At 42.2% G+C, this 107552-nt stretch overlaps 1 protein-coding gene across 3 annotated transcripts; it reads right to left on the bottom strand.

Annotated features, from left to right (window-relative positions):
- Positions 1 to 4721: 4721 nt before the first annotated feature.
- igsf9bb (immunoglobulin superfamily, member 9Bb) lies at positions 4722 to 81387 on the bottom strand. Of its 3 annotated transcripts, none has more exons than XM_037749449.1 (20): positions 81141 to 81387; positions 56945 to 57136; positions 51311 to 51457; positions 42857 to 43008; positions 41873 to 41990; positions 39550 to 39691; positions 36273 to 36418; positions 31878 to 32020; positions 31491 to 31631; positions 31250 to 31366; positions 30588 to 30738; positions 30112 to 30235; positions 26165 to 26340; positions 24458 to 24684; positions 22356 to 22440; positions 21434 to 21598; positions 17352 to 17397; positions 15427 to 17055; positions 9016 to 9143; positions 4722 to 7425 (listed from the first exon to the last, which is right to left on the bottom strand). In XM_037749449.1, exons 1-20 carry the CDS (start codon positions 81202 to 81204, stop codon positions 7211 to 7213), a joined length of 4308 nt encoding a protein of 1435 aa, XP_037605377.1. In that variant the 5' UTR covers positions 81205 to 81387; the 3' UTR covers positions 4722 to 7210. The 3 variants fall into 3 exon arrangements, with proteins under 3 accessions (XP_037605377.1, XP_037605378.1, XP_037605379.1); XM_037749450.1 differs by having other exon boundaries at positions 30124 to 30235; XM_037749451.1 differs by lacking the exon at positions 4722 to 7425 and adding an exon at positions 14339 to 14384 and having other exon boundaries at positions 9012 to 9143.
- Between the last annotated feature and the right edge of the window lie 26165 nt (positions 81388 to 107552).

The following is a 107552-nucleotide window of genomic DNA, read 5'->3' as shown; positions in this document are numbered from 1 at the left end:
TTCTTTAGACACCATAAACACAACAGTTTGTCAGCTATTTCAGAGTATTGTACAGTAGCATCAACTGCAAACCATCACCAGTACCTCAGAATGTGTAGCACTACTCGGGGGGCTAGTATGACAAAGTTACAGTAAATATATGTGACTGAGAGTTTCCCTCATCATGGTACATCATCGGTGATAATTCTAAGCTGTATTTCACGACACAAGTCAGACTGCAAGTTCACAACTGGAGCATCACAACTGACTTGTTTCTTTTTACTCCAGACTACAGTTTGTGAGGTAACGTTCACCTAACATGTACGATAAAAAAATATCAATTGATAGATATCACAGAAGTAGTAAATCTACCGGCTCTAATTACCAAATCATCTAGAAACTATTCTGTGTGTTGCCGCTTCAAATCCACTGAACTTCTCTAGAACTGCATGGCATGTGCTTTTATTACACGTCAATGCTACCGTGGGAAAACTGCCTTCAGGGTCCAATTTGAAATATTGGGATTGTGTCTGCCGGTACGTTCGGTGGTTTTACTGAACCGCCCGTTCTTTTATCGTTTTATAGTCAGTTAAAAAGCCTTGCTGCTTGCCTTTAACTTTCATATAGTACAGCATAGCTGTTTCATTGGCTTCAATATTCAGGACTAAACAGACAACTTTTCTTATGGTGCCTTCAAATGTGGTCGAGTTTACCGTGTTCACAAGAACAGTCCATATGAACGCCCCACGTCTTGTTGTATACAAGCTCCGAATTCACGAGTTGTGACGTGTTTGTTGACGTTGTCAGAAATGGCGGAGGCCTTGGAAAATTCATTTTTCGACACATAATAAGTAAATATATTCTAAGTTTAGTCGTATGTTGTTTTTCTTCGTAATTTTATAATACGTCTGAGGAAAATATTCATCTCTTTCCTCTGTCATTATGTCTTTGCATTTCCTGCATTATGTTACCCACTTGCTAGCTTGCTAAATTGTTAGCCTCTGTGGCTTCTAGATGCCGACAGTAACGTTAAAGCTGAAGTAGGCGAGATTGGAGCAAATATGATTAAAAAAAGTTATTTTTTTAAAAGGGTCGCTATATCCTGACAGTAGTGCATGAGACAGGTAATCTGAAAAAAATCATGTGCCTATGTGCTCCCACTGTGCTCCTAACAGCATCTGCAAGATTTCACAGACCGGAGGAAAACAAGCAGTAAGAGCTGATCTGGAGTCTGCCGTCCAGTTGCCGTCTATGAGATCCGGCTGTCAATCACTCGCGAACTCCGACCAAATGGTCAAACTAGGCAGCGCTGATCAAATATGAATCAATATTATGTTACGTCAATGCCTATTTCTATTGCCTATTTTCAGAAACATCTTGTAGTGCACGGTTTAGCTGTAAAATTAGAACGTTTGTGACGCGGCAGCCATTGTGAAATCTGCTGAAGGAACGCAAAGTTCCAGTCACTGTGATTGGTCAAAGTGTCCCGTCACAGGCTAGATGTTTTTAAAGCCTGAAAACAGAGCCAACTTTAAGCAACAGTGTTCTCACGACTTAGCCACTTGAACGCCGAGCATATCGTGTACACAACTTCCCGTGTTGTAAACATGAGCACACGAGTTTCATTTGAAGGCACCGTTACACACAACGACTACAGCATGTTTGCTCCAGTAGTGGCCATTTCCCATTTTTTTAGTCAGTAGCATTCAAATGTTTATACCATGCAAATAATATCTTTCACAATGCACTATGTACATACACACACACATTAGTCAGTGGCACATTAAGAGGTGTACAGTACTTCTTTGTTGAGGCAGATCTGACCTCGCCCTCAGCCTTGTTAAGATGTCTCACCCGTCCAGCTCACACTGTCCTCACTTCGCATAAAAGCCCTTGGTGATGAAACAACTGCACAGTCACACAAAGCTACAGTTTCCCACCACCGGAGAGAGCTGTCTTGTGACTTTGAAATTTTCAGGGTTTTGTTGGTGTACTAAAGTTTGCATGGTGTTCTACATTCAACCAAAACATATAAAAACAAAATCATCCCACTGAACCTTCACTTTGCACAGAGCATTGTACATTTCAATGCTTCAGTTAAGTTAGTTCATCATTCTGGATGTGGTTTCCCTTTAAGCATTTAGAGGCGATATGGAGCCTGTTTATTTCCACTGACTCGGACCTCCACTCTCAAACTCACAGCCGCATCTACATAACATTTATTCCCATATTAAAATAAAAAAGGTATATATTTCAGATTAATTTCTGCAACTGCATGCATATCATTGACCAATTTCAATAAAATATGTAATTTGTTATTTTTACAATATATAAACTAATTATATCTACAAATTTCAATAAAGAATATGTATATTTTCGGTTTTGGTTTCTTTTAAATGTGGGGTAATTACAACATGGAACAATATGTTCTGTGTTAAGTTTGCAAGAGTGCATCAGTTAGGATTGTTTAGCAGATATATGCCATTATTGTAAAGTTAATTCCTCAACAGAAACAATATAATAAGGACAGTATGGTGGTACAGTACAATATGTGCATTACAAGCTATCCCTATTGTTAATACAAATCCTTGATTTTAAACTCTGTAAAGGACTTTTCAGCACCGATTCCATCTCTATTCCAAAACCTTCGATCATTGGTAGTGATTGCTTTGAAATCATTGACAATGTCAGATTCCCAAAAGTACCTCACAGCAATATCTGGATAATTTCTTACCAATGGAACTCATTACAGTCCTAATTGGGGAATTCATTGTTAATTGTCCCTTTAGTGTGTGTTACCTTGTCTTTTCATACACAGTGTTACATGCAATGGCCTTTGTCCCCTCTATCATGCAGGCCTAGAAAGTACAATGCCAAAGTCTTTCAACAAAACAGAGAGACTTAATTCATTCAGTGAATTCCCTCTGGCGCTCTGTTCAGAGGACACAAACATCAGTGAAACAGTCAATAAACTAAAATGACTTTTTGAAAGGGAACTATGGCACTCCTCTTCTTCTTAAATATGACAAATACCTTTCTGTAAATAGCATCCAACGAATGGTATTCAAAAAGTACATTACATATTTGACTTGGATAACATTATGCATGAGTGCCTGCTGTTTTTGTTTTAAATATCACTTTATAGGTATATGCCATAATAAAGGATTTCTTTTGGAAGAAGAGGTCCTTGTTTCTCTTTCAGTGTGATTTTGAATCCAACCATCACTCCAACAAGTGCCTTCTAACCACCCATCATTCTTTTAAACATATTTCTTTATATAAAAAAAAAAAATCCTTAAATACAGCAATGATATAGTTGTGAAAAAGGAAGTGGCATTGGTAATCATTTAAATATATACAGCATTACTTCATGGTTCACTTAGCACCTTAGGCTGCGAGAAGAGCCTTTTTTTGACACCACTGCTCAAGCACCTGTGATGAGATGGCCTCAGTGGTTACATCACTTAGTCCCTTATGAAGGTCGTGCCTATAAGGTAACCCCCAAGTTGCAAAAACGTGTGAAAACTCTCGCTGTCTGACGACCTATCCAAAACTTAACCATTCAAGGTCAAAACCTAACCTTAACCATTCAAGGTCATTACCTAACCTTAACCATTCAAGGTCATTACCTAACCGTAACCATTCAAGGTCATTACCTAGCCCTTAACCATCTTGCGAGAAGTTTTGTAACTTGGGGGTTACTTTCTAGACATGATCCCTTACAAAGCATGTCGAAACAGCATGGTAGTTCCCCTAGGCTAGCCAGACTATTGTCTGCACAGTCCTTCAAATAGCACCACATTCACAGAGGTGGACGGTAGCTCTCATTAATCAAATGTTGCAGTCGGGGATTCGTCTACGATCGATGATTTTCATGCCACTTCATTCTTACTGAAATGATTCATGCTGACTTTGTTATCTTTGGAAGTAGAGATTGTGGTTTCACTTTAGTTACAGGTGTTAACGTTGTATAAATTGTATTTCAAAGTTATTTCCACAATAACAGCATTATGTTGACACAGATGCAACACTTAACTTAACTACCAGATCAAAAAGGCACTAGCTTCTTTATTAAAATTGCAGATTTTTTTTAACAACTAAAGCAACCTGAATGCTGCAATAAAGTTCAAATCAGTGTGATGAAGGTGCTCTGTGGTGGGGCACACAAAGGTTCAAAAAAGGGGGAGTCCAAGGCACTCTTCAGGCACAAACAGCCTTCTTCAGGGTGTCACCCTCAGCACACAGCTTTCCCTTTTGAGAGGTGATTGCAGACAATTAATGATTGCAAACACCTGAGCAAGAGGGAGTTTTCCCTTTTGTACTCACAAAAGGGAAAACTGTGTGCTGAGTGACACCCTGAAGGCTGTTTGTGCCGCTACGCGTGGCCTATCTGAACATGTACCAGCATTGATTTTAGCATTTAGTCATGAAATAGCCAATTGAATAAAGTTTTTTTTAGTTTTTTTGCCAGAAGAATGCCGTGGACTCCCCCTTTTTTTAACCTAATGCTGCAATTATTAACTCAATGGTACGTTTGATATCTAACGAAAAAGTTATTCCTCCATTTTCGTTCATTTTCCTACGAATGTCCAACAACGCGTGCCAATTTCCGCTCGTTACATACACAGTCTTTTCAAAATAAACTTCCATCTTCACAGGAAACAACTTCCTTTGGTTCAGGCAACAAATCTACTTAGTTAGGTTTAGGAATAGATCGACTTGGTTAGGCTTAAAATAACCCCGGAAGTGGCGTTACTTAACCTAAGTTACGTGACAAATAAATCAACGTTGACTTCTGGTTTCACACGATACACACGTCTTTTATTATTTTTGCTCGTCTATTTATATTTGCTAATTTCTTTTGAGGAGACGTAGTTAGTGTTCCATACCAAGTATATGTCTGGACTGTGTGTGGTCAGTCTGTGAATTTGTGGCTGAATTGTTACACTAATAGTCAGTAGTCATGTCCGGTAAATCCAGCGCTACATGTCCACCAGGTCCGGTGATTATTTGATACGTTGACACTGCTCCTTTTGCAAGCATTCATTGTGGAAATATCTTTTCTCAAGCATCCAAATTTAGTCACTTCAAATGTGGTTGATTTTAGAAGACTATGTTGGAGTTGGAGTTGTCAAAATCTGTTCACAAAAAGTTTCACACAAATAAATAAATGCATAAAAACCACTGAACAACCCAATGAGCAATACCACTCCAAACACTCTTCAGCAGGACATGAACACTGCTTTCACTTCGTATTAGGAGCCAAAGATATGTCACTGTAACATCGAAAAAAAATACAACTTCTGAAGAAATTGAGCACCGTTTGAGCAGAAAAAGAAAAACAGCAACAAAACACAGTGTTACAGTGAACTTCCTTTTGTTGAATCTAAAGGATGACTGAGCTGCAGCATGTGTAACGTGTGATATAGTTTCTAATGTTATGGCACTTCCTTTACTTTATCCAATAAAAAATATTTTAGCCCCTTAAGTGTCCACATTTCCATGTCAGTTAGACAGACAAATTGAATCATATCAATCACTGGAATCTTTCAAAGTAAAACTGGGCAACATGTAAACAAAACTTCTTATACCAGTGTCGCTAACAACAACAAAAATTTGGCTCACTTTGCGTTACCCTCAATGCCACATACTTTTTTCTTAAGGGATGACTTAACTCTCAGCATTTCCATTTCAAATGACAAGCACATAAAGAGACAAAATACAAAGAGGCAGGTACTTACACATGCACGCACAAATTAAAAAAAAAATGTAAATAGAAATAAAAATTAGACACAAGTGAATCAGGCAACCAACCAGAAGCTCCATTAAGGCCAAACAAAGCCATTGTTTTTTTTATGCCCTCTAATATTTATGAAGAAAAATACTATCATATACTATGGCACAAAATCTTATCCTCCGCTATGTTTATTTTTTTTTTTACTTTAAATGTTTTGGCATAACTATAGTTCTTTCTGAATAGGATCTGGAAGCCTCTACACTACCTAAAGCAGAAGAACTGGAGGTGATATAAAGAAGCAGACACATGTACCTAAAGGAAATGGACAAGATTTTGCTCCAGTGCAAACCATTGTGAGATATGAGAAGCTAAAGACAGAGCAGTTCATTGGAGCAATTAAATGACTGAAAGTAATTGAATTACCACGTTTCATTGTGCTGTGCCTGCTAATGGTTTTGCTGTAAGTATGTGAAATGCAAATCTGCAGTAAGCCAAAATTCAAAAGTAGTTCAGGTTGTGTTTGTCCTGATCATTTCTAATAGAGCAGGAAAAGATGAGTAGGATGTGACAGAATTATCATTCTGCAAGATAAATAAATTGAACTACCTCGAACGTATGTACATCTAAGAAACTGAAAGAAGTACATATAAGAAAAGAAATGTATAACAAGCGGAACACAAATGACTAAAAGATGAAAAAGGCTAGTTTGTTCTGCTGGCTGATCCTGTTGGTTGTGTGGTCTCGTGTCCTGTGCTCTGAGGTATACTTGGTAGGAAGTGAGAACACCCATATATTTGTGAGGCGAGTTTCTCGGCAGATAAGAGATGTTGCTGGCGGAGAAGATCCGGTGGAAGGTGCTGTAAACGGAGACCCACAGGGCTTTTTCTTTTAGGGGCGCTAGGGGGATTGGCTCAGCACAATAAAACATAATCTAAATCTGGAGAAGCCTTTTCGAATTCATTAACAGTAACACTGGAGTAAGAAAACTGGTATTCAAAAAACAGAAAACGGGAGCTGGTAATCATGTATCGACTCTTTTTGAATTCATCTTTTTGCACTGGAGTAAAACTTTGGAAAATTGTGGCAGCTATCGTTTTGTTTTGAATCGCTAAAAGTCTAAACACGTTTTTTTTTTTTTTTTAAAGGGAATACTACTGGATTTAAGCATACACAGATCATCCTTGTGCATCCCCATCAGTAGTCGTAAAAATAATCAAAACCTTTTTTCAGAGGGAAAGTCCGGGATGCCATTCCAATTTACCAAAGCTGTTATGTTGCTGACGGTAAATTGGGACCAGCATGTCAGACACAATCGTTAATCTGTCCCTTTTTTTGTAATCTGATTCTTCTAGCTACAGAATGTACCAAGTTTAGTGCTATTCCCCTTATAGACAATAAATTGCAAACATCTTTGTTTGTTTTTTTTCCACCTGGTGTGTAGCTAGTGTTATTTTGGAATGAGGGCATATTGCATGACCTTGTCCTCAAGGGCTTTCAGAGGAGGGTTGCATGGTCTAGGTCTATGTTGTCCATGCTGGCCAAAATAGCTTTCTGGTCCTCCCGGGGTGGGCGGCGGTACAGCAGGGCAGAAAAGCAAGTATATGGGTCATGGAGGATGGGCCGTTTCTTCTTCTTGCGGAGGTAGAGAGCTTCTTCGGGCTGGAGTACCTGAGAGGTGTAGGCCTGCTGGGTCTGAGAGGTGGTGACACCTGGAGGAAGGGAGATGAACGGCAGGTCATAGCCACAAGAACTCACGGTGATGTTTACTGACAATTCTGCATATTGACCCCCCTGAGACCCGCCATCCCGAACGACTTTACTGTCTTTCAGAGACTGTAGCAGGTTCAGTTTTAGAGCTAGAGTGAAGGTACAGGTTCATGAGACTGGGAAGACCTGAGGAATCCATCGGTAACCACCACGTCATACTAGCTTGTCGGGAATGAGGCTCAGTAACGCTCCAAAGTTGGGCTAAATTTTAGCGAGGAGTTACTGGCATGGCCATTTTCACAGGGGTCCCTTGGCCTGTGACCTAAAGATATGTGAATGAAAATGGGTTATATTGGTACCCACGAGTCTCTCCTTTACAGACATGCCCACTTTATGATAATCACATGCAGTTTGTTTTACATGCAGTATAGATGTGTTATATTTTGTCTATTATGAAAAAGGTGTATCTGAATATTTCTGCATACTGGGGTCCCTAAACAGTCTTGAATTGCATAAATTGTGTATCACTGTAAAGCTGAGACTCTTGTGGATCCAATGAGCCCAACTGCATTCATGTGTGATGATGTTAGTCCCCATAGGAGACATTTCATTGACCTCACTGTCTAAACTGACCTGTGGTGACCTCTAGGATTATCACAGCCTCATGAAACTTTACAGCCACAAACTACAGACCTAGAGCATTCAGAGAATGGATGGATCAAACTAGAAACCTAGAGCATTCAGAGGATGGATGGATCAAACTAGAGACCTAGAGCATTCAGAGGATGGATGGATCAAACTAAAGACCTAGAGCATTCAGAGGATGGATGGATCAAACTAGAGACCTAGAGCATTCAGAGGATGGATGGATCAAACTAGAGACCTAGAGCATTCAGAGGATGGATGGCTTTACTAGCTAGATTGACAATTAAGGGGGTTTCTGAGCAGTTTACACAACACAACCCCGCTATGTGTCTCCCCCAATGTTGAAACAAAACCTACGCCCTCGACACATGTCATTCTCATTAGGGGCTGAGCCAACGTAAAGTGGCCCTTTTCCTTCAAAGATGCGCAGTGTAGAAGTTGGTGCAATTTGAACACGTAAAATATTAATAACTTTGAATAAACGAGCCGTAGCGCTCTGTGCAGCAGTGGGGGCGGAGCTTCAGGGCTCTACGGACTGAGTCGAGCATGTCGTTAATAGCTGACCTTTACAGGCCGCGGCTCGTTGATTGCATTTCACTTTTGCTGCTGGATGGGATGGATACACTAACGTTACAACTGAACTCCCCCCGACAATGCTGCAAGCAGGAATACCGAAGTACACAGTTTTTGTGATATACTGCTTACAGGCACACAGACAGACAGGGGGAAGGAAACGTAACAGCTAATGTATCACTCTGTCGGTATAAGTATTGATACTATCACAAATAAATCTGATCCATCATTTATAGGTAACAAAAAACATACAAATATATCTCTGAAATGTAAAAAAAAAAAAGCATTTTACCTGTGGTCATCATGATGTAGATAAAATAAACAACAACAACTCACTGCGTAAAAGTGACAACAGACAGGAACAGGGTTCACACCTGCTTTCTTTCTGGACTTGGAGTTATTGTTGTTCATCATCATCTTCTTGGCCTTTTTAATACGTTGGTATCTCAGTGCCTCAATCCTCTCAGACCCCGAAAGGGCACGCGGCGCACCTCGATGTTTTCTGGATAAAGAGCAGAGAGAGAGGGGAAAACGGGTAACTCCAGGCCAAACAGAAGTCAGTGGACTGACTGTGTTTCTGCACTACGGAGTGCAAGAGAACCAAACAAACCCACACAATCTCAAAACAGCACTGCTCGTGCTAAGCAAGAAGTGCAGCACATTGCCAAAGGATCAATATGAGACACCGAAAGAGCTGTACTCTGAAATCCAGCAGAAGTTTTTGTTTGTTTTTTTGTCATAAATTCTCCTATTATCAAAACCTTGTACATCATCTGGATTTACCAACAGTTATGTTAAGTTAATGATGATTATGTTTCACAAAATACGTTAATAAATCCAGATGGTAAATTGTGCACCTTGAAATTTCATTGCCTTTCAGGGACATCTAAGTAGTTTTGCTCAAATTGATCCAAACAATCTTCATCCAATGGAAAGCAAAGTATCACATCACCCCTGGAACCATCTATTTCTCGCATGGTGCAGATTAGAACAGTAATAATATTTGAGAAGATACAACATTTAAACAGACTTGCACTGTTGGTTTCAGAGGAAAAAATCTCCCAAAAATAGAAGAAAAGAATATTTTGAACCAAATTCAAGACTTTTCAATTGATGATATGTTTGCAGATTGTCTGTAAAATAAATCTATCCACTCTGAAAATAACAGATGCAAATGTTTCCTTGGTGTCGGGTGTATATTTTTCAGCTGCTCATGACTGCACAGACCTCCCTCCCATTCATAGAGGAACTTATGACTTGGCAGCCCACAGATTTTCTGCCACAAACACACACTTGGCTCTCTCAAGGCACAGAAAACAATTAGCATTTACAGCGAGGTGCATCTTTCCCGCCGTGGCTGCAGAGAGAAACCGAAGGTCGTTAGTAGAGGGGGGAGAATCACAGCTGAGCAACAAAGCATCATATATATATGTATTCATAGACATGGATACTGTCTACAATGGGCTTCACCATGCTGACAGGGGGAGAGATGGCGGGAGGGGAAAATGACTACTCGGGAACAGTCACATAATGAAAAATAAGCCAAAGAAAAGCGAAGCACTAGGACAACAAATGTAACAAGAATTTATCCATAAAATTGTTTTTCTTTTTTTTTTGTAAACGAAGGAGCAATATTTAGCGATGGCATGCATGGCAGATTGCACATGGAACACGACTTTAAAGGGGAATACATTCAAAAGCACTTGGGCCATTCACTCACACATAAGGGGGTCCTCAAGCCCCCTGTGTGCCCCCCCACCCCCCACTCTGCAAGCCCTTGGCAAAATATTTGTTCCTTAGGATAAATAGAAGTGCCTAAGCTGTTTTAGCAGGACTTCACATGGTAGAGTGAACTGTTCTGCAGTCCAAACTTACAAGTGCACATTACAGTAGATGGTTTGATTCGTGCTCTATACAGATGCTTTATATGGGGGGGTTAAGGCCATGTGTCCACCAGGAATCTGCTTTTAGTTATTTGGTACTAGAGATGGTTGCAGGAAGTGCCGGTCATGGCTCCTGCTATCGCTCTGTTGCTGTTCAAAACCTGCTCAGAATCTGTAGTCCAGGAGCCCTGATCAAAAAGGTGGCAAAGTCTAGTAATGGTTTTTGTAATCATCCATGTGTGTGGGACATATTCTGATATGATAACATTTGCGGAGTAGCAGCTTAGTTGCAAAAATACAGGATAATAAGGAATACCATTAGTCCTTAGGCCAGACCAGATATCACTTTAAAGGTCCCATAGTGTAAAAAGTGAGATTTTCATGTCTTTTATATTATAAATCAGGTTTAAGTGCTATATAAATACTGTTAAACTATCAAAACGCTCAATATACGGAGAAATACACTCAGCCCGTATTCAGAAATTGTGCGTTTGAAACAAGCCGTCAGGATTTCTGTCCATTTGTGATGTCACAAATATACAATATATAGATCATTACACGGTTTTAAACATAAACTTTCTAAATGTGTTCCAGTTTATTTCCTGTTGAAGTGTATGTGAATGACATCAGCTGACAGGAAGTAAATATGGACCCAAACTGTTGCCTAGCAACGCAATTCCGTTGAAATGCACTAAAACGGAGCGTTTCAGACAGAGGGTGAATACAGGTATATTTAGGCAGACGGTTGCTGCTCATTTGGAAAGGTTATCATGTGTTAATTTTACTTCTGTTAGTGTAACAAAGAAAATGGCACCATTTGCAACCTTGAGCGGTACCGATATCTGGTCCGGCCTGAGGACTATTTGGGCATTTTTGACAAAAGCTACGACATTTTTTAAGTTTTTGAAACAGGTGCCTTGAGAACTTTACACATGCTAAGCTTTCATCACTGCCAGGAACATGCAACAGCTGTGAACGACGGCTCCCAGTGGACACACAGCTTGAGTTGACGTCATAATGCGAAATCTTACAAAAATATTTATTGGAGATCGGGGTCCAAAATATTTTCAGTTCATAAAATACAAGCGTTTGTAAAAAATATAAAAGGCAGAATGTGTCACGCTTGAGGAGAATGCTAAGAGCATTTTAGAAAGTGATCATCCGACAATAAAGAATGTCTATGTGAACATCCACACAGACCACCCTTTAATAAATACACAGTATGCCGCAACTTGTCATAATCTACATAGTACAGAAAGACACCAAGATTAATTGGTGATCATACCTGCTGAGAAATCAGCATTACCTGGATGTAATTCCAGTTCTATGACTATGTACTGTATGTGGCCGTGATATGAACTTGGCTATCGGTACATCGCCCTTTATTATTAGCATTATTCTTTGCTGGTTTGTGGCCAGGGGTCGAGGGGTGGATGAGATTGTTCCTCAAAACCCCGACTAGGCTCATCTTCAGACTGAGAGGGAGGAGAGAGCCAGGATCACCTGGAGCAGCTGGTTGTATGTTTAACATCTTACTGGATGTTAGACTAGTGTGTTGGAGGAATGGCATGTTGAGAAGTGCTCACCAGTCATGCTCGTTGACCATCAAATAGCTCAACCAAAGGTGCCTGTGTCTGGCCTACTGTACACAGATCTCTCTCACAGTTGATAGTAAAGACCAGAGACATCCTGAGGAGAAGAAGTGTGATAATCCTTGACAATCTCCTCGTCAATCAGTTTGGTCTTGTAGTGGTGAGGGCATGAGCGCCGGAAGTAGGCCAATGGCCGCTTGGCCCCCTCACTTCACCACTTTTTTTTTAAGGTTGCAAATCACTGTATCCCCGCAAATGCCCCCATATTGCAACATGGTTAAAAAAAAAGATATTTCAATCATTCCCGTCCGCCCGATGTGTGTCTAGACTGGAGGGTGTCAGAAGTATTTTTTACTCTACAGATACGCTGTCATTTTAATCTGGTCAGCAGCTCTCTGCATGGCTCCATCTCAGCTGTGTGTCACCTAACCGCAACCTGAACTGAAGCGTTTGTTTACGCTTCACGTCAATTTTTTCGACAATACACTCGTAAATGCGAGGTTTATAACATTGACTATCTCGTTACAATGGCACCTGACAGTGGGGGGGATATATTAGACAGCAAGTGAACATTTTGAACTTTGAACTTTTTGTTGGAAGCAGAAGAAATAGGCCAGCATAAGGATGTGAGGGACTTTGACAAGGGCCACATAGTGCTGGCTAGACGACTGGGTCAGAGAATCTCCAGAACTGCATCTCTTGTGGGATGTTCCCGGACTGCAGTGGTCAGGACCTACCAAAAATGGTCCAAGGAAGGAAAACTGGTGAACCAGCGGCGGGGTCAGACCCGAGGCTCATTGATGCATGTGGGGAGCGAAGGCTGGCCCGTGTTGCCGATCCAATAGAAGAGCTACTGGAGCTCAAACTGCTGAAAAGTTAATACTGGTTCCGACAGAAAGGTGTCAGAACACACGGTGCATCGCAGTTTGTTGCGTATGGAGGTGCGTAGCCGCAGACCGGTCAGGGTGCCCATGATGACCCGTGTCCACCAACCAAAAGCGCCTACAATGGGCATGAGAACTGGACCACTGAGCAATGGAAGACGGTGGCCCAGTCTGATGAATCACGTCAAGTGATCAATCACTGATGAATCATGATGGCTTCCTGAGAAAGATGGCCGATGGAAGAGATGGCTCACCACGAAGGGACTAAGAGGGAAGAAGGCACTGACCGTATTCTTGACATGTGCAATTCTTTTGTTTGATTCCCGTACCTTGACCATGCATTCGGTAGCAAAAGGCATTGCCACGAGATAAGCAGTTAGCAATGCATTCCTTCTTTCTTGGCGTAGTGAAAGAGAGAGATGGGAGTGGAGAAGAAGGAGTAGGTCTTATCTTGACGTTGGATTGCTGAAGAGTTCTTTCTTTCGCATTGATTCAAGGTAAACACCAATCTTCCTCCTCAATTACGGCGTACTACTAGAGTGCATTGGTCTGTCTCAGGGTGTCGAGTCAGGGGATAATTAGGGTAAATTATTAGAGAAGTCAGTCGAGGGCTGAGCTCGTAGAAAATACCATCAATCTACAGTCCACTTTCAAAACTTTAGCAAACGATAGGAGACCTTTTTAGAGGCTTGCATCTGTATTGACAATCATTTGACTTTTGGTTGATGTCAAACTTATGATATATAGGACACAACTTAAGTGTGGTTTTATATCCCTAGACTAAAGGTGTAGAAATGAAAATCTCGTAACCATTCAATTGGAGTGTAATCCAGTTTGGCCACGCACAGATGGGTTCTTTGGCTTTTGCACCAAATACTATACTGAAATGTGTTATATACCAATGTGACTTTTGATAAACTAAATTTCAGAATAGCGAAGTAACCAATAGAGACTTGTATTTGAATTGGTTTGAGGCTGATAAGAGTACTATTGTCTTACCTATGTGTAGACCATTTAGCTGTGAATGTGGTCAGTTAGCAAACCACTCAAGCATGAAATCATGTCGGTGATACGTCTCTGACCTAATCTGTTAGCTAACAGATGGTATATGCATATCAGAATGCATAATGTACTGAAGACTGCAGAACTTAAAAATGCATAGCCACTTTAAGAAAAAAAGAAAAAAAGGAAAGAACTGAAAAGAACTACACATGTTGACTGAAGGAAGGAACAAATCAAACAAAGACTCAGCGTCTTGTATTCCCCTTTAAAGGACGAGGTGATCAAAAAAGTCCCACCTGCTAACCCCCCCCTTTCAGACATGGATCCAACCCTTACCTATTGCGGTGTAGAGGACCTGGTCACAACAACGCTGCCCAGATAGCTGAGATCAATCAAAAACAAAGCAGGTAAGACTCCAGGAGCCATCATGAACCACCATACTGCCCCTAATTCATAATGATGGAGACATTGCAGTACATGAGAAGCGGACAGGCCCTGTGACACACTTTGCCCAACAACCTTTCCTTGGTAGTCAGACCCGGGGGTGTCCTGGGTGCAATTAAAGGGGTTGGGGAGAGGAGGGTTACAGAAAGGGGAAAGGGAAGTAGGGTAGGAAGAAATCTGAGAGGTTGGAAGGGAAGGGAGAATTGGTCATGCAGTCAGGTTACTAAGGCCGAGGATGGGCCGCAGGGCCTGCCAAGGGTAACTCTTCTTAAAGCATCCTCTGCATGATAAAGGCAGCTTCAAAGGCTTGGAGCTAGATATAATATTGGGTGTTTGCTTTGTCTTGGGAATCAATTGGATGAATATTATGGGATTCCTCCTGTTAGGTGAAAGCAGGGTAATGCATGATACAGATGAAAAAACAGGGATCCTGTGGTGATGTCTGCATATTCCAACTCTTTTAGGGGCTTGTGCCAAGCAAATCACACAGTGTCCTGGCAATAGTGTTTATCATCCGGGTGGACTCTAGCCCCAAAAGGTCTGAAATATTATCTGTGAAGCAAATGCTTTTTCTTGTCAATTCAACAAATAATTTCTTTGGGTATCACTGGAAAATGCAATGTTTTTTTCAAGGTGATAATTTTGGAACAATGCTTCACAGAGTCAATGGATGAACACCTCTGACTCGATGTCTGACATGAAAAGCAGCATTGACCGAATTGAAATTAAACTGAACTTCCAGAGCTCATCAAATGAATCATCGCTACCAAATGGTTTCCTTCACCCAAAACAATTTTCATTTTTGTGTTAACAAATGAAAAACAACTAAACTCAGTTTTCACCGAGATGATTTAAAAATGGATGGATATTAGACAACACTTCAGTAACCAAGATGTCAGAGCAACTTCACACATCCAAGCATTATGGGTTGGAGCAGATGACTCAAATGGTATCCCTCTCTGCATGCCTAATGCACCTACCCTGAAGCTGACAACTGGGGTGGTGAGTCAGATGGAAGGATCCCCTCCTCAGTCCTCCTCTGAGATGGCATCTGCCCAAATAGGTTGCTGCTTTCCATGGGGGGTGACGGGGACTGGGAAGCTGGGTAGCTGGTTGCAGACGTGGCAAAGGCCATGTGGGAACGGTAGCTGGGACTTGCTCTCCTGCTACCCTGGCCTTGGGCAGGCGAGGAGGAGGGGGAAGATCTCCTTGAGAAGCTGGCTGCGGAAGGAGGGAGGAGGGTAATCTCAGACATCTCTGGGGGTATATGAGGCTGGACAAAGCTGGGACGCGGCCTGGGACGTACTACAATCTCTGGGGAGCCCTCATGAGAACTGAAGGGGCTTTGGGTGAGGGGTGAGAGTCGGGAGGGCTGGAGAACCACCTGATGGATGCCAGGATCCATCCTTCGAGCCTGTCTGGGACTGAAACGAGGGGTGGTTTCAAACCATCGTGTGTCCAAGCTACTGAATGTGCTGGGGACAATATGGGCCATCGGATCGGTGTAAGGCAAACCCGGCACACCCATACCATGGCTCGTATGTCTTAACTGCCCTAAATGTGCCTCTTGCATAGCGAAATGCTTGGCTGGGGAGCCACGAGGCCTGGCCTTGCTGGGAGACTTGCGGCTCTTTGGGGCCTCCAGTGGCAGGACAGCTGGGTAAGTAGGCATTGGAAGGGAGGAGGGCTGGAAAGCACTAAGGGGAAGAACATGAGGTGGAGGAGGATAGGGGGAGTCGTGGCGGAGGTGCAAAGGATGATGGGGTGGAAAAATGAACTGGGGCCCCTCCAGACTCGCGAAGGTGAAATCCAATCCCTGCCAAATCTCCGGTGAACGGGAGGAAGAGGTGAGAGTCAGAGGAAGTGGGAAACCAGGGACAGCATATTGTGGGTAATCAGCGTCCCCCATTTCTTCAGGAATCATGGGGTGACCAAAAGGACCTTCAGCTAAGTATGGAGGGGAGGACATGACAGAGCTGAGTGGGCTTGTATCAGGCATGTAAAAAGGAGGTGGGGGATCATGATCCCCGGGGTGGCCTAGATAGCCATAGAAAGCTCTGTGGTGGAGAGAACCTCGGATCTGCCCCGAGGCCTGGAGCCGACTGCTCTCCATGATGGTCATACCTTCGAAGGGCCTCTGGAAACGAGGGCTGTAGGCTGGAGGTTGCATGTAGGATTCCTGACTGGAGATGGGAGAGATCTGGTGAGGCCGAAGCGGGGCCATAATTGGGGGCAGAGGCCTGGGATCGTCGTTCTCTTCGTCTGACTGACGGAATTCAGGATAGAGGTCTGATTCTTCCACAAAGGGGAAGCCCTCAATTCGCCGGGGCTTAACAGACATTTCTGCATCATTGGGATCTATAACAAAGCGTCCATCCGGACCTCGGCTGATGAGTTCAATGGGTGTCGTTGCTTCAGCATCGTGCTTGGAGATGCTGTGTTTCTTGCTCGTTATTGCTCTTTTGGTCTTCTTGTATAAAGACAATTCCTCCCTCTTCCCTGGACTTGAAGGTGGTTTCTTCCCACGCTGGTCATGACTATCTTCAGATGATTCTGACGGGGATGCCTTTGAACGAACGCTCTCTGGGCTCACCTTTCCTGAAGATGACCTATAGAAAAAAAAAATACAGAAGAAGTGAAATATTCAAAAAGGCCAGTATTCTGTGCAAAGCTTCACTGATGGTACTGAAAATGAATCCAGCTACAATAAAACAACGTTTTACAAACTCATAGGCTTCATCTTAATCATTTTACAAATGTACTGTATACATCTTGCTTTGTAGAAATAAAGTATGTGCTTTACTTTGCTGATTATTGATTGCTGTTTGATGATTATGGGTTTGCTGTAGAGTACTGTGCAGTGTAGCATTGAAAGAGTATTGTGAGTCATGTCGGGGTTACTTACGGAGTTTCCATGCTTTTTCTGAGGTGGGTTATGGAGAGAGGGGGGTCTGGAAGACGGGATAAAGACAGTCAGTTTTAAGTGTATATATAAATATATATACATATGCATGTTTTAAGTATGTTTGAATGATAATTACTGCGGAGTTGTCTGTCTCTCTTTTCAGAAATACTCAAATAAAGGAGTTAACGATGAGTAAAAAATAGAGGCAGTGTAAATGCACACAGGGTCAACAGAAGGAGGCGAATGAACTGTTTTAACATTAAGTGATGAATTTAATTTTCAAGCAGGCCTCAAAGTCCCCACAACTCATATTTATAATGGGGAAATATGTCTTTTTGGTATTCATGATAAACAACACTGATCCAAGACATTTATATAAAAGGTTTATAAAAACTTGATTCCACAAAAGACGACATCAGCGTTGCTGCTGTTGATCCTGGAGCAGCGTTTCAAACCGAGAAACAGTTAAATGCAAAAGACGCTTTAACAAAACCATAAAATAGAACAAATGACTATAACTAACCATGGCTGCTTTCTGAAGTGTTATTTGGCTTACATTCGAAGTCAAACAATTAAATTGATGGTTCTTGTTTGCAGTTCACGTACATGAATCAGTTAAATACAAGTTGGGTATAGTGTGGTAGATGTGTCACAGTTAAAGGGACTATTTGTAACTTTCAGAAATGCTTCTTAACATCGACACCTGTGGCCGTGAAATCACCGAAAGTTAGCGTCGGGCTCGTGCTTATGCTTGCTCTAAATGGACATGAACGAGCATCGCTCAAAACAGTGAGGCGACACACGTCAGCTAAAAGCACAATATCACTCTATATTTCAGCTGCTTGGCAGTAATGTTAGCTGACCAGACGAAGGTCTCTCCATGAATCAATGCTGATACTGTGTTTGCTTCTCCTGCCTCAGCGCAGGCTTCAGCAGCGGGGCTCCCCAGCGAGAAACTCGTCTCCCTCCGCCCACAGCCGGAGTGAGCAGGAAGACACTGGCAACCGGTCGGTAACGAGACGGTAACGTTTCTCTCTGCGGAGCCCCGTTACTTCCTGAGACACGGGAAACCTCTGTTGGTCTGGAGGAGCTGCAGCATTTATTTCTGCACAAACGTCCACTGTACATTCACTAGATATTCTCAGAGCTAAACTAACTCTTCTGCAGTGTGGTGTAGGGATTCTACTTAATAGGTTTTGGTTATTAGCAAATTAATTAATAAATAATAATAGAATTATTAATATTAATAAAGATTATCAATAAACATCAATAATAAATGGGGCACCACCCTGGAATCAGGGACCAATGACCAAAACGTTAATATAGTCTCATTATATATGCTAAACTATCAATTTGGAACGTTGATTAATAATTAAATTAATAACTATAACCAAAATAGATAGTAAAGGTTGAAGGATATCGGAGTTCTTGACATAACAGAGGTTGGCATTATTCACTCTTGTGCAACATTAAAGAGACCAGCATGTATATTCCACAAACATTTATTTACAAGATAATAAAGGTTCAAAACACAATATTAATCTAACTAAATAACTAAACTAAACAAACCAAACAAAGTGTGTGTGTGTGTGTGTGTGTGTGTGTGTGTGTGTGAGAGAGAGGGGGGGCGGGGGGGGAACAAGATGGTGTCTTGTCTCAAGATGTCTGAATGGCCTACAGACCAAAATGGCGAGCACTGTAAAACTACAAAGATGGCTGAATCAAAGATGGCCGTCAGCATGTCATCACGTGACCTCTTTGTTCTTCTGAGCACATGTGCTCAAGAAGGACAGGGGGGGGGGGGGGGGGGGGGTGATGTGGGGGTTAAGATTATCTGAAGCTGTATGTTTATGTTTAACTAATTCACAGTTTATGTATGTGATCTTAATGTGTGTTAGATATGCAGTGGGTTAGAAAAGATGGTTAATTTGCATGCAAGACCTTGTCTATGTGAAGCATAAACTAAACACATCAGATATGGCGAAGCCACCTACCCAAATATCAAATACAGATAAATCACCAAAGTCAAACTCAATGAATAACATTAAACATATTAATACAGGTACATTCTAGAAATCAAAGTTTAATTGTCTTGCTCAGCCATGTGCGATTGCTAATGCTAAGGCCCAGTACGTTACCGATGGAAGAACAGGGTTTGTAATTCCATGTGTTGAAGTTGTGGTTCCAAATCAAAGAGGACGTCTTTGCAGTTAGTTTGGTGCTAACTTCTTTGCGGTTGCTGCTTGAAGTTAGCTGGTGAAAAGGACAGGCACTCGCGTCTTCTGCCTTTTGGTTCCTTGTGTTGAAATGGCTGTTTCCTAACAGACCATGGAATCACAGAGCAGAGCTGCTTTGCAGGGTTGGAGCACAGCAGCTCACCTCTCGCGTGTCAGGGGAGATGAGCAGATGAGTAGAAAGAGCTGTGGCTCACCTCCAGCAGCTGGTCAGCTTGGGTGAGGAGGTGAAGAGAAAGAGAGAGAACAAAGAAATTCCTCTGGTTTTGTTCTCAGTGATTTTCACACCTAGGTGTGAATGTTAGAGTGGCCAATGGAGAGTGAGCTTGGTCCACGGCCAATGGTAGCATACCCCTCAAGGATTCTGGGAGACAGTTCACTGTGTCTGCCACCAGAAATGGCAGGTCCCTACAGTGGAGTGAGCGCGCGTTCACGTCTAGAGGTGGAGCGAGTACGCGAGAAGGCGCGCGCTGTCTAAGTGAAGGCGAGCAGGCAGAGGAGACGAGACAGCGGCCACACGCGAGCGCGCATATGTGAGCGCGCATGTGTGCCGACCCGCTACATTTATACGCTTAGAAAGTTACAAACAGTCCCTTTAAGTTTTACATAATACATTTTTTGATTAATAATAGCTATACATAAATGTATGGAAACCCAGAGAAGCAAGTGAGGAAAAAAACATTTTGTGTTCCATTTTCTAAGTCTGATCTAGATTGTTTTCTCTTCTGTGTTTATGACTTAAAGGGATTATTTGTAACTTTGTACGCGCATAAATGTAGCGGGCCGCTGCCTCTCCAACTCTGCCTGCCTGCCTTCGCTCAGAGAGCGCGCGCGTTCTCAGCTCGCTCCACCTCTAGACGTGAACGTGCGCTCACTCCACACTGCAGAAGAGTTAGTTTAGCTCTGAGAATATCTAGTGAATGCACAGTGGACGTTTGTGCAGAAAAAAAATGCTGCAGCTCCTCCAGACCAACAGAGGTTTCCCGTGTCTTGTGAAGTGACGGAGCTCCTTAGCTAGTAACGTTACCCTCTCGTTACCGACCGGGTGCCGGTGTCTCCTCTGCTCTCCCCGGCTGCGGGAGGAGAGAGCAGGGAGACACGCTGCAGAGCCCCGCTGCTTCAGCCTGCACTTAGGCAGGAAAAGCCAACACTAGGATCAGATCTAAATCATGTTCATGGAGAGTCCTTCGTCTGGTCAGCTAACATTACTGCCAAGCAGGTGAAATATAGAGTGATATTGTGGTTTTAGCTGACTTGTGTCGCCTCACTGTTTTGAGTGATGCTCGTTCAGGTATATTGAGAGCGAGCAAGCGCGAGCCCGACGCTGACTTTCGTTGATTTCACGGCCACAGGTGTCGCTGTTAAGAAGCATTTCTGAAAGTTACAAATAGTCCCTTTAAGAACAAGTTTCATTTTTCTGTGTTTGTTGTTGTAATACTCATTCCAGCCACAAGAGGCTGTATTGAATCACTACTCCATGTCATAAATCAACCCTGTCTCCTACAAAATGACGTTCCCATACAACTAATCTGTATTCTCAATTAGGTTTCGATCACGGTCACACTTGAATAAACTTCTATTTGATGAAGTCTACTGTGGGAACATGTCGGCTGGCTTCGTGAAGATGAATCGTATATAGATATAAACGGCTCATTCTAAGCCGACAAAAATACAATTATTATTTTCAGGTGATTTAAGATGATCCCGTTAAATGCTACACACTGCTCCTTTAATGTATTCAGTACAACATGAAAGAATCTTCTCATCTTATTCTTTGTGATATTTTAAAAGTTCCCTAAAAATTGATGACATTGATGATATTAATGACGAGGACTTTCCCCCCCTCACCTCTTTTCCTCTTAAGTTTCCTCCTGCGCTGCTTGTTGACGAAGAAGGCAGCAATCGTGCTGAACAGGACAGCTGCCGCCAGGAAACAGATGGTGGCCACGATGCCGGCCACTAAGGGCCGTGCCAGTCCACGGTCCTCCACTATATCTGGAGGAGGGAAGAAGTCTGTGGGGTGAGGAGGAAAGTTAGTCAGGGATGTAAAGCTGGTTGAAGTCACGGTGTAGAAGCAAAATGAAAAGGATGTAAGAAAAAAAAGAGGGACATGACAGTTTGCAGTTGGACGTGTGCAGGCACAGATGTGGCCGACCCAGAGGTGCAGGAAACGACAGACTAATGGAAGAGGCAAGCAAACGGAATAAAGAAATTGCATAGCTCTCCACCTTCACCAGTAGGGGGCAGCAGAGTACCTCCAGAGATCCTAAGAGCAAATCCTGTCTATAAATGCTCCCAACAGCTGCTCTTACCAAGTGATGTGTACCCAGTGACCTCTGCAGAGGAGTGACATCAAAACACACTTCCAGTATTTGCGACGGAGAAAAGACAGGCTTTGATAAATCTTCTTCTTTTTTTTAGCACAAAGTGGCCCGCACAACCCGAGGAAGACAGGCAGAACGATGATGTCATATTTTTTCAGGGTGGTACAAAGGAGCGTGCATGTAAAGAGAGCTTAAATTTAATAGTGCTGAGTGGGTAAAAATGTAAAGTTGGGAGTTGCTGCGTGTGCATTACATCGACAGCCCCTCCTCAGCTCAGAAGTGTTCAGATTGCCCGAGGTTAGAGATGTAGGTTACTGCCGGATGTTGCTGGGTTGGATCCCAGCATTGACAAGAAAAGCTCCTCTGAATTCGAGGCGGTATGCAGCGTTTCAAGATTGTGTTATAGAGGACCAAACTATAATGCATTATGTGATGTAATGGCTCACCTGTGCTGGACACTCCTACTATGTTGCTAGGCTCGCTGATCATGTCATCCATGACGGCCATGACGCGGAACTCGTACCACGCCTCCTAGGAGCAGGGGAACAGAGACGTATAAGTTCAGAAGGTTAAGTCATGTCTGTTGTCAGAAAGGCAAATAATGCATTAAAATATGACTATAAGTTACAGAGATTCAGTCAGTGTCTTGCTCAAGGACACTTCAGCAGGGTGCAACACCTACTTTACTTTACTGTCGGTGTAACACTAAGAAACCATCTGATAAATATGCTGTGTTGTCATCTGAAACGTTTCCCACACTGTCAGGCAAAGAGAATTTTGATTGTAAAGAAATGTGTCATTACCAAACATCACATCACCACTTATATATGCAGACATACAGTATAATGCACTTAAGGTATGTGCGGCGAGGGAATTGTATGAGCTAGGTGCATCGTGCGTGTGGTGAGCTGGAGAGGAGTGTGTGTGGGTGTTTGCTGTGCAATGGAGGAAGAGATAAAAGCATCTGCATAGAGCTGACGGTAGTTAGATTAAAGAAAGAAGCTCATGGCAGGAGAATTAGCCAACATGCACAAAGATGTGAAATGCTGTAAAAGAAGTATTGTGTCCGAACTCACAAATCAGTTCTTTGCTGTAGTAAAATTCAACGTCCTCTAAAAAAGCATATTGTATTCATAATTCATATCGATGTAGTGTATTACAACGTTTCTAACTTCATTCAGTTCTCTCTTCTCGCTCAGCTGCAGACCTGCAGGAGTAAACAGCATGTGTTGTGTTCTGCACGTTAGACACAACATAATAAGAGTAAGAACCAGAAATGGCACAAAGTAAAAAACCCTCAGAGATGGTTAGAAAGTGAGCAGAGTCAGCATGTGCACACCTGCATTGTTACTATGACAACCAAGGTGGATATGTGCAGCACATTACCATACGCATGAAGAGTCTGATCTGGGTAATCGAGAGCATTAACTGCACAAGTTGAAAAACAAATCAACTTCACCTGCGCTCTGAACATATACACCAATCAGCCATAACATTATAGGTCAGCACGGGCACCCTGACCGGTCTGCGGCTACGCAGCCCCATACGCAACAAACTGCGATGCACCGTGTGTTCTGACACCTTTCTATTGGAACCAGCATTAACATTTTCAGCCATTTGAACTACAGGATCGGACATTCTATTGGATCGGACAACACGGGCCAGCCTTCGCTCCCCACGTGCATCAATGAGCCTCGGGTCTGACCCTGTCGCCGGTTCACCGGATTTCCTTCTTTGGACCACTTTTGGTAGATCCTGATCACTGCAGACCGGGAACATCCCACAAGAGCTGCAGTTCTGGAGATGCTCTGACCCGGTCGTCTAGCCAGCACTATTTGGCCCTTGTCAAAGTCGCTCACATCCTTACGCTTGCTTGCTTCCAACACAAAGTTCAAAGTTCAAAATGTTCACTTGCTGCATAATATATCCGACCCACTGCCAGGTGCCATGGTAACGAGATAATCAATGTTATTCACGTCACCTGTCAGCGGTCTTAATGTTACGGCTGATCGGTGTATGTAGCCTCAGTGTTGAGTTTTACTCATGTATTAGATAAAGTTGTTTTTTTTTCTACACTGTGAAACAGAGCAGACCTTACTGTTATTTTTTGTTTTCGCACCTTCAGTAACGGTTTAGGAAAGGGAGCCAAATCTGAACGGCTTGTTGAATCACATGTTTTCTGATCTAAGCAGCCCTGGTTCGTCTTATTTCACACACTGTAAATCCGAATTCGCTCACTCCACTTAAAAATGTATTGGAAACAGCTTGCACTCAAAAGTTTTAGTTTAGTACAATACAGTAAAAGTTTTGAGTACATTACACCCAAAATAATTGTGTCACATGTTTCTAAAATGCTTGATATGATAGTCTAACACATAATAATAGTATTTTTCCTGTCTACAGTAGTGTATTCAGTGGTGTATACCTTTGACTCTGTAAATGGAAAGGCATATTTAAGCCTCTACTACGTCCCAGACATCTCTTTAGCCTGGAACTGGCAGATGTAGGTCTTATGTCTTAAGTCCACAGTCCGTGTCCTCTCTTTTACCTGTATGAGATCCCGGGCGAGCAAGTCCGTCTCCCCGGCAGGAATGCTGTCATCCAAGACCTCCCATCGCTCCCCCAGGCGAAACTCCATGACATAATGCTGGACAGGTGCTGTATGATTGGCAGGCGGGATCCAGGTGAGCAGGACTCCCTGCTGCGTGCGATTGGCTGTGAGGCACCGTGGTGGGGTAAGCAGCACCAATGGTTCAGGGGTACTTATAGGAAATACTGAAAGAGCACATTAGGGTTGAGAATGTCTGTGAGTGCCTCGGTTCAGTGAGCATTTCTACCAGCATGACACCAATGAATCAGCCCCCCCTTTACACTTTGACTGTGACTGGGTGGCATCGCCGACACATGCATACAATTAACACTTCATCTCTGAATCCTTGCATCCTTTAGAATCATTTCATAAACATTTCATCTTGCTAGCTCGTCTTGCTTTTCTTTTGCTTCAATAAAAAGAACTAAGCTTGAATAAATGTGTTGTTATATCTGACTTGCAAATGAATGAGGATTTTAAAGGAGAGAAAGACAAAAGCAACCCCTGCAGGCTGAATGCTTTGGCTGGCACAGAAGGTGAAGAAGCATGAATAGTTATCCCAATTTACAGCACGTCACTTATCTTTAAGTAATAATCTGTGACAGCTTCATTTATACTTATTAAATGTCCCTTTCCTCAGTGCTGTGAGGATCATTCCTGTATCATGCATAATGATTCAAAGCCTAGTTTAAGCTGTTACATTGTGGTTCAGATAATCTGTTTTTATCTATGATACAACATAACGGGGCATTGTCAGAGAAAGTTGTTGCAAAAGTTTGAACAATTGATTGACTACCTGTCAACGACAAATTTACTCTGCTGTCGTTCATGAATATTAATTCTGTAAGCAGCAAGAATAACACAACTTGACTATCTTAATATCTGGTTAATGGATTCTTAAGATGCCAAAGAAGGTTTTGTGGAAGAAAAAACAAGTAGTAGGCTGTGTCCTTTTACTGTTAAAGGTCCCATATCATGCTCATTTTCAGGTTCATACTTGTATTTTGTGTTTCTACTAGAACATGTTTACATGCTGTAATGTTAAAAAAAAACTTTATTTTCCTCATACGGTCTGCCTGAATATACCTGTATTCACCCTCTGTCTGAAACGCTCCGTTTTAGTGCAATTCAACAGAATTGCGTTGCTAGGCAACAGTTTGGGTCCATATTTACTTCCTGTCAGCTGATGTTGTTCACATACACTGCAACAGGAAATAAACTGGGACACATTTAGAATTTTTATGTTTAAAACCATGTAATGATCTATATAATTGTATATTTGTGACATCACAAATGGACAGAAATCCTGACGGCTTGTTTGAAACACACAACTTCTGAATACGGGCTGTGTGTATTTCTTTGTATATTGAGTGTTTTGATAGTTTAACAGTATTTATAAAGCACTTAAACCTGCTTTATAAAATGAAAGACATGACAATCTCACTTTATAATTATATCAACCTTTCAATAGTTCTTCAACATCATTCTTTAAGTTTTCATTTGGCACAAAAACCCTTAAGATATGAAAAAGATGCAGAAACAGAAAAGATTCTGAATGTTTTGTTTCAAGTAACGAGCTTTCTGCTCATTCGACTTGCACGCCTGTCAAAGCCGTTTTATTCTTGGATCCCTTTGTCGCAGTCAAGCAGCAGTGAGTATACTCACCTAGTGTGTTCACAGTGACAACCTCGCTGAAAGGTCCTGTGCCAAGCTTGTTTTGGGCCAGGATGCTGAACTGGTACGTCGTCTCTGGCTCCAAGCCGGGAACCACCATCCAGTCGTGGCCTCCAGGCACGGGCATGGAAAGCCAGTCATGTGGACCTAAACGCTCCCTCTTCAGCCTGCACAGGAGTCACCATGAGAGGAGGTGGGTGGACAGACAGACAGGAAAGATTTAAAAAAGATTGAGGTAAAAGTCTACTTCCTGTTTATGATATATGGTAGTCTATACAAAGATACAATCTGGTAAAGTCTTAAAGGGGACATATGGAACCTTCCAACCCACAAACTGTGAAATAAAACTCAGTCTCTTTTTTGTGGTTTGCCTGGATCAGAAAACAACGAGCCAATCAGATTTGTCTTCCCTTCCTACAGTATATCACTTGCAGGCTCATTAGAAGCCCACAGCTTGAGATCTACCTTTGCAAAGGTGCACCATATTTTTCTCATAAGCCACTCAGAGCAGACTGGACTTTTTCGGGAGGGGGGCATTAAGAGACAGGCGCTGAAACAAAGTGTTTCAGACAGAGGCTGAAAGCTATAGAGTATGAACCTAAAACTGAGCAGGATATGTCCCCTTTAAGTCTTTTCTCAGCATCGTTATTATCACACAGTTTTGCACATTACAGTGTAACGTAATGCAACATAAACAGTTATAGTCTCATCATAACCTTGTGTAATTCTATAATCAAATATTTATTTCATGATTTTTTTTTTCCACTTCAATCACAACATGACTTTCACTTGATGGTAATAAGGCCATGCTGCGCTCAGCTTTGCGGTTTGCTCTTTGCCCATGCCGCACATTCAGCGTTGACTGCATCTGAGCACTAGATAAAGCAGAAAACGAAGGTTACGATACCGTAACCCTAGTTCTATAAGCAAAGGCGGAGCCCTCGCCGGGACTCTATGTGTAATACTACTTCTCCAATCACGTGCATGAGTTGGCCCACTGAGATCTGCATAAATATATAATATAATAATAAATATAATAATATATAACCGAATATGTGCGTCAGGCATGTCCACTGGTTGTTGCCGGCTGACCCCCCCTGCAGAAACCGCTTCAGGAGAGGGTGAACAAAGACCGTTCTGTCGCCAAAACCCTCGTGGCAGAATGAAATGGCTGCTGCATACACTTTAATAGTGGCATGATGCAGTCCTCTATCCATCAGACACTGTGAAAAGGAAAGAACAGACCCAACTGAAAAGGACAGGGGATCTAGCCTTCTTTCTTTGCACCAGCGTTGGAACCCAAACACTTTGCCTTGTAGCAGGCAGTGGTGGATCCTATACAACCTGTACAGACGATCCAACCCTCCTCAGCCTGTCCCTCTCAGAAGCCAAGCCTGGACAGGATGGCCCAGTGTGGGCATCGCACCTATTGGCTGGCCCGCCTCCTGCGACAGAGTCCACCAGAACTGGAGAATGGTCCGGGGCTGGGTCACCAACTGAGTCAGTTCTGCGTACCATGGCGCAGAGAAATGACTGACAACTGCTCCCGCCTCACTCTCTCCAGTAGGGGAGGGATGAGATGGAGCAGTAAAAAGGTGTAAAGCAGCTTTCTTGGCCATGGCACGTGTGCAAATGCGTCCAACCCCAGGGGTGGGTCGTCCTTCCGTTACAGGGAGAACCAAAGAGCGCAGCGATGGTGCGTCGGCTAGAAAATAGATCCACTTCCGCTCTCCCGAACCGGGACCAAATCTGCCTCACCACCGTGGGTCCAAGCGAAGGCTGGCAAACCACCTCTGCAGGCGCTGCATGTGGCACCACCGGGTGAGTAGCTAAGAACCACAGCGCCTGCATGACAGTCGACGTCGTCACCGTCACCCTCCAACTGCCTGCAGCAGGGCCGTCCGTCTGTGTTCTGATAGAGTAGCCCACAGTTTGCTTGTATCGAGCACAACCCCTAGATACTCCACCTGTAGGGGGCGGCTCTTCTTCCAATTGATCGCAAATCCCAACTTGGTTAGGAGTAAGATCAATTTGGCTGTGTGAATCATCGCCCATTCCTTGGACTTGGCCATGACAAAATGAGGTTGTCTGGATAAAAGTAGACCAGCGAATAGCTGAATGGTAGTCTGTTATACTCGTAGGCGATCCCCTTGAAGGTGAAACGCAAGAATGTCCTGTGTTTCGTGACACACCTGGAAGAAAACCTGAATGCTTAGTCCTATTTTGAACATGAGGTAGTTGTGCATTCTGGTGGTCGAAATAAGTATTACAACACCAAACACTTAAAATAAATAAATAATAATGTTCTGTTTTATTGACTAGAATGACAAGAGGTATGTTTCCACTTCCCTCCTGCATCATGTGACATGGGAAGCTTTGGTTAAATCCAGCGGTGGAATGTAACTAAGTACATTTACTCAAGTTGTTAAAAGTCTCTGGGAAGGATCACATGACCACACCTGAACGCACTGGAGACGCATTGAGGACACACTGAGATCGGATCTTTCAGACCACAGTCAGAGGTGGTCCGTGCCACATATGGCCACATTCTTTTAGAAGTTTGTACGCGAATGTGTCCATGACCACATTAAGGACCGCCTACTCATCTGATGTCCCGCTGGGATCCGCTGGGATCCGCGGGGTCTCTGCGCTCCTCAGTTGAATAAACAGGCAGACGCGAGCGTTTGTCTGCATAGAAACGGCTTCTGTGCTCTGCTGTATCCTGCTGGTACAACTGTATTCTATTAAAATATATATCTTATCTATAGGCTACACATCTACAGACTATCAGACTAGGCCCGGGAAGTGCATTATTATCAGCTGACACCCGCTCTCTCTCATCCCCGGCTTTCTGAAACTCTGTACCAGTGGAAGTGAGATCGGATCACATGTGGAGACGCATTGAAATGCCAGGTGTGAACAGACGTACTTAAAGCTGTCCATTTGTGATCCGATCACTCAGGACGCATGTTAATGCCAGTTCCTGAACAGGGCCTAACCAAATGTCTGGAGTTCTTGCAGCTACACAGACTGACCGAGGAGCCAAGCAGCAGGGAACCCCCGTAGCCACACCTCCTCTGGTTAAAGGAGAAGCAGAGCTTCCTCAAAGCTATAAGGGGAGCTCTTGACCAACCTCCAGTCTGCTATGTTGGAAGAAAAACTGAAATTAATGGAATTGGAGGAAATCCGGAGACAACAGGAAGAGGAATGTAAGCTGAGAATTTCTACAGAGAACTAGATAACTAAGTGTGTGAGGCCACAAGAGAAGCAGGTTGAGGAGGCCACACTAGTATCTAGCCTTTATAGATCTACTTTAGTTACACACCCATCAGCCAAAATGCAGATGGCTCTCTTGTAGACCTGGGTTAAAACAGAATACTTCATACTCCTTCAGGAAGATGAAATACTGTATTTATTTAGACACTTTGATATGTATTAACCTCTTGCATCCCAAACCAGATGAAGATCAACCATAGAGTTCATTTCTTTTTTACTACACCTAAATTTTACGCAGTAAAGTGTGATTAAGATAGATTTTACCATGCCAATCATGGCTGAAATCTCAAGTCATTAAAAGAAAAAGAAACATTTCAACCCAGGCCTTTTCCCTAGTCAAGCAAAGCAGCAGCAGCAGCAGCGGCGGCGGCGGCAGCAGCGGCGGCAGCAGCGGCGGCAGCAGCGGCGGCAGCAGCGGCGGCAGCAGCAGCAGGTAGGGAAACGTTGGGTCATGTTCAGTTTAGTTGCAACTGCGTTTTCCTCCAAGAAAAATCCAAGATTAGAGATGAAAACTCACTCACACTGGATCGCCGTGTATTTCCATCTCTACGTTTTCACAACTGTTTTGAACACAACCCTGGAAAAAGACATTTTCAGAAACAACAGAGGAACATATTGGAAGAAGAAAGAAGCAGGAAGCAAAGCATGCTGGGATGACTCACACATGGCCATACCAGACTGAGAATGTCTGCTGGAAGCCTCCATCGTAGGCCACCTCCCAGGACACATTGGCCCAGGTGGCGGATGGCGCCACATGGATGCTGGTGGGGGCATGGGGGCTTGTGCCTGCAGGGAGGGAAAGACGTGAGAAAGGTGGTGTTACTGAGTAGCCTTGCTGTGATACAGTACATTAATTTCATTTCACTTGTCAAATAGATTAACTGTGAGCTGGAAATATTTTAGGTTGCATGAATAATGTAACCTCCACAATGAGTTGTTACCTGTCAAATGTAAATAATGTAAGTAAAAGTGCAAAGAATAATTTCTCCATCCAAAATTCTCAATAACTGAATGCATTCAACCACTGTTGTTACTGCACCATTGTATACTGCTGCACCTGGCACAGTTATTACACAATCTAGCTCTACAGTTCATTGTACACTGTGTCAGTTTATGCAGCGTGAAGTCATTTGTGTACCTATGACTTGGACGTGCGTGCTGGCAGTGATGCTTGTGGCAACGTTGGTGGCAACACACTCCCACTCCCCGTGGTCCTCCTTTGTGAGTGACTTGAACTGTAAGCTGCCTCGGGGCAGGACATTGTGCTTGCTTTTACTGGGCTTCCCGACCTGCAGTCAAACCCGTAAAAAAGAAAGACAAGAGTCAGCCGATGACGGAGAGACGGAGAGAAAGGTGCAGAACAGGTTGGAACGTGCAACATACAGGCCACACAGCAGGGACAGTTTACCAGCTTTTACAAATATCAATCTCACATCTACTACAACAACATCGCTTTCAATATCTAATTTAAGAATCAAATTACACAGAAGTGGGAGACAAAAACAATAGTTAATCGCACAACAAGCGCGGTTAAACATGCCTCATAGTCAAGCAAACAATCTAATACGTTCCCTTGATTGCATATTTTATAGACATCGTTAAAATATGATTAGAAATTCTGAAATGAAAATCAGAGCACCCACTACAGGCACCGTTTTTCAGACGTGAATACTTCTCAATGGAAAACTCTGAATGTGACTTCAGACAACGTGAAGTTGTGATTAACAAACAGAAGATCTGGCAGCTAAATGATACACATACAGTAGGCAGGTGGGGTGTAGAGTGTGGAAGGTGTCTTACCTTCCTCCATGTGATGTTGGGAAAGGGGTCTCCCTCCGCCTCACATGGGATGACCAGCTCTCTCCCGGCCTCCTGCCTGTACTCCCCTCCAGGAACCACTGAGAATTTGGGAGGGTCCTACCCCAGGAGTGAAGCCACCAAAACAGGTAAGTAAAAACTGATGAGTTGCCTCCTGGATGCATCAGAGCTGTTATTGCTATTTTGGGATCATTTAAATGCACAGTTACTATCGCGGGTGTACCTTTAGCACCAGGGGAGCGGGAGGGGACCATCCCATGGAACCCAGGGCGTTGTAAGGCATGCAGGTATAGGTGCCGAGAGAGTCCTCCGTCACCTCTGCCACGCGGATTCTTCCGTCGTCCATTTGGCTCCAACCAGGGTACTGTGGACGGAGAAGTCATGGACTGTGTGTAAGGAAAATTAATGTTTTGTTAAAGACCAATTATAATGGTTCTTATACTATCAATTACTCAGGTGTACTATATCCTTTCACTTAAATAAGAGACAGAGGAGCACAGTGAAAACGAAAGGATGAAATGAAAAATCAATTAAGAAGCTTCAACCGAAGAAATGATGCATTGGTTTCCAGTCTGAGGGCGGCGTAAAGTGAGCACCAGCACCAGCTCACCTTTTCTATCCGGAGAGGGAGGCCATCTTTCTTCCACTTAACCAGAGTTACAGGGGGGTTGGCATCTACAGGACAGCGGATGAAGCCGGGCAGACCGATGGCCACGTATATGACAGATGGCATGTTTACCACACGGGCAGGATCTGGTGGAAAACCAGAGATAAAACAGGGCTTTTTTACAGAATTGGGCAGGTCCGCCATCGGCGCCCCGTTCTCTTCACAGATGACAGCAGGTTCACACTGAGCACATGTGACAGGCGTGAAAGAGTCTGGAGACGCCGTGGTGAACGTTATGCTGCCTGTAACATCACTCAGCATGACCGGTTTGGGCGGTGGGTCAGTGATGGTCTGGAGAGGCGTATCCTTGGAGGGTCGCACAGACCTCCCTGTCATAGACAACAGTGTCCTGATTGCTGTCGGTACCGGGATGAAATCCTCAGACCGATTATCAGACCTTACGCTGGTGCAGTGGGCCCTGGGTTCCTCCTGGTGCAGGACAACGCCCGGCCTCATGTGGCCAGAGTGTTTGGGCAGCTCCTGGATGATGAAGGTGTTGATGCCATTGACTGGCCCTCACGTTCCCCTGAAATCCAATCGCGCACCTATGGGACGTTATGTATCGGTGCATCCGACGCCGCCAAGTACCGCCACAGACTCTCCAGGAGCTCACTGATGCCCTGATCCAGGTCTGGGAGGAGATCCCCCAGTTGTTGTCGGTAGTGCATACAAGCAGGCGCGGGCCGTACACACTACTGAGTCACATTATGAGTTGGATCAGCCTGTGATTACAATCTTTTACTTTGATTTTGGGTGTGATTTTGAATCCAGCCCTCAGTGGGTTGATTATTTTGGTTTCCATTGACCTTTACATAATTTTGTTCTCAACAAATTATACAATGCACATCAGTAAAGATTTTACACTTGATTTCTACACGTTCATCAAGATGTGATGTGTGCTTTCAGTGTTCCCTTAAACAGTATTAAATCTAATCAGAACTGATTCCAAAGCTAAATGTGTCTATTGACATAAATGTTTGTTATTGTATCCTGTTGAAAATGTTGAAAAAATTAAACTATTGTCACATTCAGTTTATAAGAATCACAGTACATCACCTGACCTGCCTCGCCTCAATCAATCGAATCAGCTCTTAAATGCTAAAAGCTGTATTACTATAGTTCCCTTCACACTCCCTCCCTTAAGTCTTAAATAATTGGGATTCGATATGGTCGAGCTATACCCTTTGGGCAATGATGGGCAAACGAGGAAAAAAAAGGAGTCCATCTGGTGGAAGAAAGGGGCTAAGAGGAGGAAAAGGTAGGGGGAAAAAGAGGAAAAGCTAAAACTTCTCCTTCCTAAACCCTGAATTCTGCAGAAAAGGTGAGAGAACAGCATGATTCCTAAATGAGGTCAAGGAGGGAAAATATTCAAAGTAGGCACTGAGGAGGAGAAATTGTACGAGTGAGACGAGGAGGAGGGGTGAGGAAGAGGAGTGAGAGCTATCAGTGCAGCGGTGGAGGAAAGACGAGCGAGGCTGAGCACGAGCGTGGGAAAGAGGACAGGTGAGAGAGAGAGAGAGAGATGTGACTAGATGACGTAAGGTAGAGAGGAGCCGCTGGAGGAGAGAGGAGCATTAGGCAGTGTGACTGTGAATACAATAAAGGAGGCAAAACGGCATTAATCTGGCATTACAAAGGAGAGATGAGCGAGTGAGCGATGAAAGAGTGAGTGAATGACTGCATGACGCGATGAGATAGAGGGATTGAAACACTGTGAGAGATTGATTGCCAGAACAACTTTGTAGTACAGCTGCCGTCCTCTGAAGTCCTTACCGCCGGCCCGCCAGCGCTCTGCCACAAAGAGCCCAGAGGAGCGCCGCCACCGGCACCACAGACAAGAATATCAGCCAAGTTTCTAAATATAGCCTCAGACAGCGCTATCGCACACGACACGCTGGTTCCCACTGCAAGATGCTTTAGGGAAGTTATTCACTGGTAAGCGTTTCAGGGAGGAAGACTGAGGGAGGACGGAGAGGATAGGAGACTGTGGGAGAGAGATTTAAACAGAATGAAGCAGAAGAGAGAGAGAAAAGGGGGCAGGAAAAACAAACGGGGAGGATTGAGAGAACGGGATAAAGAGGGGAAATGATGAGAATAAGAGGAAAGAATAGCACAGAGAGACGGAGAGATCACTCTGCAGTCTGACAGAGAAAAGTCCTCGGTCTTACAGCGATGATGTAATCCCCCCTCTCACTTCTCCCTCCCTCTCACGACTGGTGTTCCTCCGTTCGTCACACACACTCACACACACCACAATGTAAAGTACAGCCATCAAAGGAGGCAGGAGAGCGAAGGGATGCAAAATTTCCGTTGCCTTGACTACTGCCAGTGGCCCGACACCGGTCGACAAGGCTAAAAATCTCAGAGCTCGTCCTGCCTGCCTGCCTGCCTGTCTGTCTGTCTGCTCCAAATAAGAGCCAGATGCTTTTCCAATGTGACAAATTCACCAGGCGTCATGATTCTACAGCTCCGAGTGACTGATGGACTGAGCAGGTGTTTTATGGGAGGAGAGAATAAGGAGGCGGCACCCCGTAATGAAGACAGAGGGACGGAGAAATAGAGACGCGTCGGTGTGCATATGAATATATAGCCTACATAAATGAGCACAAATGAGAAATGACTAGAGAGAGAGAGGGAGAGGGAGGCGAGGGAGAGAGAGGGAGAAGGACGAAGAGGCAGAAAGCATGAAAACTAGAAGTTTGTCGTTTGGATGGGATTGGCTGAGAAGTGGAAAGAGTTAGCCTGGAGGCCGGTAAAATGCGGATCCGTTCCACAGTGCAGAGGAGGGTTTGTGGACATGCAGCTCTACAGCAGTGTCAGATTTGACCCTCCTGCTGCTGACCAGAAACTTGGATAAGCCTTTGGGTGAAACTGGTGTCCCTTCTCAACAATATAGAGATCAGGATTAGTCATTTAATGTGCTACTCTATTTAAGCTAAAATGCGTCAATATAGCAGCGGTGTAAAGATTAACCGACGCCTAGTCTTAGATATGGATACATCGATTCAAAACTATAAATCCGACTCAACTTTTGAGAGGAATCAGGTCAAAAATCAATGCAATAAAATCTGAAATAGCTCCACCTCCAGCATGATTAGCCCTTGGGTATTGGATATAGTAGGGGTGTAACAATTCATCTACTACATCGATGAATCGATTTATATTCCTACGATCCAACTACATCGATAGGTGCTCGGCAAGTCATCCTTCACGGGAGACGTATATCGATATAAAATCGATTTGAAACGCAAAAATCAACTGTATCGATACTAAGGATTTGCACCTTGTATTTAAGGACGACAAACGTTGTATGGAAGTGTTTTTTAGCACTTGTATTAGTACAGAAATGTTAAACGTTACTCCGGTTCACTCTCCAGACATGTACAAGCACGCATCCATGGCGTGCATGCAGACGAACCGCGCACTGGACTCCTCGCTCTCTCACCCGGTAGCGGCGTGGAGAGAGACGGGCACCGGTCTGCATGAACTGGCTGCATGTTTCAGGCGCTATCAATCCACTCGACGAGGGCGGCTTCACCCACCTGCCCTTTCCCCGTGCACTGACGTTTCATTCAGAGAAAATGACTTCCCTTTCCCCGTCATGATATCGATGTGCACGCAGCATCAGCCTCACGTATCCAGCCGGAGAGCAGACGGTCCGCGAGGCAGATTATCATGACGGGAGTAAAGTTAAAAAAAAAACAGAAATTCAACTAACGTTAGTCTAACATAGTTTTAAAATGTTTTATGAAAAGACCCCAAATGAACACTGTAGGTGAACTACTTGATTACTATCAGCAGATTATTTAAACAGTGTTTGTATAGGAATGATTCTGTCCCAAGCTGTTTGATCACTATCAGCTGTTTGATCACTATCAGCGGTTGATCTCTGTATTATTGATCTACCGTTTATATTGAAAATGAGGACAGAAGCAGCAGGTTAAACCACTGTTCATTTAACCTGAATAGAAGTTGGTTTGCTTACAAGAACTTTGAGGAATCCTGACCTGTACTTTCCAGTATCAGATATTTATTTCACAGTCACACTGATTGAATTTTTGGCAAAAAAAAGTTACTGTATCAATTTCAGATCATTGAATCGCTCTAGATGAGCCAAATATCATCCTTGAATCGTATCAGAACCATGGAAATCGTATTGTATCGTTGTAAAAATGTATCGTTACATCCCTAGGATGTAGGTATTATTAGTACAGAGTTGAGGTGTCCGTTGCTTTGACCAAAATAAAGAAAAAGGAGAGAGGGGCCCTTGCGATGAACCAACAGAATCTAAAGATATAGCATAAACAGCAAATGAAAAATCAAAGTCAGGACACTCACATTGCACTGTTAGGTAGGCGGAGGCAGTCGGTGGTTGGCCCAGGCTGTTGCTAGGAACACAGGTGTACCTCCCGGCATCGTCCGGCTTGACTTGGGCAATGATGAGGGAACCGTCAATGAGAATACTGACTCTGCGCTTTAGGTCACTGTGACAATGGAGAGAAGGGAAACATTAACGTAGGGATCTAAGTGTGTTTGATCTGACATCATGTCAGGCTCATATGTTATCTTCCAAACTGAAGCTTTGGTTCTGTATAAATCTGTCTTTGTTTCAGTCATCAGAGTCAAAGCCTGACAAGCATTTACATGACAACATGTATGGATAGATACACATGTATACCGTCACTGTATGACTTGATGTATGATGCAAGGCTTCTATGAAGATGGCAACAGTATATTTGGCCATTTGGTGCTCACATCTCAGTGGATGTGTAGCACTTTCATATAAATAATGCTCTGCACACAGCTTGATTCATTATTCACAGCAGAGGAACTGTAAGTCTACAGGCTACAAAGGTAGCTTTAAAACACAGGTCAATGCATTCTCCCTGCTTATTACTACAGCTACTACCCTGTAGCGCAGACTCAGTAGAATACACCAGTGTGAGGTGAATGGATTTATTGATACCAATACCAATGATAACTTTTTCCAGATGCAGGGATTTCAGACTTTAAACAATCTCTATAAACCACCCGGCCTGTAGGCTTTGTGTTGGAACTGAAGGGGGATCACAGAGATCTTGGTTCATGCTTGACTTAGCGTCACGCACAGTGCCTGCAGATTTTTCAGCAGCGCATTTATACTCCAAAAATCCTTCTTTTTTTTTTCATCCAAAAGGTGCTGTACTATTGTGAGATCTGTGTGTGTAAGTTTATATCTCTGGAAAACTACACTAACGTTTCTGGAACTAGCTTCAAGTGTTATATCTGTGCAATATTTGTGAGAACTATCCATTTAGATATTGTCAGACTGTGGCGGTGAAGGGATTTTATTTTATTTATTAGCCTATGCACCTGTTTTCACATGCTGATCGGTGCTCCTCGTGATGAGCAAACTGACCTTTATGTGTAAAACATAATGTTATAGTATTAAACAAAAGGGCACACAGTGTTGGAAGTCTGGTGTTTTGCAGTACAAGTTAACAAATGATGCCACCGTAGCTCTCCGTCTATCTATCCTAGTTGTTATTTGGAGAGAGGGAGCTGGGATGAGTTTGAAGCCAGTCCTCAAGATTTGGGTCTGCTGGATGTTGACCGGCCACTTGCTGTAGCCACGGCAACAGATATTTTGCATTCCTTCGTTTTGCTCCCTCCGCTGCCCGTTCCAAATCAGACTGTAAAAGTGCAACAAGCAGAGGTCGGCTACATATCAGCCTTGTTAGAGAAGCGAGAGACAATCTGTTGTCATTTAACCACTGTAGTGGTTTTACTCTCACTGGATATTTTTCTTGCATTGCAGTATTTCTGTTGATTGAACATATAATATAGAGGTCTAGCAAAAAAAGCAAAATATCAAAGCAGAGATAATTTGGTCATGATTGCGACATTTCAGAGAGAAAATGAGCTCCCAGGATTTGTTGATGTTAAGGGAAAATAAGTCACGACGGGGTTAATGAATGTCACAGAGCAGTGACTAAATATGTAGTGGAAGCCTTTTAACCAAGAGATGGCTTGGTTAAAACAAACACCCATTAAACAAACTGCCTAAAAAGACTTGGTATGTAATTTAAATTGATTCAGATTCAATAAGCGGGTTTGAAAAAAGGCCTTAGATTTGATAAAGCCCATCCCAACCCTGATGATGCTGCAGACCTGAGAGGTGATGAAGCTTTGAGAAGAGGTCTGAATGACACTCTCAGGTATCTAGATCTTTTTTGTTCTTCATTTTAAGTGCTCTTGTATTAGTACTTAACAACACAAAAATGTCCTTAAATACTTCCTACCTACCTAATACTTCTTTCGGCACTGTGAAATCTTACAAATGCCGTTATGAGTGCAGGAGGACACAGTAGGAAAATTACTTTTCCACAGATTATCTGTCTGATGCACTACTGTCAGGATATAGTGACCGTTTCATAAAAATAACTTGTTCAAAGTTATCGACTTTAAGGGGGTTATTTTAAACTGTTTAACCATTAATTAACTCTGGCAAATAAACATATCAGTGCCAGATTTACCTTCATGTCCTTATTTTATATTTTTCAAAGAGCACACATCCCAATTTTGAAAGGAACTTACAGTATATGCAGTAAAGACCATTTGCTATTTTGTCATGATTTAATGATATTTTAGCCGGCATGAAATGGCTCAGAAACAGCTCATTGAAGCAGACGTTGATGTAATATGATGCATTGTGATGCATTGTACATCATAAACTTAACTAAGTTTTGGTGGCTGTGGGGCACTTTGTGTCTGTCTGAACAGCTGCCGAGCATCAACAGTGGAAATGTCATGTCAATGTCGCTTGTGGCAACGGAGGGAGATGTTACCTACTGACGGACAATTCCAGAGGTTCATTGTACAACATTAGCGGGTTAATACCTTAGATCTTCAGGAGATGTCTGTCTGTCTGTCTGTCTCTCTGTCTGTCTGTCTGTCTATCTCATACTGAACTGGCTCAGCATCATGTCAGCTCAATCTGCTCGTTAAAAAGACGGCGGGTCAGACGAGGGTCAATTTCAAGGTGAATGGCACACCGCCAGGTTTGCTAACAACCGGGGCCGGACAAATTATGTCTTTGGTTGCAAATAAGGGGCGCACAGTCGAGACGCAATCGTCACAGGTTGCCATTGGCCATAACTTCACAGTGCAACGGCAGCGGGAATGTTTTCAGCTACGTCGGGAGTGATGACAACTGACGATTTGAACAACATGGGTATGAGGCTTCGAGACTTCGAGGTGAAACAGATTAGACTACTAGAATACCAATGTCATGTAAAATTTACTTTTTTAGTTACATTGCAGCTACTAAAATCTTAAAGCAGTTAGTTAAGCCATTTTTACACTCCATGAGTCCTTAAATGCATATTTAGTGGGCTAAATAACTGCTACATCAAACATCTGCACACTGTGGGCCTGATCATCATTGCAAGGACAATACCTACTGTATATCTGTTTTGTTTTTTTTATGAAATTCAAGTTATATTATTCCTTTCTAGTGAATATCCACCACAAACAACATCACAACACAGGACTCATGACAGCAGCTGGTGAACAGTATAGGGACAGACAGGTGAGGTGATATGGTGGACAATAATGAAACCGATCATAACTTTACTTCTTGAAGAAGACGTTGTCCTCCTCCCAGAACCAGGTGTAGGTCAGGTTGCGAGGGTAGGCCTCCGCCTGGCAGGTGAAGAAGGCGTCCTGCGAGATGTTCACTGTAATGTTCTCTGGTGGCGATATAATGAACGGAGGGCCTGGTGGCGAGAGAAACACAGACACGGTCTTGAAAAATATAAAATGTGAAGGACTCACTTTGGAAATGCATGATGGGAAGTGTAATTTTGTCAAAAAGGGATTGAGAAGAATTCTCATCAAATAAATCAACTATAATATTTACTATTTGAAAACACGAGACACAGACATGACCTCTCTCAGTGAACCGCGGAACAACCACTACGGACACAACACAGTAATTGTTTAACACGCTGGGCGAGGGGTCGTGTGGGGGATTTATCCATTGAGTGGCAGACCTCAGAGCCATATATCACATATCATCATCAGCCACATCACTTATTTTGCACTTAGTAAAGGATTATGAGAATTCATTGAGTGATCTTGCTGCGCCAGATGGATATATATATTTATACTATGATACTTGATTTGCAGTTATTGCCTTGAGTGACCATAATACATACAGGAGCAACTGAAGAAGCAGTCAGTGGAGAAAAGCTAAGACCTGAAAGTAAAAGAGGGTGAAGAAAATGATGTTCAGGAACTGCTGAATGTTCAGTAGTTGACTCTCTAGCTTGTTATTCTCGTTATTATACCACATATGTAGCTTTCAATAATGTTATTATTCCACGTAACTTTCATTATCAGTGACTCAATATACTGCGTCACCTGCTCTGCGCATCACTCGTTGTACTTGCTGCGGACTATCATTACAAACGTAAAACTGACAACGTAATTGAGAATGCATTTTAGTATGTGAACATCATTTTTTAGGAGCCAGGGCTGCACTGTGGGAGCGTACTGATGATGATCTCATTTTACTTTCATCAGTGGATTCAAATCTTTCGTCAAACACAAACATAACCACGTCCTTCTGTGTTCATTCATCCTCATATTTCTTCCAATTTGTTCCATAACTTTTGGTCGACATCATCCCCCCCCCCGCCTCAAGTCCCATATGTTAGAACTGATCTGTAGCCCACAGCCTGATCCGTTAACAGGCAGAACATTTCCATCTGCCAGACATATAGCAGGACAACCAGGCCTGCTGGATGTGTGTGTTGTGTGTATGTGTGGGTGTGTGGGTGTGTGTGTGTGTGTGTGTGTGTGTGTGTGTGTGTCTGTGTGTGCCAACCCGCCCTATTTGGAACCAGCTGAGTGCCGGAGATTTGTTGGCACTGGAGTCTCTTAGCTGATCTGCTGCTCAGTGGTTTTCCAGGAGGGCCTCTATTAATCCGTCTCTCCCGTAAATTATACAGGACGGGTCAAACAAGAACTCTGGCGCAGCCCCGCATGGCTTTGTGCTCAGTCGCTAAAGGAAATATGTGATCTATGTGAACGAATGAAAGCAAACTGACAACCAACGTACAGAACAACAATTTGATGAAAGTGACCTATTAAAACTTTCTCTTTGGGTTCTGGAGCGGAGCCAAACACCTAAAGGTTCTCAAATCAAGGAGATTGACCATGAAAGCAGTTTAAGTGGGCGTATTGCCATCCAAACCACGGCTTCTGCAAAATACATACATCGAATTAGTTATACAACTAATCAACTAAACAACCAATCACAAGCTGTTCTGAATTAATTGTAATAAATAAATGACTATAAAATGAGAATGCAAATGAACACAGATAAACATAACATGCTTACATTTGCAGGGACGCGTGGGCCTGATGGTTGGATGGAGAGCAGAGAGATCTGCAGTTCTACATGTATTTGAAACTAAAAATATTTGTGTGTGCATCAGAAATATATTTGTAAATTTTTTTAACATTTATATACAATGATATTTTTGTGTGTATTGAAAATATAAATATGTAAATCACAAAATACAATTGTGAATCTTTCTGTGTGCATTCACTAATATTGAGACTGATCTGACTCCCTATTATTCCACTGAATTATTAATTTTATTTCTCAAAGCGCTACTCCTTAGTATCTCATTCATACTCACCAAAAAAGTTAAAAGTTGATGTAGTTTATGTATAATCTGTATGCACATAACTATATAATAAACCGTGGCAGCTACAACAGACGTGAACCACTGAATTAAATCTGTTACAAATAGCAAAGCAAATAAAACAGATTCTTCGGTGCAGAGTGGAGCTACATCCACCAGAACGATGAAATCTTTAAAGCATCAGTTTTAAAATACTTTGCACTTCTAAGGACACATCCCGTACACATGTACACGTGTACCTACCTTGCACTAGCAGCCGTGTGGTGTGAATGACCTCTCCCTGGGGACTGAAGGCTCGACACGTGTAAGCACCGCGATCCTCCCGGGTGATAGATAGCACCGTCAAACTCCCGTCAGACACCTGAACAAACACGCATACAAACATTTAACAATTTAAAGTCTACTTCTAAGGCGGACCGTCAGTGACAAAGGGCCTTGAACTTTCTTTGTCTTCCAAATAAAAAAAGTGAGACATTCTGTGGCCACATACAGTAAATACACACTTGCACACACACATCCATGTTAAGTTTTGAGTCCAAATAAAGTTTTTAAAATGTATGTTTGCCATTGATGTGTAGATCAAATCCACAATTGCATTTTTGATATCAAGAATGAACATTCTGGCATAGGCAAATTAAAGAAAATATTACAAGCTGAAGTCAACTAAAGTTTTTTCAGTGCATAAACAGACATTCGTTACAATCTCCGACATGCAACTTCTCCTTGACCGCCCCGTTATTACAGGTGCATGCCTCAAACAGTTTTTTGACCGCAGTGAAAATGTTGTTTTTGAAAGGCTAAACGCCAAGTAACAGTATAATACTAGTAATATCGATTTAGCCTGATCTTTATCTGCAACTGTGCATAAATACCTGGTTTAAATAAAATGAATAGACATGCAAAAAGAATTCCGGGGGAATTTTGAGAAATTACAGCCCGTCCGATCGAGTTTGTGCAGAGAATCAAAGCTCTAGTTGAAAGCCTGGTGCGTCTCGTTAAAGGGTGCCTTGTGAGTCGGTTTCAAGATGCTGAGGGCCACCGACCAAGCGTCACTATTTGATGCCCTGGGAGTAATAACGACCCTCCGTCTTTTTGCCCTGCTGTCTCAAAAATGAATAAGGAGGCTGCCTCTTTACAAGCAGCACCATCAGCAGTCTGAACACAACCTAAGAGGAGCAACACGATCAATAATCAGATGAGACATGAATACATTAAATCGTTATATACCTTATACTTGGCACTGCTGACCACGAGGTTGCCTTCTCGCAGCCAGCTGACCGAGGGTTTGGGGTTGCCAAAGGCCGTGCAGGTCAAAGTGATGCTACCCCCTTCCTTGGCCTCTACATACTGAGGTGGCGTATCCGTGAACGTGGGGGGAGCTGAGGAGAAGAATAAACAACGACATGTTAGAAATGTTTCAAAGAGATCAAGCAGGTAGAACAAGAAACAAAGTTGCAGACTCTGTAGACTTCTTCTGACCCAATATAAACTGTTGCATACTGTTAGCAGCAACAAACCACATTCATCAGACAATGACAACTCTTAATAAAACAATACAGTTCTGAGTACATAGATGACCTCATTACACTCTATGGTAAACATACACAAACACAGAGCAGTCCAGATGCTGTACAGTTCCACAGGGCTGGACGATATGGCCAAAAATGTTATCACAATGTTTCTTCTTATATGCAAAACACAAAACCTCACAAGCAGTTCATAAAAGCCTTCATGTTTGAATCCACATCTGTCAAAGGGAGTGGCAGGTCTGGCATTTCCTTTAGTAAACAGGAGAACTTGTTCTTCTTCAAGGATAAGAGTTCTTTGAATTTACAGTTGAACATTTTTCTGTCTGATTACAAATGTGTCCATTTATAATCAGACCTTGCACAAATTAAATACATGCAGTATAATGGAGGTTGAGAAATGATTATGTCTTAATATCTAATAACCCATCTGAACAAGCTACACTGCAAAAAAAATAACTTTTACACTTCAATCAAGTGTGCTTCTTTGACTACGCAACATTTCTCAGAGCTCAGAAGCCTTCTAGATTATGAGGAGGGATCATATAAGACAGTTCGCACATCTTCCTACCAAATATACTTGTTTTCAAACTACCCCATTTAACCTCAACCGAACCCTCTCAATGCACAAACACACATGTCGACATCATTGTCAGTGCTTTAACAGAGATTTTGTTCAGTCATAATTCCTGTTTTGATATTCTCAATCTAATCTTTTTAGGACTGAAGCTGATCTGCTTACATGTGTAATCCTGTAGCCTCTCAAGTGCTAACATGTCATTCTATCTGCAACCATAAGCCAGGCCACCACGGTACTAATTCCACGCCACATGCTTTGCCACACCACAGAGACGGTGACAATAAACGCACTTCAACCTGATGCAACTTCTTACAGACATTTATCTCTAGTCACTGAATGTGTTGGTGTTATTTTTGGACTATCTGCAGTTGCCGAAGGACGAAGGGTATAAATGACTTTCATCAAGGACTGAAAGACATGAAAACAATGAATATTATAATAATATTACTTATTTTAAAAAAGTTACATATTGGACAGTAGAGCAGAGATATATTGATATGTATTAATATACATATTACCACGTTAGAATATGGTAAATATCTTCTTATAAAATGATGATATAGTTTTATATAGTATTTTCCTTTTTATGTTGGTTGTTTTTCATATTTTAGTGAATTATCTACATACTATATGCAGTACTATGTCTTATTATACTGCATACTCTAAACAATATTTCAGACCGTTCAACCTTCACTGTTTGCCAAAGTCACATTTTTGTCGTCATGTGAACTGCAGTAGTGAGCAGGTACTATTTATATAATCCTCCTCTGTGGTGCATTCAATGACACTTTGACTCCCAATAATTGATAGCCAGCTTTCCCAAAGCATTGGATTCAGAAGCTACAGTATGTTTTTATTTAATCAAATTCAAAAGACAAAAAAGAGGCGAAACATTATGTTGTGAAAGTACATTCCAGTACAGTGTAATTAATGTGAACTAATGGCTCCCAGGACAATTGTCGGAGGTAATGCAAGCTACAGACCGTCTTGCGATGGGTGTCAGAACACACAGTGCATCGCAGTTTGTTGCGTATGGGGCTGCGTAGCTGCAGAACGGTCACGGTGCCCGTGCTGACCCGTGTCCACCGACCAAAAGCGCCTACAATGGGCATCAGAACTGGACCACGGAGCAATGGAAGAAGGTGGCCCGGTCTGATGAATCACGTTTTCTTTTACATCATGTGGACGGCGACGAGTTGGAGGTGTTGACTCGGCCTCCAAATTCTCCAGATCTCAATCCAATGGAGCATCTGTGGGATGTGCTGGACAAACAAGTCCGATCCACGGAGGCCCCACCTCGCAACTTACAGGACTTAAAGGATCTGCTACTGACGGCTTGGTGCCAGATACCACAGCAGACCTTCAGAGGTCTAGTGGAGTCCATGCCTCCACGGGTCAGGGCTGTTTTTGCATCAAAAGGGGGACCTACTCACTATTAGGCAGGTGGTCATAATGTTATGGCAGATCGGTGTATATCCCATTAAGATCGGATGCGACGTGCACGTAGCACATAAACTGTGTAGACTGTGAACAAACTGTGACATACAGCAGTTATTGCACTACTGCCAGTTTGTTTTATTGAAATGGTAATGTTATTTTAGGACAAAGATAATACGTTTTAGGAGGTTATTTTCAAAAACAGCTCAGGTTTTAGAGTGTTTTACTTAGAAGGCCCCTCAGGTCTTAATGGGATATACACACACACTCACCTGGCAAAGTACTTCTGTGGTAGTTCCCGCTGCAGTAAGTAGTATGATATGATCACACACACAGACTCACAAGACAAAAACAAAACCAGCATCGCTGTTACGGCTGGTAAATACTGGAAAACTATGGTGTATTATATGTAGTATTACATGTAGCATTATATGTAGTATTATATCTAGTATTATATGTAGTATTATATGTAGTATTATAGTATTATATATAGTATTATATGTAGTATTATATGTAGTATGATGTTTCTAGTTGAGTGAAATGCAAGAAAACGTGATCTTGGAGTTTCCATGCTTGCTAATACTGTACAGTGTGCAGGTTGACTGTGATCAAGTCATTCTTAACTGCATCCTGTCGTGCAAAATCTGCAGGTTAATGAGATGTGATTCATAAATCTACTATGACAGTAATTACCATCATGGGGTCAGGATACCATTGACCTATTCTGAGCAGTGGCTTACTGTATGTGACAGCCAGGCAATAAATGTGTGTGCTAACTGTGCAGGCGTTGACATAGAGGTAGTTTTGGTTGGCTGTCTACAGACTCAAATGCCATAACCTTGACTTTGTGAGGTCTCTCTATTGTAAAAGCTAACTGTTGTAACTGTTCAGTAAATGTTAGATGGTAATAGCGATGTTGGGGACTGTCACAGGTTGGTCGCTGTCGACAATATTACCAAGCGAGGCCACAAAGGTGCAGCTTGGTGTGGCTATATTCTGCTGTGGGGATGCAGTGAAAGCTCATGTGTTCATGATGTGACATGGCACAAAATAAGTCTCAATATAAGCGGATCTTATCACAGGGTGGCACCTGTTCTCCAAAACAAGGTGATCATGAACATGATATTCTATCTATTTCAAAGTCATATTCAAATCTCTTATAGTATAGACTGCTCCTGGAGCATCTGTGTGATTCTGTATTAATGATTCTGTTCAATAAAATAAATCTTTATTGTCCACCAGGGTGGAGATTTGTCTTCGGCTCATTAAACACAAGAAAAAACAACATTAAGAAACAGACGAGCAGTTAGTTAAAAAACAAATACAGAGACAGGTTATGTTACACATTTAAACAGTTCATGTCCGTGTCGGTGGCTCAGATCTGCTCAGTCACTGTGTTGAGTTAAGAGTATTGATGGTTTTGGGATGAAGGACTTTTTAAACACATTTTTATTTGCCAGAGGGACTCTAGAGCTCCTTCTGGAGCTCAAGAGCTCAAACTGGCTGAAAAGAGGACGGGAGCTATCTGCCAGGACACTCCTCGCTTTCCTCCTCCTCCTTTCTGTAAAGAGTTGAGTCAATGACTTTTGGGGTTTACCAACTATTTAGCTTGCCATTGACACAATCCTAGACAGTTTGTTCTTATATCTACAGATTAGGTGACCAAACTAGGCAGGAAGGTGAAAGGTTAAGACACTCTCAACAAGGCAAAAGTGAGCATGGCTCACATACCCACCCCTGCTCACAGCTTGACCCCTACTAAAGTGGATATAATGGAATGAGTTGTACTCCGGAAACGAAATTGAAGTCGAAAAAATCACAGTTTTTGGACAAAATAAAAAAAAAAGTGAGGCACAACTAGACCACACTGTCAACCATCAGACCAAAATGTGAAGTTCCTAGGTTAAATAGTTTCCAAGTTCTGCTCCGGAAACAAAACGAAACAGATGGATGGAAGGACGGACACGCAGAGTGCTCTATACCTCCGACTACGTTGTCGTGGGGGTATAACAATAGTTTGGTCCACTAATTCTAAAATCTGCTGACTGACACCGAGGCCACTGAGTTTTCTTCGAAGATAAAGTCGCTGTGAGCAACTCTTGAAGATATGCTCTGTATTTTCAGAGAAGCAGTACCGAGGTATTTAAAGCTTTCCACAGTCTCAACATGTTGACCATAAAGTGAAACCGGCTATGTGTTCAGATGTTGTTATAATGAATGCTGAATGGTAAAATCTTGAACACAAAATGCTAACTTTAGATTTGGCGGGTGATAATTTTCTTAATGTAGCATTTTGTCTCGGGGGTTTGGCCGCTCCGTTCAGGGCTCCACTTGTTATTCATACAGACAGTACACGGGATAATCTGTATTTAGACCATGTCGCTTCCTCAATGACCTCAACCTGTGCTGAGAAAAGTGTTTGTATGTAGGTATTGCAAGTGCCAAACAGCTCATAAGAAAGAACAAAGTAAAGTGGTCGGGAGAGAGGTAAATATAGGGGAACAGAATGAGAAAGAAAGACACCATCAGAGAGGACAGATAGAGAGAGAGAGAGGCTGTCGTACAGGGCAGGCACTGCAGAGTTGTGCTGCAGAATACAGGGATGGCAAGCAGGAGGATGTGCTGAAGCTATTTAAGGTTGAGCAGTTGAAGGCTAACCCTGGGAGATATGAACCCTGCTTCTTTGGCATCACCTCATGCCGGATTGGGGCCTGCACTGTGAGGGAGAGCGAGGAAAACTGGGAGTCCAAGTCATTTTAGAAGGAAGAAAGTGGGATACTGCCCACAGGACTGCGTGAAGTCACAGTGATCAGCTTCATCCATCCATAAATCCATACATCCTTTATCTAAAGAAATGCAGTGGTATGAATGGTATTCATTCACTCAAATGAATCTCACAGTAATGACATCATTCTTACAAACACATCCTCCTCTTCCTGCTCCTCCACTCTCACACTCTATCCGGATGATAGAAGTTCACAGGAATGAAGCGTATAGGTGTCAATTTGTAGAGGAAAAGCATCAGCGCGACATACAGTAGCACTCTCACCCACAATCTATATGCATCTCACTCTGAATCTATATGCATCGCTTCAATGCCAACAGGGCTGACAGCTTAACTGCTCAGAGAAATCACTGACAACCACTGATGTTTGACAATGATAGGGAGAGGTGGATTGCAAATGGGGGTCTATAAATAGCAGCACTGCTGGAGCTTCATACTGCATGAGTACTGTATGCAGCAGGGCTCTGAGACCTTAGAGATTCTGTCGCGGCAATCCCTAAAAATAGTAGCTGCACGTAAACATCAAACATCTAGTCATTCAACACACTCATGTTATTCATGCCCCGTACCTCACTAGAGCTGCTAACGTAGCACAAATACACACACTGTTTATCGGGCAATCACTATCGTTAATCCGGGCAGACAGGGTGTCGTTACGCCGAGCAGACACACAGCTGACAACCAGCTAAACTAAACTAAACGTGCGGTGGAGACTTTTACTGGGAAAGTGGCTGCATGTCCGCGACACTACACGCAGCATCGTGGGTGCTAAGTTATCGCTCCCGGACGGTGAACTGGGGACTCCCGTCAACCAATATCTGTTGTGCTCCTGGAGCTGGTACACCGCTGCATGCGAGGCACAAATCTTGTCGGTTAACGGTTAATAATCGGTTAACGAGGGTCGGTTAACATGTCCCTAACATGTACACATTACATGGGATTTATTGTTTTTTTGTTTTTCTTTAACGTGGCATCGAATTTGGTATCGAGAATCGTGGAAATTCACTGGTGTTGGTATCGATTACTAGATTTCTCCCTAGGTGTTGGTGCACAGTTAAGGCTGGCACCATCACTGTTACACAGCCAGTCACAACCATCTCCTTCCTCACTTAAACACGTTTCCTATTCAACAAAAGCCTCAGGGAGGACACAGTGATTGCACTAGGATGAACAGTTCATCCAATTTATGAACCCTTGTAATGGGATCGTGTTTTTGAACTGAACTTGAACTTTTGAACCTGCAGTTTGTGATTTAATGATTCCACATGCCCAATAGGACTGTACTGTTGGGGTCTGACATCTAAAGACACACTTTAAATCACAGACTGATAACTCAGCTGTGTGCTGTACACCACCAATAAGACTGATAACAGTCTGATGTGGCAACAGGACACTAACGGACTTGCCATACCTGCCATACTTGCCAACCCTTCCGATTTTCCCGGGGGACTCCCGTTTTTCATCGCCCTCTCCCGGTTTCCTCCCGGGGTCACAATTCTCCCGTATTTCTCCCAATTTATGACAAATGTTCACACTTTTTTTTTCCATTTCGTTATCTTCTCCTGTTTCTGGAACTGAACGGTGTGTATAATCCCGACTGTTTCCACCCGGAGGACAATAGAGCTACACCAACTGTCGGTTCCCGGCGGAAGAGAGCAGTCTATGCTCTCGACACGCCGCAGTTTGAGGTCATGTTTAAGCTGCGCTCGCCACGGCGTGCAGCGCCCAAAGTTGGCCTTTGCTCGATGCAGCGAAAAGCCAAACCGTTGGAAATAACGGGTTTCAGAGAGCAGTGGTGGCGTTGTTGCGTTGTTTTCTTTCCTTGGAGTTAAAGGTGAAACATAAAAATGCTGTTATTATTTTGTTATTTTCAGTCTTTTAAAGTCACCAGAATGCAGGAAACAATGGGGGACCCCCCACCTTTTTCTTAAGGTCTCAAGGTCGGCAAGTATGTAAAGGACAGCGGAGGCGTAATAAACATGAAGATGGAAAGAGAAAATAGACCGAGGAGGAAGCCTGAGGCCTTTAAAGCAGTTCTGGGAGAGAGAGAGAGAGAGAAGATGCAAGGCGAAGTCAAACAGAAGAGGAGCAACACTGATGAAACTGAGCTAATGTTCTGTGACCACATGGGGGGTTGGGAGGGGTGGGGGGGTGTGCAGGGCCGTATCTGGTGTGTCTGTTACCACAGCAACTAGCATCATCATACGCTGTCTGATTAAGTGTCTTGATGAATGCTTGAGCTACCAAGTGAAGGCAAGAATATTATTTCCGTTTCTGTGAGAGAGTCCCGTCAGCGTTGGTTACTTATTTTACACTCAGGTGTTTGTCAGGTTGATCCTCTCCAGAGACGACATCAGTGACGGAGCATGGAGAGGGTGCAGTGTTTTGCTCAGGGACAACTTTGTCAATCCTTCTAGTTATGACACAGCCACCATGAGGCCAGTGAGACACGACAAACAACGGGCCTCATGCAAGAACCACTCGTACGAACAGATTCATTCTTAAGAGGCTCGTACGAGAGTGATTTCGGAGAACTTGACGTATTCACTAATTTTTTCATATTTAGAATTTTCGCTTAGGCACAAACGCAATTTACGAGTGGTCCAGACCTGTCGAACACTGTAAAAAAAGATTGTATTGTATTTCAAAATTACAGGAAAATCATATTAAAATTATAATAATAAACTGTTTATTGAAATGTCATGTGATTTAACAAAAACATCTGTAATACAATTTACCAGCTTTTAAATGACAAATGTAGCTGTATTTTCTATAATTTTACAAACAATTACTTTTGTTATGGCAATATACTGTATCAGTGTCAAATACAAATACAACACTGTTAATAATACATTTTAAATTGTATAATTGGACGAAGATATATGGCTAAAAAAACGACTAACTTTGCCAGGGGTTTGCGGCGATGTCTGCAACCCACCCGACCCGTCTTGAAACACGGACCAAGGAGTCTAATGCACTTGCGAGTCAGAGGGTGCAAGCAAAACCCCGTGGCGCAATGGAATTGAGGACCGGCCGAGCTGCCTGAGGTGGTGGGGCGTCTGCACCGGCCCGTCTCGCCCACACCGTCAGGGAGGTGGGGCGTGAGCGCGTGCGATAGGACCCGAAAGATGGTGACGAGTGGTTAACGTCACGCTGCCGTGAAGTGGTATCGGTGCCGTTTTGCGAGTACGAGTATGAGTGAGAACAGTGCTGGTATCAGTATCGGTGCATCCCTACTGTGTAATAATATATCAGTCCACACATGTACGATACATATCTGTTTCTCCACCACTGTCTTGTCTGATATTTGTACTGAACAGTGTGAATAAAGCGCGCTGATATTGGTTACTTACCATTGACGGTTAGATGCACCCAGCTGCCGTTGTGGAAGGTGTCATACTGCTGCTCCAGCATCAGCACCTTACATTCATACCAGCCCTGGTCGTCTGAACGCACATTCTCTACCCGCAGGGAGGACTTGCCGTGCAGACTGGCCCGGCCTGGAAAGAGACACAAAGAGATGAATTTAATGAGGGAAGTGAAGGGAAGGAACAGGTGAATGTTCAGATATATATGCCGGGATCACAGAGTACACTGTGGCATGTTAGTGTACTGTAGGTGTCTCAGGGTAACATCACACTGCAGACCTGTTTCTAAACAGTCACTGCTGCAGTGTTAATGTGCCACACAACATCAGAGTAGGATACCGTCTGCAGTTGTTTACACAGTACGCAGTGAAATCTGTCGATTAAGCCTCAGTGCAGCTGAGATGTCCTCATCTCTATGTGTGTGTGGTGGCCTATTTTGGAGATGCACCGAGGCAAGGACAGGTCATTACTTCCTTTGAGGAGTGGGAAGTGGCCAACATCACAACAGAGAACCCTTCAGGGTTACACAGGAGTCACAATCCGTCAGAACAGATGTCGGCTTTTGAGTTTGGTGAGCACAGATAGTCAGGAATAGCTGCATTTTACTTTTACAGATCAAAAGCTGAGAGCGTGGGGGGATTGATGATGTTGCTTTGGGCAAACTGGCAACTGGATCATAACAGATGGCAACTGGCAATAAAGGCTAAACAAAGGGCTTTCAGGGAGCACACACCGGCTCAAAACGTCAGCATTATCAAAGCCTTGCTATCCTTCATTAATCCCCTCACCCTCCCCATCCTCTCCACTTTGTGGGTATGCCTGACTATTTTTCGTTTGCCTTCCTAAATCCCCTCTGCAGCATGACACACCAGGTAAATATATCAGCTGCACCGGCGGCTGCCTCGGTGACTTAAGGTAGACTGTGTCCTGGTTAGGCTGTTTACATAGCAGATTATATTTCTCCAATTTTCCAACCATGTCTGTCTCCTCTCTGGGCTGACTGGAAAGACCTGAGAAAGAGACTCAATGTTAATTATTGAGTGTGAACTATGCCTTTAATATACTGTATATACAGTATCTATGTATCCTTCACTTGATGTATTCAAGTCTGTATAAACACAGGGTGCTATTATGACTGTATATTATGACTGTATAGCACTCTGTATGAAAGCAAAGTGGTGCTTACTCATCACATGCTGCCCACGCTGTGCCCACATTAATCTTGGAATTACCCATTGACTGTATATAAGAAGTGAACGTAGTCACCGTGACGTCACCCACCCATTTATGGACTACTGTTGTGAAGCCTCGATTTGCCATCTTGGTTTTTGTTTTTGGAACCAGAAGTGAAATGAGAGTGTGGAGCTAAGTGCGACGAATGTACAACGAAATTTTTTAGGTGACCAAAATGTTACAATTAGCTTTAATGAACTGAAAACACACCGTGAAAGGGTTACATTTCTAAGACAAAAACACGGACAACATCCAGACTGGACAACGCCGTGGTAGCGACCTGTCAATCACAAGTTCCTCCCCACCCCGTCAGGGATGCGTCCATGGTCACCCAGTAGCATAGATCGTCTTCTACTGGCATCCAAGCGAAGGCTGGCAAACCACCTCTGCAGGTGTCGCATGTTCAACAGCCCCAGTGGCACCGAGTAGTATGCAGTTTGCATGCAACCCCCAGATGCTCCACCCGTTGGTGTGGTTGATCGCAAACCCCAACTTGAGTGAGGTGTAAGATCAATTGGGCCGTGTGAAACATCGGCCATTCCTTGGACTTGGCCATGACAATGAAGTTGTCTAGAAAAAATTACACCCTCATGCCACGGTCGCGTAGCGGCCGCAGCACCACGTCCACTCATAGGTTATCCCGCGGAAGGCGAAATGCAAGAATTTCCTGTTTTTTGGTGCCACCTCGACATGAAAGTGTGAATCCTTTATTTAAGTCGATGGTGGTGAACCAGTCTTCCGGCTAAACTAGTTCTAGTATCTGTTTGATGGTCAGAATACGGAACGTTTTGCGGACAATACATTGATTTAGGCCGAAATGAGTCTGAAGTCTCTCGTCTTCTTATGGAACCAGGAAGTACGTGGAGTAAAACCCCTTTTTTCTATCGTGCATGGGGACGACAGACAAAGTCTGTTTCTGTAACGAGGCCTGGATCTCCGCTGAGAGGAATTTATCTTCTCCTGACCCCCATGAATGTGAGCATGAATGGTTGTCTGTCTCTACGTGTCAGCCCTGTGATAGTCTGGAGACCTGTCCAGGGTGTACCCCGCCTTCACCCAATGTCAGCTGGGATCAGCTCCAGGCCCCTCCCCCCCGCGAGCCTGAAGCGGTTACAGATAATGGATGGATGGATAATAATAATCAAAAATCAAAAACTTCAAATTTTCTTGAGGGGAGGACCCCGAAACCTCCAACCCCGCATTTACACCGGTTCTTGTGATGTTTGTGCATTTTTAATTAAAAAGACTGATCTTCTGGTGTTGCCACTGTGCACACAATAACCTAGCTTTGTCTTGATATATTGTTGACGTATATTGTCTTATAATATAAAGAGTTTCATATTCTGTTTACTGATGAGGACGGCACTGTATTTAATATTCGTCGCTGTCCATTGACGAGGGGTTCTGAATTAAAGTTGCCGTGGCACATTGTGAAGGGAGGGGAGGGCCTCCAAAATATCCACAGCCCCGGGGCCTAAAGTCATATTAAGGCGTCCTGCCTAAGGCAGCAAAAGCAGCAGTCAGCAGGACTTTTGTTCATTGAAGTAATTATGACATAAGTCTAGCTGTTCCTCCAATCTTCTTCTATTCAGTCAGTCTCACCCCACTTCTTGTCTCTTCTATCAGCTTCCCGCAGTCAACACATGGCAGTCTATGACAGAGCTCAGCTCCTCGTGATTGACGTTGACTGTGATAACGTAAGAGGACTCGCCTTGGGTACACATTTTCAACTTCATATGAGGTTGCTTGGTTCTGTGGGTCGACTTCTTACCACTGCAATGGTGTTCAACAAAGGTTATTGATATACTGTAGCTTGCCCATACTCTCACACATATTACTTCCTATTTAACTGTCATCCCAACGTATGGACCCCACCAAGACGATCCGTTCTAGAAGATCAGATTTAAATCTGAGCTCAAAGTGTTGTGCATAACTTTAGAAGAAGGACAAAGCCGATTCATTAGCTTCAGGGAATGACTGCAGAGGGCAGGTCATTTTAAAATGTCACAGTTCTTCTGGATAAAGTTGGAGATCTTCCATGATGATAGGGGACATTCAATAATGTAATCTGGGACCACTTCCTGCTCCCTCCATTTCCAGTTTCATCTTCCATTCCTATTGCTTTCTTCCTGGCTGGCTATCAAGTTATGTCCATCTCTTCCTTCTACACATTCTCATGGAAATGTTTTATACTCTGTTTGCCTCATTTACTCTCACAGATGGTTTTCAGTCCCTTTTTTTCTCTATAAAAAAATAAGACAATGGCTTGTTTGAGACCGAGGGCAGACGGGTGTCTAGGAAACAGTGCCCCTGTGGATGGCTGGACTCATTAACCCTTGACATCGTCCCAATCTAAAGATGGCACAATGTGAGCCTCTATGTATCTCAGCAGCTTTGACTGTGACCTGTGACCTCAGTCTATGACGCAATATCATGGGTCCCATGTGTCATCTGACCACGGAAGGAGGTTCAGGAGCTGTTGGACCATCTGACATGAACTATACCGATCGTTGACCCATACATCATTCTTTTAAAACGAGATATCAGTGTCAGTATTAGTAAAATAACTATGATAATATTGGTAAAATAAGGTGTTATACATTTAATAAGTCATAAGTTAGTTTGTTTCCACGTCTACAATACATGCACAGACACTTCTCAGGGATTTTGGGTTACACTCACATCCTACTGCTCTTTTTTTGCTGAGGTCAGGATTCTGTAACTCTAACCATAGGTTCTGAAACTCAGCAGGTATTTGTACTCAGAGATCTAATCAATGAAGACAAAGTGTGTGAGGATGCATGAAAGATTATACAAAGCCTTCGTATTTTTTTGCCACAATCTTCTAGTCTGTCAGACTATTTGTCTTCCTTCTTGCTGCAGGCAGGTGGGATGTAAAGGACGCTTTAAAAATAAACCTTTTCTTGTGGCCAATGCAGACAGTAGCCAATCAATCAGCTGCCTTTCAAACAGATGTGGAGATTAGTATCTGCCATTTCTAATTAGAGGAATACATTGTTACAACAAAACATTTAATTTGACAGAACTTGGACTCTAATTCGCACTTTCTTAAAACAGATGTTTAGAGCCTAGCAGATGTTATACTGTATTTTAGCTTTGTTTATACTCGCGCGAGACACCGTGGCCTCCGTAGATGGAGCGCGCACTACAAGCATGCACAGAAGCGTTTATGCTCAGCGCGTTGGTCTGATACGGACTGAATGAATGAGGAAATAAAGCAGCGCGTCTGTCTCCGTATGAGGGAATGGGGGGACGGAGAGAAACTCAGGGTTTGTCGAAGAAAACCTGCCAGCGAGCAGGTTAGGTTCACAGAGTCAGTTACCATGGTAACTGACCCAGAGTTTAAGTTATCTCTATTTCTGGAACTGAAAATCCCTCATCATCAAATTCCCTCGTCTCAGGGTTAACTAACTCAGACTTTTCACTGATCCCCGCTTTCTGAAACAGACCTCTGGCAGAAAAGAATGATTAGTCCTATTTAGAAGATGTGGTGTTGGTGCACTCTGGTGCTCCAAATAAGTATTACAACAACAACCACCAGTTTTTACACAGATTGAATAAAGCAACTTACATGAACCTGGGAAAACAAACATTGGTTTTCACGGATGAAAAACAGAAACTTAGCAAACAACATTTTTTTCACCTTTCTTAAGACACAAACACGGGAGAGAAAATAATTCAGATCACCAGAAACAATTGATATTTATATCATTTGCCTTTCAAGACTTCTGTAATTAGTACTTCTTTCTGGTGTTTTTTTTCATTTCATTGTGTCTTTAAGACATAAAGACATGTTTACAGAAATATACAACTACTCTGCTTTGAATAATATGTGTATCTGTTGTGGTTTTGCCACAAAAAGAGTTGAATTACCTTGTTAAAAATCTTAAAATGACATCTACTCCTTCTCTATCATTAAGAAAAAACTGAATCTTTGAATATGTTCACACGGTTTCCACATCACACTTGTGAAAGTTGCATACTGGACCATGATTGGCTCCCAAACAAGCTGTGATGTCACTAAATCCTGTTAGCACATCCAGGTGTTAAACTGAGATACAAGGTGAGCACAGAGAAACTTTCCTCCTTCAGCAGATGAGTGGAGGGGGACTTCAACCTAATACCCACTAAAACGTGTGTTTGTTGACCTCCAGTGGCTTAACCTCTTGCTGCTGTGATGTAGAAGTGTACTCAAGGGTGTGTAAGTACACTGTTGAGTGTAGTTATAGGTGCAACAGAGCGCACTTCTGCCCACATCCAACCACACCCCTCGGTGATGCTGGTATGGTCAGACGCTCAACAGGTGTGAAACGTTCAACCAGAGAAAGGTTGCTTTCCTGAATGCGATTGCTTTCACTCTCTTACCGGCATATTCCGGGTCCACATGAGGAGGGTAGAAGCGAAAGTTGATGAAGAAGGGGATGGGCATTCCATACTTGAACCACTCCACCACATAGGGCTGGCCGTTCAGGGGGTGGGACACGTCGCATCCCAGGATGACGTTCTCTCCTGCGCGTGACGTCACAAACTGGGGCTCCTCTCGCACTCCGTGGGCACCTGTAGGGGTCAACATCATTCACAGGTTATACAGGTCGACAATCCCAGATGAGCGAAGCTGGTGGCTAAAAGACCATTTTAAGCCTACACACTTGAGCTACACATTACGGTGTAAAGCAAAACAATGCTTCAATATTTCATTGTCATTTTCCATCAATCCATCCATCCATTTACTTTCCCCCTATCCGGGGCCGGGTCGCGGGGGCCACCGTTCCAACCACGTTGTCAGACTTGGAAGTACTGACTCTCATCCCGACCGCTTCACACTCGGCTGCAAACCGCCCCAGTGCGTGCTGAAGGTCACGGTCTGATATAGCCAACAGAACCACATCATCTGCAAAGAGCAGAGACGCAATTCTGAGGTCCCCAAACCGGACACTCTCCTCCCCCCGGCTGCACCTTGAGATCCTGTCCATGAAAATCACAAGCAGGATCGGTGACAAGGGACAACCCTGGCGGAGCCAAGTTTCAATATTTCAAATTTTTCAGGGTTTCACACATTTAGATTTCAATCTTCACACATTTAGTGCTCACATTAGTGCCTGTAGAGTAATCCTGTCACCACAGTACAAACAGGAAAAGAGGAAAAGAAATAAAAGAAAAGCTATATGAGGTAGACAGATGTGATTTTACTAGGTAGTCTCAATAGAGAGTAAAAACGACTAATTACTGGTATTTTTAAGGGTTTGAGAATAACTAATCCTATTTCAGGGTGCAAACCACAAGCACACCAGAGGCCTGTACTACGAAGCGAGTTCAACATACCCAGGGTATCTTCTCCTTATCTGGTTTTACGAACCCTAACAATGCGGTCCTTCGACGGTGGTTATCAACTCGGTAAATCAACCCAGGGTTTGTCAATCTGGATATGAGCGCGGGCCGGGTTTTTCACCTGTCCACCTCCAGCTTTACATTTGTTCGAGCTAATGCTGACACTCCATTCACCACCTGTCATTGAGCATGCTTCTCTAATCTTTAGGCTATCGTGACATCAGTTAATGTGAAGTAAACAAGGTAGGAGTGGTATAAGCTGATTCCACTAGTTTAACAGAAATGCCACATTAGAGATGGTTCAGATTAGAAAGAAATACAGAAAGAGGGTTTTTTAGGAAGCAACAGTTTCACCTAGGAAGTGAGTGTTTGTGTGTGATAACATGTGCTAAGCTACAAGATCCATCACTCAGGACAAGACTGCCAGTGAAAAATCCAATACAGAGCCAAGGCCGATGGGTTGGGAAGATAAATATTAACGGCACTTTCAGACGCGTGAATGCGCTTTATCTCGACAGAATCTTTTTCATCTAATTGGTCTGACTGAACGTGGGAGGACAAAAACATGAAAGAGGTAATGTGACAGTAACTGATTTTCAATAATACTTGGACTTTTAACCTTTTACAAAACAGAATTCACTCTGTTAGATCAGTGATGGAGCAATCCCAGTGAAACTGTGTCTGTGGGCTAGCTGCTGGACGGCCACATCGATCCCAGGCTAATTACTATGTAGCTCGGCTTTATGAGCGGAAACCCGACATGATAGCATTTTACCAGTCGATATGGCTAATCAGATGTACTCACTGCTCGTCCCTCTGTGGCCTGCAAGGAAGCCGGGCAGCCAGCTACTTTCTCATGCACACAGATGACGGTCTACTGCCTGCATTGCCTCTCATTAGTGGAAGCAAACAGTGTAAGGTGTTGTGTGTGCAGTGAGCCAACAGGACTTTATCTATTACATCTGTAAATAACTAAGGCTACGGCGAGTCTTAGCCTAAATGTGTGTCAGTAAAACATTTTCAGAGTCTGCCCATAGTATTTCTCTTAAAGATAAATACATGACATAAACATCAATCTTGATAGGTGACTATGGAGATACCACACAGGGACTGCATGGTGGTCAACTTGGGCTGCTTGTGTTTTCTGTGTCCAATGCATAGATTGTATTTAAGAGGTGGACGTAGTCACTGTGACGTCGCCCATTGGTTTGTGAACTACAGTTTTGAAGCCTCAAGTTCGACATTTTGTCTGTTTGTCATTTTCTGGTTTTGGTTTAATTTATATTCCAATTTCCAATTTGAAGACAAAAACAAGAAAAGCAAGTTGATTTCCGTTTTTTTAATTCACACGGAAAAAAACAGCCACGGGGTCGGGTGCACCAGCGGCCCGTCTCGCCCGCACCGTCGGGGAGGTGGAGCGTGAGCGCGTGCGATAGGACACGAAAGATGGTGACGAAAGGTTAACGTCACTCTGCCCTAAAGTGGTATCGATGGTATTGTATCAGAGCTGTTTCGCGAGTACGAGTACATGAGCACAGTATCGGACCCGATACTGGTATCGGTATCGTTGCATAATAGATATGAAGGGCTCATTCTAGGCTAACAAATACACCATTCTTAGTTTTAGGTGATTATACACTAATGAAAACATAGTTATGAATATACAAGAATCATTGAAAGCAGAATGGGACAGTGAGGCAGTAATGCTTTGGGTTATCTTAGTCTACACGTCTTTCAGCAGAGGTACCGCGTGTGACAGCAGGAAAAAGGTCAGAAAGAACAGCTTTCTAAAAGTACAAATACTCAAAGGATGACTCTTCAATCCCAACACTTGATGTTTCTCCATTTTGCAATCACCAGAATGTGCTCGTTGTGTAGCAGACCAAACCAATTACATTGCTCGAATAATTAAATATCCATTCAAGGCCAGTCATAAAGGGTTAGCCCACGTTATCAGTTTTGAGCTTTCAAATGCATATTAAGGCTGAAGTAGGAAAAACATGAAAGGCCACCGCAGTCACCTTGAACTGAGGTCAATAAGAAAAGCAACTATTAGTCCAGGTTTTGCACCTAACAGTTTAGATGTTTAGCTTATAATTAGGCCTAATTGTGAATGTCAGACTAATGGAATAAAACACTTGCAGATTCAAAGTGAAATGTTAAGTAACAAATACCATTAGAGATGGAAACACATCCCCAAACTGAGCGAACTGAGAGGTACAACAGACATTAACCATTTCAACAGAGCACTGTAATCACCTTGTGGAATATCTCTGAATACATCATAGGCCTATCATTTCCACACATCATACAGTAAATAGCACTCTTATGTAATCTATATAGAGTATATTACATCACTGAGAGGCTGCATGTATCAGAAGAAGCCTGTGGATTTGTGATTTGATGTGCATATGTGCTCTCATGCTTGCCGGCAGAACCAAATAATAACTGTGCTTTTCCCAGTGGTGAACCCCCGCGCCACCCCACCCCCTCACACACACACACACACACACACACATGCTACGTGTTGATTGGCTGCTGGTGACATCATGGCAGATAGCACAAAAACAGGCCCCTTGGAAGGTATGACTTCACTGTTTATAACTGATGAGACGAAGAGGGAGCGAGAGAGCAGAGCACAGAGAAGGCAGCGGCAGAGCTGATTTGCCCATCCCCACCCATAAGGGTTTAGCTCATTTACAATCAAAGACCCAGGGGAGGGCACCATCGCTAGGTATAACCAGAGGTGCACTCTCTCTCTCTCTCTCTCTTTCTCTCACACACACAGTACCAAGAGTGTAAGTAAGGTGGAAGAGGGAAGGGGAGGATATGGTTGCTGGGTATTTGTGATTGTTGCCAGGAGTGCTGTAACACTTGTGTCATCGAGCTACTTTGAAGCCACCAACAGATTAAAAATATATTGTGTTGCAATAATACAGTAGTGACAATCAAAGGAGCAAGATGTAGATGTTCGTTTGGACGGGGCTAGACATTCAACATATAAAACATATCAGGAACAGCAAACAGCAAAACGTGCACCCCAAAAATCAATACATCAGAGCCATGAGGAGGTGGAGAAGTCTCTCTCAGCACACTTGAATTACAATATGCTGAAATGTTATTATCAGACATCACAAACAGGCCTCAACATCCATAAAGGGAAAAGTAAAGTCCTCAAGGTCAAACCAACCAGCGAAAACTCAGTGACCCTGGAGGGAACAGCATTTGAAGAAATAGAAGCCTTTGCATACCTCGGCAGTGTCATCGATAAGCAGGGCGGGAAGGATGCAGATGTCAGAGCCAGAATCGGCGTGGCGAGGGCTTCATTCATACAACTTAAGATCATCTGGAGCTCAGACTCTTCAATTCCAAAATCAAACCAATACCATTCTACGGTTCGGAGACGTGGAGGATAGGGATGCACCGATACCGATACCAGTATCGGGTATCGGGTCTGATGTACTCGTACTCGCAAAACGGCTTCTATACCACTTTATGGCAGCGTGACGATAACCTCTCGTCACCATCTTTCGGGTCCTATCTCACGCGCCCACGCTCCACCTCTCCAACGGTGCAGGCGAGATGGGCACCGTCGAGAAGTACTCGTATCAGTACTCGGTATCAGTGAGTACCCAAATGTAAGTACTTGTACTTGTACTCGGTTTGAACAAAAGTGGTATCGGTGCATCCCTAGTGGAGGACAACCAAGACCACAATAACAAAAGTACAACCATTCATAAACACCTGCCTGAGGCGGATCTTAAACATCCACTGGCCAGATATCATCAGCAACAATGATCTCTATCAGGTCAAAAACCTGTGGAAGAAGAGATCAGGAGAAGGAGATGGGGACGGGGATGGATTGGCCACACACTCCGGAAACTCAGTACCAGCATCACCAGGCAGGTCCTTAGATTGAACCCACAAGGCAAAAAGAAGGAGAGGCCGGTCCAAGAACACCTGGCGCAGGGACCTCGACACGGACATCAAACAGAGCGGGCTGACATGGAAACAACTGGAGAGGAAAGCCCAGGACAGAAGACTCTGGTGGACTGTGGTCAACAACCAATGACTCCATAAAGGCGCGATAGGCTTGGAATGAATGAATGAAAAGTTGTATGGAATTTTTTTCCAATGATGCCAAAAACATTCTGCCTACTGAAGCTTTAAGACATTTTAAATTAATTTTCTTATGTTGCAAAGAAAAGAGAGAACCTCTAAATATGACATATGTCTGTTTACGTTCTCCTTCACAATGCTCCAGTACACCACGATTCTAAAATGATTTACGAGTAATGTTTGATTCCAGGTCTTGGTGTGTCAAAGATAAACTATTCTTCCTCTGTTATATGACAGCATAGCAGAAGATATATGACAGTTTAATACTGTGACAGGCTTATTTCCACATAGAAGCCTTGGAGAAAACTGCTTTTCTATATTTATTCCAGGGGACAAAATTCAGTCAAATGCAATTAATAAACAATACAAGTATGGCGCATTACCAGACACACGACACGCTCTCGCTGTGTGTTTCAGCTGAGACTCTGTGTTGGCACTTAAAAACTCAAAATATACTCGAGCTCTCCCGTCTCCGTCTCAGCTGGCCCCCCTGGCTCCATCCTGGCGCTGTCTAGCAGCGACAACTGGCCCACTCTGCTAAGTGCCAACAAAAAATGAAAAATAAATGAGATTTTTACACAATACTACATGAATTATTTATGAGTATAGTAAGGTTCCTACATTATCATACAGCCTATTATTCTCGCACCTGCACTTAGTCTCCCTGTATCTTATTCCAAAGTTGAACTCGGAGGTGGCGAAAATAAAATGGCAGCAATGTGAAAGTAATTGAGGCATTAGTAGTGTTGCCAGCCGGCCCACTAAGCCCTCGTTGTACCTTGGCTTGGGGGGCATGTAATGACACTTCTTTGGGCTACATTCTCACTGGTGCTTTAGGCCTATCTGTCACTGCTGAACACAACACAGAGGAGGTCAACCTAATCAGCCTGTTTGCTGCAGGGGTCACCTTAATCAGTTTTTTAAAAAACTAGTAAACGTTTGTGTGTAAAAGCTGAGTAATTCACAGAGAATGTGTACTGTAGTAGAGCATTTCCTCTTTCTTACTGTCACTTGGCCTTTAAATCCCACCACCATCTGCTACCGAAATCTGGAGGATTAAATCTTGTGGCTCAAAGTTATACAGTGGATACGAAGGCAACCATTCACAGCATCAGTTGCAAATGTCAAATAGCAAACTAATTGTGCAGTACTCATCAAAACCTGGCAATTACAAATTGCTGTGCAGCAGCAGATACAAGAGTACAATCCACACTGTTACTATGCATTAAGTAAGAGACTAATGTACAGCGAGCCGGTCATTGTTGTGAAAGAATCCCCGACAGGGCGATGCTGCAACCCGACGCGCAGCGCCCTGAAGGGGATGCTTTTACAACAATGACCCGCTAGCTGTACATTATCCCGCTTATTACACAGCTACTTACTGGAGAAATCAATATTTTGACACAAAAACGGTCCGCCAGAGTCCGACGTCTGAACTGCGCCCATAGCAACGGTCTGTTATACATAGCAACAGTCTGTTATACATAGCAACGGTCTGTTATACAGAGCAACAGTCTGTTATACATAGTAACGGTCTGTTATACATAGCAACGGTCTGTTATACATAGCAACGGTCTGTTATACATAGCAACGGTCTGTTATACAGAGCAACGGTCTGTTATACATAGTAACGGTCTGTTATACATAGCAACAGTCTGTTATACATAGCAACGGTCTGTTATAGAGAAATTACAGACCGCAGAACACCGTGATAGACCAATCAGAATCGGGTATTCAACACAGCCGTGTTCGGGCTCTATTCAATAACAATGATTGGATATTGATAATGGGCGAAGGTAAATTCCAACGTTATCATGATGTGTTCACATGTAATCTTGTAAAAATGTATTTTTTTGCGACAAACTTCAATAAATCCAGATGTTTGAAGGAGATGTTTTCACAGCAATAAAAAGATAATAGAGAGGGAATTATGACCTGTTTAACTTCCTGACAAAAACCAGTGTGCAAAAGTACATGGGATTTAATGTTTTACTTTTGTTTTTTGCCGTGGTATCAAATTGGTATTGAGAATCATGGAATTTCACTGGTATTGGTATCGACTACTAAATTTCTGGGATTGACATCCCTACGTTCAACATCATAGCACTACTTTGAAAGGAGGGGCGCATCTCTTTTCAAATGGAAAAAAAGTGTTGACTGAGTTAATCTTCGCTTGTAAACTATTAATTATAAATCAATACAGTATACAGTATCACAAAACATAATATCGCGATCCCTGTTTTCTTATACCCCTTCAGAGACCCAATAAGATGACTGAACACAACAAACAAAAATCTCTAAGTCCAAAGAGGAGATTTTAGATCAAGCAAAAAGTCCAAAACCACGTGAACTACAGTGTATTGTGCAAATACTTCTTGCAGGAAGAAATAATCCAGTTGGGAAGAGCATTGCGTGAGAATGAATTGTGAAAACTGGTGTGGGCTCAGGAAACCAGAAACCAGCATCCAGAAAGTCAAAACATTTTGCCTAAAAGCTTAGGTAAATTGCATTGCTCATTTGTGTTTGTCAGCTTGTGCTATAACCCTTAGATATATCAGGGTGGCTTAAAACACTAATGCTACACCAAAGGGTGGGAGACTTGACCTAATTCTGGCCTCCTACTCTCAAGCAAGCATCCCTCATTTGGAATTCACTGGAGATCTTTCCAGGGTGCATAAAAGCATCTGATCCTTCCTGCATCACATGTGGAGTACAGAAAGGCTTTAAGTTATGTTGGTGGTAGCCTTGATAATGTAACACTGCAAACATTTGTGAATAGTCTAGACAGCAAGACAACAGGGTTGACTTTCAAAGGCATTTAATCCTGGATGCAATGCAAGTCCATGCAAACAGCCAAAACCACTGGGCAAGGTGACTTTTAAACACAGACCAAAGGCCTGTACTACAAAGCAAGTTCAACATACTTATATCATATCTTTTCATTATCTGGCTTAACAAACCCTAACAACCGCGATCAAGCTAAGCGGTCCTACGATGGAGGTTACCAACTCGGTAAATCTATGAGCACGTTCACATGAAAGGGCCGGTGTTTGCAGCAGTGGAGGCTGGTCCATAGAGGAAGAGGAGGTTGATCCTCCTCTATTTTTGAGAAGCAAGAGGGAGACCAAAATTTAAAAGAATCAGTCTCAGTATAATTTATGAAATATTTTTTCTCTCTCCAAATCCATTATTTAGATTCTAATTAAAATGCCTCAACAGTGACAAAGAAAGTGGTGGTGGTGGGAGCAAGGGAGGACAGGGTGCTGCCGTCCTCCCTTGAGGCGAGACTTCTTATATCATTTCAATGTAATTAAATTTGTTTTGTTTTTTATATATTTATCTGTGATTGGCCAAAACACGTAAAATGACGCTCCAAGGGGAGGTCATCCTCCCTTGGCTCGTTACTTATCCACAACTAGAAGAATAGAAGATTGACATCGGGTTGGTCCAATGATGATTTCTGGCTGAACTGGCGGTAAAGTATCAGACAGTAGCATATTAGAAAATAAATTATAACATACAAATCGTGAACTACTTTTAAACACACAACAGAACAAATCATTTTTATTTAGGCCTTTTTATTGAGCTGTAGCCGCGGCGCGTTGGGACGCTGCACGCCACCATATCCTTCCGTGGAGCGGATGGAGACAGCTCCGATCAGGGCACGCTGCTCGGGCCTTGCCGTAGAGATAAGTAGCTAACTAGTGCAGTAATAATAATAATTTATATAACACTCCCAACAGCCTATATGACATACAAAAATGAGGAACATGAGAGTGCATATATCAGACAGCACTGAGTCAATACATGAAATGGAGGTGCAAGTGCAAACATTTAAAGAGGTGTCTCATTTAAACATTGCTCCATATACAGTATATACAGCATTTACTGAGCTTTCATCTAGCAAGTATGACAATTTTCACACCAGTGTTATTTTTCTAGCAGATGATGAACTCTGTAATTCTGCCAGGAATAATAAGAAGAGTTTGCAAAATCCAAATACCAGAAAGTAAAATACTTGGATTCATCTCTATTTTAGAAAGATGGATCGCTCTTGCAAACACTGTCCAAAGAAACTGCTCGCAAGGCCATATTTAAATTTGTTTGGAAAAGTGGTACTTCAACTGTTGAACCTGTTACAGGCTTCTACCTAAGAGTCTTAGATTTCCTATGTGTGAGGAGGACAAAAGAAGTGTTTTTGAGCCTCTTACCTCCTGTTGACTGGCTAGAATTAAGGGCAGATGGCTGAGGGAGGATCAGCAGACACTCAAGTTCAGGAATGCTTGGGAGGGCAACTCAGTGACTGAAAGGAAGCCGATACTTGACTCTCTGTGCTGAGTATTTGACAAACAAGCCACTATTTCATCTCGATGATGAACAAATCAATTACCAAACTGCATCTGCTTATCATTTCTAAAATAATAAATTATTTTGTATTACAGCTGCATTATGCATCTTTCATTAAAATTACATAGGTGTTGAAATGTGTTGCAATGTGTGCTACGAACATCTTTTAAACACGCAGATAGAAAGCTGCGTTCAGCTTTAACTGACATTCTCGCTGCAGTTTCGATGACGGCAGGTGTGAAAGCGCCTGCCGTGCTGCAATTGAAGCAAACTCTGGCACACCTAAACACCCTCCGTACAATCCGTCTGGGAAGGTGAGAAGGCCCCAATCAAACTCTGGGCTGCTACAGCGAGCGAGTGTTGGGAGCACTTCCAAGTGAATCCTGGAACATTATGTGAGGTAAAACTAATCGGAATAAATGCTGCACATTATGGGCCAACTATGTAGAGATGCATTCGTGGTGTACACAGACATTTTTGCACCTGTCCAGCTGTCAGCATGTATTACAGCATGTATTCAGCCTGCCTCAATTTCCTTTTTTTTCCTTGTAAAGAAACTGGGATCAGGTCATGATAACATTCCATCACTTCCAGTGTTCCTTGTTCTTTGTGGTGTGTGTTAGCAGCAGAACATAAGTATAGATATGCACAGACATTAGGGCTGCAGCTGTCCATTGTTTTTGTAACTGATTATTCCATTGTTTAATCGAGTAATTGGATAAAAATACTTTTGCTTTATTAAGGAGCAAGAGTAAACATACCAAAGACAAAATAAGACAAAATTAATTGGTTTCCTTTTAAGAAACATCTACATTTGTATTGCTTAATGCATACAATGATAATATCCCTCCAATCTAACCCAGTTAGTGCATTTAAGTGCCATATTACATTCTGGGTTTGAAATAAAACATTTTCTGAAATGCAAACAATTAAAAAAGGTACACATCTCATGGGCTACTCCTATAAAGGTGATCATTTGAAACTAGAAAACCTGAGGAATGTACTGGTAGGCTAAATAACGCTCCAAAGTTAGGCACGGGTATCCTCTTTACAGACATACCCACTTCATGATAATCACATGCAGTTTTGGACAAAAGAACATGGAGTTTTTTGAATGTAGTATAAATGTGCCATTTTTGCTTATTCTAAAAAATGGTGTATTTCAATATTTCTGCATTCTGGGGTCCCTAAACAGTCTTTGCATAATGCAGAAATTGTGTATCACTGTAAAGCTGAGACTCTTGTGGATCCAATGAACCCAAATGTATTCATGTGTGATGATGTTAGTCCCCATGGGAGACATTTCATTTTCATGTCGCTTGATGTATAAAATGATCTGTTGTTCTTGCAGAAATCTCCAAATGTCAAACATTTTTAATCCCAAATCACAGCATGGCTTTTTCTGTGGTGTTCCTCGAGGTCTGGGCGTCTTAATGTGGTGTTTTTGATGAATTTTTGATCATTTTTATTAATCCTCCAATGGTCAAAAAAATGTTAAATTTAGCAGCATATCTGTGTAACAAATGATATCAAATGATGGAGTTTACTTTGGGGCCCAGCTGGTATCCTCTCTTTTCAGGCCAAACCACTGGTTGCTCTTTTTGGCTGCTTCTAAAGATTACTTTAAGGCCTGATGGGAGCTTTGATCAAAATCCTTCAGTAAACTAGTTGTAGATGTGAATACACAAACACACACACACACACATTACTTCATTGATAGTTCTGTGTGTCACATGTCATGCAAATCCCTCGTCTATGTCAGCAAATCAACTAGTGTTGGACTAGAATTACAGGTCAGATCTGAGGCAGGCCACTTTGTCTTTGTGGACTACAAGTAGTTGCTGTTTTTGCTGATCCCTATAGCCTCATTCTGGGAGAAATCATTAGAGTGTGTTTTCTGCAGCACCAGCAGGGTATGCACCACGCACACACACACACACACACACACACACACACACACACACACAATTAAGCTATATCTACTTACTCACTTGACTGTGACAGTCAACTCTACTCGTATTAACAATGGTAGTTTTTCTCACATTTCTCTCAAAGCAGGAACTTCTGTAGCCCCGTTCCACAGCGTTATCTTTACTTCACTTGTTCAACTTATTTTAGCAGTTTAGATAACAGACACTCGAATGTCCTGCTGTTACTACAGACACGTGAACTAACCATAGACACTTGCTTCATTCGTGGCAGTGCTGTGCTGCAGTTCACAGTGGTGAGTGGATAAACAGGAAACACTATAATGGAGATTTATTTTTGGCATTAAAAAAATATCTTTCTTTTGACCTGGTTGCACCACACATTATGATTTCATACACATCCTGATGGCTGTCATAACAGTTTAATCAAAATCTTGCTCAGACCAAATGAATGGTACCCAATCTAAATAACATGGAATGATCCTGTCAACAGGCGCAGCTCATGTACCGCTGCTAAACGTGCCAACACTTCTGCCTTTCAACCTACAATTTAGCAGCAGTTACCTTCAAAATGACACACTGAAACAATCCAGGACATTCAGCCTGTGTGGTGAGAAGTTGACATCTGGCAGAAACAAGAGGGAACACTTGCTTTGAAATAAATCTCTCTAGTTATATGAGCTATCACTCCGATTAGTCACCACCTGTCTCCACAGACCTGATTTGTGTTCGCCAACCACAATCAATAAACAAATGTCCACTCGAGATTTGACAAAGGAAAAAAGCTCAGGAGCCGTCCCCCCATCTTCAAGCCTCTGGCTGTTACAGTGATGCTCATGTGTGTTCGGCTGATTTACCTGCTGGTAGAGGAGATACACTGCCAGCTCCCCTAATATGTCTCTATTTCGACATGTCAGCTATTCCCTGCTCACCTCATGTCCACAGCGCACTCTACCTGCTCTGAACACAGACCATTTTCTTCTTCTTCTTTCAAAAAAGCGAATTGTTTTCCATCACTCTCCAAAAGCGTCCTATATTGTGCAAAAATGAAACCACACGCTGTTCCTTTACATACATTCTCTCCAAGCTGCTCTGTGATATGTACATATATATATTTTTAGTGAATTACCAGAGCTCTCCATTGATGCCTCATGTGTCTGCATTGTTTCTTAGCTGGAGTGATCTGACCTTTTGATGGAAAGATTACAAACACAACATGTCAGCAATACACTAAGCAAGTTGTTACTGGACACCTTGGAACCAGCCGTAGAGGCTAGCGGGCTGATTTATCTGCCTCGTCCGTTAGGTGTGATGGAGAGTCATGGGCATATCTCGAGTTTAAGGACGTCCTGTCGTCCCGTGGCCGAAAAAAATATGATCAGGGAGAATGACAATTCATTTTGGGACGAATTTGGGACGAGAGTTGAAAGAAAAATACCCATTACATTAGAATGAACGACCATGAAAATTACTACACGTTTTGTGTAGCGCACCGTTATTATTAAACCTTGACAACATAAACACACACAAACACTGTCAGTGTCCGATTCAGCGTGTGCATTTACAGTGAGTGAGCTCATGATAACGATGATGATAACCGACCCTCGTTAACCGATTATTAACCGTTGTTAATGTGCGTTCCATGCAGCAGTGCGCCAGTCTGCGCCGGTCTGTCATTGTGGCGGTGAATGTGGGGTTGTCGGTGGCGTTATAGCTGTTAATGTAGCTGTAGCAGTGTGTGTACAGTTTATTTGTCAGTGAATAAATGCTACAACTCCTCAGCTCAAGACCCGAGACAACTTCCTGTATCCTGCAACACCGGCTCAGACTCACTTAAGGTGGGTTGTTAAGGTGGACCAGCTTTTCTCCTTAAAGTGACAAGCCGCTCCTCTGAGTTTTGCTCAGCTTTTTTTTTTATTAATTCTTAATATTTCTTTTAACCGAAAGCATTAATCTTTTAAATTCTTAATGTTGGTTAACGAATAAATTGGGGGCTCGTCCGGGATGTGCAACAAAGACCAAAAACATGATTTTCCATATACAGCAGTATGGTTCATGGCAGTGAACTACAGTATGAACAGATTTACTTTGCTCTTATGTACACATTGGTGGTTGAATTTGTTTTTACGTGTTTTCTTACACCTCCTCTGAAAGTGCAGATAAATGAAAAGAGAACGTCCTGGTAATCAGTAACTGCTCTTAATATTTTGGGCCTAATTACTGCTAACCACAACCGTCTTTTGTCTGTGGTATCCGCTACAAGTTGTATCCATGTACTCCAACACAGCAGTGAGGGGATCATGTCAAGTCAATTTTATTTGTATAGCCCAATATCACAAATCACAAAGGGGGTGTACTGTGCCACACCAACATAATCAATCAGTTTGTCTATTGCATGCATTTTCTACTGCTTCTCTCAAAAGGGACCCATATGCAATCATGCCTATAGAATTAGCCTCTTGGTTTGCAGTATCAGGGTTAGGGTGTGAAGCTCAGATCTTGGGCTGAATTTAGAGTAGCAGAGCCGAGGCTATGGTGAGGTATCTTATGGCCCTATCCAATGAATGTTTAATGGGTCTAGAGAAGTCGGCGTTGAGGAAGCTGACTGTGCTGCATCAGTAGGCCAGGCTGTAAAATGAGACAGGGCAGGAAGCCAGCCAGCTCAGGATGGTGGGAGGAGAGGAGGGGAGGAGAGGGGAGGAAGCATGGAGTGCAGTATTCAGAGAAAGTGTACAGAACAGGACAGCAAACCAAGATGCATGTTAGCAGGAAACCAAAAAAAAAACACACTGCTGCACTAAAAACCCTCCAAATGAAGATGGTATGGGTATGAATCATACATTTCATAAATACTCTATTCAAAACCTACACTGAAATCAGGCTTATTTTAGGAAAAACACACAACACACAATATAAACCTCCACATCTTTACACTGCCAACTGCAAGTGAGCCGCACTGCTCTGAATGCTGTCTGAATGAAGTGCGTTTTACAATGATCAGCGAGGTAAAATATTGTTTCTATTAATGGAGTCTGGTGGCTTTGAGGAGAGCATATTAATTATGTAAGTTAAAACATTATATTGTCCAAATCACTGTTGATTTTAATTGTTTTTTAATAGACCTACATTTTCCATTTCGGACAAGTAAGTTTGACTATCAGGCAAGTAAACCATCTCAGCTACTTGCCCCAAGCTTAAAGTCAAACCCTGAGTACATGTGTCCATGTCTGTGAAACTGAGAGCGGGTGAGCAGTAAGGAAGTGTCCACTGTGTACTGTGCACACTGGGATCTCTCAGGAGATCGGGAATACGCTGTCAACTCAAGGGAAGGCTTCCGTTTGAACACTTTGGTTGAATTTGACTGCAGAAGCAAACTGGAGGCAGGATGCATTACCATCGTCTATAAACAATGTCAGGATCACTTCAGAGGTTTATCGTAATGTCATAATAGTAAGGTTCCAAGACCAAAGGATATGACAAGCCTCACGAGAGACCGCAAATCTGCCACGCAACGGCTCGATGGCTGCAAGACCTCAGGACTGTCGGAGGCTGAACTGGGAGAACCGAACTAAAGACTACAGACTAAACTCTACACCCACACTTTACATCATCCATAGCAATACCTATGAAACAGAGATGTGTGTCTCCACTTCATCGTGTTAAACTGGTCATATCTAATGCAAGTTAGGCCGTGTAGACCAGCAAGAAACGTCATTAAAATTCCTCATGCACCTGAACTGTGTCCTTCACAGTTCTTCCTACTCACTGATTGGAACAAAGCTTCCTCTGCCCATCAGGGATCACGTTACTGAATACATCTGGCCATCCGTATGCCCAACTGCAAACCCCACGCAGCTGTGAACAAGGTGTTAATGATGCGTACAATCTACAGGACATACCAGGACAAAGAAAATGATTTCACCTCACAAAAAAATAACTTCTTCCTCCCACAACTTCAAGAAAGAAACCAGTAATAATCACAATACGATTTTTTATGATGCACGCTGGTGGCTGGGCTCTAATGAAATGTTGTACAGATACCAGTGTTTCCTACAGGATTTTGTGAGACTGTGGTAGGTTTTGATTTGTCTAACATGATAAACTAAGAAGTTTAATAGTAAACCTTAACAAAGACGTGCACTAAAAGTGAAATATGGCTTTGCTTTGAATCGCGGCCCAGCGCTAAACAAAAGAATTGAACTCCAATAGAATCTTCAACGCTCCCCCAAAGTAAACTCCACAACGGCACCACAAGTCGCCAGTGCAACCAGGCAATGTTTTGATGATGTGCTCATTCTGTGTATCCTGACTGCAGTAGAAGAGCTACAGCAATTACTAACTGGACGGCTTTAAGACGAGTCAGCTAAAGGACACTGGTACTGTACAGTGTATTCAGAACAAATACCAGAGAGCAATACCTTCCTGAAGGGCTGAAGGGCTGCTCCGGGTCAAATACTTTATCATGAGCAGAATACCAAACCCACACTTATCTCAAACTACCACAATCTACTGATGTGAGTAGCTGTGAGGGAGTTAGGAGGGAGTAAGTCTTGGTCTTTATGTGAGAGATAGTGTCTTTATCCATGTTGAACTACACCAGTGGACCCAAACATTCTTCTCTGCTAGCTCCCTGCTCCTTTCAGGAGATACAGTATATAATTGAAGTTACACAGGAAGACGATACCAGATAAGCAACACTGTCCTCCCCCCCCGCAGTGAATTAAGTGACAACCCCAGGACACTGAGTGATGGTGCAGACAAATCGAAATGCACCTGCAGCTACTAACTGAAATCCTGAGGCTTCTGGGCAATAACAATGATTCCAAACTTATTAAAACTACTTATTATGGGTGTAACAATTCATCTACTGCATTGATGTATCGATTTATATTCCTACGATCCAACTGCATCGATAGGTACTCGGTAAGTCGTCCTTCACGGGAGACATATATCGATATAAAATCGGTTTGAAACGCAAAAATCGATTGTATCGATACTAAGGATTTGCAACTTGTATTTAAGGACGACAAACGTTATATGAAAGTGTTTTTTTACATTTTTATAAGTAAAGAAATGTTAAACATTACACCGGTTCAGTCTCCAGACATGACCCAGCTTGCCAGCTCTGCGGCGCGAGCACGCCTCCATGGCTTGCATGCAGACGAACAGCACACTGGACTCCTCACTCTCTCACCCGGTAGCGGCGTGGAGGGGGACGGGCCGCGGTCTGCATGCGTGCTCCGAATGCAGAGCAGCCGGTCGGCAGAGTTTCATTATGGGGGCATTACGTGAGCAGGCACTATCAATCCACTTGACGAGGGCGGCTTCACCCACAGGCGCTTTCCGCGTGCGCTGTCATTTTTGCATTCAGAGAAAATGACTTTTCTTTCCCCGTCATGATATCTATGTGCACGCAGCATCAGCCTCACGTATCCAGCCGGAGAGCAGACGGTCCGCGAGGCAGATTATCACGGGAGTAAAGTAAAAAAACAAAACAGAAATTCAACTAATGTTAGTCTAACGTAGTTTTAAAATGTTGTATGAAAAGACCCCAAATGAACCCTGTAGGTGGACTACTTGATTACTATTAGCAGATTATTAAGAGCTGTATGTATTTGCCATTAATCGTTGTCTACTTGTTTATATCCATAATTAATTTATCCCTGATTTCCTTACAAGAAAAACTTTGAGGAATCCTGACCTGCTCTGTCCAGAATCAGCTATTAATTTAACAGTCACACTGGTTGAATTTTTGGCAAAAAAAGTAACTGTATCGATTTCAAATCATTGAATCGTATCGCTCTAGATGAGCCAAATATCGTCCTAAGAGTATCAGAACCATGGAAATCGTATCGTATCGTATTGTTGTAAAAACGTATGGTTACACCCCTAGGATATAGGTATTAATAGTACTAATAATCATGTCGTAAACATGAATCCGGTGTGTTTCTGGGTTAACTGAACTGAAATAGAAACACACTGACCTCACCAACAAAACACCAACACTCTGTGGACTGCTCATATATAACTTAATCAACAGAGATCTGCAACAATCTCAAACTACTCATGAAGTATCTCTCGGTGACAGTCTTTTCCATCAGTTCATCCAGCCAAGCAACTCCAGCAGACTAGTTCACTTAACCAACACGGAGGCGCTGCTGGGACCTCGGGGGCACGACAGACGCCGCCATCACCGCTCCTTGGCCCAAATACCAGGTTGATTTCTATCTAAAGGTTGGTGACTTGTATGAAGTATGTCATTTGCCCCGAGGCAACAGGGGTGCTACTTTTCATTAAGCTCAGTGGGAGTGAAGGCTTCTGTACACGAAGCACCAACCGTCCACAGCACATTATACTGCACAGCTATACAAGAACCATGGATACCAACAGATTCTCAGTATTTTCTATGTTTTATATCATAGTAAACTGAATCTCTTTGGGTTTTGGAAAGTTGGTCGGACATAACACGATATTTGAAAACATCACTTTAGAATTTTTCATTATTTTCTACCTTTTTATAGAATGAATCGAGAAAATAATTGTTAGAATAATCAATGGTGAAAATAATAGTTAGCTGCAGCCCTGCTGCCCAGTTGATCGAGTTAGATAAACACACCACATGCTATTGTTTTGTCATCAACAAGTCAGATAGATGGGAGAGAAAAGTGCTCCCTCTACAGAAAGCTTTTAGTGTCAGCACAAAGAGCGACAGACCAGTAGTCATTTTTGTAGATTACAGCACACTTGTAAGGCACTGCAGAAGGATTTCTGTTTGATTTAATAATGATTACTGAGTACTGAGATGGGTCACTCAGATACTGATGTTGAAAAGATGCAGCATTTTATATTGTAGACTTTTGAAAAACGTTCTAAATAAAAAGGGAGTTCAGTTCTCTGTTTAAAGAAGAATTTGAAAGTGTAAATGACAGCTGTCAGTAGGGATGCACCGATACCACTTTTTTTCAGACCGAGTACAAGTACTTACATTTGGGTACTCGCCGATACCGAGTACCGATACGAGTACTTCTCTGTGCCAAAAGACCCTTGTTAACAGCCCAGCTGGAGGGTGTGAGCGACACACGGCAGGCTGGGGAGTCCCGCATACGAGGCGGTGCTCCGCGACTTGGAAACGCTCGGGGCGAAGGTAGCTCGCTGCCGCAGCTTTATCGCGCTCCCTGCCCGGACCTCGCTTCACCGCGGACAAAGGGCTCACTGCGCCCTCTCTCCTCGTCGGGGAGAGACCATGCGACTGTTGACCGGGGCGGACTGTCCTCAGTGCAGGTTAACGTCACGCTGCCTCAAAGTGGTATCGGTGACGTTGTATCGGAGCCGTTTTGCGAGTACGAGTACATGAGTACAGTATCGGACCTGATACCAGATACTGGTATCAGTATCAGTGCATCCCTAGTTGTCAGGGGATAAAACCAATGATCTGTTGATCTTTACGAATCAAGACTCCGTAGTCTAACAACGGGTTTAAATCGAAAATCGATCGAAACATGACCTTAAAATCAGTCAAATCAAATCATGGATTTGGAGAATGGTGACACCCCTGGTTGGGAGCGTGTCCTTACTAATGCTATGCAGCTATGGGGGAATAACAAGAGCTTACTCTCATCATATACAAACTTTGTTATTGCACACCAAAGAAACTAAACTGGTGTGCAAATTGTCAAACGTCAGTGAAAATTGTTGGCTCTACATGAAGATGACAATGGGAACATTAAGGCTGAAATTAACAACCAACTGCCAACTTAACACATTTTGTTGTTGTTGTTTCTTGCAGAGCGTTTGGCTCAGTGAGTGAGAGGCTGAGCTCAGATGCATCGTCTGATTTTAACAGGATGTGTGACCTCAATCCAGGAAGTTGAATGTTGGAATTATAGAGAACTCTTTATCTGAAGCCACGGGGCTCAGAGTAGGCCATCTCGCTCTCATTCAAGATTCAACACTGGTCTGCAATGAGAAGCTATGCACACCTAAAGTACACCCACACACACACACACACACTTTCATTCAAGTCTGAGAGACTGAACTTTAAAGAACTTGTATTCACTAGAAATGAAATGAGCCATTTGAAGTCCTAAAAAGCATATAAATAGATTGATGGGAGTTATGCGGGTAAAATGCAGCCTCATCCAATTCAAGTCCACTGGCAAAGACCAACGGAAAGTTGGCAAAAATATAAGTGAGATGCTGTCACGTTACATGTTGAAATATGTTGAATCATTTAGTCATTAACAGCAGTGATCAGTATCAGATCAATAAAAGGCCAGATCGGTGTTTCAAGCCACACAGACGCACTATTCGATAATCACTGGGAACTATTTTATCATTCTTTGAAGATCATTTGAAGAAGATCATTTGAAGAAAATATACTTTTTAAGACAAGATGATAGACATCCCTTGTCAAAGCACGAGTCCTTCAGCGAGAAAACGCTGAACACCACAGGATTTAAATCCATGCTGTGAATGAGACTGAGACACGAGTCTGCCTTTTCTTGGTCAGCAGCTTTGTTTTTGCCAAGCAGCCACCCACTTATTGGGAGAACACTCATTAAGTGATCATACTGTAGGGATCATCAAAAGCAAAACAGGGATACCAGGGAAGATTCTGGTAATAAAAATTAATTAGGCACCGGCGCTCCTTGCCAGCTCCATTTAGACACAGTTCACCCAAACAAATACACCAAAAATACATCACTTAATCACAAACACAAGTTCAAAAGTTTTTCCGGGAGCTTCGGAGCTCCGGATGAATCTCATTTCACTCATGCAAACACACAGAGCTTTAACTAGGCCCCTTGGATTTCCGCAATGCGGAAAAAATACGGACAGATTTGCGGAATCTGATGATAAAAATGGAAACAGCTGTCAAAATGTGGATGCGATTTATAAAAATCAGCGTTTTCCCTTCTATTATAAGGTTTTTTTTCACAGCACCTATAAGCCAAAACTGAAAAAAACTATGCCGCTATGTGTGTTGGCTTTCACACACACACACACATATATACACAGTCATGTCGAAGACGGCCTCTCAGACAACTAGTGTAGTTCACACTACACTACACATTTTTTACTGAATAGAGCCTGAACGCACCATGATGTAGTTCAATGGAACCTTCTCCTGCCGATTTCAACACAGATTAGTTGTTCACCATGTAGCATTATCAGGGATCAGCAACTACAAAGCACTAATGCCGATCTCCAGATCGCATATTTTTATTGAATATCGTCCCGTAACGATCGGCAGTGAAACTTTATTTCATACTATGATCGTTTAAACTGTGTAATTCATCCATGAACCAAACAGGATATAAAGCACTCGTACTGCAAAGACGTTTAAAATGCTTTTCATTGTTTTTCCGATTGTTTCTGTCCGCTACCTTCCAACATCACCCCCTCTTCCTTCATCCCCGTCGGACCCCAGGCCTCTTGGCATATTGTGGCATGTGTATTTATTGAGCAACCGAGTGGCATTTATCTCACAGCTTAATCATAATTAGTCCAACTTAGTCCAGGGCAGACAGCCTGTTAGTGGGCATATGTTCAGATCCTGGATAAAGACACACTGCTCCCCCAGGGGGATGCTTGATGCTTGTGTTGATATGTGTGTGTTTGTGTGTGTGTGTGTGTGTGTGCGTGGGGTAGGGGTAACAAGTGTGTGTGTCTGTGAGCGTGCCATGAGCCTCCATTAACACAACCCGCCATGCTCCCTTCCCTCGGCCACCCAGCCATGCTGAGAGAGGCCACTTGAAACCTGGAGGGAGAGGAGTTCACCCGAGTGTACGGAAGAGGAAGGCGACAGGACGGAGCAGGAGAGTAGAGACGGGAAGAGGATGGGGGGGTGGACCTGAGTCAGACAGTAAAAGTGAGAGGAGGGAGGGAGAGATGAAACAAGGTGAGGAGGAGAGGAAACCTGAGAGGAGGGGAGAACAGAGAGAGAACGAGAGACAGTCTGGCTCAGGTCCAGGGTTATCACTGGCAAAAGTCGAGGCATTTGCCAGCTGCCAGCTGGAGACAGCAGCACTCGGCCAGAAGGATGCTGCCCTGCGCAGCTACTGACTGTGTTTGTGTGTCTGTGTGCACATCACGGATGCTGCAGAGCGCTGAGAGCCCTGTCGATGTGTTATAGCACAGGACAAGGACCATATGCACAACCAGTTACACTGACTGAAGGGACAGACTTTACACAACACAAACAAGTCCAGTCACATTTGCTCCTCCACAGAAGTTAGCACACATTTCTGCCAAGTCGCCCGCTCTCCCAAACCGCGGAAGAGACGAGGGAAGCCGCTTAAAAACATCTCCTTAAGTCTCCCTCTTTTGGTAGACGATGTGTATCCTCTTTAGGCAGGACATTACATAACTGTACATAATGTGTACCCAGACAAACCCAGTTGCATGCCAACAAAAAATACATAAACCTGCAAGATTTGGTGCCAAAAGTTTAACACACAGCTACAGAGAGCTCGTTTAATATCAACCAAGCACTCCTTTCTTCATCATCTCATCAGTGATGCTGAAGCACAGACGCTGTCCTAATTTCCTACCATCTCTCCTCTCTCTTGAAGATGAGTGGTAGGGAGGAGGGAAGGAAGGGGCAAAAGTAGCAGGGATTCCTTTTTTAAGACGGTGTGATGTTGCTGCAGCTTTACTTGCTCACTGTCGTCATCGATGAGCGACAAGCTCACAAGCACACACATACACACGAGTATCGCGATTATCATGTTGTGCGATACTGTATCGATTTTCAATTAACCTCTTAAAAATCCGAGGCCCGCTGTCATGCCCGATATTTGGAGGTCGTAGCGGATTCAGTTTTAAAGCTAGAGTGAAGGTATCTCAGGAATCCATCGGTACCAACCATGTCATACTAGACTGTCGAGAAGGAGGATAAATAACGCTCCAAAGTTAGTTAGTTCTTCATACTATCACAGTTTTCCTAAAGTTGTATTTATATATATTGAATCGTTACCACTGTATCATGACACGTATCGTATCACCAGATTCTTGCAGCCCTATCCGACCGCTGAATTATACGCCTGTCCACTGACTAGAGGATGATGTCATTTATAATTAGAGCTCTATTAGAGATATAATTAGTCGATTAATAGATTATTGATCATCAGCAGCATGCTAAGCAGGGAATTCCAGACGTCCCTCTGCCCAGCAACATTTTCCAGCTCTTCCTGGGTGACCCCGAGGCGTTCCCAGGCCAGACCAGATATATAATCTCTCCAGCGTGTTCTGGGTCTACCCCGGGGCCTCTTACCAGTTGGACGTGCCTAGAAAACCTCCAAAGGGAGGCGTCCAGGAGGCATCCTGATCAGATGCCCGAACCACCTCAGCTGGCCCCTTTTCGACGCGAAGGAGCAGCGGCTCTACTCCGAGCTCCCTCCGGATGTCTGAGCTCCTCACCCTCTCTCTAAGGCTGAGCCCAGCCATGCTACAGAGGAAGCTTTTGACCGCTTGTATCCGCAAAACTCATTCTTTCAGTCACTAACCAAAGCTCATGACCATAGGTGAGGGTTGTAACGTAGATGGACCGGCTCAGCTCCCTCTTCAGCACAACGGTCCGGTACAGCGCCCGCATAACTGCAGACGCCACACCAAACCGCCTGTCCATCTCCCGCTCCATTTTACCCCTCACACAGGAACAAGACCCCGAGGTATTTCAACTCCCTTGCTTGGAGCAAAGACTGACTCCCCACCCGGAGAGCACAATCCAACGGTTCCCGGCCAGCCACCCTACGGAGGAAGCTCTTTTCGGTCTCATTCTTTCAGTCACTAATCAAAGCTCATGAGCTCATAGGTGAGGGTCGGAACGTAGATGGACCGGTTCAGCTCTCTCTTCACCACAACGGTCCGGTAAGGTGCCCGCATAACTGCAGACGCCGCATCGAACCGCCTGTCCATCTCCCGCTCCAAGACCCCGAGATACTTGATTTCCTTCGCTTGGGACAAAGACTCACTCCCCACCCGGAGGACGCAATCCACCGGTTTCCGGCAGAGAACCACGGCCTCAGATCTATTTATAATATCGTTATTAAGAGAGATTCTAGACGGGTCCTGCTGTACTGAGGTGACATCCATCAGTAACAATAAACCCGTCTTCCAGCACTCTACAGGGAGGTCAGAGGTCAGGTGGCTTGGTTGAAGGATCTAACGCCCATGCATGGCGCCATCTTGTCAGACAACACCTCTGATCTTTTCCACAAGAAACCACATTTGTAAAATAGAAAATATATTTCTTTAAAAGCTCCCATGAAGTCATCATCCATGAGTGAGTGAGCAGCCTCAGAAAGCGCTCCCTCTAACGGACACAGCTGGTCTCACTCAGCTGTAGCAGGAGCAGCTCTCCAGGAAGAGGAAGAGGTTAATCCACTCATAGCATTTTAATGACATCTCCTCCAGCAGCACCACCACCACCACCATCACCACGCTAATCACATCTTAAATTCACATTTTTCACCAGTCGGTGTGTGCAGCTCAGTGGAACCGGAGAGCTGCTGCAGCAGTCTAACCCGGTATAACCCGCAAAATGTCCTGCAGACTCACACACATGTTGGGAGGAATCATGTCACACACACACACATACAGCATCACTCTGAAGCACAACACGTCACCAGGACGTACTACAGCCGGTCCGGCCCAGCTGCTCTCAGGTGTGATGATGCACACACGCATGAACTTCATGATGCAAAACATTTTATTTATTTTTTTTGCATACATGCAACATATTCTAAGTTATCTGCAAAACATTTTAATAAAACAAATAAAAATGCAAAAGTGAAAAGTTGTGCAGGATGCAGAGAGGATGCTGCACTTCGACTCACCTTGAGCGGCCGTTCCTCGGGTGCTGAACACACTTGCTATCAAAGTGGCCACATACCAAATCATAGTACACAAATAAACCTCATCATATCTCAAAGTGCCCCTTTCTGAGTGAGTCTCTCATCTCCTAGTAACGCAACTGGCCGGTATCCTTTATCTTCTCCTTTATCTGAGCCCTGGACACTTCTCCTCCGGAGCTTTCCCCTCTCTCTTCCTCCTCTCCTCTCCTCTCCTCTCCACTCTCATCCTCCAGACGGATCACCTGCGCCAATAGGACGACAGCAGACGACGCAGTCTAGAAGGCAACAAGCCCCGCCCACAAGCTGCTCTCATTGGTGGGCGTGGGAGGCAGGGAGGCTGCTGATTGGTCGAGCGCGTTGTCGGTTTACCAGCTGGAGTGGTGCGTTCAAGGAATATAGTAATGCACGGAGATTTCAGATGTAGGTTAAAAGAAACCACCTCAGTGTGCTCATGGCGGCTAGAAAGAGAGCCTGCTTAGTCATATTGGCTTTTTCACCCTTAATGCACATACAGTTACAGTGATAGCAATGATATCACTTTTTAAAACACTAGAAAACTGTTTTTATAATCGGAGTTAGAGGCAAAACATTACTTTTTATGTTCAAGATTCAAGCCCTTTATTGTAATTGTATAGTACAACGAAATTAGATTGTGACAATCCCATAGGTGCTAATGATAATACAATATAAATATAACAAATATAAAAGATAATACAATATAAAAATACAATATGTATATTGGTGAGATGCCAGTTTTGCCAGATTATTGCACAAAGTGTCCGTCAGATAATTAGTGCACAAAGTGTCCAGCATGTGTTATTGCACATGTCCGTAACAGTTGATTTACAGTATTCACATTGCACAAAAGTGACCAACATACGTTACTGCAGTGTGGATTTATATATATATATGTATCACATATTACATATGTGGGTCGTTTAATACTTTTATTCTTGTATTGCTGTATATTTTTATGTTTCTATGTTACATTGTACTGTTACGGACATGTGCAATAACATATGCTGATCACTGATATTGTATTATCTTTTATATTTTTTATATTTATATTGTATTATCTCTTTCTTATTGCATTATCTTTTCATTAGCACCTATGCGATTGTCACAATCTAATTTCGTTGTACTACATAATGACAATAAAGGGCTTGAATCTTGAATCTTGAATCTTGAATCTTGTATGTGTTCATTGCTTGCTATGTGAATCACTTTGTAACTTTGATAAGTGCTCTATCAGTAAATGTATTATTATTATTATATTATATCATCAGCCTGAAACCTGTTGTGGTAACATGGTAACTTTTAAAGGTTATGAGTATCTTAAAGAGGCAATCCTTAAGATTTCAGTCCTGGTTGATTTATAATTTCTATTTGTAGAAGTACAAATTATATTTCCATATACATGAGGTTCAAGTTTTCAGAATCGTGTGTATGATGACGACGATGTCCCCACAGACGTCCATTTCATAATACTGCATAATACTGCAATTGAAATACTTTCATCGGTGGGTCATAGGCTCAATCACCATTGTGTTAACTCATTTGGTTATAGATAGTGATTTAACATACATTTATTTAAACTTTAAGGATTGGTTAGGACTGAAACTTCATATTACAACGACAAGAGGCCAGATTCTAGAGATGGTAAAATCCAACAGGTGGTTACAGCGTGTAGGCATGCGATGAAAATCCCTCTTGCTTGCTTAAAAACAGCAATATTATTACTTGACTGTAGGTGTTTACGCGTGACAGAAAACTTCATGTGGTGTCAGGAATATCTGGACAACACTGCCAAAGGGTTACTCTGACTTCTGTGTCCTAAGATGACTGTTGCATCTCGCCGTTTTTCACGTGCGGCCCTGAATGCAGCACTAGAGGGATCCGTTTTAAGGTGGGTTGGAGTGTGAAGCCTGAGCAGAGCTGCGGTATCATCCTGCGCAATTAGACGAGAGGAATCCTGCAGCCTGACTGTGTCAGATGGATCACTGCCATGTGCCATATGCCATCCATACGTTCATGTTCTCTGTGCATGAATGAAACAGTGCTGGGGAGGTTTTGATTTGCAACAAATAACTTCAGCATGATTCATCTTCATTGATACAGTGAATCATTCAGTCAAGGACAGATGATTAAAATTCATCTGACTCAGTCTGCCTTGCTCATAGATCATCTTACTCTCCTCCACCTAGTCTGAGGACCCCCCACTGCTCCTCCAGAGGGAGGTCCCAATAACAGCCTTCAGCACTATGACCAATCAATCTGAAGTCATATGAGGTCACTCTGTTTCACATGCTAGTGTTGCTCTCATCATTTGCTCTTATTTCTATCTAAATGTTCTCAGCTTATATATTTAGTTTCATCCGTACATTTTCTCATAGAAATCAGTCAAATTTTACCTCATGACAACATTGTCCTGTTTAACCTCTTAAGCGCTGGAAGGTGTGGTTCACCTAGACAGACGTACCCCAAATAAATCAAGAATAGCTCCACAACTACCAGGTCTATATGCATGATCTTGGTCTCTATGGATAGATAAGACCTCAGAGAATCATCCCAAGTGTCAGTCACATTGTGCCCTTTATACTATGCCTGAGTAAATTGTGATAAACCAAAAGGAAAAATGTACTTATTTATTTTCTAGATTAGACAGTGGATAACACCATTATAGCAGTGACGCCATGCACAGAGATGCCACTGAATTCATTCAGCAACTCCTCGACTACAACTGTGCCAAAGCAGATATAAATAACACAAAGCACATAGATTCTATAAAGGTTTTAGTAAAGATAGGACCAGGAGGACTCTCCATTTGGCCACTTGGATACCCTAAGTGTGCTAAATGGGTTTTCTACCTCTTGAAAATTAATCTGGCTATAAAATACTACTGATATCCACTACAGGAGGCTACGTGCACACAATGGAGCCTTTGGCCATGACATTTAGCCTTTGCATCATCACATTATACCATTGTGCACAGTATAAAACCAATAAAAAAACAAATATGTTGTAGAATTTTGACTCCAAATGGAGTAGTTTTATTATAATAATGAAATATGATCAAATAAAGCTTAGATAATAACAGATAAGATCAATAACAATGTAAATAAGATAACAAAAAAATGTCTTCTACAGTTCAATATTTTACATACGTTGATAAATATATATAAAAAATGGCCAAATTATGACAAATGTGACTAATGCTACAACTCGTCTTGCAATGTCAGTTATTTGTTTCATCTTCTCAACGACTGAAGATACAGTATATTGGGACTGCTTTTTTTTTTTCAACTGAAAACACTAGCTATATAAAACAACATTTAATCGGCCTATACATAGAAAAGATAGAAATTACAGTTCTGTACAGAGGAACAATGATCACCCTCACGTTGTACGATGCCATCGAAGGCAGGAATGATTATGAGGAGTTGATTATTCTCCACTCCCTAAGAACTACTAAACAAAGCTGATGGTCCAAGCATAATTGCTTGAGTTAGTACATGTGCCAATCCCCATTGGGGACATGACACCGGTGATCCGATGGAGTTACCGTCGAGGCAGGTCCACCTTACTGAGACTGAGAAGCAGCAACAGAAAGAGTGGCTGTGCGTTGGGGAGCCTTGATTGTGTTTGTGGTGCTGGCGGATGTTTTTGGGTTCCCCCCGAGAGCTGTGACAGGTAAACAGAGGCAACAGAGCAGGGTGAGGCCGAGAGACTGAAGCGGTCCGACGGTTGGTGCACATTTCACCATGTTCATGGGATTTATTCTTTTCTAGGAGCTTGCTTTTAACCATTTTATATTTTTGTAAAGTCATTTTAAGCCTCTGTCTTTCCGTGTGGTGTCACTAAATGCTGCTATGCATGATCTAAAACTTAGAATCTAGACACAAAAGCTTGGTGGCATTTAAAATGAGCCCTTCCTTGATAGAATAGGAACACTTTCTCTGCCTTGATTCAAAAGTTATATTGTATGAACATGTGACGAATAAACCATTTGAATCTCACAGAGGCTGCAATAGTTGAAGAGCGTGATGACACCGTGCATTACCTTGGATACCATAATGACTTCACCATTGAAAGCCGTAACCTGCACCTGGGACTGAAGAGGTTGCATCCCAACAGGGGATTGAGCTTCCTATAATAGCTTCCACTTCAAGTCTTACCAGTTTATTACAGTACAGGAAGGCTTTGTGAAGTACCCAAATGTTCTGCTCCGACACCACTCTGGACATTTGTTACATTTCAGTTATCAACCAGTGTTCTCAGTGGGCCGGTACTCACCGGTACGCGTACCAGCACTTCCACATTTAACTCCTTGGCGTACCGTGACTTTTTCTTGCGTAGCTGAACTTTCCATAAGCTGCCTATACTCTTTTCTGCCCTCTCCGTATCAGGTTCTCTGGGAGATTCATAATGACAAAGCATATTTGCGCCACGCCTCATAAGCCATATAAACATAAAAACGATGTGGGGAACATCTGGACAAGCCGACGCACGGCACGGGAGGAGGGTGCTGTAATTTATCAATACAAAGTTCACGTCCTTTTTGTGAAATAATTAGTGAACTGTTCGTCATAACCTTTTTTTTTATTTATCTCCAGAAGAATTAAATGTTCAGACGAAGGCTGTGATATATGTAAATAATAAAACAAGGCAAAAGTGAGCTTGGCTCACATACTGTACCCCCGCTCACTGTTTGAGTCCTACTAAAGTAGGGCCAAAGGTTTTGCCCTTTTGGAACTAATGGCATTAGTCTATTGAGCACAATCTGGCTTGTTATTATGAAACATTTAGGGCACCCTGGACTTTTAACCCCCAAAAGGCACAACTACACAACACCACACTGTCAACCATCATACCAAATTTGAAATTCCTAAGTTGAATAGTTTCCGAGTTCTGACGGACAGATGGACGGACGGACGGAAGGACGGACACGTGGAGCAATATACCCCCGATTGCATTGTTGCGGGGGCATAATAATCATTTAACTAGTAATAATAATGGTCCAAAATGCTGTAAAATTTGCATATAGTTTCAAGTCAAATTATCTGGAGGGAGGACCAACCAAACCCATTATCTCCTGGTATCTTTTATTCATTGTATAAACTTAGAATTTGTTCCTAAAACCTGAATGATACCCGACTATACTACAGGCTACAAATAACACAGGAAAGCATTTTAACTATTAACACTAAACACACCACCTTAACCCTTCAATGTTCCAGTTGGGATACTATTGGAGTAATATAGGCCTATAACAATAAAACCACGACTGATTATGACTGACACGGTAAAACATTCTTAAATGAATGATGAATAAATAAAATAAGTCGCATGAGATTGCCGATACCAGCCGACACACAACAAGTGAGTAATAGAGTATTTTTTTCCACTGGTCATAACTCTATATTTAAGCTATATTTGATCGCTTTCATGAATACAGACATCACATTGTCTGTCCTCTGGGTCTGCCATGCACATGGAAAGAGTGGGCACTGGGGTGGAGATCAATTAGGCTTGTCTGTTGGCATTCCCCCCTTTCTCTCTCTCTCTCTCTGTCTCTCTCTCTGTCTGTCTTTCTCTCTTTCTCTCACACACACACACACACACACACATATGGTGTCTCTTCCTCACCCAACCTTTCCCTACAACCCAGGAGAGCTGAAGGTCCAGCTGGCGTGAAGCCCAGGCCGTGCCTCCTCCCACTCAGACCACCACCATGGGGAGTGAACCAAAATCCACAAACACAATGATATCCAGGTCACCAGAAGCACACTGATGCATATACTGAACGTGTCATTCTAATCACAAATTGGGGCAATATTTTACATTGTTGAGGGTTTGCTAAATGCTTGGCTATAACCAGGCAATTAAAATCATCTTTTGTATAATTCTAGTTGAAAACCTGTCTACACTCGTGTTACAGACGAGACAAAGCTTCAAATTCAAGTGAGAGTATAATTTAATGTTTAAAGAATTCTACAGAATGTAAATATAAACCGTGTTTATTCTTCTTCTGCACAGTCTGATTTGCTTGTGGAATTGTATAATCACATAGAGCACGTGTGTTATATGTCTACAGAGCAGCAGCAGCAGCAGCAGCCAATAATCCTGTGTTGATAGAATTAGAATAACATCAGCTGACATGTGGAAACATTTTTACAATTGACACTGTTATAAAGACAGGAAGGTGAGAGAGCTCCTGATTCTGGTTCTTTAAAAGGCAAGTTGAATTGAGTTGAGTTGAGTTGAGTTGAGTTGAGTCAGGTCAGGTTATTAATGTTAGGTAAGGTTAAGTTAAGTGAAGTGAAGTGAAGTAAAGTCAGGTCAGATTTAAGTTAAGTTAACTTAAATTGAGTTAAGTCAGATTTAAATTAAGTTAAGTCAGGTCAGATTTAAGTTTAGGTAAGTCAGGTTAATAATGTTAAGTTAAGTTAAGTTAAGTTAAGTTAAGTTAAATTAAGGTTAGGTTAGATTAGGTCAGATCAGGTTAAATAAGATTAGATAATGTTAAGTAAGGTTTGGTCAGGTCAGGTTAGATTAGATAAGATTAGATAACTTTAGGTAAAGTTAGGTTAGGTTAGATAACTGTATGTAAGGTTAGGTTAGGTTAGGTTAGGTTAGGTTAGGTTAGAAGCAGGTGTTCAGTTACTCCGTACCAGTAGGAATGTCATGAGGCAGAGCTTAACAAAAAAAAAGCTCAATACAATAGTGTGATATTTCATTACTATCTGAAAAATATGGCATCTTTCAGGATGACAATATTTATTTGTAAAAGTAACATATTGTCATGTATGAAGTGGAATTTGTTTATAAATCAAAAAGCATTGTGAAAGTCATTCTTGGAAAAATGTCAGAGTCAATGCAAAGTTGATTCGGAATGCATTTTGTCCCATATAATAAATTATTGAGGGTGGTTGCGGTTGAGGTCTGGTCAATCCCTGCTCTGTGCTTTCCATTCAGTCTCAGAAAAAGCTATTGCCACTTCCGTTCATTCACATACAGGCCCCCACTTAGCGGTAAACACAAATGCTCTTCATGTTCCCATTGCCAGTCAGTATTTTATGATTTTCTAAAAGAAATCGTGCGAGTCTTCAGACACTATCAGACAAAGTAATCCTCGCTCTGGTTTATACAGAGGTAAAGGTATAATACATCCACTGAAGGCCAAAGGTGTGAGCAGATGGAAAATCAGTATTTCTTTCTCTTTCTAACTGACGACACATGCTTACAAATGCTATATATAAAGGTATTTAAAGATACTAAAATAAATGTTAATGCTCTATTATGTGTAACACACATGCACAACCACATAGTCACATATTTGTTTCACCTGATTTGAATAATTTCTGCATTTAAAGAAGCCGAGGTGTCACTGTGCAGTCGTGTCACAGTGGTTCTCTGCTGCCAAGTAAAGCTCTTATTTTTGGTGCGTGTTGTTTTTGGTTAAATGCGAGGCTAAATGTTCTTCCCATTTATAGGAGGCTTGTGGGAGAGAGACAAATCCTTTCAAATGTCTGAAGCATAACTCATCCTCCAAATAGCTCAATTTAACTCCACTTTCGAACTTAACGAAGGCGGCTCTGCTTTCGCACACCTCTGACTCAAACTGCAAAGAATGACGCAGTAGATGGTGTTTATCTGAACAATGTTGGACAACAGATCTACTCTGAACAGAGTAGCTGCCTCTGTGTGACGGACCTGACAGATTATCTATGATGTGCTGTTGTATTTCAGCCTGGTCTATAGAAGACGTACCCTATAAGTACCCAGTACTTTCAAAATACTTACAGTATAAGTAATTTATTCTTTCCTCTAAAATATCCCGTAAGTGCATTCCTGTGTTATAAATTGTTACCGTTCAAGTTTCGTTCACCGTTTCGTGCCTTTACGAAAGTTTCTTAATCTTTTATGTATTTATTAAGAGGATAACGTTATACACTCAGCCACTTTAAAGTTCTCCTTTGAAAGCTTAAGTAGAGAAGAACAACCATCTCCAATATCCTTCAAATTACACTTTTATTTCGGTCGGAGTTTGGAGAGTGATTGACTCGTGGCTCTGATAGACGGCAGCTGGACGTCGGACTCCAGATCAGCTCTGATTGGTTGTTTTCATCCAGTCTGTGAAATCTTGCAGATGCCGTTAGGAGCACCGGAGGACACCGGAGGACACCGGAGGACACCGTTGACAGCTTCCAGTCTGCGCTCCAGCCTGCTAGCCTCCAGTTGTCTAACTACCAGCATGCTACCTTTCAACATCCAGCATCCAGCTATAGCACCCTGGTCGGCTTCCTGTGTGCTCCTGCCCCAAGCCTGTTAGCCAGAGACTAAACTGTCCAGCAACCGAGTCGCCGCTGGTGAGAAAAGATTTATTTCTCATAGACAGGTAACTTACAAATTTCCCCAGAGTGCTTTAACAATGACACATTCAATCACTCCCTGGGCTCAGCCTGGCTGACCAAGAAAAAAAAAGGGTTAAATGTGTCTCTCAAAAGCTGTTAAGTGGACTCAAATTGTGTGCAGAGCAGATATCCCTCAGTGATATCACTTTAGACGATGCCCACAGGACAGGTGTTTTTTTTTTTTGTGGCATGAGATGGACAGTGGTCGAAGTAATCATCCACCTTTGTAGAATAAGCTTTAGAAAAATCCTCTATAATCCAAGGGGACCGGCCCAAGCTTGTCCTCTTTGAGTTGGCAGGACACACAAACACCTGCTTACATGACAGAAAAGCCTGAGTTCGTGCCAAAGATGTACACAAACTATATTCAGAGGAACATCAATTGCTCTGCTGTTAATAAGGGAGACAGAAAAAGAGCATCTATGGCTAGAGTTTGGGCATCTGAAGGCTTGAGGTCATATCGGGCCAACAAAAACCTTTCTATCGGAACCAGTATTTACTTTTTCAGCAGTTTGAGCTCCAGTAGCTCTTCTATTGGATCAAACAACACGGGCCATCCTTCGCTCCCCACGTGCATCAATGAGCCTCGGGTCTGACCCTGTCGCCAGTTCACCGGTTCTCTTTCCTTGGACCACTTTTGGTAGGTCCTGACCACTGCAGACCAGGAACATCCCACAAGAGCTGCAGTTCTGGAGATGCTCAGACCCAGTCATCTAGCCAGCACTATTTGGCCATCGTCAAAGTCGCTCACAACACAAAGTTCAAAAGTTCAAAATGTTCACTTGTAAAGCACCAATACCTGAATGTAAAAAAAATGCATTATGAGTAAAAGTCCTGCATTCAAAACCCTGCTTATATGTTGTATATACAGACTTGGGATTGCCTCCAAACAGCTCTTAACATAGCAGCTACTAGGCGTACAACGGCAACAGTGAATTTCAATCCTGCATTTCTACGGACCAATAGTCAAAGTGATGCTTCTACGTTGAACACGATGCACCTGCTGCGTCATGTCTGCAGGTGGGATCATTAAACCAAGTAGGTGTTTACCTGCGTGTAACTTCATGGAGTGATATTTTTAGTGCAATAGGGAACCCACATGGCATCAAGCTCTCACACAAACATTGCCAAACACACTCACAGGAAAACAGTGTCTTGTTGCACCCCTGGTGGCATCACTCCTTTGTCACTTTGTCTGCATCCTCTTATCCCACATTCACAATGTGAAAGCACAACGTTGCATATCAACGAGAGAGCAAAAAAACTGCACAGTCATCCTGTAGAAAAGGAGAAGCTGGTTTATGTACAAATAAGGTGAGGTGTGGAGGTGAGTGAAGAGAGGATACAAAAAAGAAGAGCTAGTCCATACAGGAGCAGGACGAGTGACAGATGTACTGTAGAACACGACGCTACTGTAAAAGAAAGAGAGTGAAGAAGTGTTGAATGTAATCTGTGACCTGAAAATGTGTTCTGGCTTTGTGACAGAGCACTGAGTGCAGACACGTGGACAGATTGTGTGGAAAAGATACCATTGTGATATCGGAGTGGTCCAAATGATATAGATGATCATTGACTTATGAGATATGATAGTATTTTATGCATCTATATCATGTGTTTTCTCAGGAACTGTTTAAACAATGTGGATTCACATATGAAAGAGTATGTGGTCTAACACCTCTGCTTTTATTAATATACTCAACACTTACAGTAGCTTCCTTTGCAGGTGGTTGACCCTGCTGAATATACAGTGCCTAAAAAGTATTTACTCGTCTTGGAAATGTTTATGTTTCATGTCTAAGTGGTCTTAATTAATAGATCTGGACTCTGACTAGGCCACTGCAGGACATTAACATTGTTGTATTGAAGTCATTCCTGTGTGGTTTTAGCTTTATGTAGGCTCACTGCAAAACAAATCTTCTGTTGTGGCAGGTTTTCTTTTTGTAATCTGCATCAGGTTTTTCCTCCTGAACTTCTCTGTATTTTGTTGTATTTATTTTACCCTTGCAAAGCCTCCCAGGGTTTGATCAATACTGAATACTCAATGTTAATTAAAGGGACTGTTTGTAAGAATCAGAAATGCTTGTTAACAGCAACACCTGTGGCCGTTAAGTCAACGAAAGTCAGCGTCCTGTTGCTCGCGCTCATGCTCGCTCTACATAGACATGAACAAGCATCGCTCAAAACAGTGAGGCGACACACGTCAGCTAAAACACAATATCACTCTATATTTCAGCTGCTTGGCAGTAATGTTAGCTGACCAGACGAAGGTCTCTCCATGAATCAATGCTGATCCTAGTGTTGGCTTTTCCTGCCTCAGCCTCCCGACCGCGGCCGGAGGGAACAGGGGAGACACCGGAGTTTTGGTCGGAGACGATAACGTTACTAAAGACTGAGATCTGTTTTCACTTTGACATTAAAGATTATTTCTCTGTAAATCAGTGTCTAAAAAGCCACTATAAATCTCCTTTCATTGACACCTATTGTAAAACTGACTAAATTAAAACTCTCCAGGGGGCGTGAATACTTTTTATAACTGTACGTAATTACAGGGAAATTATTGTGTATTAGCCTTTCAGTAATGCATTAATGAGCATAATGTTCCATTTCACAATAAAGCTCATTTGCTCATAGATGTATTACTTAAAACCCGTAAACATATCAGCCGAATCAGAACCCAGCAGCTTGAACGCTATACACTGAAGCCAGATGGCAACTGCTGGTTAATTGCTGAATAATCTTCCCAAACACTGGATTGTGTTTTTTTTTTTAGGTGTAAGCCAGTGTTTCCAGACTGCATGCTGGGAGATCAGAATTTAAGTCTCATCTGGAGGGGAAATTTCTCAGTGGGGTCTCTGCTATTTTAAAGCAGATTATAGCTGGAGACTCCGTCAGTCTGCTGCTGTTTCAATACAGAGCTATGTACGAAGCATTTACTCAAGTAATTCTTCTTTATACTTGTACTTCACCATATTTGAGAGAGAAATATTGTACATTTTACTCCACTAAATTTGTAACTATAGTTATTAATGACGTCGATTATACAAAATATATGGTTTATAGATTAAGGCCCTGCACACAGGTGTTTAGACCTGGTCAGGTCACGCAAGTCTACTAATCAGAATGATATAAATATATTTTTTTATATAAATAAAAATCAGAAACAGGTTATATGTAAATGCAGCATGTATGAAATGTCCCATTCTAGTATTCTGCCTCCACCTTTTAGTACATGACTTTACTAAACGTCCAGGGCACACGCATCCATCCAGCCTTCATGCTGACTCGTAGCCATCATGATGCCCACATGAGTCAGTGGCTGATATTTCCATGTGTGGGCTCCAACCATGAATAATCATGACTAACGTTAATGACCTTTCTGGTCCAGCCAACGCCGTGTACCGTACAGCCTGAGCAGGCATTGTTCCCTCTGACATCATCAGATCAGCAGCATCCACCCACCAACACCTGATGCAAGTGAGCGGCCCGTCACCGTGATGTCCCTCGAGCATTGTCATCAAGATATTACCTCTCATCGGTCGCCTAGTTCCGTGTGTCCACCATGTGTGTGTGGCCAACAGGGGGAGAACATGAATGAGTCATCCCACTCTCTGTCCCCCCTCATCTGCTCCTACGTGTTTTTTCATATGTCATTGACAGTGTGAGTGAAAGGGAGCTCGGTGTTCTCTGGTGACTCACTGAAACTCCAGGTTCAGATTCCCACTGAGCACTAAAGCTTATTCACAGAAGGCCACTTTCACACGTGTGAAATACGTGATTACATTCTCAGCCTTTCAAACATATGTATGCAAACATCAATAATTTATATAAAGCACTTTAGCAATCCTCCATAATGTGCTTATTTTTTATGTTAAGGACTCCCGACATTCTCTGCCTCATACTCGATGGTGAACTACCTCCATAAGCTCACATCAACATGCACAGTAGGCTCGAGGGAAACCTTCAGTGACAGTAGATGGTGCTTCAGAGTGTCAGCTGAAAATGGTTTTCAACGTACTGGAATTAAAAAGCTTAAATGTTGTCATTCTTCAAAAAAAGAATATGTGCAGCACTGACGTTAAGGTGCAACCTATTACATTTAGGAGATATACACCGATCAGCCGTAACATTATGACCACTGACAGGTGAAGTGAGTAGCATTGATTATCTCGTTACCATGGCACCTGGCAGTGGGGGGGATATATTAGACAGCAAGTGATCATTTTGAACTTTGTTTTGGAAGCAGAAAAAATGTGCCAGCGTAAAGATGCGAGCGCCTCAAGGGCCACATAGTGATGGCTAGATGACCGGGTCAGAGCATCTCCAGAACTGCAGCTCTTGTGGGATGTTCCCGGTCTGCAGTGGTCAGGACCTACCAAAAGGGGTCCAAGGAAGGAAAACCGGCGACGGGGTCAGACCCGAGGCTCATTGATGCACGTGGCGAGCGAAGGCTGGCCTGTGTTGTCTGATCCAATAGAAGAGCTACTGGAGCTCAAACTGCTGAAAAAGTTAATGCTGGTTCCGATAAAAAGGTGTCAGAACACACAGTGAGGAGCAGTTTGTTGCGTATGGGGCTGCGTAGCCGCAGACCGGACAGGGTGCCCGTGCTGACCCGTGTCCACCGACCAAAGGCGCCTACAATGGGCACATGAGCAACAGAACTGGACCACGGAGCAATGGAAGAAGGTGGCCCGGTCTGATGAATCACGTTTTCTTTAATATCATGTGGATGATGACGAGTTGGAGGTGTTTACTCGGCCTCCAAATTCTCCAGATCTCAATCCAATGGAGCATCTGTGGGATGTGCTGGACAAACAAGTCCGATCCACGGAGGCCCCACCTCGCAACTTACAGGACTTAAAGGATCTGCTGCTGACGGCTTGGTGCCAGATACCACAGCAGACCTTCAGAGGTCTAGTGGAGTCCATGCCTCGACGGGTCAGGAGGACCTACTCACTATTAGGCAGGTGGTCATAATGTTATGGCTGATGGGTGTATATTAAATAGAGTTGGCTGTACCTGTGGTCAAGTCTCAATTCAGTGGAGGGATGTTACAGCCAGGACAGACCTAACACACACACACTCATGTAAAAGTGTAAATTAGGGAGTTAATTACCCTGAGTTTAGTTTATAAATCTGACCCCTATTCATTATCAAATCTAAATGAATGAATTTAAAATTCATTGTCTCAAACAATTGACGGGTCTATAATTGGACGGTGGAACATAATTTATTGTTGAGCTCGGATCGACCTTCATGTTAATTTATTAGTTCTTGTTGGTGTTGCTGACGGCAGACAGACCTGCAGCGGAAAGGCTGTAAAAACACAGGATCATTTATTTCAAGCTTCACATGAGGAATGAATTCAGAGACTACATTTATTTCGGTTCATTATCAGTTGCCAGGTGGCCACGGTCAGTGTTTTGACACCGACGTAGAGGTTGTGCTGGAGTGAGCATGTGTTCAGCTTCAGTATCTACTCACCTCGGTTCATGTTAGGTGAGATGTTTCAGGGCTAATTGGTCTGACGTCCTTTCAGCGTGGGAGCGTTTATACCACTGGAGTCACAGACCCTAATCGTTCTGCTGTGGGCTGCAGCAAAGTGATAGAGGTTCGAGGGTCGACTCCCGCCGGGCCTACGCATTTTTAGTTTTCCTTGTGCACCAACACTAATCCCTTTGGCCTCCAACGCATGTGCAACATGGGACATCAGGTCCACGTCGAGTTGAGTTCAACAGGGAAAGATGCAGCTGAGTTCTGGAAAGACACTCAAAATGAAAATGCAAATGTATTTGTAAAGACACGTAAGACGGAAACCCTGAAGGGTTAACCCTGAAGCTACCCCGCTGACCTTAAATCCTGCTTCAGGCCTCAGGTTAAATTATATTCGTCAAAAATGTCAAGATTGTTGTTTATGTTAAAGAAATGTAGTTTGATATATCATTATCTGTTTTTTTTAACTCCCAAATATCAATATCGGTATAGCACAGTAGATATCCATATCAGTATAGCACAGTAGATATAGTAGAGTAGGTATCCAGACTTTACTCCAGCAATAATAGATTTGTTTGGCCACATGGGGGCAGCAGAAACAAGATGTGAATACAACATAATCATCTTATAAAGTTAATATGGCAAACAAATGCTTATTAATACATCCAGCAGATACAAAAGCATACAAATTATCATTCATGTTCTTTCAGTCATGTTTTTGGTCATTGTTCTGGTCAGAGGGATCATGACAGATCTGGGCTGCAGGTTTCTCTTTCTCCTTGCTCATCACCTGTGATCAGCCTCAGCTGCTGATAATCAGCTGGGAGGCTATATCAGCAGGTTGGATGCTCAGTTAGTTGTGTGTCTGCAGAGGGTCAACACCTTCAGGTGGCTCTCTGGGTTTACATTGTGTTTAGTGATTCTCTGTGTCACTTCTGTTCGTTAAACCAAAGCTGTGAATAAAACGAAGAGATGCTGTGGTGACAAGTTATCAAGAGGATTTTACAGCACATTAATAAGACATAATAAACCATACTTTGCATCAAATTAGATGATTAACTAAAAATAATATAATCTTTATTAGACAGTAAACAAAAACAGTTATATCCTATTAGACACAATATACCCAAATCATGCTGTAATCAGAAATCGCATACTGTATCACGCCTGAGATCCTAATACACTATTATACACCATTTGACAAGATCATGGTCTGATAACAAATCAAATACATGCCATATAAGATCCAGAATATGCTACCGTTAAGACGCTATAAACAACCTAATTATGCATTTAATGCTACCATGATATCTTAATTAGACAACACAGGCTGTAATTAGTCAGACATATAAAGGAAATAAAGATGAAATGTCCGAGCAGCTTCCATCGCCTATGCTACGGGGGGTCGGATGATAGTGGCATCTGATGTTTTCACCGGTATGGGAGAAGAGCATCGAGGAAGCATGTAACTCCAGAGGAACATCTGGCTACTAGGGACGTGTGAAGTTGTGACCAGATGTGGTTTCACTTAGTTAACAGCTTTCTTCTAATGAGCAACAAGTGACAATGTAAGAAAGTGAAACTGTGTTAAATAGAGGACGGAAAAAGCTCTCAGTGTTTTGTCTGAGTATAACAAAGGCCAGTATAATATGGCATTACGTCTAATTACAGCCTGTGTTGTCTAATTAAGATATCGTAGGCCGTGTTGGCATTAAAGCAGCAGTAGGCGAGATTCACTTTATTTTTCCAACCTGACTTTGAATGTTAAAGCAAATAATGAAATAAATACACGTGCAATTGCTGTATGTTACTATTTCAGGCATATGTAGCTTGTCCATTATTATGACTTTGAAGAATATCAAACGTATGCAAACATGCAGGGAATTCCAAGGTTTATCTTATATTACAGTCATTTCATTGTACCATTCAGGAGATAAATACAGTCACATAGCCTACTATACAGAATGTGACAAAGCTAGATTAAGACTTTCAGGTTCTGAGCAACTCATTTTGTTAATACCTGCAACAATTAATGAATTCATTCTCAGAAGGGGACCATGATGAGCATGAGAACAGAGCCATGAAGAAGTGCAGAAGTCTCTCAGAACACTTGAATTACAATATGCTGAAAGGTTATAATGGAATGAAGCCAAAAAATGTGTTGCATGACATTATGTAGTTTAATATCACACAACCTGTTGCTGGTTCTTCATCTAGATGTTGTGCTGGTTCCATTGCCGATGCTGACTGACCACAAGAGAGCAGCATTTCACCACGAAAAAAGATCAAACTCTCTGCATCCTGTACTATATGAGTGAAACATCTTTGAGAAGTTCTGCTTTGCTATTCTTTTAGAGAGACATTATAAAGAACAGATCAGGATATTAAACTCAGAATATGTATGTAATACGAGCATGGGCGTCCAGAGGGAAACACAGATTTACTTTATTTCAAGTGTCAAGTCAAAGCCTTACGAACAATGGTCATCTATCTATCTATATGCATTTAAAATATATATATGGTTCACCTGCAGCTTTAAAGTGGAACGCTGCTTTCTAGGACCAGGAGCAATAAAACTAAAGAGGTAAAAAGCAGAGAGTGAGGCAGTACATCTGGAGGGATGTTCCACAGCGTCAGATGCTGGCTGCCAGTAAACTGCAGCCTGGCTCTTTGCTTCGATGATTCTTCTCACTGTCTGGGCCAGTTTACACGGACCCCAGTGGCCCTGTTTCATTTCATAGAGGACTGACTGATAGTGATGTGGCTGTGGGCAGGAGTATTGCAAAAACATAGTTTGACTAGATTTCACATAAGAATTGGAATAAGAACAGCAGATATTTTCATTATGAGTTTTCATCACTCATCACGGTACCGGGGATAGCATTGAATTTTTGCTTTATAATATTTTTGTTTTTATATTGAATGTACAAACTTGACTTTTTTGTCCTCTTATTTATATCTTATTTGTTAGTATCTAAGTTTTACTTGATCATATTTCATTATTATAATAAAAATACTCCATTTAGAGTTATAATTATACAATTTAGTTTTTTTTTTTATTGATTTTACGCTGTGCACAATGGTAGAGTGTGATGATGCACAGGGTAAATGTCATGGCCAAAGGCTCCATTGTGTGCACATAGCCTCCTGTAGTGGATATCTGTAGAGCCAGATTCCCTTTTAAGAGGTAGAAAACACATTTGGCACACTTTGGGTATCCAAGTGGCCAAATGGAGAGTCCTCCTGCTCCTATCCTCACTAAAACCTTTATAGAATCTATGTGCTTTGTGTTGTTTATATCTGCTTTGGCACAGTTGTAGTCGAGAAGTTGCTGAATGAATTCAGTGGCATCTCTGTGCATGGCATCATTGTTATAATGGTGTTATCCACACTATAGATCTGGTAGTTGTGGAGTTATTCTGGATTTATTTTGGGTATGTCTGTGTAGGTGAACCACATCTTCCAGCACCCTATAGGGCTGAAGAGGTTAAACTGTCTTCTCCCGAAAGCTCCCAGAAACCTCTTTCTCCACAAGATAGGAAACAGGTAGCCCGTGAGCTTCCACTGACCTGACAGAGCAATTAAATCACTTTCACAGGGTTTGCTGTGTGCACCCCGTGGGCTAAGACTGTCATTTGAGCATTTAGCAAAAGGATAGTGTGTATTCTCTGCTGAGAGGGGAGGGGGAGCGGAGCAGCGGCGGCGGCGGCATGGTTTTGCTCTCTGGCGTTCAGGCTGCGAGTGGCTGAAAACAGTGGATTAAGGGAAGGGTCATGGCCTTGCTGATGGGATTTTTCTGCAAATATAGCCATGCCCTGCAGCAGTGTTTTCCTTTAAAATATATAAATAATGTTTGCCTTCATGGGTGCATTATTAACAGTGGAGGAAGGCACTGTTTGAAACACATTAAAAAGCCATTTAAAAGGATTTATATTATTTTTTTTCTGTTCCATCAGACCTCAAAGTGTGTTTGGATTTTTGTCAGGATAAAATTTAAAGCTTTGGTTGAGTTATAGATAAACAAGATTACAAGTCAAAACAAGTGGATTATATAGTAACATGGAAACAGAAAAAAAACAAAACATGGCAGAAATCATGAGATAAAATGTCTCCAGTACAGGGAAAGACAATCACTGGGAGTGATAATGACTCAGTCCTACATTCAGGACAGCACCAGCTCAACCATTTAAAAAAAAAAAATAAACCCTCAAATCTCAAATCTCCAGTTTCACAGAGCTTTACGTCGGCGGCCTGAAAACGGTGAGTAAACTTGACTTGTAAAGAAAAGAGGAGCGGTGGAGCTTTAGCCTCACATCACATCCCTTCACCTCTTGATCTATAGTCTATATTTAATGCTGCTGTGAGATGTAAAGCTGGAGCATTGCACCACGTGACAGCCGATAATCCATATGTTGTGTTCACATGGAAACTGCAGAGCTGACTGAATTGTCTCTGTTTGACTTATCCTCATACATGCAGACATCAGAAAGCTGACTTAATTGTGCAACCAAAAAAAAAAAATCTTTGGACATGCTTTATCTATAACAATAAATATAAATATTGTACAAGCGATGCATTGAAAGTTAAATTACAATACTGGGATGATAAATGGCAGTGGTGAAATGTGGCTCAAGTACTGTAGTTAAGTAAAGTTTTGAGGTGTTTGTATTTTAGTTTTATGGTACCTTATTTCTACACCACCATATTTCAAAGGGGAATATTTAATATTGACATTGCAGTACTTTGCAGATAAGGATATTGCATAAAAAATAAATGATCAGCTGATAAAGTAGGACACTGGTATACATTAAACTGCCCGACAGTATATATATATATATATACATATATATATATACCTGTATATATAGTAGTTAAAATCAGCTCCACCTTGACAACCTTAAAATGACACTTACAAATTCATGCATCAAAAATATTATTCCAATCATTTATTATAAATATCCGACTCTGAATGGGAGCATTCTGCATAATTCACAGTGTATCATACTTTCTAATATACAGTATGTAAAATAATTTAAATTAACTCCACCATGACCAGATGCAAAATTAAAATGCTGCTTACATGTTTAATGCATCAGTAATAATATTATTCCATCTATTCATAATAAAAGTATATAATGTCCCACGCTGACAGGTGCCATTCTGCATATTGTGCAGAGGTGGAAGAAGTACTTGGATCTTTTACTTCAGTAAAAGTTGTAATATCACAGTGTAGAAGTATACTCTGTTACAAGTAAAAAAGCATGCATTCAAAGTACAAAAGTATTAGCATCAAAATATACTTAAAAGTACAAAAAGTACTCATTATGCAGAATGCCCCATTTCAGAATAATATATATTATATTGGGTTACTGATAAATTAATGTGTCCATCAGGTGGAGCTCATTTTAATTTTTTTATATACTGCTGGGTAGTGAATTTCACCAAGGGATCAATAAAGTCTTATACTTATCCATAATAACACATCATAATTTATTAGTTGGTTATATTTCGTATAATTAATCTGAATCTGTAAAGTAACTTAAATGATCAAATAAATGTAGTGAAGTAAAAATATTTGCATCTGAGATATAATGGAGTATAAAGTAGTAATGTTCATGTACCTCAGAAGTTAGTTACTTTCCACCACTGATGTTGTACTTTTACATTTGATTGAGATCAAACACATGCAGTTTATGGTACCTGTTGCTTCATGCATGCTGATCATGGAGCTTCTGTTCGAATTGTCTGGAGCTAAATTTGTGCGGAAAATCCTCTCAAGATCCGCAGTGGAGACTGGCCTGGACCGCCGGCATTCCTCCATAATCTCAACCCCACACACACCCTCAACATGTGCTCACATTCACTCTTCCTTTCTTATCCCATCACACATCTCTAACTTCACCATCCTCTCCAGTATAGAGGATAGAACCTGCCATAATAATAAATGAAAAAATAAATGACTCGATAAATTAATAAATAAATAAACATGTCATTAAATGAATGAAAAATAACATAAATAAATGTAGCCATTAATTAATTGATAAAATGTGACATTGAACTGATTTTTTTTTTATTTGCTTCTTTATTTATTTACTCTTCTGTTTAATTTTCCCTTTTATTTATTTATGTACTTATTTTTATAATTTTTTTATTTATTTAATTAGTTTTGTATTTATTTTTGATGTATTTAATATTTAAAGGGAAAATCGTGCATAAATAAATTAAAGAAGAAATACATAAATAAATAAATACATACATTTAAAAATAAATATAAAATAAATAACAAATGAGTGCAAAAATAAATGAATGAATAAGAAATAAATAAATAACTGCAAAGTTTTAAAAATAAATTGAACAAAAGTTTAGTGCAAAAATAAATAAAGAATAAATGCTAAACTAAATAAATAAAAATAATGAAAATAAAAACAAAAATTAAATAAATAAAGGAAATTAATACAAAGATAAATAAATAAAGAAGCAAATTAAAACAGAAATATCAATTTATGTCACATTTTATCAATTAATTAATGACTACATTTATTATAAATGACATTTACTTTATTTATAAAGTCATTTATTTATTCATTTATTTTTTATTTTGGCAGGTTCTCTCCTCCATACTCCAGTAGGCTAATAATCAGTCAAATAAACCATAAGCTGGTCACTGTTTCTGCTCTATCACAGATGTTATATGTGACAGATAGAAGAATTTTTGCTGTCATCGAGGAGAGGGCCGATATCTGCGGACAGAAATAGAAAGGAATGGGGAGAGGTTGAGGTTTAAAGGAAAAAGCCTTCAGGGATGACTAAACTGCCTAACTGTAATAATTCCAGAGTATCAAACAGACTTCATATTGTTGTTTTCATTTTGGACAAAATTAGAGTAAAGCATCATGGGATGTTCTCTGGAGCTATTTAGCTGAAAATCAATGATAGACTGATTTTGTGGATTTAACATGATTCTTTACACACATAGAAATTCCATCACTGGTCAGTTTTCTGGCACATTTTTCAATGTGCTGACAGGAAAGTCATATAGAATTATAAACGTATTGTGTTTGGTTGACACTCCCGTCCGCCCTCGGTCGGAAAACTTAACAACAAAAGTCGATACAATTTTGCAGATATGTCCAATTCAAATGATAGCTTTCACGTACGCTTGTTGTGACCATGGGAGTGGTCACAACAAGCATACGTTGGGTCGTACTCGAGCACGGTTCGTCGATCCGTGCCCGAGTACGGTACGGAGCGTTCACACTAATCAATCGAACTGGACTTTAGGGTCAAGTGTACTCGGACCCGCCTAAGATGTTCACTCATGACAAGTGGAATGTCCATGTAATGTTGTGGTAAATGTCTTCCCTTGAGTCCGGGTTGACGCAACCAACGCTTACATAAAATACCAACCTGATAGCACAACATTTTAAGGACATTCCTTGTGGCATGATAACGCGTTTTAAGTTTTTTTTTAGGCATCAAAACCTCTTGAAATATGTACGTAAACAATATAACATAAGTATGGAGAACCCATCGTAGCATTTACAAGTCTAAAAACACATGGGTAGCTTTCCTATACAGTATTTGCTGTCACAATATTTACAGTCACAGAGCTATAGTTTATATGCAACATGAAAAATGTAAAGTATGCGACTGAAATGGCTCGGTGTTGGGATCCCAAGTAGCCTCATTAAATATGTACTTTCATGATGGTTCATCTCTACGAGAGACAGACCGTACAGAGTCTCCCAGGCCTGAAGAATTAATGACACATGCATGCAGACAGACAGACAGACAGAGAGCGACAGAGAGATAGTCTGCTTTCACTTGAAGCATTTCAGATATGTGTGTGTGGCTTTTAATTAGGCTGGAGATTACTTGTGCTGCTTGATTCTGTTTTATATATTTATTTTTACACAGGGGCATATCATGCTTCCATCTTTAGTAAACATGTTCTTTTCTTTCTTTCTTTTTTTCTCTGTTAAAAGGTTTTTTTTGGGAGTTTTTCCTCATCCGATGAGAGGGTCGTACTGTAAAGGACAGAGGGTGTCGTATCCTGTGCAGATAAAGCAGATTTGTGATTTTGGGCCTTTACAAATAAAATTGACTTGACTTATAAGTGATGAGCTGCACACTCGGCCCATTCAGTTACACCTTTGCATATCCCCTTGGATATCGTTTATATAAATGTCTTGTTGTGGTTAACAGATGGCCTTACAAAACTATTTCTGCTCAGCTTTTATCAAAAGGAATGTTCTGATCCATCAGACTGGCATCTGCAGCGAGAGACTTCGCCAAGAAGAGAACGAGAGAAGAGAGAAACTCCACAACTGTTATTTCCAGTGGTTGAAGAAGTATTGACATTGTTTTACTAATGTAAAATCTACAATGATGCATAATGTTTTAGAAGATGATCACACTATCTTATGTACGGATCACAATGTACAATCATTACACAGCCACTTACTAAAGAAATCAATCATTTGACACAAACTAAAAGATAAAATAAAACCCTTCAGTTAGCTAATGCAACAAGTTGGGCTATATAACTACAGCTAACTAGTTAACTAACTAGAAAGACAAACTGACAGACAGATAAACAGATTTATCGTTTTTTTTTTGCAGCTTGGAGGATGACCTTTGACCTGCAGCGTCTTCTATAGTCATACATCATATTCCCATTTTAGCAACAACGTTCTTTTTTTTTTTTACTTTGAGCACAAAATGAAGTTATTTGTCCAAAAAAAAAAGGCAAACAGTGTGGCTAATTGTTATGTTCATTGAATAAGAAAGCATTAAAAGATGGGTATTTAAGATAATAAAAGATAAATTAAAATACAAGGAATAAAAATAACAATACAAATTAAATAAATTAAATAAAAAATAAAATGATGAGACCACACAAAATAAGCAGATTTTATTAAAATAATGAAATATTAATCAAATAAAATAGAATAAAAGAGATAATAATGATCAGCATTAAAATGATGATTAAACAAAATAGAGTAAAATAAACACTAAAATGCTGATGATGAATAAAATAAGTATAAACAATAAAACTATAAAATTATAAAATTATAAAACATAGTAGCCAGACTAAATACAGGTAGATGTGTTTTTAGTTTATGTTTAAAAATATCAATAGTTTCAGCTCCTCTCAGGTCCTCTGGAAGGTTGTTCTAGCGGCTGGAAGCAGCATCACCACAACATGTTTGGTGCAAGACCATGTAGTGCCTTATAAACTAATAAAAGAATAAAAAAAAAAGGTTAGAAATAATTGATAAAAATAATGGACTTTGCTTTAATGCTGTTTACATCATAAAATTGAATAATACTTTTAAACTTTGAATAATAGAGGGTCATAACTTCTTGTTTCAAAGTCTCTCTGAAAGTGTCCTGATGTCTAACAGAAACTACAAACAGACAGAGATCAAACACACTGATCACTATCAGCTCCCATATCAGCACATCACATCCCATCTATCAGGAAAACAGCACGACGGTGAATTCAAGAAACACCTCAAAGCATTATCTGTTGAGATCACCTTGGTAGAGAAGGTGAGCTCGCTTGATGAAGAACAGCAGAACAAGCCAGATGCAATCGAGTCCCAATCCATGTTAATTAGCATTAGCTCAGTGAGCGTCTCGCCTCGTCGGGGGTAAACAGAGAGGGGAAGAGCAGAAGCAGTGAGGCGTGTCGAGGTGATACTGAGCCTAGCACGCTGTGGCAAAGCATCTGGAAGGATGGCACGGGGCCAGTCCATCTTTCTCTTTTTCCGAGTTTGAAGCAGACTTTTGTACAGATGTTGGTACATTAGAAACACATAAGTGAGGTCAACGGGGACCAAATCTGTCCCAATTCTGGCCTCGAGCCACATTGGAGGTGCTACAGTGAGGGAGCACTCCGTCGGCTTCCTCCAACCCAACCAACCAACCGGGCAGTGTGTTGGCCTGAGCGTCCCGTGTACCATGCATGCCAGGCATGCTGGGATTTGTGACAGCTGTGGGCAGAGAAGAGACATTCGGTCAGTCTTGGCAACTGGAAAGGAGGGACAGGTGGAGCGGAGCTCATCCGATTGAGTCTTGCATGCGTGAGGGGGTTGAGTGAGCCAAAGCCTCATATTATCATCATAATGCAGAAATCTAGTACATGACCCCTATCAGGGCTGCAGTTTGATGCCTGAAAAGAGTAAACGCACTGGAAAAACACGGGCCGATGGCGAGGCTACATGACATGAGAGTTTATTACTAACCCCAGTACTCAGGCATTCACTATGAGCTCCATGTTTCACTAATTAGGCAGGAAAATAAAAGCTTTATGGACCTTAGTAGATATCTTTTTAGAATACACACATTATTAGCACCACCTAAGCACTAAACTACTTCCACTTAAACCACATGGGCAAAGTCCATGAGAGATGTATTTGTATTCAAACGCAGCACGCACATCTGATTAATTCTGACCTTGGGCGGTGCATCAAAAGTATTTAATTAATCCATTTCCATTCCACTAAACCCTTGGGGTGCCAGGTTTCATCATCACAAAGGTTGAGAAACAATTAGTCTTTTAATGTCTTTCCTGCATCTCCTTTAATGAGGCATTTGACAGAACCTGCGTTTAGAGTTCCTGTAGTTTTCATTTTAAGAATTAGATACAAAAAATCTACTTTATATACTGTGTTAATTGTGGGGGCGGCAAAGCAAACCTGTTCATTCAGCACCAAATTTGGTCCATTTATAGCTTAATATATTTAGAGGAAATATGGATATTGGGCCATTGCAGATTGGTAGTCATTTTCCAAGACCCGGAGTCTGAGTTTGACGCTGTCAAGATCCCCGCTCCGGCCTCCGCCGCTCTGCTGCTGCTCCCTTCTGTCATTCCTGTCGAGACGCCGGCTTCGTTTGCTGATGAAGACGACGATGTTTCCTCGGTGTCCGGCGGTTCCACGGTCAACAGAAGCCCGCTGTAGACTATTCTGATAAGAAATGTTTAACAGATTCATGTAAAGCTATTTTTGTGCTCTTGAAGCTGGAACTACCCAGAAGCACATCAGAGGTTACTTACAAGGTCATTTGTACTGTAGAGGCGTTCAGAATTTGTCCTATTGCAGCATTAGAGGTCAAAGGTCAAATTATGTTGACCTCTTTGTCATGACAATGTGACTGGTAGATAGATTATAGTCTAAGCTTTATAGTGATATATGACTTCATGATATTATACCTCTTTTAAACTAGATCTATTTGTAAAATGACGAAAAAAAACATGGAGAAATTGTAATGATGGATGGATGAAAAAAGGAGTGATAGCACATAGAAAGCTACCATCGCTGCAATGCTATCATGCATCTTCCAACACTAGAGGGACATAGACCTTTAAAAAAAATCACTATGAGATATGGTCCCTCCAAATTGGCACAACGGACGTATTTTGAGGGTCAGACTCATGGACTACGTTACAATATACCAGCATCATGCAAACAGATTGGACAAGATGCAGAGATGACAGATGTGCAAAATTTGGCTACCCGGGATGACTTTATTATGAGCAGATTAGCAGGGTTCATTCAGCCTGTCAGTTCAGGGTTGTGTTCTAGTGTGTGTGTGTGTGTGTGTGTGTGTGTGTGAGAGAGAGAGAGAGAGAGAGAGAGAGAGAGAGAGATGGTGCTTGGCAGGCTGGTTGTGCAGGATGACTGACATTTTATCTATGACACTAAATTTTAAAGAGGATTAAGCCTTTGTGCTTTTCCAGCCTTTCATTTAGTGTGTGATATAGTTTTTATGTAAAAGTAACAAAGTCTACTGTCCACGCCAAAAGGGAGTTCCTCACCCACACACAGAAACACAATACTCGCCAACCTTGAGACCCAGTAAAATGAGTTTCAGAGACTTTGTTTCCTGCATTCTGGTGACTTTAAAAGAGTGAAAGAACACTGCAACAGCATTTGTATGTTAAACTTTTGACTTTACCTTTAACTCCCAGGAAAGAACACTGAATAATTCGCCCCTCTGGTGTGAACTTGGCGTGTGAATCTCCGTTTTTATTTATTTTTGCTCCTGCTTGAGTATTTCTCTCTCCATTTCTCTCTCCTTCTCTCGTTCACTGAAGGTCCTTTCAGACACAACGACGGCTTTTCACTGCATCGAGCAAAGCTCAACTTTGTGCGCTGCAGTTCCATGGCGAGCGCAGCTTAAACATGAGCTCAAACAGCGCAGTGTCGCGAGCATAGACTGCTCTCTTCCGCCGAGTTTAAACAGTAGGGATTATACACACTGTTGAGTTCCAGAAATATGCTAAGATAACGAAAAGGAAAAAAAGTATGAAAATTTGCCATAAATCGGAAGAAATTCGGGAGAATTGTGACCCCGGGAGGAAACCGGGAGAGGGTTGGCAAGTATGAGAAACACTGCTCCTAAACAGCCTGAAAAGCCTCGCTTGAAGTCCCGCCTTTTCTTCCGTAAAGTGGTGATGTCACCAAGTAACACATTTGCATAA

The sequence above is a fragment of the Sebastes umbrosus genome, chromosome 17, assembly GCF_015220745.1.
Source record: "Sebastes umbrosus isolate fSebUmb1 chromosome 17, fSebUmb1.pri, whole genome shotgun sequence".
Lineage (NCBI taxonomy): Eukaryota > Metazoa > Chordata > Actinopteri > Perciformes > Sebastidae > Sebastes > Sebastes umbrosus.
This window is presented reverse-complemented; position numbering and strand designations above follow the sequence as displayed.

Coding starts and splice junctions, on each gene's coding strand:
- igsf9bb (XM_037749449.1), bottom strand. CDS start 81,204: ATGATTTGGTATGTGGCCACTTTGATAGCAAGTGTGTTCAGCACCCGA. Junction 51,458..56,944: donor TGTGGACCCGGAATATGCCG/GTAAGAGAGTGA, acceptor GTCTCTTTCCAG/GCCGGGCCAGTCTGCACGGC. Junction 21,599..22,355: donor AGTAGGAGTGTCCAGCACAG/GTGAGCCATTAC, acceptor CTCACCCCACAG/ACTTCTTCCCTCCTCCAGAT.